General features: G+C 41.8%; 3 protein-coding genes across 18 annotated transcripts in view; 1 reads left to right on the top strand and 2 right to left on the bottom strand.

The window, feature by feature from the left end:
• Nucleotides 1–12243, bottom strand: part of ERC1 (ELKS/RAB6-interacting/CAST family member 1) — a 270885-nt gene extending 258642 nt beyond the window's left edge. For all 6 annotated transcript variants that reach the window (XM_041398556.1, XM_041398557.1, XM_041398558.1 and 3 more), the window contains exon 1: nt 11407–12243. In XM_041398556.1, coding sequence (XP_041254490.1) covers nt 11407–12075 — 669 coding nt within the window. In that variant the 5' untranslated portion in view covers nt 12076–12243. The remainder of the gene's footprint in view (nt 1–11406) is intronic.
• Nucleotides 12244–22154: 9911 nt separating this feature from the next.
• Nucleotides 22155–36624, top strand: RAD52 (RAD52 homolog, DNA repair protein). 2 transcript variants are annotated; one of them, XM_041398662.1, is made up of 13 exons: nt 22155–22537; nt 24547–24665; nt 28499–28590; nt 30056–30157; nt 30731–30824; nt 32262–32329; nt 32567–32685; nt 32771–32846; nt 33705–33898; nt 34106–34242; nt 34816–34896; nt 35391–35633; nt 35864–36367. In XM_041398662.1, exons 3-13 carry the CDS (start codon nt 28501–28503, stop codon nt 35920–35922), a joined length of 1263 nt encoding a protein of 420 aa, XP_041254596.1. In that variant the 5' UTR covers nt 22155–22537; nt 24547–24665; nt 28499–28500; the 3' UTR covers nt 35923–36367. The 2 variants fall into 2 exon arrangements, with proteins under 2 accessions (XP_041254596.1, XP_041254597.1); XM_041398663.1 differs by lacking the exons at nt 22155–22537; nt 24547–24665 and adding exons at nt 25576–25592; nt 36392–36624 and having other exon boundaries at nt 35864–36323.
• Nucleotides 36625–40798: 4174 nt separating this feature from the next.
• On the bottom strand, nt 40799–138306 carry WNK1 (WNK lysine deficient protein kinase 1). Of its 10 annotated transcripts, none has more exons than XM_041398640.1 (31): nt 137391–138306; nt 106099–106271; nt 101821–102041; nt 99615–99772; nt 83477–83565; nt 82247–82466; nt 81700–82036; nt 80460–80644; nt 71657–71728; nt 70953–71102; nt 69432–69905; nt 68127–68408; nt 67936–67989; nt 67351–67439; nt 66645–66807; nt 66192–66308; nt 63803–63976; nt 62985–63036; nt 62682–62822; nt 60880–62306; nt 58090–58173; nt 54910–54996; nt 54188–54257; nt 52636–52715; nt 51456–52114; nt 50379–50581; nt 49150–49344; nt 47895–47987; nt 45543–45584; nt 42239–42426; nt 40799–41943 (listed from the first exon to the last, which is right to left on the bottom strand). In XM_041398640.1, exons 1-31 carry the CDS (start codon nt 138162–138164, stop codon nt 41629–41631), a joined length of 7368 nt encoding a protein of 2455 aa, XP_041254574.1. In that variant the 5' UTR covers nt 138165–138306; the 3' UTR covers nt 40799–41628. The 10 variants fall into 10 exon arrangements, with proteins under 10 accessions (XP_041254574.1, XP_041254575.1, XP_041254576.1 ...); XM_041398641.1 differs by having other exon boundaries at nt 47916–47987; XM_041398642.1 differs by lacking the exon at nt 45543–45584.
• Nucleotides 138307–144179: the final 5873 nt, after the last annotated feature.

Below are 144179 nucleotides of genomic sequence, written 5' to 3'. Positions count from 1 at the left end.
AAAATACAGCATATTCCACTTAAAATTAAAAAGCAGTGACAATATAAAAACATTGAGCTAAAATAACCATTTTTATGGAAAAAATATTATTTCTGCATTTTTGTAGTGAAGTCTGCTATTCATGAAGTTCTACCGGACAGAGTAGAATTTCAGAAAATTATGTGCTCAGCAGCAAAACCTCAGTTTCAGGTCTGTATAAGCCTGTATGGCATATTGACCCTCCTGTTGTTGGTACACTGCCAAAATTAGTGCCTTCACTGGAGTGTTAATCAGCACAATTATATGCAGTGCATATGAAGGTGTCACAGCATCAGCTACTGTCTGTGTTTAATAATCAGGTCTTTCTGCACCAAATCACCTGCTAGCAAGCTCAACCTGTGAAGTACAGATCTGCTTTTCCCAGATCAATCTTCAAAGACTGTCTAGCATTCAGCAATTCACAAAGAAACATTAGCAACTGTATCAAGTATAAAAGAAAGTGAATTAATGATTTCTTCCACAAATTCCCAGACTTTCAAATTAAAGAAGCTCAACATGAAACACTAGAAAAAGTTAATTAACAAAAGAGCAATGCTAAATATAAATGAATGACAATTCTCACACAGTCAGACAGGAGACAGACCTTAGCCTCTCAAAGGCACACAGATCTGAGCTAATTCAACCAAGTGGAAAGGAGGAGAGGAATAATTTTTTTAATATGTACACACTAAATGGATTCTGCATTGAGAAAACACAGCATGCAGATTTAGAAGGCAAGTCTTGAATGCATTCCCAGCTTTAGCAGAAAAATAAAGGAAAAAGCCTTTCCTGGATAGAAACTATAACTTGGAACTCTCTTTAAGTGACAAACCTTGGATTTTGAATCTTACTCGTGGAAGATGGAAGAGAGAGAACATAACAGCAGTACAACCACTTGCTCAACTGTTGCGTGTTAAGTGCATAGCCCAACTTTAAATTAAGTTGTAAACATATTTAAGACCTTACAACCAAAAACCAACCTAAATAAGATGGATTTTGTAAAAGCAATTTGAAAGTATACAATTTCCAGCTAAAATGGCTTACAAAGGACTAGTCAGTAGAGGAACTAGTATAATAATCTCACTAGGATGTTACCTACAACAGCAAAAAGTATTATAAATCATGACCTGAGTGCACACAGCAGTACCCACACCTACTTCAACTCTTTGGTCAAGCATGTGCACAGACTTCTCACAAATCCTGGCCAAAGCATGCTTCTTAAAACTTTTCTGTCATTCTCTCAAAACCATCTGCTAGTTCATACCAAAATTAAATCTACGTTAAGAAAAATCTATACTACTCGTTTTATTGCAAAGTGATTTTTCAGTTTCCCTCCCCCAAAATAAGTTACTGCAGATAATTCCATATTTTGGAACATTCCAGTCATAGTGAAGTGATGAGACAGTCTAAACACATCCCTGAAAGAGGATCATAAAATGGCTGAGTTAATTTTCCTTCACCCATAAAAAGTGCTGTTGACTGCACCTACAGAGCACACTATTTACTTTCTCATTTGGAAGTATACCTGTGGTTTCCTAGAGAGGTCCTTCCTTTGAGTAACTAAGCTCTCAGATCTATCAAAATGGTTACACATTAACAGACTCACAACTGCATGGCCAAACCTGACCCATCAGACAGCAGCTGAGGGGAAAAAAGATTTAAATGCTGCCCTCCAAATTAAAGCTTCCACAAACAAAATAATTTTGCTTTACTCAACAGATATACAGGCTGATGAAAATTGGGAAACTCCTCTACCCTCAAAAAAAAAAAAAAAGGCACACCTATGGTCATGGCCTTTAGTACAACTACTTTGGATAAATTATTAATACGCACAAGCAACAACATCTGTTAAAATTAACTTATATGCAAACCAAAGGAAGATTTCAGAAAAATACATAAATATGTTATGCTAATGGAAGCCACACAAATATGCCACAGTTGATGAGATCAAAAAATTATCTAGATTTTTACCTCTGTCCTCTCTTTTCTCATCAGAGTTACTGAGCTGCACAATCAGAAAAATACTGGAATACTGGAATTTAACTAAGCTGTACCTAGTAATCACAACACTGTCATCTGAAGTCCCAAACTTAACAGAGATGAATAATGAATCACTGAAGAATCTTATTCTCCACATTTACCCAACTGAGGGAAATGAGGCAGTTAGTTCCTAAGTCTCCAGTGCGGGGCACGACCTTTCCTAACAACCTATTTAAAGCCTTTATTCTGCTTGTTCTTTCTGCCCATTTCCTTTTTCCAGGATAATTCTGAGATCCATCGTCTCACCTACTAGCACTAATTCTTTTTAAAGCTTTTGTCATCCTCTTCATGGATGTCCTTCTCTCATCCAAGAAACACTGAAACCTCTTGTCACAGAAGCCAAAAAACACTTTCAGAGCTTTATGTAAATTTTTAGTCAATGCCAAATACTCTTAAAGAGCATGTACCCTTCTCATCAATCAACTGCTTCTGTAGATCAGACCCAAGGCATTAATTGACTATGGAGGAGTAGTATCTTCCACAGGGACATTTCATTTCCCAAACAGGTTGCCATTTCTTAGCTGTGTTGACTTTGACATTTATAACATTTTAACAGCTTTGGTATGATGCCCTGAATCCTTTAGCAAATCAACTGTTTACTTTTAAATGTTCCCATCTCTCCAAAGAGAAAAGAGACATAAGATCAGCCTCGTGGAAGTTTCTGGCTGTGAGATCAGATGCTGCAATAGGCTGCGTGGGTAGCTCTAACAAAGAAAGCTCCACTTATCTCAAGTTACTTTTGTTGCCTCATGGTTTATTTCTGTCCATCCAAGAACTAATACCCACTTATAATGTGTCTAAGGAAGTCTAATGAATTATGCCAATAGTAAAATTTAAAAAAAAAAAACAAACACAAAAAAGAAGTCTAATAACAGGTTAAGCCTGAGACAAAAGCCTGTAGGTTGCTCAAAGACAATATGCTACAACACAAATGTTCAGAAAGCTTTTCCCTCCCCTCAGCCAAAAATAAGTATTTGTCATCTGAGACATGATTCCACTAAAAATCAGACCACTACTCAAAAAGTTTCATGATTCCTGTAAGGAAAAAGGTATCTACACCTCATCTCACTGCATTAAAAAGGGTAGGATTTGTGTGGGGGTGTATATACATACATATTACATGTATTAATAACATATATTAATGCCAGGAGCAATCAACTACTATGGAAGAAACGCATCCTGTACAAAGTACCTGAAGAAATAAGAATTTAATTTCTGAATTATGGCACTTCATGTGCTGGTTTGTTTTAATCTCAGAAACAAGTGACAAGAAGCATCAAAAGAAGAGCTTGGCCTTGTGCTCTTTGGAATCCACATCCACATATAATTAGAAGACCATCTATTCACGAAGTTTAACCACCCAAGGTAGCTGGTACCTGATCATTTGATAAGGATCAAACAAATCCATAAAGTCAATGTCAAGTCTCCTGTCTGCTGTGCAAGGCTGCATCAGTGAAATGTTTTAGGCAGTGGAAGGCTCTTCAGTGAAGTGCCTGCTCCTGCACAGTGCTGCTCATGAGAGCCCAAGGACACCTTATGTACTGGCCAGGAAAACATGCATTTGATACAGATAACAGTGAGGCTTCATTTTGGATTAGCATTTATGGCTTGCTGTCATCCTGTTTCTCTCTCCAGCCCACTAAAACAGAGGAAGAGGGAGGAGAATGGAAGAAGCAGGAGGGAGTATCAGTGCAGAAACAGAAATATGTAACAACACAATACAGAACCTGATTACCATGCAGATATAGAGGAACAGGCATTAAACAAAGCACCTAAAGTAAAATTTATCCCCAAAGCATTGAAAAAGATATTTTTCCCAGGCAGCTTATCTCCATCACTTCCTTCCTCCCTCAATAAAAGTCTATTTTGTGTTACATCTGAAATTGAAAAAATCATCACCCCACAACCTGATGTTATTTTGTGTGCTTGCAACAAACTGCCCAAGATGGTTAGAAATCTACACACTGCCTTCAAATTAATTTTGATGTTGTGAAATCAAATTCTGTAAGAACCTAACTCCCTCCAGCCAGCTGCTCACCCTTGTTGGCTTATACTATTTATTTTCCAAAATAGTGATAACAATCATTAGATTTTAAAAGCAGTCCTTAACAGGAACTGCATGCTCACAGAGCAGCAAGGACTACATTTTTCCCTGTTTTAAGGGAATCCTGGACCACTAGTTCCCACCCAGGGACAAACAAAAGCAGCCCACTGTTCACACACTTTAATCATTTAAATGGTAATAGGATTAAATAATTTAAAAACCTTGTATACAGCTCAAGAAACAGCTTAAAAGCAACAAGTTCTTTAGGTTTACTGATGATTGTACATTACTTAGCATTCCAGTTTACAAACGAAGCTGCTAAAATTAAACTGAAGAAGGCAGTCACTTGGTATTTATTCCTGTAACTGTTATACGTAAGTTTAACTCCTCTGATTTCTAAAGCAATGATCACAGAAAAAGCCATAATGGTGTTCTGTGCCAGTATTTTGGTATCTGATCATGCTCATTTTGGGGAGCACACATGCCTAACAAGACTATTTTGTGCTTTTGGGGGCTGGGGATTCTTTTTTTGATTGATTGGTTTTGGGGGTTGAGTTGGGGTAGTTTTTTTTGGGGGGGTAGCTTGTTTGGGGTGTTGTGGGTTATTATTTCTTTCAAGAATACAATCTCTTCCTAGGGTGAATCCCTAAGAAGGCTTTCTTAATGGAGGCCAACTGATAAAAAATTGGATTATCTCAAGACCTCTCAAATAATGATCTAGATATTGATAGAAGATCCTTCCTTTCTTTTCTTTATGTTTAAATGTAAATACTGCCTTAGCAATTGCAAAACATGATGTATATTGGAATGCCTCAGTCTTCCCCAGTAGTTTTAGTGTTATTAATAGGGAAAGGTCATTAATAGGGAAAAAAAGTAAAGTTCTCTCAGGATATTTAATATTCTTTGGAAGCACTAAATCAAGGAGGGGTTTTTTGTGATTTACAAAGATCTCTCAGTTCCAATGGCACTTGGCAAAACCTTGAGTTGCTACCTGCTTCTCAAGGCTGCCAGTATAACCAAACACTCCCTTCTGCTTCACAGTCCAAGGTGATGCTACTGCAAGCACTAAGCAAATCACTTAGATAGAACAACTGGTATCACCACAGAAGGCAGCTAAATACACTTTGTCCTTGTATTTTTTTCCACTACAGATGGTGACTCTGACCTTTCCAAGGGAACCAATATCAATCTGAAAATACTATGCAAAGACATAATTATGTAGACCTCACGGGTTATGAAACTGAGTTTTGCTGAAAAGACTTTGTTTTCGAGTTCTACTGCTTGTTATCCCCAGACAAAAAATGGAGATATAATTATGATCCACTACATTTAACAGATGCAGCCATTTTTCCATGTGTTCAACAGATTATGTCAAAAATTATACAGAAGAACTACAAAGCATTATCCATTCAAGGAAAAAAAAGTGTAATCCTCAATAGCTATGCTACCTGCTAGCAAGCAACTGTAATCTGATTTCTGTTGAGAATCTCAAATCACTACTGGAAACACTGCTGTTTCATTGTGTCCCCTAAACATGAGTGCAAACAGAAAGTATATTCAAAGGAGTTCTATACTGGAACATCTTGAGCACTACCAAGTTTATTCCCTTATTCCACTCCTGCCAGCTGAGCCTAAAGTGTCATTTCACAATGTTTTTTTCTTCAATTACTAGTTCAGATAGCTGGCATCACTGCTCTTCACAAGTTATCAAACACACTTATACTTTCAGAGTACAGAAATATCCCCTCTCAACTCTTCTGGTCTCTAGCTTTTATCTCAGAGCATACATATACACAAATACTTATCCTAAATACAGAAGTTGCTCTGCCTTACTAATGTCTTAAGAATTAAATGGACTGTTCACTGTATCCTAGAAATCTACTTTGCTGAAAAAAGCCTGTTCTTTCCAACTAACAGTTTAGTCAGGGTGGCCCACTCTGCTGATCATCTTCCTACCCCTAAGGCTTCCCAGCATCAGCAAATTGAAAAGAGATTTAAAAAATCTCTATTTCAGTTTTTGCTTCTGAAGCACACCTGAAAGATGGACATAAGACCAGCACAACTACAACCTTTTCTCCATGGCCTGGCAGTTCCACCTAAAGTGCTCCTCTCCTTTCTACTTAAATAAATACCAGGTGCAGTAAGGCCGACACATGAGAATTGTGGATTTGGCATTGCAGAGCTGTAACACCAGCAGAAATTACCTGTAATGGAGAAGCACCTCTGCACCATTGCCATCATCTATCATTGTTAAACGTTCACCGGGTGACTAACAAAGAGGAAGCCTTACACAGTTTTAAGCTACCTAGTCCATACTTTAGAAAGCAAGAACACTTAAGGGAAAAAAATTACTAACTCAAACACCATAAATACAACAGTGCTGAAAGGAGCAAAGGCTTCTAGAGAAACACAGCACTACAGACAAGACTTTTCAGGAATATAAACACTAAATGGTGGAATCACACACTGCCACCCTAGTTAGGAGTCTGATATCTGAACAGACTCAATACACACTAGAGAAAGAATTATAGCATAAAGAGTCTGCTCTAAGTTCTGCAGAATTTGAAGTAATCCCTACACCAGCTTAACAGCAAAAAAAGCACAGTTAAACTACTAAGTTCAACAGCACCACTGATGTCACCTGTTTGATTTCCAAGCTGCTTTTAAGTTGGTAGTATTCCCCTTGTATGCTTAATGGATCAAGTGGAGAGCAGCTATTCAGCCTATGCTACAGCTCAAAGCAACCCAAGGTTTTAGATCCTACCTCAAGAGGAAACACGGGACAAAAGGAGCCTTGGGGAATATAGATAACCACAAAATGTCTAGTTTTATTTCCTTACAGAATTGAAAAAAAAGTCAGAACACAGGCTGTTCTCTTGGGTGATCACATGACAATTTCTGAGGTCATTATAAAGTGCTGCAACTCGATAAATGCTTCAGATACCAAGCACTCTTGAGGAGGTAGTTTTGAGTTATTCTGAAAGAGAACTGAATTATAATTTCATGCTGCAGCTGGGGAATGACAGAAGGAACCTTAAAGCTGGCAGAAATCTAGAGAGCCAACAGGCATCTGCCATTGAAGGAAAATTTAAATGCAATGCTCTGGGATACAGAGAATGCCTTTAAGCAATGCCTATGGAACCATATATTGCACAATTAAACACCCAGAATGGAAGAAAGCTTCGTTTTCCATCAAAGAATAACCAGCTCATGAATGACACTAGTAATAGAATGACACAGCAGTAAGACATATCAAATTTTTTTAAATACAAAATTGAAAAAAAAATAAACCAATGAAGAAGTGAGAATCAATCTGATTTTCAGCCTCATTAGAAGCTCAGTCTCCTAACAGCAGCACCCAACGCATTTAAGAGGTTAACACATGGACAACTACACTTTTAAAAGTGAGATGCTCATTACACACTCCTAAGAAATGGAAAATACTTGTGCCTCTGGGGAATGCTGGTGAAATGCTGGAATACATCCATCACAATAAAGCACAATGTTCTTCAAGTGCTTACCCCAAGCCAGGTGAAACTCCTTTCAGAAATATTTTCTTGGTTAAACTCTCTGACTCAGACATCCAAGGTCTCTAACCACAAAAAGACCACAGAAATGCATCAAAGCAAAAAGATGCTTTCAGCAGTACCACACTATTTTAGCTAAAACATAAATCTGATTTTAAAAGTAGATCAGCCAAATGTGGAAATTTCAGTGCAGGGTGTTAGACATAAAATTTGCATTGCACTACTTATTTTAAGGCACAATCACCTTGTCATAAGCAAGTTTCAACTGAGAGGAACTCCTTTGTCCTTGAGTTTCACATCACCCCACCACTGCCCAGTTTCTAGGCAAATAATTTCTGTCGTGGTGCAAAACATACTCACTGTCTTTCCTTTCCTCTTATGGCTTCTGATGAAGAGGTTTCCAGGGAAGCTTTAAACCACACACACTAAAAAAAAATTATTTTTCAACTCAGTAAAATACAGCTCCCACTGAAGCATGTAGAGGAGAGCGACACCATGCCAAAACCAAGCTCCTGTTTACTGGTTTCATCAATTTCTCCTTGAATATGCATGGGTTTGCATAACTGAGCCATCATTTGCACTTTCCTCTGGGTTTCTTGTGAAGAATGGCTGGTTAAGCCATCCACACTGCACTGACAACTGTCGTGTTTTTCCAAGAATCTGTGTTAACTACAGGAATACTTTCCCTGTTTAGTTTTGAGCTCTTCGAAGAGAGCTTTCAATGACATTCCCCATTTATGTAAAAATTTTCTGTCTCTTCAGGATCAGTAACAAAGGAAGAAAATAAAGCTCCACGTCCCAGCTGCAGCATTTGCTCAGAGCATCTGATGAATCCAGTTGTGCTGCACCACAACTGGGGAGAAGACCACAGCTGGGCAGGACTGCAGGACTGCCCACCCAGGTGAGAGCTACAGAGACCATGTGCATGGCACTCTCAGGGTTATATCCAGGATTATATCCCTCCTCCCCAGTGCCCTCAGAGGACAACCAAAAAGCTGTGACTGCCTCAGGACAGGCAGCATGCTCTTTAATCCCCCCACTCATTCTCTGAGCTTTACTGAACCCAGAAAATGTCCTGGAAATCAATAAGAAATACATTTATTTGTACATGTTCCCAAGAGACAGGAAAGAAAACTCAAAGTCACTGATGCATTTACTCATAGAAGGCTGAGGTAGCAATCAAGCACTGCTACCTCACATTTCCAGGTACTTTTAACAATTCCCACACCCAAGGGGCAATTCAATCACTCAAGCTGAGGTGACAAGAACAGCAATACAATCAGGGACAATCAAGTGTGGGTAGAAGAATAAAGAGCCATGACCACAGGAAAGAGATTGAGATGACTATCAGATAATGGTATGAGTCAGCCAGCATCTTGGCTCCATGAGTTGAGTCGATTTTTGACAATACAATTGGTCTGAGATAAACTTTATATAAAGCACAAGTACTACACGTGCAAGTGGTTTTTTTAAAAAGTGGTGTGCTGAAACACTCATAATTAAGTCTAAAACTCCAGTTCCTGCAATTATACTGGTACTCATTTTGGAAGGAGGCTGAAGAGGTAATGAAGGTATTGTCTGGTCCCCCATGACACCTGGGAAATTCCTTGTTCAGAGTCTAAACAGAGACATCTGTTTAATTAAGAGAAAATCCTATTAAACTGATCTTCCATGTGAAGGGCTGAAGTGACCAACTCCAAAAGGGTATAGAAGACACAGAAAATTCAGAATTTAATTAGAACACACTGTTAGCTAACTATAATCTATTAATTAGCATTCTTAATTTTTACAGCTCAATACAATAATACCCCTTCACTTTTAAATTGCACCCTTCTTACTTTTGGACCAAAGTTATACAATTCTATCAGTGGGGTAGTAATTACAGTGATTGCCTAGAGAACAGCAGCCTAGAAATATCTGTAAATGTTTAATTAGGGGATACAGGAAAGACAAAGAAAAATAATCTAAGATAGAGAAATCACTATTCTCTACTGTATTCGTATTTAGTAATTGTTTAATCCGTTCTAAACCATGTATTCATGGCATTTTTCTTGCAAGATTTCCAAAGCATCCTCAAATGTCAAAACTGACTTCAGAAAAAATATTATTGTATTGAAAGACAGTATCTTCAATATGAAAAGAGGGGCAAAAATGAGAAGAATTTAAGAATTAAAAGACTTACCTGCAACTGAAACAGAAAGAACACCAGAAAAATTGAGTGATTGGTATTCCAGATATTTGTTATCCTGATACTGCACCATTGTAACTAGAATTTTCATTACATTACTGCTTCTAAAGAAATCCTACCTTTGCAATAAAAGTTATTTTACTTCAGGTTTTCTGCATTCCAAGATGACATAAGTAAATGAAGACAAAGTGTCACACACCTTAACAAGTCCCACAAGTTGTGATACTTACCATTTGGTAAGAAGACAGCTATAAAGCTAAATGACAAGTTCATTAAATGATTTCATACTATCTCAGAGAAAGCAACTTACTTTCTTCAATTCAAGCTCTTTAAAAAGTGAAAAGTGGAAAGAAAATTGCAGACAGGTTCAGTGTAGCAGACTAATCCCTAACCAGAAGTAATTTACTATTTAAAACAGGCTACATGAAAGCAGAGTACAACAAGCAGTACCCTTTTTCCTCCAGCATTTCCCTCTCTCTTTCACCTTCTAAAGCAATCTTACAAAAAGCATTGCCTAAAATAGCAACTATACTTTAAAAGCTACAAGAACTTGGTCACATTTGAATAATGGAAACTTTCATTAAATGTGCTTGGATACTTAAAAAGCTCAATAGGGAAAGTAATTTTGTCATGATGAAAGCTGACTTACATTTCAGGGAACTTTTGGAGTTGGACACTGGGTCTGTGTTCCATAAGAATAGTGAGGTTTTTTACCTGACAGTCCAGAGAGGTGCTGAACCCACATTTGGCTAGAAACAACTAAGCAGGAGGACACTCATTCAAAGACAAATATTTATTCAGGACTAAGAAGCTCTAGGTGGGAGAACTTTAAAAAAGCTTTTAATCAGTAGAACTGACTACAAAGACACCTCAATTTTCATCAGCCTCTGAGTTTTATTTTAATTTGGAGATGCTTTTAAGATGTACAAGACCAAAGACCTAATCACCTGAGAATCTGTGTTCTTCTGCCTATTCTGTAACTGGCCAGACCACTACAAAAAAACCCAAAAAACTGTAGGGTGCTTTAGGATAGTTGCATAACAAGATATGCACAGTTTATGAAAAAAGAATAGCAAGCATGTATTAAACAGTGTTATTTAAATGTAGCCAAGAACAGAATTTATCTGTTTGTGAAAACTGCAGGTTTGGACGTTTTAACTGTAAATACTAGTGAGTGTAACTTTAACTTTGTTTTTAATAGCAATCTGTCAATATTCAGCACCAGTGCAGTTATACTGGGGGTCAGCAGTTAGCACATTCTGCATCTAAGAGAACACTTCAAGAGGTAAGCAGCACAAAAATATTAATTATGAACAGAATAAATACTTCCAAAAGGAAACCAAGTGGTTATCAATCCTAGGGGAAAAAATACACACAACACTCAAGGAAAAATGAGCACTCAAGGTAGTTTACAAGTCTGACAAGAAACATCTAACAACAGGCTTGCAAGCTAAAAACACATCTTACCCACATCAATTAGCCAAGAAAAGCACCAACCTAATTTAGCTGCTTAAGTGTAACATGCAAATTTATTGAAGTCATTTAATCATGCTACCACACTACCACAGCAGTGACATTAGATGACAAACCTGATTTTCTTCTTGCAAAACTCTATATTGCTCCTTCCAAATGGTGATTTTTGAAGCTTCATCCTTCCTCAGAGCTCTCTCCTTTTTGAGCTCAGGACTCCAGAAGGTCTTGATGCTGTTCATGGAAGAACTCAGCTTGCTTTCTTTCACCTCCACATCCTTGCGGAGCAGATCGTTTTCCCTCAGCACCTCCTTGAGCTGCGTCTGCAGGTCCATGATGGTGTTATCCCTGGCCTGGCGCAGCGAGTGAGGCACGGTGGATGCCATGCTCACCGGGGGCAGATGGTGCTCTCCAAATGCAATGGTGTCACTGGCAACTCCACTCGTGGCAATGTTAGGGCTGCTGCCCATGGCAGTCATCCGAACACCGTAAGGCAGCCGCCCTCCCGACCGGCCCAAGGTCATGGTGCTCTTCGGCGTGTCTGCGCCCACGTTCTCGTGGTCACTTAGGTACATAGGGCCGGACGTAGCGTAGGCAGCGTTTAAGGACTGAATGTTCTCCATGGAAAGGGTTTTCCCACTGCCACCCCCAGTACTGCTCCCCGAGCTGCCTCCCGTGCTGTTGGTTCGCCGGTGGCCCAGGCGAGGCGAGCGCGGCAGGCGCGGCGAGCGGCCCGGGCTCTGCGTGCTGGGCTCCACCTTGCCCACGGAACGAGCGCTTCCATACATGGTTCAGCTGGTGGTGTGAGGCAATCAGATAGGCAAAAATCAGGAAGGAGAGAATTCCTGTTAAGCTCTTCAGTGGTTGTAAGTCAACTTAAGGCCAATCACAGCTTGTAACAGATCTGGTTGTCCATCTCTGAAGTCATGTGCTCATGGTGTTCAGGACCATATCTGTGTCAGTAAGAACAACATATTAAAATCTACATCAATAAAAATAACACATTATCATCAAATGTTTGTCCCACATTAGAATACAGTGTCCTATATTTAGAGTTCTCCAGTATTTTTAAATTCCTCCTAATTAAAAAAAACAATGTTTTATTTAAACCCTTATATTTAAACGCAAAAAGAAACTTCTACTCTTGCTTTTCTATTGTTATATTATCACAGTAAAGAAGAAAAGAGAATCCCTCAATCTTCAAGGTGTAGTTTTGTTGGTGATGGCAAAACCCTTCAGATGCCATCTAATCTTTCTTCCCATTTCTAACTGGCCCTAATGCTTTACCTGTTACCTTTCTGAGAAAGAGAATCAAAACTCTAAAACCACTCAGCAGTGTATCTTTCCTTCAAGCACTGCTAGCTTCCATAGGACATGGTTTCTAAACCCTTGTGCTGCGAAATCATCCTGCAAATGCAAAGGCAGGACAGACAGAAATGACTCTGACCATGATCTCAACCAGAAGGTTCCTTAGCACTGCTGTCAGTCCCACTTCAAATGCAGCAGTCAGAACCAAAACTAAGAATAATCATGAAATCATTACAGACCACACCACTTCAGCACGCACAGATGCAAATCTGAAAGAAGAGCAATGACCCAGCAATGAGACCAGTGAGGTTAAGAGGACCAAAAGAATCCCAGCTCCACTGAAAACTGGTTCTAGATTCTTATTTTCTCCCAAAGTAAATGTAACTTATATCTTTGCTCAGGTTAAGAAAAGATTTTGATTGGAATATACTTCTCATTAACCAGCTGAGATTAATTCCATTAAATAATATCTCAATAGCAGGGACTTCTCAAAACCCAGAACAGTTTGACATCATCCTGTTGCTGTTCCTTCTCCCCTCTGCTTTTTCTTTAAATACAGACTCTGGTGGCATATGCAAGAGAACTCCTTACTTTTGCAGTGCAGTATGATGCTGTAGTACAAATACTGGTAGGAAACTCTTTAGCACAGGGGCTCTGGGCTGGGGTCACGTCAATAGCCAAGATCTAGCAGAGAAGCAAAAAAATGTAGCTAAACCACTGCACTGTAAAAATTACCCCACTATACAGTTCGCACTTTTTCTTCTCCACTGATTTTTCCAGTGTAAACTATTTCATGTTACTGCTGGGCTCAACTGAAATCAAAATTAGAACACTGAAACATTCCTGATCCCATCAGATGAAAGAATACCAGCCAGTGTCCAAGGAGCAGCAGCATCTAGTATATCCCAATATCTTGCCTTTCACACTAGGTCTCATCTACCTGCCCTTCTGCTTACAACAGCTTTCATCTACCTGCCCTTCTGCTTAGAAATCAGGTTTGCCAGATATTAGGAATGAATTTCTCCAAACCAGCATGTTTGTGAGATAATAATTGGGCAAACAGGGTAAAGATTAGGTTTAAAACAGGGATACACTTCCAAAAGAAATTGCAGGAGCAGTGCAAGTGGGTGGAAGTTGGCAAGCAAAAAATAATATTGCAAAAAATACTGGAAAAGGGTAGAAAGAAAAAAAGTAAAATTCAGGAAGGAAAGATAGAGTATTTTTTACCTTTCTGAATAAGTTAGTATAGGAAAAGATACAACAAGAAATAGTTTCAAAATGTTTAGCTTAATCTTAAAGTTGAAATGGAAAAGAAGGTCAGTTTCGTCAACTTCACACAATTTCAGAGAAGATACAATGGCATAAGGAATTTTACAAAGCTTATGGAAATTGACACTGCTTTGTGAGCAGTTCTCAAGATGTTCAAGTGCTCACTCTGTTGGTTTTTTTTTAATGATAAGAAAAACTGGCAACAATATTGCCACAGAATATTTTAGAGCACATAAAGAAGAACTAGCCAAGGAAAAACAGCCACCAGCATTAACTGAAATTATCTGCCAAAGCAACCCCTACAGATGTATTTTTTAATACAAGTTACATTTCTTCTATTTCAACTACATATCCTTATGCAAAACAGCACAGAAATATAAACTATGCAACAAAGTGCACAGTGTTACACTGAAGTTGCTTCGAAAAGCAAGACACTGTGCCCCAGATCTGGAAGAAAAACACTTCTTCCAAACAGAAAGGCTATTTCAGACTAGCCTCACTGTTTGAGATATCAAAATGCTAAAAATGCTGCTGTGACACCACTTGAGCACTCAAAACAAGTCAGATTTGATTTCTTACACACTGCATAAAGTACATTCCACCAAGAGCTTGCATTCATTAGGATTCTCCTGAAAATTAATCCAAATCACAGCACTTAATTCACTTGCTGGAAACTCACCACAGTAAATCAGGGCAAACACTCATTAACAGCTTTATATGAGTTTAAATCGAACCTAAAGATCAGACTTATGTGTGTTTCAGTTAAAGGACTCAACCCCAAAACCACTAAGTTTAAAATCTGCTGGAAGTACATCACTGTTGCACACAGAAGCATCACCTGGTAAAGTCCTCAGCAACACCCCAGAGGAGCTCAAAAGGTTTTTGGTAACTTCGAAAGAGCTCCTCACCCTCAACAAGGACAATGCCATGAAAAAGTGCCATGGAGAGCTGCCTTCTCCTTGCATTAGCCACCATCTTGTTAAACTCTGAATATCCTTGAGAGAAAAGCAGCTCTGGTACCTCTGCAGGTGCTGTGCAGGAACCATCTCCAGCTACCAGGGGAGCTCTCAGCTCCTCAGCTGGAAACACCAGTCCTGTGCTCAGCTCTAAGCTTTGGTTCACAGGCAGGCACCATCCCCTCTGCCACTCCAGAAACATCAAACAACTCATGCTATGAAAGCCAAGGGCTAGAATTAGCTGTTGATCAGGGTAATGGGAAGGATTCCCAGAGCTGGCACAGCTGAAACTCAGGGAGAAGAACTCTGCTATTGCTGCCATGCATTGCACTGCACTCGCTTTTCACTCAAAAGCAGCAGATTAAGATGAAGAGTTGTCTTTGGAAACAAGCAAACATAACCCTCCAGTATTTTTCTTGAAGTGACAACTTTCATTACACCACTGTTCGACCTTAAAATTGTGAATATTCCAATATTAACTAAATACATTTTTCCACACATGCAGCCAGTTTTCAGTATTTCCACTGACACAGATTTGCCACAGTTCAAGATCAAAAAGAAATTACAAGATAAATCTTAACTCTTTTATTTTCCCCCTATTTTTTTCCTAGTGCCATTTATCACTTTGTTGCAGAAGCAGATATTACAGTTCACAGATACTACAGTTCACACTAGGAAAAAAATCTTTCACCATGAAAAGAGCAAAGTGAGGGAAGTAAAAAAAAAAAAAAAAAATTGTTTTTTGCAATATCAATTAATCAGGAAGAAGAAAGAATTCCAGTTTCCATCCCAGAGCCCAAGCAAAAGTACATGGAAGATTTCTTTCAGATAACATCACACCAGAAATGTTAGTTTTTCAATATTCTGACTCACACTGGCATTTTATGGGAATCTCACAAGTACGGTCTCTTATCTTCCATGGGACCAACATGCAGCACTGTTACTATTTTCCTCTTCTAGTGAGACTAAATTTAGTCACAAATAAATCATCCCTTAACCGTACAAGATGGTGATAACCACAAGGAACAATGTCCAACTGTGAATGCATTAAATGCATTAACCCTCTTCCCCTGGCAAATTCTCCTGTAGATTTCAAAAACCTTTGTTTTTTCTGCCAATATGAGAGTCCTTACCCAGGAGTACAAAAAACAAACAAAAAAGATACTCTCAACATAAAGAGCTTAAAAAAACAAAACAGTTTTTGTTTTGTTTTAGCACTGAAGCAAGTCCTAAAAAATTTTCCCTCAAGAGAGCTTGTAGAACTTTACAATTATGAAACAAAATTCTCTTGTTCACTGTTCATTAATAGAACAAAAACTTCAAAGAGCATCCTATATGCAAACCAATTTAAAAAAAAAATTAAAAGTATCACATCAGCCCAAGTAAAAACTTCATATGTATATTTATATAAATTTAAATTGGCACAGCACCTTTGCAGGCACAAAGACCTGAGCTGCTTTCACATAAGTTGAAAATGCTATCTAGTGATTATGGAAAAACTTGTAAGGACTATCAGAAAAAAGAACAGGCAAGAATTACACAATATTGCAGAAAAAGGCTTAGAAAAGGACAGTTATGTACACATTTTCTGTATAGAAATTTTAAAACAGGTAACATCACATCCTGCTTGAAATGGCAGCTAAGACAAATGTCTTCTCAGCTCACAGGTGACTGTCCAAAACCACTCAGAGACAGACACCATTAACATGGAAAATGTTTACAGTCTGGCAGCAGACATTTAAATGTACTGCAGTGCAACCTGGAGCAACCAAAATCCTCCTGTTTCATCACAACAACCTACTCCTAGGCAGTGAAAGCAATGGAGAACCCAGCTTCCCTCAAAACACGCCAGGATCAGGACCTGGCATGCTAAAAGAGCAGTAAAAAGCCACCTGCACGACTTCATGGAGATTTACTTGTAAGGCAGTTGTGGCATGAGAGAGAGCAGGAACAGGAACACGAGTCTTGTCAGAAGGTCCCGTGGTTTCAATAAAAGCTATAGTGGGACACAACAGAAACGTAAGAAATTCTGGAGGGATCACTTGAATATCAAACTTCAGTATTACAAATCCAATAAAATGAGATGTGTTTAGCAGTGCTGTCACACTCAGCCCCTACACCTATTATTTTATGTGAACCAGTGGGTCAGAGGGCAGGTGTTCCTGTCTGCAGCTGAGAGAACACAGAAGATTCATTTAAAAAAAAAGTTCTGCTACCCTCTGGAAGATCTCTCTGTCACGTAAATTGATAATGCCTTTCATGTCTCCCACCACTGCAAGACAAACACTAATAGCACATTAGCTACATCCAGGTAAGCAAGCAACCAGATACACACAAACATGCTGCAGAAATACAGGGAAAATCCAGCCTATATTTTTTTTAAACAAAAAGAACTCCAGAGTAGCTCCTGCAGCCTTCAGCAAGTCCTGTGAATTTCTTTGCTGCAAATTCTGTTCAGGACTGACACCAGGTGACAAACTGCAACATCTATGGAGACAATTCCTTAAAAGCATCACTGCCTGACAGCCAGGAGTGGGGCAGTGGGATCACAGAGCAGGCAGGCAAGTGCATCTCACAGCCCAGGGACCCCTCTGGAGCCCCTCAGCAGCAGAATCGAAGCCACACATCCAGATCCAGAAGACAGAAGTTCCTTGCCACACTGATCCTTGTGTGCACAAGGAAAGCTTTGAATGTCAGTTTAATAATAAAAGCAAAGTCAGCCTTTACAAGAGGCATTTTAATCTGATAAAGGGCTGTAGCAGACACATTAGACTTCATTAACAGAGGTAGTAATTGTTCCCATTTACATAATTCACACCCGAATAGTCAATGCCAAGTAAGTACGTCTGGATTACACAGAAGGACAGAGACTGCAGAGTAGATAGAACAGAGGGGAGGGCAGGTAGAAAAGATGGCATTCCAAACAAAGAAAAGCTTACATTCCAGTAAAATCCTGCCAGGAATCCAAACAGTGGGTATAATGAGAGAACTGACATGATTCACAACAACTTAGAGGCGTACTAACCATGAGAAAAAATGAATTCTTGTTACTTCCCAGCCCACCCCACAGCTACAAAACCTATGGCTGCTACATTACTTTTTATATAAAGTGTGAAGCCTCTGTCTTTTAGGGCTATTTTGTAGATTTTAGGTTTTCCCTGGTTTTGGAAGGTAAGAAGGCTCACTACTTTTCATGTTAAATTAATTACTATTACACACAAAAAGGACAGAAGTAAGTTTACTTTGGAAACTGCAAGCCAGCCAGTGCAGGACACAAGGCATTGAACCCATGGAATTCAGGGTTGTTTACCAAAATATCCTTGTGGCCTTGACAGCAAGAAAGCAATAATGATGAATGAAATCAAGACAGAAATAAGACCAAAAAAGTAACTGTTCATATCAGAATTGTCTCTCATTCCTAAAGAGCACATAAATGCTGAAGCACTGCCATCTGTTTATATCCAATCATTTTTAAAACCTGGGGGGATGGTGGTGGCGCTTGTTTTATATTTTTTGTATTAAATTCGCCTACTTCCACATCTGCCAGGTTCACTGACTGTAACAGAGCCTTTGTTCTGTCTCACCCAACACAAGATGTCAATTGACACATTCTCCCCCACACATACAGAAATCTTCCCAGAAAAGCATCTCAGAAAATCCCTGAAATTCTTCAGGTGACTTTGACCTATTAAAAAAAACATGTTTTGTAAAAGGCAGGTAATCAACCCTGACCCTAACAGTTTTAGGGGAAAAACCAGCATTCATTTGTCAAGGGAGCATTAGACACTTTTTACATCCGAAAGGTCAGCAGGAATGGCACCACAGAACATGGAAACATCTTGATTCCCTGCCCTTTTTATACTCCTTTCTGCTTCCCATTCCTACAAGGTATCCCACCAGCAAAAACCACCTGCAAGTCTGCAAATGAGAGCCAGAAATGTTCATTCATCAGTTTCCTGGTTAATTTCTTTCCCACACGTACACAATTCCTTTCAGGGGATCTACTTACCCAGCAAGGAAGACTTAACACAGCCCATGCTCTGCTCTACTCTACAGCACTTTCTCTGCAAAAGCACTTTTAACTGACATCAAATTTTGTTTCTTGTAATACCCACAGGTCTGGATGGCAGCATAAAGGGTCTGCTGTCACCATCACAGTCCCCTTTCTTTCTAACTCCTTTTCCAAAAAAACAAGACCATTAAAAAAAAAAAAAAGGCTTATTATTATTCTAATAAATACATATATTTCAGCTAAACCTTTATTTACTCATGTGTAGGGAGTCTGGCTAGGTGCACCAGGATTTCTTTTGTGCAATGACTGGGATGCAATTACAAGTCTCTAAATTTAAAGCAGATGTGAAGAAAACAAAACCACCACGTGCCCTTTTTAAAGGCAAAACACAAAAAGCAACAGGTATCAGAACTCCAGCACTTATATCCCACATATCACTTCCTAGGGATAAACTGATTAAATTAACTCTGACTCTTCAAATTATGCAGAAGACTTAAGACCTGTGGATGTTAATTTTCTGTCACTGTATGGCTGAAGAGTTTCTAGGCTCATTTTAGAGTATAAAGTCAGTAAATACTCTTTGTTTTTATCCATGGCTGTTTCTCTCTTTCCCACAGGTGGCATGCAATCAACAACCCACCTCCTAATAGCAGAAACAAAATGTTCAAAGCACTAAAGATATTTCAGAAGTGCCTAGAAGCACTGGTGAACCCGTGCAGCCAGCCAGCCTAAAGTCACCATGGGCAACACCACAGTGCAAGGCAAAGCATGCTCCAGCTACAGAAATTCCATCATAATCTCACCCTGACAACAAGGATATTGACATAACCCACGTGCCACAAAACACCACTACTGCTACATCAGCACTGGATTTTCTAGGATCTCCTGCATGCCAGAGTTAAACTCTCGTTAAACTCTTGGCTTGAACAGGCAGCAGTGGATAGAGCCCTCCTCACCTCACTGGCCACCCTTTGCAGCAGGGTGGCCAGCAAGGGTCAGGAACCCACACTGTGGGTTTAGTTCTGCAATTTAAAAAGCCACATGCAGCCCTCCACACTTAAGATTTCTTACCAAACCAACTCGGCTAAAACAAGCCAGACCCTCCAAACACAACACAATTCTGCAGTGGCTTAGCCAGGTAAGAGCTGTAACAAAACTCCCATCCCAGAGAGGTTTTCAGGGGAACAGGCTTGAAAAGAAGGAGGGGTGAGGGGATGAGAGATAACAATGGGAGAGTATCCTGCTTCACACAGAAAGGAATAAGGGCAAGGAACTCAAGCACTGGTTACAATAGCACAGTGAAATATTTCTATTCATACAGCTGCTACCAGGAACTGAGAGAGTGGCATATTCAAAGAAAGAAAGAAAAAAAGAAAGGAAATAAAAAAGAACCCACTAAATATCAAAGACACCTCAAAAAACCAGACAGGGTTTCTCTCCTCACCAAGATTTGCAATTCAGTAAAAGGGAATAGGCCACAGAAGTACCAAACTTGCCTTTTTTGCTAATCAGGCCATTAGCCACATATTACAGATGAAAAGTTACGTGAATGGAATCTCAAAAAAGCTCATGACAGGATCAAAAAGAAAGCTACAAATTATGAGAAACATGATGCTTTAATATAGTCCAGAGAGCAGGTTTTATTCAGTTCAGGCTGCTGTTAACATCCCAACAGTGATTTAATTACACTTAAATTGGTTTCCCAGAAGTGGTGGAAGAAGTTCAAATTATATCAAAGATTATGATAAACTCACATTTCATTCAGCAGATCCCAACCTTTTTCTAGCTCCAACCCCTCTTACAGCCTGATGGATTCAGATAATTCCAAATTTCTGGATGGCACAGTAGGCACAGACTTGACTGTTCTGGGAACTGCTATTCTGTGATAAAGTTCTGAACTGTGCTTCCAGAACTGAACCACACTCAGTGCGGCTGTTAACTGTATAATCACCGCTTTCATTACTGAAAAAAAAAATAAATCCCTATTTCACTACCAACACCAGTCACAGCAGCACGGGCAAGGTGGTGATTTCTCTTGTCTTATTCCATCTGGAATGCCTCTAAGGGTGCTGACTCATAACTGCCCCTGAACTGGGGCACACACATGCGAGCTGAGCTGCTGCAGCTTCCAACACGAACTCCAGGATGGTGTCAGGCTGGAGCTCAGGAGGAGATGTGTGTGCAGCCACCTACGGCTGCAGACGCAATAATCTCAGGGAGCAAAGGAGGGCAGGCAGCTGGTGGAGGTGGCTGCTGCAGACATCCTTGCCCAGTTGGCCATTGTGTGAGAATTACAACCCCACAACCAAGCCAGAGAACTGTGTGTGCTTACAGCCTGCTGGATCTGAGGTAACAGGCTATGCAGCTACAGCCGCCCTGAATAATTGAGCGTGGCCCCCAAAACGTGCCGGGACAAAATGTAAAACACGCATTGCTCTTCAGAACAATTCTATTTTTATCCATTTTCCTTCATTCTCTCGGCTTGTGTACTGCTTCCCACCACCACCAGCACCTCCATAGGTGTTTCTTTACATCTTTGCATCTCCCATTTCCACAGGGGCTTCCCTTTAAACCATCTCACACCGTATCAGCACAAACCATGGCGTGAAACTTCCAGAGCGCACGAAACATTCCAGGTTCAATAAATCGCGTGCTTCCTAACTAACCTCCAGAGCTCACACTCCAAACGAGACAGATGTGGAAGGGCAGCAGTTCCTGACACAGGCTTCGGGATGGCAGCACACCCAGAAACAAAGCACCGCGTCAGCTGACGCTGGCTCGTAGTAGATGCGATAAAATACATTAAACTCACGGAGAAAACACCAAAAACCCAGCACCGCCACAGGGTCTGGGCAGAAAGACGCCGCTCACCATTGCCTGGGCTGAGGTGCCGGAGATAACAAAAGCGTGCGCTTCCCAAGGACAGCCTGAGCGAGCAGGGGCGGAAAAGCACGGCCGGCAAGGCGAACGGGCAGTGCAGCAATGACCGCCCGTGCGAGGCACAACCAAACCCCGCCCGGGCGCCAGCGGTGCCCGGCAGGACGCGGCCCGACGCGGCCGCGCCGGCGCTGGCCGCGCTCCGCTCCGCTCGGCTCCGCTCCGCTCCCGCCGCGTCTCCTCGCTCGCTTCGCCTCCTCCGCCGCTCCCTCCCGCGCCCCCGGCGCGAGACACGCGCAGGCCCCGCCTCCCCCCCGGCGCGCGCGCTCGCCGCGCGGGGCTTCCCTCGGCCCGCCCCGCCCCGCCCCCGGCGTGCGTCACCGCCCGCGCGCGCGTCCCTCCCGGGGAAGTTTGGCCGCTCTCCGGCGCCGTAGCGGCCGCTCCGGGCGGGAAGTGCGAACAGGCCGCGGCGGGGCTCAGGTACGGCGGGCAGGGCCCGGCCCGGCGGGTCTGGGAACCGAGCACCGAACCGGGCAGAGGGCAACGAACCGAGCACCGGGCACCGAACCCGGGCCTCCCCTACGGGCGGCAGCTGAGCGCCCCCCACTCCGGCGGGCCAGGGGCCTGCGCGAGGCCGGTGTTTCCTGAGGGAGCCTCGGGCAGACAGCAAGCCAGCCCAGCCCAGCCCAGCCCAGCCCAGCCCAGCCGGAATCCTTGCAAGCTGCGTTTGCTGGCGTTTCTGGCCCTGAGGAGCCAGCAGCAGCACCGGCTTCCTGAGCCCTTCCTCCCAGCGGACACTGCATTGAGAGACTGTGGTAAATGGGTTAGGTCTGTCAGACTGCACAAGGAATGACTTATGGGCATGTAAACTATCGCTGTTTAAATCAGTATCTTCTTGCAATGAATACAGCTGATGTCATAATTATGTCCTGTTATTTCATCGTATTACATATGACCTATATTTTATGTATTCTTATATTTTATATATTATATTTAACTATAATTTATATTATAGTTCAGACCTCTGGCAGGCTGATATCCACTGAGGTCTCAATAACCTGAACTTCCCTTTCTGCTGTGGAAGCAGAGAGTCTGTTTTAAATTAATTTCTGCAGACTCATATAGTGCATGCTACAGTATCTAAGGCCTTGTGTCAAGCCTAAGGTATACCCCCAAAAAAAGAGATATTTTATACTTATCTTGCTGGCTGAGAAGGCAGAAGGATGGAAATAGATACAGGCTTGCCCATGCCTCAAGTATCCTGCCAATTCCAAGTGTAAATGGTTTTCCATTTAGCAACGAGCAAGTGACAACCTGGAGCAAAACAGAGCCTGGGAGCTTTAGGTTTTTCATCCCAGCTTAATTAGTGTTTCATCTTAATAGGTGACCACAGATCACCGTGGGCTTGTGCTGCACAGTTTGTCAGAGCTCCCACAGAGCTGGTTTCCTTTCCAGGCTGGATGAATTTCTTGCCTGGTAATGGATTAGGGGAATCTGCAGGCTTTGTGCTCACAACTGGACAGGCTGCTTTTCCTTGCAAGTCCCAAGCCATTAGTCCTGGGTTAAAAACCCTGCTGTCTTTGCCTTGCAAGGACTGAAGTGACTTGTACATCAATGATGTGGTGATAAATCAGTCTCACAGGCTTTTAGAGAGAAGTACCCACGTAAATAATTGATGATATTTGAGTAATATTCCTGCCTGGTCTCCAGAACAAGATCTTTTTACTCTGCCTGCATGGATGTGAAACTCCTGGAAGAGCAGATGGTTCAATTTTAGTTTTGTGACTGAGGTGTTACTGTTTCATACCTGGAGAAAAACCAGAATGACAGAGTTGTTGCTCTTTTCTTTCAGTTCTACCCCTTGGTCACTGTGGTTGTAAGGAATTATTTTTTTTAATAATACCAAAAAGATTATTGGTGCAGGAGTACCAGTCAGTCCCTTTAATGAAATCATTTTTTATACAGGTAGTGAGTGAATGCAAAGGAATTAAGCAATGTGAGAAATTAAACAGGATTTATATTATTGGAAAGCAAATGTATTTCAAATTTGGAACTGTCTCCTAGGATGCTGTTGGTGCATTTTTAACTAATAAAACTTTTTTGGACCCTTTGGAAGGCAAAAATTGCAATGGGCCAAAATTACATAGCAAAGGGGTAGCTGACACACACCACTGCTGTTAAAGAAAATGTTTGGAGGCATGACCAGCAAAATTTGAAAAATCTGCAGGCTAAAACACAGCAAAACTAAGCAGTTTGGGCTGGATTTGTAATTTTTGGGAGAGCAAAACAGCTTCCAGCAGTCACACTGATGCTCAGTGAACCTGGGGCAGCTCTGTAAAGGCTGCCATGACAGGAAACAGCAAAGAGAGTAAGGAGGTGAATTTCTCATCCCAAAAATGCAGGAATTGGCCAGGTAAGCTTTGTTTCAGATGTTAGGTGTATCCAAATATTCTAAAATAGCAACACACCCCCACAAATGCACCGTTACTCTTCCAAAATTGTATAAAAGGAAGGAAGGAAGTTTTCCTGTGTTCACTAAAATCTTTAAAAAGTGGAACCAGAAGAAGTGTTTTCTGTTCAGGGAGGGAGGATCAGGATCCTAGACATGCCAAGAGTAAACCTAGCAGTGCCTGCCAAACAAAAGAGTTCAGTTGTGCTTTTGGGGCCACACAGATTCCAGTGGAATAAGTGGGACTGCATGGAGGTGCCCACCTGGCACGTGCTGGAACTGAGCAGGAATTGTCACAGTGGTGCTTGTGTGCCTTGGAAGCAGATCTGATTAAAGCACTGCAGGGGGCTCAAACGTGCTATCTGACACCTTTTTTCTCTTGTTACAGAAAGTGGCCTGGATGAGTGAGGGGCATGAAAAAGGCACTGCCAGCACCTGAGGCCAGCTGAGTGTGCAGCAGACACTCAGCCTCCTGAGCTGCCCCTGCATTTCCATGGTTAACTATCAGTGAGTACATTTTCCTCCTCTTGAAGTTAACAGAACATTACCTTGCTTTTCTCAAGTCATCAAGGTTGTTTACCTAGAGATATCAGAAATGAAAACTTTGGAGTTCTATTGTGTGCAGCTTATCCAGGAGCAATTGCATCATCTCTTTTCCACCCCTCTTAAACTGTGGAATAGCACAGGCCTGCCTTGATTAGGAACATCTGCCCATTACACTTGAAAGAGGTACCTCAGCTCTGTGTCAAAGCAGCCTTGGCATTACACTTGAAAGAGGTACCTCAGCTCAAAAAAGCCTTGACATAACAGGTAAATCAGCTTGTAAAATGGTTTGGGGTTCTCAGAGGAAAGAAAACATCCAAAAAACTTTGCAGTTTTATATTTCTGTGGATGTTTTCTTAGAGTAATACCTTAGGTTAAGTGTGTGGCATTATCTTTAGTGCTTGCTAAATCCCATTTGCTGCCTGTGTAACTGTTTGCTCTTGCTGGGCTCAGTGGAATTGCATTTATTGAAAGAATGTGGAAGATTTTTACTCAGCCCCTCTGTGAAGGAAGCTTACCAGACAGAGAGGGCAAGGATGAATGGAATGGATTCCCACAGTCTGTGTGGAAGATTTTTACTCAGCCCCTCTGTGAAGGAAGCTTACCAGATAGAGGGCAAGGATGAATGGAAAGGATTCCCAGTCTGTGCTGAAGTCCTGTCAGAGCTTGTGGGATGCTGGGATTAATTCCTTGGAACAGCCATGTTCTAGCTGAGCACTGCCCAAGCTGTGGTGCCTGCACAATGCATGGTATGCAAACTATTCTGAAGTGATGCAAAACTGCCTGCTTCCACCTCACAGGTGAGGAAAACTGGGAACTGGCACTCCTACCACAGGATTAGAGCACAGAGCATGGTTCAAAATCCTAGTTTGTCAAGGCAGAGTGGAACTGGTAGGAAAAGACATGATTTAATAAATAAATTTGTAGGGGGGTAATGGGCAGTGGGATAGAAAGGTGTGTGAGGATGTTAGAAAATTAGAAGTTATGTCCACACAGTCATGGCAGGTGAAGGTTTTGCTGCTGTAGCCCCACAGTGGGAGATACACTTGAACAGACTAAGTTCAGGATTATCAGTTCTGGAAGACTGGTTTATTTCCTGCACAGGAATTTGTGTTACACACACATTTTTCTCAGCAGTACTTAATTTCACCACCATGCAAATATACCTACTTGTGGAGTGCTGCTGAAAATTAGTATTTCATAGCCAATTTCCCAAAACAGATTGGTTTTCTCTGATTATGTACCCCAATGTGTTCAAATTTTGAAAGACAAGATCAAAACAGGTAGTAGTAAAAGCTGTTATGTTTCTTTGCCTGTTCTAGTGTGTCAAGGCAATGTTTTGGAGCACAGTGCAGCACCTCTAGTCTTATGTGGACTCCTTCTCAGTGACAATAAAACTTCCTGAGAACACTACCAGCTAAACTCAAAAGAATTCCCTATAAATAATAAACAATGATTCCATTGCCACAGATGTAGTAAATTATAATTCCTGGGTGCCTTTAAACTGATAAGCTGCTTGTATCATCCTGCATATTCAAAGACATATTTGAACTTTAATTTTTAGTCTTTCTGATTTAAAAATAGGGCATATTTTAACACTGATTAATGAGTCAGGCAGCCTCCTACCACAGCCCTGGCCTCAGAGGCTGTCTGAGGCTCTTGAGCACTTCAGTGAATAGCTTATTATCTACTTCAGCATTAATGTTTCATGTGGGCTAAAATGTTGTGGGGAGAGGGGGTGAGGAAACAATATTCCAAGGAGGAATGGAAGCACCTTGCCTTCCCTGGCACCAAGATAGATTTATAGCTCCACAGACAGAATTAACTCCTCTCTCTTCCCAGCTCCTACTCTAGTAATACTTTATATTGTTGTTCTTTTATTATAAAACTTCCATACCTTCTCAGTGATGGCTCATGGGCAGCTCCTGTCAACACTGACTCCTTCCTCCTCTCCTCACAGCCAACAAACTCCAGCTCTCCTCTCAGCCAGCTAACCCACTCTTTTATAGCACTCATCCTTACTGGACATAGCTGTGGCCTATTAAGGGCAGGCCTGTTCCTCATCTTTGTAATTAGTACAGCTGCAACTCCTCAGGGGTGAGATTGCCTTCTGCACCATCTCTGTTCTCTCACATTCTGTCCCCCACATTGTATCCAAGTTGTGTCACTCAGAAATGCTCAGACAATTGCTGTGAGACACGGGCCTTTGCTGTGCTGCTCTTCCCCAAATGCAAAACCCCCACACTGCTCTGATGGTTTGGTTCAAACAAGACTCACAGCTGAAGCTGCTCCTGCAGGTAAAGCCTGAAACTAAACTGGCATCTTGTGTCTCCTTCACTCAGACTGGATTCACACACAATTTGAAACCACTGACAACTAAATTTAGACTGATAATGGTGCACACCATATAAAAGCTTGAAGGACTTTTAACCAGTATTAAGCAATTTTGCATCAAAATGCCACCCACCTACTTTGCATAAATTGGTCCTAGTGTTTGTAGGCAAGTGACATTTCGGTCATTGTTTCTTCCCAAGGGCTCAGAGTGATTAAGATCTGATTGAGGCAGCTTGGGGGTGTGAGTGGAGGCAACAGTATTGTTCAAATTTCAGTTCCCTTGACCACACATACTATTTATGTCTCTCTAATTGTCTCCCTCCCCATGCAGTGAACTCTTTGCTGAGCAGAGGAAATAACCTGCTTAAATCACAAGTGTTTCTCCTGCTAATGTTGCTTTCCATTTGCTCTTTTCCAAAGCCAAGTGTGTTTACAAATTGCTGCTAACTTCTGATGGAAAGTGCATTCATGTGTATGAACACTGTACAATTACACAAGTTTGGGACCAGAGAGGAGTAATTCTAGCCAACCAAAATTAAGGAGAATTTTAGCTACACTTGGCATAATTGCCAGTGCTCACATTTGCCAAGGAAACAACCGGTATCCTTTTTCAGAAAATTGTTTGCCAAGTCCTCAGTGAACTTTGGATTTCTTGTTTAGAGACTGGAAAAACAACTTATTTTAAAAAGTGCCACACCTGGAATGCATTAACAAAGCAGAGTGCTAGCCAAGTGCTGACAGACTGGTAAATCATGCTACCTGGTGAGGATTTTAGGCTTTCTCAAACTGTTTTGACATCTCCAGCTCTCTTGTATGTCTGATATTTTCTTCTATTTGTATTGCCTACAAAAGTCTGAGTGCTGGGCTATCAGTGTGTTCAGCATTAGTGCAAATACAATAAAATATAATCTCTGTGGGTTATTTGGGTGTGCTGCTACAGCCCCTGGCACAGCTGGATCCACAATCTCCCCAGCCCACTGCTCCAGAGCAGGGGGGAGTGGCCATGCAGTGCTGGGAAGTGTTGGATACTGGCTTAGAAAAGGGTGCCATCTACTGAATTATTGGAACCACTTCTTACAGTTCTGACAGGCTCTGTGGCTCTCAGCTCTGCCTGCTTGGTTTATGTGGCACCAGGCAGAGTGGTTACAGTCAAAACAGCAATCTGAAATAAAATTGACAAGTCAGGGTATAGCTGAGTAAAGTTTTAGAAAGTTGTCCCTACTTTTTATCAAAGTATTAATGGATATTGAAAGTGGTCCAGGAAGAGCGTGCTGAAGAATCTGAAAGAGGGAATTCTTTTTCCTTCCCTGGCATGGTACAGTGCCTTCACATTTACCTAAAAGGAAAAAACCCACATTTATAATTTTTTACCAGTGTGATATTTAGAATAAGCTTTTTGCCATGTCTTCCTATGGACTGTCAGTTCTGTCCTCTTCAGTCATTACACTTTCTCTCATCCCTAGGGATGCCTGAGAGCCAGGGGAAGGACAGTGAGAGCTACAGCAGCAGCAGCAGCAGCTCCAACACTGGGGACTCAGCAGCTTCCTTTGGACAGGTCAGTTCCTGTTGGCCCAGAGGGAAATGCAAATGCCCACACTACTGGAAATCTGCTCTGCATGTTTATTCCTTTTAAACATGGCTACAGTAGGGCTGGAATCATGCTGCACCCTACTGTACTTCACATTTTTTCTCTGCAATAGTCTTGGCATGCCTCGAGTTGTAATAAATTGGTCTGGATTCTTCTCAAAAGGTTTTCACATCTTGTACCTTAAAAGTGAGTCTCATTTTATTCTCTCTTATTCCCAGATGGCCTGAGTCATGCTTACACATATTCTCAGTACAGGTTCAGAGAAGCCAACTGCTTTCAGCTATTAAAAAATCATTTTGAAATGTTGTAAAATAATTTGAAAAATGAAAACCGTATCTGGACTGAGCAGAGCTTTTGGTGGTGAATTCTCTTCTCCATGACAGGCATTTCTACATACTTCTTGAATGTGGCACAAGCTTGAGTATTTTCCCTTTTTCCTTATACTTTTTTTGGTTACAGTCTTGCATTCTAGAGTCAGAAAAAGATAAAATTTTTACTGTTAAGTTTAAATAGAACTAAATACAAATTAGAGCAGTTGAGCAGTTTGGCAGGAATGTATATGGCACACACACTAAAAGATTCTGTGTTCTGCTGAATTGTTTGGGCAGCCAGTACATGCATACACAATATTTATGATTTAAGTGGTGAAACCTCTGTTCTCTCCCACTTCAGGCCATAACAACACGAGCTTTTTAGTTCTCAAATCCTTAAACAAACATTTCGGCTTCGCTACATTTTATAAATTGGATTTCTACTAAGACAAACCGAAACTTACAAGGTTTGTCTCAGTAGAAATCTTCCCGTGATGCTGGTGTTCTCCAATGATACCAGTGATGTTGGAGTTATCCAAAGAAATTGGATAACTCAAGAAATTCCTATTCTGACTGCTTTTTCCTGAGCTGCTGCCCTCCCTGCCCTGGTGACACGTGGCCATGGAGTACGGTTAAGCTGGTGTTCTCCAATGATACCAGTGATGTTGGAGTTATCCAAAGAAATTGGATAACTCAAGAAATTCCTGTTCTGACTGCTTTCCTGAGCTGCTGTCCTCCCTGCCCTGGTGACACGTGGCAGTGGAGTACGGTTAGTCTTCAGTTCTTTTGGAGTCTTTAAATACAATGTTCTTGTTGGTCACAGAGATACTATGTTGGTTTTGAGCAGTAATATACAAATTTATATGTCTGTTTGTGGTTAGGGTCATTCATGAACAATAATTGCCGCATCTCAGTAATTAATGCCTGTATCTATCAAGAGTGAGTTGAAAAAAGAACAGCCAATGCACGTACCTACCCTGAGGTGTTTCCTCGCCTGTTACACCCAATTTCCAAAACTGGCTCATGCTCCTGTTGGGAGGCCTGGGATGCAGCAGTGCTGTTGGAGAAGGGGGAGGCTGAAGCAGGCAGGGTGAGGTGTGTGTTGTGTTGTTTTTGCCCAGTATCAGTACACAGCCAGCGAGTATCGAGCTATTCAGCACGCTCTGCGGCAGAGGCTGGGCCCAGACTACATCAGCAGCCGGCAGGCAGGAGGAGGGCAAAAGGTAGGAACAAACATGGTGTTTCAACTCAATTTTTCCCAGGAAAATTAGGGTTTAAGTTGTTACAATATTCCTTTTTTTTTTAAGTTAATTTCCCTCTTTTAGTATGCAGATATGAATGCAAAGCGAGCAGGGCATAAGTTCTGGCTTTTATTGAGCCAGAGATTTTCCTTTTACACTTAAAAAGACTCAATTTTTCAGTGCTTCTTCCTTTTCAAAGGAATATTTATCTACTTGTGCAACACTGAGGTGTTTTCCCTATTTTTTCCCAGACTTGGATTATATGAAACATTGTATAACAGTGACTCCATTTACCATTTTTAGTGCCCATTCTGCCTTCTGTTGATTAAGTGATATTTGTTTTTATATTAATCCCCACCACATTTGCTGAGAGAGAGTGCACCTGAAGCTGCACCATCAGCCTTTTTGTTCACATTAACTGAACCTTGAATTTAGCTGGGTTTCCTCAGTGTAAGATGGTATGTGTAATCCCTGGTAAAAATAAAGCGTGCAGAGATGTGTGCACAAGGCTACGTATTTATAAATATATTTATTTGTATGTGCTCTTCTTTTCAGGTCTGTTACATTGAGGGTCACAAGGTCATCAGTCTGGCCAATGAAATGTTTGGCTTCAATGGCTGGGCTCACTCAGTCACTCAGCAGAGTGTTGGTAAGGGTCTCTTGGGGGCAAAGAAGTTGCTCCCTCTTGTTTCACTGTGAAGGAAAAGTCTCTCAGATAAGGGCCAGGGTTTCCATCACAGAATCAGAGAACATGACTGGAAGGGACCCACAGGGATCACTGAGTCCAGCTCCTGGCCCTTTGCAGGACACCCCAAGAGTCACACCATGTTGTCCAAACACTCCTTGAGCCCTGGCAGGCTGTGCTGTGCCCACTGCCCTGGGGAGCTGTTCAGTGCCCAACCACCCTCTGGGGGAAAAACCTTTTCCTGATACCCAACCTAAACCTGCCCTGCACAGCTTCAGGCCATTCCCTCGAGTCCTGTCACTGTCACCACGGGGGAGATCCATGCCTGCCCCCCTCTTCCCCTCACAAGGAAGAGTAACTGCACTGAGGTCTTCCCTCAGTCTCCTCCAGGCTGAACAGACCATGTGCCCTCAGCTGCTACAACTCCATCACTTCAAAGCAGCTGGGCAGAGGGATGAGCAACTTCCAGGTGTCTTAACTGTTAGTAAAAATGAGAGAAATTGAATAATAATGGAGCTTCTGCTTTCATTTTAGAGCTGTCACAGTCATTATTCTGAGTGTGTTTATGATTATCCTTGAGCTATTCTAATCAAGTCTCTGATCTCTGAGTACACTCAGTCAAGAGTAATTACAATTACACTATTTGACACTCAGCAGTCCTAAGCCAACTTTCATACTCACCTGTAATTTTTAGACCCTAACCAGTTAATATTCCCCTAATCTTTAGGCACTCAGCAGTCCTAAGCCAACTTTCATACTCACCTGTAATTTTTAGACCCTAACCAGTTGATATTCTCAGTTAATATTCCCCTAATCTTTAGAGACCCTTCTTTTTCTGCAGATTTCTCTTCTAGCTAATACCCAGTATTGAGGTTTTTACAACAGAAAACTTTTCAATTAGAACATGTTCAGGTGATCTTAAAGCTTCAGCTTCTTCCATGCTGATGGCTGAAATTGTACCTGCCAGAGGAGTGTTGTCCTTGTTTGCAGATCTGCTGTGCTTATGCTGAAGACTGGTTGTTGAAGTAGGTCAAAGCAGCAGCTTAAATTACCTTCTTCCTTCTCCCCCACCTTCAGAAATCTTTTCTTAACTCAGGCTGGTAAATTCTAGAAATAGAACAACTTACTTCATTGCTTTCCATCTATTCTGCACCACAGTTTTCTTTCCCCCTTTTCAGTCAAGAAAGGACTGACATCCTTCAAACTTCTACCTTTCTCAGATAATGCCACAACTAGTCATTCCTTAGAAATACAGCCTTTCTGTCCATGATAAAACCTTGTGCACATTATTTGCAAACTGCAGACTTCTACTAGATCATAAGAAAGAAATTACTTTCACAGACAACGGTTGCTTTTCCACTATTGATTTTATACATTAACACTTAAAATATCTCCTTCCAGACTTTGTTGACCTCAACAATGGCAGGTTCTACGTGGGTGTCTGTGCTTTTGTGAAAGTTCAGCTTAAGGTAAATGGGGTTTTTTGTTGGCTCTGCCTGTAGCTGAGCAATTGCCTGAAGCTGTGAATGAAAGTCCTTGCATGGGTCAGAGCACAGTCCTCGGGTACTGCCCAGCACTGGGGAACCTGCTGGTGTCCCAAACACTGACCTTGCTGTGGAACAAACAGCCAAGAGCAAGTACCCAGGCTTGGGAAAGCACAGCACCTGCATGTACAAAATCCTCTTGTATTTGAAATGGTACTGCAGGATGGGTCATACCATGAAGATGTGGGCTATGGAGTCAGTGAAGGCCTGAAGTCTAAAGCCTTATCCTTAGAAAAGGCAAGAAAGGAGGCAGTAACAGATGGACTGAAGAGAGCACTCAAGTAAGTGAAGATCAGCACTTGCACATTTTCAGAAGTCCTGTGGGATGAAAGGTTTTCAGTCTCAGTGAGCCCTCTTGTTTCTCAGGTGCTTTGGCAATGCTCTTGGGAACTGCATCCTGGACAAGGACTACCTGCGAGCCGTGAACAAGCTTCCCCGGCAGGTGCAGTACAGGGGCTGCCAGAGCCCCACTGCCCCTGATCCTGCAGCCACAGAGCTGTCAGTGCTGCTAGCAGTGCAGCTCTTTCCTGAGGGCTCCTGAGACCAACAGCCTTCCCAGCAAACAGCTCACACACACCAGGCAGGGTGTGCCTGAAGTGGCACCTCAGGAGCCACCACAGATCCTGCCTGCTCCTGTGCACCAGCTGGGGGCAGGAGGCTTCTAGGCAGTGACCTGCCTTGTGGAAGGAGGGAAAATGAAGCCTTCTGCAATTGCTGATCCACGGGCTTTGATAGCAAAGCTGTCTTCAATCACACTAGGACTTGCCAAACTCTGCTAGAGGCCTAGAGCTGCAAGGCAGTCCTGTCAAACACTGCAGGAGCAGATCCCAAGTGACACCTCACACAGTAAAGATGGCCCAGGTCTCTGGTTTGCCAGGGTCATCGTCTATTACAGACACTGCCACAAACTTGTAAGGTGACAGAGCCAAAACATCCCATCTTTAATAAACAGGAATGGTGTACCTTCCTCAGAACTCAGTAAGGGTTGGCCTTGCCCTTTTGCACAAGCAGGAGAATGGACTGGTAAAACAAACTCAGCAACAGCCTTGTGAGGCTGTGAGAAGCTGTAAAACCCTGTTCTCGTTTGCAGAACAGTGTGGGGAGACCTTACCATCTGCCCTGCAGCACTGAACAATTAAACCAACACAAAGTCACAGGAATTCAATGATTAACTGACTGAACTGGGTACTGAAAGAGCATTTCAGGTTTCTAACTTACTGTTCAGCTTTGAGCAAACAAAATAGATTTTTAACCAGTACTTGATGATAGAAATTTCTGAACCTTTTTTCTCCTTGACCAGGTACCCCCTGAGCTAGACTTGGTCAAAGCTAAAATGCAGGACTATGAGCCTGAAATAGAGCAAGCAAGATACAGCAGCTATGTGGAAAGGCAGAGTGCAGCAGGGAGGCAGCACTGTGAGGTGACACCTGGCTGTAAGCCTGGCCAGACAGAGGCTGCTGTGACAGCAGATCAGAAACAGCCCAATGCTCCCAGGTGAGACTGCTGTTACAAATAAATGTATTTTTTAAGCTGTAGTAGAAGTTACTGGGCCTTTTAAAACATGTAGACAGCTCAACTCCAAAGTGCCATAAAGCACTAGTTCAGTGGATTTTCTTTACTGTTATTTCTTAATGACTTTTTTCTTCACAAAATGTAATTGCTGAGGCCTGTTTAACCTTGTGTTTGTGGGTGGGAGAACAGAAGCACAGACTCCCTGGCCATGGAGTGTGATGCCACTTACCAGAGGAAGCTGCGCCAGAAGCGGCTGCAGCAGCAGTTCCGGGAGCAGATGGAGAAGAAGCAGCAGGTGCCAGGAGTTACTCCCAGCAGCAAACAGGGTGAGGAGTGGCATTCCAACCTGGCTCTTTCCCTGAGAGCTGCTGGCAGGCACAGGCTACCCACAGTACAGGAGCCTGGCCAGCTTCATGTGCTGTTGTGCTGTGCCATCAACACCCCTCTGAGGCCAAAGGCAGGAGCATTATCATATATTCCCCCTCTGTGTTCCAAAAGTGTCAGGAATGTCAGCCCTAAACCTGCATCATTAAATCTGCAACTTTCCAGCCACCCTAAAGCAGCTGCTGCCAGCACCATTAACCTGCTGCATCCAAGCTGAGGCACCTGGCTGTGCTGGCTGCAAGCAGACACTGCCCTTGGCTCACAGGGAAGTCTGGGGCCTTGTGGTAGCAGGAACATGGTGATGGACAGGCTAAAAACCACATTGAAGTAGCACAGCTGTACATCAGGTACAGAATGTTACCACATTCAGCTTCCAAGCCTTAGCCAGCTAAGACAAAAGAGGGTACCTGGTGGTAGTGCTGGCTGTCATTTCAGACTTGTGCTCTGCTAAGAAGGAGTCAAAGGGTGTGTCTGTATTTCTGGTATTAATCTCTTCCTGTGTTGCCTCCTTGCAGCAAAATCCGATGCTCCTGCGAAGCACAGCACTCCAGCAGAAGTGCAACAGGAGCTGGCCATAGAAGAGGAGTTCTTTGCAGGTCAGCCAAAGAGTGATGAGTAATAAAGTGTTAAATCATTGGCATTTAAACCAGGTTAATTCAGAGTACACTGCAAGGGTAAAAGCTCTGAAGAACTGGAATAACAGAAGTGTGAGTGTGATTCTGACCTTAAGAACAATACAAACTTTGCCTGAGTGGCACAGAGATGAAATCCATCTCTATGAGGGGTTTCACTTAGGCTCTTCAGTAGAGTTGTACACCTGTTTGAGAAATCCTTTTCCTGAGGTGATACTGCACAATACAGAACTTGGGGAGGGGGGATTTGGGGTGTGTCTGTTCTCAATATAACCATGGATATTTTGGTGCACATTGTGGCACCTGCACTTTGCTTAGGGGCACGAGGGGCAGGACCCTGCTGCACACTGACATGAGAGATGCTTTACAGCTTAAATTTTATAGTGGTCACTGCTTGCAGGAAAAGAATGTGCTGTAGTACACTACTGTGTCATGGATCCCCTTCTCATTCCTTCCAGATGATCCCGAACTTTGGGACATTTCCTTGGAGAGCACTGACCTGAAGGTAACGGGTGCCAAAATATCAGAGCCCTCCCCAGCTGCCCAGCAGGCTCCTGAGACCCCCCGTGGCCAGCAGCAGGCGAGCACTCGCTGCAGGACACCCCACAGGGGGACCCAGCACAGAGCTGCTGCCAGGCTGGCACAGCTGCAGCCCCCTGCTGCAGCCCCCGGCACCAGCTGTGCCCAGCAGCACACCCCAGGTACGTGCTGCCACGAGTGACTGAGCTCTGGCTTCACAGGGGCTCGTGGGAGACTGGGAAAATCCAGTGGGAGAAGCATACCTTTCTTTTGGACCTGGCTGCAGAAGCTGGGACAGCGCTCTTGGAAAACTGCTTTTTTCCATCCTACTGTCCTATCAAGAAGAGTTAGAATTGAGGAGCATCCTTACAGGCAGAAAAAATGTCCATTTTTCACTTTCTCCCTGTGGCAGGGTGCAGCCCCCTCAGGAGAAGTCAGAGCTTGAAGAAAAGGAGACTGGAACCTACGTGAGGCACCCGGTGGGATCTGTGCCTCTCTCATGGATTACATCACAAGGCTGCAGCTGGCTTTCCAAATTGTGTCACGTGGACTCTGCTGTACATTATAGTGAAGCAACAGAGACGAAGTTCATGTACTCTCAGGTTATTATGTATTTCAGATGCCTTTTTCTATAACCACGCCATTATTTGTGCTCCTGCAGCACGAGACTTGTGACCATATTACAAGTGGATATTACCTGTAAATTGCCTTAAGCGGGAACAGAATGGATTGTTAAAAATGAGATGCAGTTCACAGCTTGTCTCTCCCTCGGTGCTGCATTCCAGCGCAGCGATTTTCAGTACGAGGGGTCGTGGCCAGGGGACAGAAGCTGTGGCTGCACACCCGGCCAGGGTGGCACTGGCGGTTCTGAGGTGCAGCCCTGCCCTTTGCCCCGCGGCTGCACGGCCGGGGCAGAGCCCCTGGCACTGGCGGTTCTGAGGTGCAGCCCTGCCCTTTGCCCCGCGGCAGAGCCCCTCGCTCCCGTTCCCGTTCCCGTTCCCTTCCCTGCAGTCCGGGCAGCGCCTCCGGCTGTGCCTGTGCCTCAGGGCATCCCGCTGCCAGCCTGCCCAGGCAGCCCCGTGCCTGCTCCGATCCTTGGGAACACGAATGGGAGCTGCACTGCTGTTTTTAGATAAACTTTCAACCCCTTTCGATACAGAAATAAACATTAATTTAAAAAGCAAACCCCGCTGGGAGCCGTTCGTGCCCCTCTGCCCTGCCAGCCCTTCCACCTCGTCTCGAAGGGGCAGCGCTGCACTGCGCAGCCAGACAGGAACCTCACAGGGGTCCAGAGGTTACAGCAAAGCCAAAAGCCGCTTGGGCCGTCCAATTAGCGGGCCAAAGGAAGAATCTGGAAGCAATATTGGAAGAATACCTCACCCATTTCGAGCAGCTCCGTGCAGGAAAGGGAGGAGCTCTGCCGGGCTGGCCGCTGCTCCAGGCACCACCACGGCGGGGCTCAGCCCCGCGCTGCTCCCGGGCCAGCAGTGCTGTCACCCTCCCCAGGGGTCGTGGGGGGAGCCTGGCACTGCAGTGCTGGAGGCAAGGAGAATGATGCCACATGACTGGAAGTTAGAGCTGAACCAGGAAAATCTACACAAACTCTGGGATTAGTCCAACACTAGAATCAATTTCAGGTTTCAAACAGGACCTACTCCCATGGTTTGCCTCACTGCTCTAACTGTAAAGACATTGGAATATTCAGCATTTATTCCTCTTCCTCCTACTCAGCCTTCATCACTTAATCAGTCCTTTTCCCTTAAAAGATCCTTTACTATCCTCTTACCTCTGAACAGGACAGAGGACAGGAATTGACCTCAGTGAGGAAAGACAGGACGAGCTGTAATTAACAGTTCTAGATTACATCTAGAAAACATTTCCACATTTCACCGTACTCGTTTCTGGCCAGCTCAGTGCTGCCTTCAGAACAGCTCAGGGAAGAAGCACATTCCACATGTTTGAGTCATGCCCTCGCTGCTGAAACCATATACCTGCTAGGAAGGGAGCACGCAGACCTTCCAATCACTGAATTCAAAGCTGTTCCAAACTTTTGCAATGAAAAAAATTCAAAAGTCTGTGACAAAAACGTAACGGCCTCAGCTTCCTTGGCTCTGGAAACAGTGCTAATATAGCTGTGCCTCCTCTGCCAGTCACTGCAATGAGTCTCCCGGGATTGGTCCCTTTGAAAAGGGCAGGAAAACTTATACTGGGAGCTTTTTTTGCCCTTCGAGGCTTGCGCAGCATGACTCATAACAGAAGCTGTTCTTAAAATGGAAAGAAATGCAGCAGCAATTAGTGTTTAGAAATACCAAATTTCTTCTTGGGAGAAATGACGCTCGCTTTTAAAATTTCAAAGATTTATTGAAACTCAACAAAAATACAACAAAGGACTGAATAAGGAAAAATTACAATGCAGGGAGTCTCAGTGACCAGCAGCCACGTGCTCTCCTGCAAAATGGCTGCTCTGCCTTTTATACCCTTAGCCCATCCCAAGGTTTTGTCAGCTCCTCTGCCGTCCATGGGTGGAGATCACTCTCTTCCATCTCGATTGGAGGTCAGCTGTTGTCATGTTGTGCCTCCTGGTAATAATCTTACCCTCCCCAAGTGCCCCTTACATCTTAACATACACATAATATCCATCTCTTAATTGTGAGAGCTGACCATCACATTATAGTGTAAAGTGATATTATTGTAATATGTCCTCCCATAGACCCCTTTCCTCACCCCCTTGTAACAGCCTCGGTAGTGGGGGCATTTGGGGAGGGTAAGATTATTACCAGGAGGCACAACATGACAACAGCTGACCTCCAATCGAGATGGAAGAGAGTGATCTCCACCCATGGACGGCAGAGAAGGAGCTGGCTGACAAACCTTGGGATGGGCTAAGGGTATAAAAGGCAGAGCAGCCATTTTGCGTGGCCGCTGGTTACTGAGACTCCCGGTGCTGTAATTTTTCTTCATTCAGTCCTTTGCTGTATTTTTGTTAAGGTTTAATAAACGTTTGAAATTTTAAAAGTGAGTGTCGTGTCCCATGCTGTAAATCTGCAGTTGAGAAGGAGGCTGTGTTCTACTCTTGGCTGTTACAGTTCCAATCTGAGGACTGAATTCCTGTTACTAAGGAGTCCCTTGTCCCAGCCCTGCAGGATGGGAGCCCATCCCTGCTCACGTCCAGCCCCGAGGAGCAGGCAGGGGGGCAGCACAGAAGGGTCGGGAAGGGCCCTAGGACACGCCGCCCATCCCTCAGTGCCAAAAGCAAGCACAGCACCCGCCCCTGACACGCCCTCCCTCACCCTCTGCTCCCACGGGGACAGCCACCAAGTGTCGGCCACAGCTGTGGCATTTGGCAACCTGGTGAGCCTCAGCCACAGAAGCAGGGACAGCTGATCCATTCTCCTCCCTCAGGCCACTCCCCTCCTCAAGATCCATTCAGGATCTTTGCAGTGCCTTGTTTTGGAGTATCCTGTTAAAGGCCAAAGGCCTGTGACTGGTCCCTCCTTTCGAGCAGTTGAAGTTCTCATTAAATTGGGTTTCTTGTATTTCCTGTGACAAACTGGTAAATTGGGTAACAGTTCCATCACTGCAGGACCAGGACAGAGGGGCTGGAACCTGATGTTCCACAAGAAAACCCACAGCTCAACCAAAGCAGGTTTGGTTTATTTGAATGGCTTAATTCAATACTCTACAAAGGTAACAAACTGCAGCACGGGGCACAGTCATATGAGAAGGGTTCAGTGCAAAACACAACTAACTACGGCCAGGGAAGCCCAAAGTTTCAATTAATTTTATTTTTTTTATTTTTATTTTTTTTACAGTGTACATTGTTAAATAATGTAAAGAAAACGCTTGTAATTCAGAAACAGATTTTATGTGGAAAAAGATACTCAAAGTGTAATATTAAACAAAATAATTTAACAGTTCAGTAGCATTAGTTTATTCCTCTAGACTTCAGTTATTCATCCACAGGAGGAGAGGGAGGGAGAAAAAAAAAAATCAATGGTAAATAAAACCAGTTCTTGCATAACATTAAGTGAAAAAACGACCTCAAACTCATCAGATCAAATTTAAACAACCATGTGCTGCATCCAGCTGACCAGTTCCTCTGCCACGGGTATTGCCCTTGTCTCACTACTGCCTCAGCTCTGTCCTGGTCCTGTTTCCCTGGGCGTGCTCAAGAGCCTCCCCCCTGCATCCATCCTTCCAGAGGTTCCCACCTGGCCCCAGCCCCGGGCCCGCTGCTCTCCTGCTCCCCTGGAGCCTGCCCTGTGCCACAGCAGCTCTGTGCTCCTCCGCAGCCTGCGCCCGCCCTGCCAGAACTGAGCCAGGCACAGCAAGGAACGCATCTCGCGCGTTTCTTTGTGAAAACGAAAGCATGAGAACACCTGCAGACACAAAAACTCCCTACTGAGGAGCAGCAGGGAACAGCGCTCGGAGATTAAAACAAACATGGACAAATAACAGCCCTGTGATGCACCAGCCTCCAGGACACCCATGGCCTCCTCCCAAGCTACACCCTCATCCATCACAGCTTCTTGCAGCACTACATAAATACTGGCTGGTATTATTTTGACTTTGAAAAGGAAACCAGTATTTCTTAAACAGAAAAAGGGAGAATGACCAAAGCAGAAGACACAGTACAGGTACTAAGAGGTGACAAGTGACAGACAGTGACAGTCCTGGTACCAGCTTGAAATTTGTTAAGAGTGAACAAAATGGTAAATCCTCCAAGTAAGACAGAGGAAACTTCTTGATGCCGGCTGCTTCAAGTACATCCATTGCCGGCAATGGACGTTGCACCAGGACAGTCTGTTCCTGGCTTAAATGAATTTTACCAAAAAAAAGGTAAGAAAAGCAATCCCAGCAGACAAGCCCAAGCCAACGAGCAATGGCACCTCTCCCTCAAGTCACATCCTGACCAAACATCTTTACCACTTCACAGCTGGAGTCAAACTGCACCTTAAGTTGGGCCTTTCCCAAAGACACGCGTTCTCCCCATCCTCTCTCCGTTTCTGACCCAGCCCTCCTGCCTCCAGAGCCAATACTGGTTAAGTCTCGTTGTAGCTTCACCCGCATCCCTCCGTCCCAGCCCACCTGGCCCCTGTCACCCCACACCTTCAGCTCTGCCCGCCTGGATCGGTTTTCCCGCCCCGCAGCCTCGGTGACCTCCCTTCCGCGCTCCTGCTCCAACGTCCCGGGCGCTGGGCACAACATCCTGCCTCCACTGCCCTCTGCCCGCCTGGGCTCTGCTGGGAAGACGACGCTAAACTGCAGAAGCAAGAGAAGTCCAAGGCACTAAAATATCCAGCAAGCATACTGGGAGAACAGACAAGTATTCAAGTACATTAATTTATACAATTTTACATTCACATTTATTTATCTAATACAATGAAAATACAAAGGAAAAAGTTAAAGTGTCTCCAATAAGTATAAGGATATAGCTAGCTTTTTTTCCCGTTTTTTCTTTTTAACTTTTTTAACCCTCTATATTCCACTCATTTTTAAACTACTGTTGTCCAACAACATTTATATAATCACAGTGTTTCCACATCAAAACTGATGGTAAGTACATGTCCGCAGGGAACTTTAAAAAATTTTTTTAACAATTTAAATTGCTCTAATGCTGCAGTCAAAGCTGTTAATATCTTACTTAAAGCAGTAATGACCTATCAAGCACGGGCTGCACCACAAGTCCATTCGTGTGCCCCATCATTTCCGAGCCAGATGCTATTGACTGGGGAGAGGGAGAGGAGGGGAATTTGGACAGCTTTTTCTGGATCTTGGTTCTTCAGGAAGAGGCGAGAAGCATGCTAAAGCCTCATGCTAGGGTTCAGCTCTCCCACCTCCACACGTGTGGATTCAGCCTCCAACCAGAAATATTTAACAGCAAGACTGTATGAACTGACCCCCCTGGCTTCTGCTCACAGCTCTCGTTCCACACGAGAGCAGCCCCCCTCGGTGAAAAGCACTGTCCCATCACAAGGATGCTGATCATCCTCCTCCCCCTTCCAAGTGTGTGGGGAAACTCCCGCTACAGAGAGTTGACAGCAACGGTCGCAAAAGAGAAATTCATTCCCAGTCTGGCAAGCTACCAGTTCATTGCAGCACTAGTAGTGATACAGGGCCCCATCTCCCTCCCCGTGTCCTGTCCCGAGGTGTAGCCAGCAGGGTCTCTGGGCACGGCTAAGTGGTCCGCAGGTTGGAGCCTGGAGGGTTGCTGACAGACTTTTGCAAATTGCTGATGTTGAAGCTTTGCAAAGAGGTGGCCCCCACGGGCTGGAACTGGCCGAGCTGTGGCGGTGCCGGCCCCCCTGCCCCGCTCCAGGGCGGGGGGAAGGACGCTGCTGGGTAACCGTACTGCTGCGGGGGGCACATGGCCTTGCTGAAGGGACCTAAAGAGGTAGCTGATGCTGCAGGGATGGGTGTAGCACCCAGGGAAGATGTCATAGAGATACAGAGCTGACCTGGTGCCGAGAATTTTCTTGCCATTCCAGGGCCCTGAAAAGTAATCCAACAACCAAGAGAACTTTAACTGTGTGACTTAAAAACCACCAGTCCACCCCTTGGCCTACAATCCGCTCCCAGTGGGTATTTACAGGGCCAGGCCATGACCCTCCCCTTGAGTTTTCTTTCCCCTTCCCTTCCAGAGCAGGCAGCACACCCTCCACGTGAAAAGCCAGCCAGCAGTGCTCTAGAGCTGCTGCCCCAGCTGTGCTCTGGCTATGTTTGAAACCCCAGGGAGACAGAAGGACACCCAGCTTCTCACCACACCCCCTCACGGGTCACACCTCACCTCGTAGTTGCTGTGCCCTTTGCCAACTTTCTTGCCAGACAGGTTCATGGCGTCCCGAGCCCAGTTATCCACCAGCTTGTGCAGGTCGTCTGTGAAGGTGCCCTTGCGGCTCGAGGCGATGGCCGTGGGCTGGCTCTGGGGAGCCTGGCTGTTCACTGCAGCCCCCACTGTGTTGGTGCTGCTGGTCCCTACAAACACAAACACGGCCATCACAGCCTGGCTCACAGCTGACCTGCCTCCAGTGCATTCACTAACTGTGGTAATGGCACACCAAGAGTTAAAATGCCATGCAAATTAATTCTGAGTTTCAATTCCAGGACACACTGAAGTGGGAACTGCGAGGACTCCTACAGGCATTTTCTCAGATTCAGAGTGTTTCACAGATAGGTTTACTTTGCAAGAAGTGCTGCAAGTGGTCATCCTAAGAGGGGAGTGGTAGCAGCCTACAGGTCTTTGTAGAAGGAAAAGGACATTAATTTCAGCACTGAGTGACAGCACAGGCACGTCGCTCTCTCATCCTACACCTTTTAATCAGCAGCAACCACCGCTGGCACAGGTCAATTCCATCTTGGAGGACAATGCTGGATGCTGAACAAGGAGCAGTAAAATCAGCATTGCCAGCTGCTCTGTAGCAAATTATCTCCACTTTGTGAAATGAAGAGAAAAATTCACCCAGTTTACCAAAAGAAAAAAAAAAAAAAAAAAAAAAAAAAAAAAAAAGAAAAGAAAAAAAGGCCCCAGCCAGAAACAGCAACTGTTGTTTCCCACAGCTGCCATACTTATGTTCTTGAGGATAACCAAATGGGACTGTCTTCATCCAACAAACGGCCAGGATCTGCAGGGAAGGTCTGCACTGCATTAAATTTTGCTTTTTGCCTCTAAAAGCATTTTTTTGCCATTATGTTCAGACTTCCTAAGTCAGAAGAATAAGCCTTTGAGATACAAACAACTAATACAGCTTAAAGAAGGCAGAAGTGAGGGTATTCCTCAGACAAGCTGACAGGTCTCTCTTTTCACTGCAAGAACACAAACCCCTTCACATAAATGCCAGGTTTCAGTTCTGCTGAACATTATCCTGTGCTGGGGAAATCAGCCTAGAAGCTTTGTTTTGGATAGCCTTCCTATGCCACTCATATTTATAAACAAGCAACTGCACTCCAATCTAGGTTTTCCAAAGGCAGACCTCACAACACAAAGCAAAGAAGTCCTGCATTACCTAGGATCCTAAATTTCCAGCAGTACTGCAAAGTATCCTCATTTACAGCTGTGGAAGTGCCAGTTAACCACTAGAGCAGACCCAACAACAAAACCAGCATCAGCAGGGCTAAAGACAGCACTCCTTGCAAACACTCATCCTCAGCTATTCCTGAAGTTCCTCAAATATTTCTACTTGCTCCCTCAGGAGACTGCACCTGGGAAATCCAGGAAAACTGGAGTTTATGGCAGGCATTTCTGAAGGGAAGCCATTTAGTTAGAGGTGGATCACAGAAATGCCAGCAATGAACATCACATCTCTCTTGCAAAGGCCAAATGACAGAATCCCTGTCTCTTGCCTGGCAGTTCCTTCATCTGTCCCACTTTCCCTGGCCATCAGCCACATTCCTTGCCACCACTGTATCAAAGAAAGAACTGGTTCCAAAGCCCTGCAGGAATGTTTCATACTGAGGAGTGGATTAGGAAGGTGACATACTTACTATGCAGGACAAATAAAGTGTTACTGCCTCTAGTAGTGCTGAGGAGGGAAGGACACAGATTGATCCCACCAGTTCCAGCTCAAGCATGGAAGTGGCTCCCGGGCTGGGTTAGTGGGGGCAGACATGCGAGAACACACGGCAAGGGGAGAAAAAGGTTCCCTGAGCAGGGAGTGAGGCTGCAGCACTGATGGAGAGCAGCAGGGACACACTGGGTGGTGCAAGGAAAGTCTGCTGTGGGATAACAAGAACCTGAAGCATGCATCGTGTGGGAAGGGCTCTGGGTACAATCGTTGAATAAGAGAAATGATGAGAAAAGTAAAGTTAAGTACAAATGAGGCAAAAGCAAGGGAGAGTTACTTGGGGGAGGGGGAACACTGCCAAAACCAGTAATAATCACATTCCACCATGAGGTTCATGCAGGAATTGACACACTTGCTCTCATCCTCTTCAGGATGGCCAGCATCCACTTGTGCTATTTCACATTTCCACTTTAATCACCAAGTACTCTGGATCCTGCACTTACACAGAGAGCCTCCTCAGGTTATGGAAGGGGAAGAGTTAATCAAGGCAGATACTATAGAACATTCAGCTGAAGAGATGAAAGATCCCTTAAGGGAGTTTAAGAGTTTTGCAAAGAATTAGATTGGTTCAAGGTGACAAAGGCTGTCAGAGCTTTGTCTCCCGAAGTGGCTTTGTCAGAGAGCTCCCATTTCAGGTCACAGACATACTGGCCTACAGCATCAGAGCTGAGCCCTCACCTAAGGTCCATTTAAAACTGACTTCTCAGGAATTTTACATTTGAGCTCTGACACACTCACTGCCTGCAGAAACTGCCATCCAAAACAGGCTGAAAAGCAAGTGCTTCAACTTGTGGCATTCATGGAAACAACCCCCACATTCCTGCTTGGTCACAGCAGCCATCCCCAGTTCTGCTCTGACATGAGGGATCTGAAGTGAAACAGGCTCTCTCTCTCCAGCCCACTACCTATAATGCCTTAATTCTGCTCTTGGATTTTTTTTCCCCCATAAACCACAGCCAAATGACACCTTTAAAAGAGTCTTAAATGACATGTGCACACACAGGCTTTTCTGAACATCTCTGGCTTTGGGAGACACACTGGAGATCTCTGGAGATCTCTAAAAGCAGAGTCTTAAATGACATGTGCACACACAGGCTTTTCTGAACATCTCTGGCTTAGGGAGACACACTGGAGATCTCTGATGGCTTACTCTTAGGCTTTTAAAACGTTGGAGGAGTGTCTGCAATTGGATCCATCACTGAGGTGATAAACCCCATCAAATCCCAAACCAAGCAGCTGCTCTGAGTACAGCTCCAGCAGGTTACAATGAGCAACTGCCCCTGATGTTGCTCTCATCAGCGAGAGCAGAGCTGCACAGGGAGGGGGAGGTTCTGCCTGCCTCCACCTGGCTGCTAGAGCAGCACCAGGCTGACCAATATCTATGGACAGAGCACACATTAGAGGGCATAACACAGACAGACAGATGCTGTGCTGGAGACAGAGTCAGGGACATAAGGCTTCAGTGACCAGGAAAAGCTGATGAATAGATTTACAATCAGGAATTGGAGATAACAGAAATAAGATAATTACTACAGAGCTGGTTGCAAGGACAGACTTTTTTCACCATCTTCCCTGAAGCACAAAGAGAGAGTAATTTGTTAAAGATAAGAGAAACAGTGAGAAATGTTTAGTATCAGGAAACATTACAAAAAGCTTGGTGAGAAACAGAGGACACAGCACAGCAGGGCTTTAACAGTCACTAATGGGACATTCTAGACAAACTCAAAGACTCGTCTGACAGTTTAATCACAAGGAGAAGAGGCCCAGCCTCCTACATTTATTCTTCATAATTCCCAAACCATTGTGAAGAATGTCAGGAGACAATGAGGTCACAACTGCTATCAAACAGTCACAACTGTGGCTGTTATCACAGAAGGAAAAGCAAGTACATCTTCCATTTTTGCCAGGACGTAGGAAGCATTTTACAACTATCAAATTTCAACCAGCAACAGATTTATTTGATAGGTCAGGTGCTTTTAGTTTGTCACCCTCTTTTCTCAGATGTGTGAAAACAGTTCAGACATTCCCTGCCAAGCTGTACCACTCTGTTTCTCCAGCTGCACAGTTGAAAGCATCAGTCACTGCACTGTTTCCTCAACACCACTGATTCCAACCCAGTATCTTCTCCAGCTGTCACTCTCCACAGCAGTCTGCAGCAGCACTTCAAGGACCAGGCTCCAGGAAGCAAGCAGCCTGCAGCAAGCCAGGTGCCAGGCCAAGCTGAGCCATGCCAAGCACTACCTGCTTTTACAGGACAGCTACAACACTCTTTTCAAAAGCAATCTGTTTCCCTTAGCATCAGTCCCAGAAGCAAGAGATACAATGCCAAAGGAGATGATAGCCAGATGATGGCCAATTTACAGCAAGCCTAGGCCTTGGAAGTAAATTATACTCTCATATATTCATTTCAATGTCAATTCTAGAAACAGACTGGCTGTTCTTCATATTCCCTTCCACCAAAAAAAGAACAGGCCAGACTAACAATTTTAAGTTAGCTTTGATATGAATTTAACTTCTTCCAAGAAAGGAACATTAAATCTGGATAGTGCAGATGTCAGTGCACATCTGCACATTAATATACAGAGCAAAAACACTTAAAGCTACTAAATTTGAAAAATTAAATAATTTTAGTGCTCAGATCCCAAACCCAGTGAAGTGGGTTAGAGTTAGTGCACAACTGAACAGCCAGGAAGACGTTTCCCTCCCTTCCTTTCCCAGAGGATGGGGCTGGTTGCATTGCAGCTGTCTCTGCAGAAGGCCAGGCCCAGCTCCTGCACACAGCCCTGGCTCAGCTGAGCCCTGCCAAGCACAGCAAGACAGATGATGCAGATGTGTGGTACTGCCATGCAGTGCAGCGACAGCAGGGCTCCTGACAGCCCTCCAAACTTCCTCACATCGAGTCATTCCAGGGGGTAGGAAACAAATGTCACACATTTGAAGGGTCCAGCCTGCAGAAGCAGCATAGGAGATGTTGCAGCACTCCCAATAAAAAGCATCACACCAGCAGCCTTGGCTCAAGCATATTGTTATTTCAGCCACATCAGAAGTTTGAGGCTCTCTTGTAAGTCTGGCCTAATGTAAGTACAAATGAGAGGATTCTGAAAAGAGCTGCAAGCTAGCTTGTGAGGGCTGACAGGACGTCTGGAAATGTCTGTTTACCCACCTTTACTGCTAATTGTTTTACATTTAATGTATCTCCAATTCACAGGAAAAACTTCTAAACCTGAGCCCATTAGTAGGTAAGGTTCTTTTGAGTTAGCCTGGAATTATTCTCTAATTATTTTAAACCCCTTTAACACTTGGATCTTTAGCTAGCCATCTGTTAATGAACACAAGTCGTCACTACAGGCTGCCTACAGGTGGCATCAAAGCTCTGCACTGTCACCAGCTTTGGTGCTGAGAGCGTGGGGACACACATCCAACTTGTGCTGCAAGCACACTGCCAGGGAGGGCAACACTCCCCCCACCACTACTGAAGTGTCCAGCTAAGGGATAACCTGGAAAAAAAATTTTCCTCACTCTTGTACTAGAAAGATTACCCCCCTGCAAGTCTCATGTCATCTAACATATGCTGAAGCAAAATTACCAAGGGTCCTTGCTAAGTCTCCCCAGTTTGTGTCATTTCACTGCTCTGTCCTGAACGTTTCCTTTCAAGGTTTAGAGAAAATGAGTGCTTGTCACAGTGAGTTTAACAGCAGAGGACACCTAACACGAGAACCCAAACTTCCAAAGGTGTGCTAAGAGCAGCTGAGCCATGGGACGGGAGGGAATACAAGGTGATAGATGAGGATGGGCTGCATGAAACAGATCCAAGCAGCAGAAACAAAAACCAAAAAAGACAAAACAAAAAACAGACAAGGAAGGAGTAAAGGTGTTACACACAAAGAGCCAAGCAGGGCGTACTCAGAAATCGGGTCCTCCTGCCACCAGGCTTGAAGGTCACTCTCTCAGATGCACAGTTAAACTTCGCACAGCCTGTGAGAAAACAAGAACAGGGAGAACAGAGAAAGAGGAGAGGAGACAGAACACCACTACAAGATGTTAGCAACTTGAAGTTGGAAGGATGAAATGCAATCACAACACACAAGAATAAGTCTCAAAGTGTGGACCAAGGAGTACAGAGACAATATACGGAGTGAAGAGACTCCCTCCAGCACCTCCAGACATGAGGCCACTGCCACTCTCCAGGACATAACCCAACTATAAAGTTGCAATCTATAGGAAAGCCAAATCCTGACAAAAGTACCCGATTTTTAAATGGTACTGCACAACTCTGGATGCAGGGAGATGATTCAAGAAGCTCCAAAATGCCTGAAACAGTTCCTAAAAAAGCTCTATAGAAAATTCTTCCTTAAAGTCCGTTTCCATTTTCTGTATGCACTTCTTCAGTTTCAGCAAAAACACACATTAGAACTGACTTTCAAAAAGATGTGCAAAGGGAAAAAAAGCCTACAACAGCTCAGTTCAGATAAGTAAAGGTATCATCCCCTAACAACAAGCAAAAAAAGCCCTCCTTACTGAATAAATCAGAGCTGTGCCTGAGAATTTATTTGATAACATACTAATAACAAGCTACCCACTACTTGAGAAACCTGAGTACATGACCAATTTGCTACTCCCACCATTTCATCCTCCTACACTGACTCTTCCTTCCAGGATAATTCACAATTAAAGAACATGAGCCTTTTTTTACCTTTTACTGTTAAAAACTCCATTGACAGAAACAGCCAAACCAGCTAGGAAGTCTAAAAGGACTGACTCCAAGTCTTTGGAAACTCCCAACCATTTCAGTTATCTTAATATCAAACCTGTTCTGCCCCTTCCTTGGTGTTATTTCCAACCCTCCAGTCTCACTGCTCTTTCCCTCTGAGCCAACACCTTTCCCAGGTCAGCAGAACTTGGCTGTCACCACCCCACTGCACTCTCTTGTGTTGTCCTTGGGGCTTCAGACCTTCAACCACCTCACACCTCCCTGAGGGAGAAACTACAAACCCAGCTGCAAACAACATCCTTATCAGCCTCCATGCACAACCTGGGGACCCCAGAGCTACTTTACACCAGGTATTAAAAATCAAGTGTCACGAAGCCAACCCTTCATTTCCACTGCTAATTCCACTAATTGCATTTGGAGTCTTACCTTGGCCTGGCGCCGAAAGGCTCGGTACCGACAGGGCACCATCACTGGTGAAGGCAGAGTAGAGATTCTCACTGGAAGGTGAAGGTTTGAGGGGCTGTAACAAATGGTTCTGCCCAGTCTCTGGCACACTGCCAGGAGGATGAAGGGTCTGCTGAGGGGGCAAGACTGATGGTGCACTTTGAGCTGACAGGTTGCCTAGAGGAAAAAAGGAAGGTAAAAATTTTGGTTTGCGTACATTTTTGAGCCTGATCAAGCATGACAATCCAGGCAAGAGAAGGAGAGGCAGGGGGAGAGAACTACTCCAGTTTCTGAGAATGCAATAAGACCAGAAAAATTCCTCAGTTTTAAGACAACTCTGTGGTGGTTTATGTGCTCACTGAGCTCCTCTATCACACAGCAGTACAGAAATGAGCAGCCAGGGTGAGTGGATACAGAAATCTCAGCATGACATGGAATTATCAAAGTCAATACACAAGAAGTAGTATCAAATATTTCTGCTGGCACTGCTGGCCCTCCAATACTGTTTGCTCCTGCTACAGGATTGGAGAATCTCCAGTTACCCAGAAAGTATCTGTCACCTACATCACTCAATCAGTAAACAGAACTCAATCAGTAAAAAGATAGTTCCTGAGTTCTGTCTATCAGGAAAATGGTCTTAGTAAGAAAGGAAGCCTTGACAATTGAAACTGATTCTCAACCTGTAAGTACAACAAATCTTCAATTCCATGAAAAAAACCCACTATTTTAATATCCATCAACTGTGGGTTTCTGCAGTGTAAGGACACCAGTAATATTATGCTTAAGTGGTACTAAATTAAGGAGAAAAAAAATCTCTGCAAATGACTAAAGAGACCAGACCCATTCTGCAAAATCAGTTTCAGGAGGGAACAAGCACAGATTATCTTTAAAAAACAAACTTTTCTTCCATACTGTAAATTTACACTTTTCTTCCCAGTCAGAGCCCAATGACTAATATCTAAAAAAACAAACCACAACTTTAAAACTGCTCTTACAGAACAATGTCACAGGACTTTTCAGTGGACTGAAAAAGTCCCAAGCAAGACTACCAAACAGCAAAAGTAATGTCAAAAATGATAAAAGAAATTCAGGGGGAACTGGTACACACACACACACACTCCTCAAAAGAAAACAAAGAGAGACACAGCTCTAAGAATGAGAGGTGGTACTTGGTCTATTTTATCTGCTAACAATATTGAAGGAAGCCTCACCTGATAGCTGAGGGCTTTTGTGTCCCTGGGAGCTGCTACGACTGGACTTGCTGCCTTTTCCTTTCGTAGGTCTTCTCCTCCTTCCTGAAAGGGGTGCAGCTGGGGGAATAATTACTGCAGGTGGAGCCTTTCCAAGTTTCACATAGAGTGACTCAATCTCCTGCTTCTGGCGGCTCTGCAGCTCCTGGATCTCTTTAAGGTGCCTAACAAGTTACAAAACAGTGGGATTTACAACAATTCTAGGTATACACATAGATACAAACAACTCCTCCCCTCCAGTCAAGCCTGAGCTGCTTCTTTGGTCAAACTCTCAAACATTTAAGAAGTAAATAAATCTTTTCCACTACATAATAACCACTGAACACACATGTCAGAACACTTGCCATTTTCCAGTGTGCTCTAGCCCTGGCTAGAATTCCAAAACTAGGTTTCCAACGTTGCAATCACAAAACCAGAGTAAACAGAAGTACAAAAAAAGCATTCAAATGCTACAGGAATAGCTAGATTACTCATTTTCTCAGACATATGGCCTTGGAAACTTCTACACCGTTATTGCCTTACAATTTGTTTCAGAGCAGTTGCATACACAGGATTTAAAACTGCCAGCTACCTTAAAAAATAGTTCAACTTTCAATATGAATAAATTAGTAGGTGACATTGCTTCACTTCTAAATTCTTCTCTGAGCCAACAAGGTCTCTTCAGGAAAAGAGCCATTAGAAATGCCAGAAATGCAGATCAGAAATGCAGAGACTTGTGTGTCATTTTCAAACAACACTGTGTTTTTCCCACTCACTCCAGTGATACGCCAAACCTTTCTTAGATCTACAGTCTTATCCACAGTGCAGCTGGCAATCTACATACAACAAGGTTACAGGGTAGAAAATTCAGGCCAACAAACATGTATATTCCTCTTTTGTTATAACTGTATACTGCTTTCCCACTAAAGAACCTTACTTCCCACATAAATGCTGACATTGACTCCTGACACTTAGCAAAGGCTAAGGGATGTACAGGTGAAATTCATATTAATCCTGTCACATCTATTCCATACACAACCACCCAAAGAAAAGCCTTACTTCTCCCGCAACCGACGGAGTTCCAACTTCAAGTCTTCATCTTCAATATCCGACTCATTGTCACTGCTCATGTAGGAAGAGTTGAAGGAGTTGCTAAGGCTCTGAACAGGGAGGCTGATCTTCGATCCCAGGTGCTGGACAGAGTCTGGGCTCCCTGAGCCATCATCCAAATCCTTAGCCATTCCACTGAGAAAAGCGACCTCCGGATCAGAGGATGGACCATTCATGTGTGGGGACTGCCTCGACTCCAACTCTTTCTTCGGAGCTGCAGCTGAAGAAGCAACTTGTTCCAAGCCCACAGAGAGAGGAAGAGTCATTGGCTCTTTCTCAGCACAGCTGACCTCATCCCGAGCCTTCGACACGGAGAAGCGTCCCACTTGATCCGTCGCCGTCGTCACCTGGAAGCGCCCAACCTTGGTGGCCTGAGCAGCATCTGCCGGCAGTGGCAGCCCAGGAGCTGCCTCAGGAATGCCATCCACCACATCCAAGGAAGCAGCAGCCACGGCCCCGCTCTTCCGGCTCTCAGCCTGCTTTACCAGCGTGCTCTCTGGGCTACTGCCAGAAAGGCTTGAAGAATCAGTGGAGGTGGTTTCAAATTGCACTGGCTTCGTGTCAGGTTTGTCACCCTCTTTTAGCACATCATCCACTGCCACCGATACCTATAATAGAAACACAATCATGCAGAGTTCCTTAGTTTTTCCTTAACATGATGCTTTTATTTCCCTTAATGGTAAGATTCATCTGAGAGGGGAAAATAACTCATTTCCTAGGTATGCCACAAAGCAAGCCACTGCTTCCCTCCAGGCAAAACACTGTCACACAAAGCAGCACTTCTTGTAATCTAGAGGATTAACTCCAAGAAACAGCAGCCTCAGATGGGGCTCCTTCACCAACAGGACATAATACAGTGAACATCCCAGCCCTGTTAGTGAAAGAGCAGCCCAACATTAAGGACCAAGGCCAACAGCTAAGCCTACTGTGATGAAACCCTATGTTCACAACTCTAGACCTGCACAGACTGTGCCATCTCTGCCCTGAATGGAAACAGATAGCATCTGCAGACCTGCTATCACAAGCTCTGCATGGACAGCAAAGTCCTGCACATGGCACGCTGAGCTGGCACTACCAGGAACCACCCCAAGATGCTGTACCAGAGCCAAGTGAGTTTAGCAGCTGGTACCTGAAACCGTCCCATCTTCAGCACGCTGGCTCCTGCTGCAGCAGCCACAGCTCCGCTCTCTCCATCACCTGCTGCCAAAACTAAGGAAAAGGACAATGGGGTTAAGACAACAATGAAAGAAATTATTTCAACTCCAACCATTTCTTTTTATGCACTTCAAATTCAACTATCTGTTAACTCCAAAGAGGCTTCTAAACTCATAGCACCATATTAATATTAAAATGTTAATTATTAATGTCAAGTTGAAGCATTTTTCTACAAAGCTTCCCTGCACAGTGTATTTGCCAAAATTACACTTCTAGGCAACAAAAAAAGGACACTCATTTCAGAGAGGTGAAATAGACAAATAATAAAAAATAGAGCTTTATGAAAGAAAAAGCTTATTTTGATTCAATAACCAGAGTGACTATCTAAATTTCACAAACACTAGGGACAGCTATTCACCAAAAAGGGGCAAGTTGAAGAAATGCTATAAACCACATTTACTCAAAGCAGTCTATCTGAAGTTCTCCAGGTTGGACTCTTAGGTGTCAGCTCCTAATTTTGTTGCTGTGTGCACTGGCAGTACAAAGTTACAAAGCTGAGAAATAACATTCTATTTTTAAATCAGTTCTATTGGACAGCTTGCACTGTTTATTAAGCAACTTCCCAGTTTGGTTACCTTTACCTTCTAAATTTAAAAGACAAAACCCAACTAATTCTAGCAGACTAATGAATTCTACATTATAGTTCACCAATGTCCCAAAACGAGAGTATATAATTTATTTTCCTTCACAGTTTTATTGGCTTCTGAAGGTTTGCTATTCAACTTCAGAGGCACACACATGTTAAATAGTGTTTACTAGACAGTTCAAGAAAAAATTTCAGCACTGTATTAACAACTTCTATTAAAACCAGAAGATTTTAAAAATTAAAACAATTAGATGAATACTGATAGGAAAATCTCTGATTATTTTGCAAGTGTTTGGATTCCCCCCAATCAATCAATCCATACAGATATGAAAGTCATTGATCATCCAGACTTTAACTGGTGATCATCCAGTGAACCTTTAGTTGCTCTAAAGCAGAAAGAAGCAAGTCTGGGTTTCTTACTACCTTTCTTAAATTTTTAGTAGTTTAACCTTGGCTTCTCTGCTCAAACAGAAATGAAACACCCTTAGGGCAAGGGAGAGGTATCCTACATGTAGAACACAGTGTAATGACACAAAATGGGCCCTGCTGTTGTTGCCAGGAACATAACACATGATAGAAAACAGTTCCTTCTAGTCCTGATGCTGTACCTTAGCAGCATGGAGATTCTTTTTGAGTCTTAATTTAGCATTTTGGACAGCTTTAAATCCTAAATGAGTCACTACAATATGCAAGTATCTATCATTCCCCCCTCCTCATGGGGAAAATTTCAGTCTGGCTACTAAAAACTAATAAGATGCCCTCTAGGAGCTGCCATTCCATGACTTGGTAGAAAAGGCTATAACCTTCCAAGTGGTTACTCTGTTCAATTTTGATTTCTATCTCCATGCTGAGAAATCACCCAAAGTAATCACTGTCTTACCATCCTTCAGACACTGTGTTGCTGTGGACACCGGCCCAGTAACCACTGTTGATGCTACTGAGGGCACAGACTGCAGGTTCAAGGAGGAAAACAAAATAAATTAAAATACTTAGTTTCACTGAATGCCAACAAATCCAGCATACTGCATATTACATAATTTTTTTGCTTCCAACAGGGACAAAGTATGATACATGAAAAGACAAATGCAAGACAAGAGATTTTACAGGCCTTCTAACCCTGAGGCTGTGAGCAGATCACCCCTTTAGCCTGTGCAGAAATAATGCATAAATAACCACTTGTATTGTCAGTCACTGTCTTCATTCAGTATCCAAAGCTCTTTAACAGAGGCTTTTAAAATTTCAGATCCACACTTGAACCAGCCCTCCCAAATTAAGACTGACATATCCCATATTGCTTTTTTAGTGCTCTTTCCCCTTATTCCACAGTCACTTCCATTTCTAGTTTGGTGACATCACCAGAAAAGTTGGAATAACAACTAATACCAAAAAACAGCCTCAGGAAATTACCTAATCTATTGCAATATACAGACTTTCCCGATTTTGGTTGACTCAGTCCCACAAACTGGAAGATGACTCTGAATTTTTATTTTTAAAAGTCTAAATACTGGTGTAGTGGTATTAAAGGCAGTGACCTAAGAGAATGACTTTGAAAAAACACTGAGGTATTTCAAGACTACTAAACTGCCAACATTGCAAACATACACAGGCAGGAGCAGATGTCACTGGGACGGTCTCTGGGCTAAGGGTTCTCCTCAGCTGAGCATCCAGATCTTCCAGTGGCTGTTGGGACTGAGAAAAAAAAAGAGTAAAACAATGTCCCAGCTCAGGAAAAACAAAAGCATTGTTGAGAAACAGACATATTCAATATTAAAATTTAAAGCACTCAGTACAGCTTCCATATTTCTACCAAGCTTCCTTCCTACACATTTAGATTTAACATGTATAGTACAGCAAGACCTGGAAGTAACTCATGCAACATACTTGTTTAAAAACAACAGAACAGGAAAATTAATTGGAACTTAAAAAAAGAGAGAAAAAACAATATCACTCAAAACCAATCAATCAAGAAAAAAACACCAACCCACAAGTTCCCTCAGAGAGGCTACATAGATGGATTGACTTGAAAAGAATGGAAAGGGGCAGAATCTCTCAAGTATGCTTATTACTTGGATTTCAGCTGTTTCAGTTAGAATACAAGATGTTTTTCAAACTTGGCCAGCTGGACTGGGGAGAGGAAGAGAAGAACATTTTACCTAAAAATATCTTGAAGATAAAGTCCCAAAATGACTAAATTAGGGCCATGTCCATAAGATACATTGATACATTAAAAGAAGAATGTATTGTCAGATATCACTAAGCTGCAATTCTGACCCTACAGAAGAAATTTTCATCCAAACTTTAGCATTATTAATCTCTCCAAGTACAAAAAAAGAAGCTGTATCTGTTTTTAAAACTGAAGTGGGGATCGTGAAAACATAAAAATACTACTTTACACTGAAAGTCAGAGGTACATAATATCTCTCCAAGTACAAAAAAAGAAGCTGTATCTGTTTTTAAAACTGAAGTGGGGATCATGACAACAAAAGCACTACTTTCCACTGAAAGTTAGAGGTACGTAATTGCATAAAGATGCTTTCAAAAGGTTGCCAGGATAACATTCTTCCTGACACGTGGATTTCACAATGAAACCAAAAACCCTAGGAACAATAAAACCTGTATCAATTCCATTATAGAATAGAAAAAAAAGCAGAAGATGCAGACTTGTATGACTCCATTCAGAAATCCAACTGGTTAGTGACAAGTGAGGCAATTTAATCCAACACTGTAAAACAGAGGGGACATGTCACCTGAAATACTAAATAATTCTCATTACTTATGCTCACAAGAAGATATTTGCTTCAATTAAACAAATGGCTACCATGATGATCAGGAAATAAAGATTTCTTTATGGAACAAGGGGACAAAAATGAAACTTGAGATTAATCTAAACACACTTTAAAAAGCAATTAAAGAATAAATAGAACAGGTATTTAAGACTATAGAACAGACTGTTCAAAACTGGTCTTGACATGACGTGTGCTCTGCCTGCAAATTACAAGTCTGCTACTAAGGAAAGGGGAAAAGTTGTGTAATCACCTGCTAGTGACAGAAGCAGCACAGAAGGCAAGCCTGTCTACTTTAAGACAAGCCAGTAATTTTCCAGATAGTATTATGTGATAGCAGCAAATGCTCTTAAGAGTCAATTAGATTTGATCCAGTTGGTCTCCTACAATTTTGTTTCATTCCCAGACAATCCTTCTGAGTTCAAATGAGAAGTGAAATTCAGTAAGTTGTTTGCAAAGGACAAGAAGCAAGGGACCTATATTTGTGACTCTTCCATGCTACAAATCCTGCCAGAAATACCCATGACAAACAGGAAGCAGCCTTTTGCAGTGGTACAGTGGCTTGAGTCATAGAAGTGGCTACAAGTGCTTTTGAGCTTAGGGGAAAATACTACTAATATACTGAGTTTCCAGCAATGAAAAGGGCTATGAATTCCATATGACTGATTTTAAACTAGCTGTCTCCTGATCCATCTGATAGCTGGCCATGGGAAGAATGCAGGTAAGAGTTATCACCAAATTGTTGTCTTCTCTTCAGTGAAACCATGGTTCAGAAAGAACTGACTAAAAGAGATAAACCAGCTTCTGCCTCTGAAATCAGGGGAAAAAAAACAAGTGGTTTTTTCTTGCTCAGTTTGGAGAAAGGAGACACCCATCTCCTTGCTACTCACAGGGCAGGAATATGGCCTATGGCTCTAAGATCAAGATGTAAAAGCGAGCTACTTTTAGAAAATATTTCAGATGAATAAGCCTTTTTCTTCCAATTTCAGATGTCATCTGCCTTAGTTGTACAAACCACACAGAACCACACACTGGGTCAGGCTGGAAGGGACCACAGTGGTCACCTGCTCTCACCTCCCTGCTCAAGCAGGGCCATCCCAGGCACAGCACTGCATCCAGCTGGTTCCTGGCCATCTCCAAAAAAGGAGACTCCACACCCTCTCTGGACACTCTGACCAGGGCTTGGTCACCTGCAGAGGAAAGAAGTTCTTCCTCATGTTCAGGTGGAACTTCTGTGCATCAGTTTCTGCCCAGGGTCTCTTGTTCTATTGCTTGGCATCACAATTTACACAAAATATCCCAGCTAACCATGGCATACAAGGACAGAAGCTAAGCAGGGGAAGCCACTGCTGAATTTCAAGTCACGTTTATGGTAAAGAGTTCAAAGTTCAAAGTTTTGAAAATCTTAAAGCCTAGTGAAATCAGAATGCAGTAATAATTACAAAATAAACAAAACAAAAAACAAAAATCATCACAAGAAACGCCTAAATCCCAAAACCTCATGAGGAATTCACAAAGGTAATTTTACATTCTCTTAAACATTTCACAGCAATATATGGTTTTCCATATTATTTTGCTACTATACTCTTTTCAAGAAGAAAACAGGTTCAAGTTTTATGCACACACTTCACTGCATTATATTTTTTTAAAAAATATTTCAAGTTCAGATCAACACACTAAAACCCCTAAGCCTGATTAGGCACTGGGTACAGCACCCCAAAGGGCAAACTGCACAGAACCACAGAATGGTTTGTTGGAAGGGACTTGAAAGATCATCCAGTTCCAATGCCTGGCCATTGGAAGGGGCACTTCCACTAGACCAGGTCACTCACACCCAGTGCTGAAGCCACTCAGGCTACTGCTACACTTACACAAAAGAGGTTACTCAGTCAAAAGAAAAGAAAACCAAGAACATTAATAACATGCAACGGAGAGTTTAATTGAAACATGCTCTCTGAGGGGAAAAGAAGCAGATAAAATCTGCCACATTGTGTAGCACCTGAGTTAGTGAAGGTCCTGGAAAAGGAGGCAGCTGCTCACTGGATGGAGTGCCAGCCGGAAGGTCAGAACCTATTGGTAGCACCTATGGATAACGAAGAGGAAACGCGCGTCCGTCAGACATGGAACAACAGAAGGATCAGATACCAAGCTACAGTCAGTCATGTCATACAACAGAAGCCTTAACTTTTTTTTGTGTAGAGAATTCCTTCATGGACAGTTAACACAGAGTCTTTAGGGACTTTTGCAACCAAACTGGGGAACGTTTGCTTTGTTTTTATTTTACAATCCAGATTATCCTTGAGCAGCCACAATTCACAGTTTAAACAAGCTGTAGTATCCAAGAACAAAGTATCTTGGGGATATTATTTTCAAGTCTGGAAGAAATGCTAAAATAATTCTTTCAAGAAGCTTAATTTCTAAAATGGTGCAAGAATGTACTCAGTCTCCTTACAACAGATCTATGTTAACTGTCCATTAGAAACTGCAAGCTACGTGCTTCCAGCAAATTGTTCCAAGCAGCATGACTTGAGAACAGGAACTGTCAGTGCCTGAGGATGTCTCTGCTTGTTGAGAAACAGATTTGTAGAGCTCTCACACCAATGTTTTCATCCATCACTTCTTTTTGAGCCTGAAAGGTGTTGATGACCCACAGAAGGTGATTAGGCCATGCAACTGGGTAGGGGGAAGTCATCCAGGTTATGTGGAGGAGGTTAGAGAGACCCGAAAGGTTAGAAGGAGGCATCAAAGCCTCCTCACCAGGTCAGACAGCACATTCCAGTTAGTCATTTCCATTGTTAGGGAAGTGGGAAGTTCTAGGAATTAAGCAACCCATTACACAATTTGCAATTCTTATTCTCAGCTGTCATCTTGAGGTTTGACAGCGCCCATGAAGTCTGAGCACACACACAGCCTCGTGAGTTACAGCTGGCCAGCGCCCTGCCCCTGTACAGCCCTGCAGGACAGGGGACAGGCCAGTCTGCTCCAGAACCTGTTCTGGCCTGCAGTGTGTCACCACAGCTCAAAATAATGCTTTAAATTGCAGGAGTAGCTGCCCAGTGAAGCTGCTCTCCCAGAATTATCTATCTTGCCAATAACATTTCAGCAGGAAGTAGGCCGAGTTGCATTAGCTCAGCTTTTCTGTGCAGCAGGAACACGTGTGAGGATGTTACCTGTTCTGAGGCATGATGAATTTTTAAGCTATGGTAACTTCTTCGTTTAGTTTATAAATAAGAGGCAAAACATACTTTAAATGCATTTGTAAGACAAGCTGAAACATTTAACTGTCTGGCCATAAACAACATAAATATACAGACACAGAGTCTAGCAAGCCCCAGAAGACTAAAGCAACAAGCTCCTTAATGCTCAGCAACAACACAAAGTGAAACTAAAATTAAGCTTTGTAAAAATAATTTATAAATGAAAACTTCAGAGAGGAGGTGAGATTTCTACAACTGACAATCAAAAACCCTATAATATTTATTACATTTAAACCCAAGTCTTTGTAATTACAGGTTTGCAATTAGCAATTTTCTAATTGCTCCGACTGCTCCTGAATGAATACCAGTTCCCATTTTTTTTTCCAATATTTCTTTTCTGATTTTCAGTTTCATTGAAATATTAATGGATGTCTTTGTGTCTAGATTTCCTTATCAACTTTTCTGGCACACATTCCCACTCTTCCACAGCAGAGATTTTCTACTGTCTTTGACAACAAAGAGTACATGGGCAAAACTACTAATGAATGGAGATGCTGTGAGCATTGGCTCAGCCTGAATTGGCCTGAAACTGGTTAATAGCAAGGCTGGCTAAAGACAACCAACACAAAGTGTTGATGAGTACAAAAAAAACATTACAGAAACAGAAAGTAGTAAGTATTAAAGTTTTTGGTTTGTTAAATACCTGAAAGTTTCTTGAATTTATTTCCATTTATGGGCTACATTTCCATTTAAGGAAAGGACTAACAAAATAGTTTAAAATACTGAAATGTGCTGTGTCCCCACACAGGCAGACATTTAAAAGAAAATTTCACATATTGATATATCTGGCTGGTGAGAGGTAACAACATCCACAGCACCTCTCAAGTTATTACAGTGAGTAATTTCTTCGTGAAAAAGTGTTTTGCTTGTAGAACATGAGTCAGTAAACAAAAAAAAAACCAAAAAAAAGGTTGGTTTTCAGGTGTCTTCTAAATTTCTCAAAATCCCGCTCTCATAAATCTAACATTTGAAAGGAAAACAGTATCCAGGTATCAAATAAGTAGCAGAGAACTTAAAAAAACCCAAACCCTTTCAGTCAGGTTCACCCTTGACTGCAAGGAACAGGTTCATGACAGGAAGCAAAATTCTGCTACCTCAAATCCACCACTTGGTGAAATATACAACCAACCATCTCAGCCTAGTGGCCAAGTACCTCAAGTGGTCAAGATAAAAAGCTATTTAAAGCAAGACATCCAAATTCTATTTGAAAAAATCAGTATCAAGAAAAAACCCCAAACACAAAAAGCAAACCACAGCTGCTTCACTCTTTGTAGTTTAAGAAGAAAAACTAACAGTGACATAAGAGACACCTCTCAGAAGCATAAAACAGAAGTGGACTTATTTTTGCCCACTGGGGGACAAGACACAACATCTCTTGGGACACATAAAAACAACCAGAGCATAAACCTTTCAATACTACACTAAATGAAGCAAGTTCTTCCTGAATAAGTATTTTTCTTTACAAAGAGGAAAACCCAAGAAGGCTGTTTCCTGCAAGAGCTGAACATGGACACTGATGCTGTGTTCCTTACCGGTACCCTGCTGAGAGGGGGCTTGGAAGGAGAGGTCCCTGCTTTCACTGCTGCTGTGGCCGCGCTGCTCGAGGCCGAGATGTAGCTGACCGGGGTGATCACTTGCCCAGGAGTGGCAACTGGAGTCAGCACTGGCAAGCCAGTTGGTCCAAGAGGCAAACTGCTTGGAGGTATACAAGTGCTAATGGATGTCAGAGGTTTGCTTGGTGCAACAGCAGTGGTTGGGATGCCAGGAACAACTGTGGTTTCCATTACCAGAGAGGTCTCCAGAGACACTGATGGGTGCACCGTTCCCACGTTACTGTGCTCGCTGAAGAGAGATCGCAGCTTTTCTTCCAGGGTCTTTATATCATCAATACCAGGGGCTTTAGACTGAGCATCGGCATCAGCCTCCAGACAGTGAACATGAGGCTGGTTGGGCAACGGAGCTGGTTGAGGCTGGCTGTGGATCAAAGTCTGCTGTACTGCAGGCAAGTTAGTGACTGGCTGTGGCAAGACACCAGGTAAGGGAACCTGGGGCAACATGGGTGTTGCACCCGAAATCTGGGGTAGGACAGGCGTTGATGTAATTCCCGATGGAACAAGTAAGGGATGGATCACTGGCTGAGAGACTGAACCACATATGCTTGATGCTATTGAGGATGATAAAGGTGCACAGATTGGCAGAGATAAGCCAGCTGCATTGCAGGAATGCGATTTATCCAGAGTGTGCCCACTCTCAGGCAGCGACTGTGGAGCGCTTACGACTGTTGTTTCTGCCAGACTGGACACAGAGCCACTGCTGCTGAGCTGGGGAAGCTGCAAAGCCACGTTCTGAGCCAGAGACAGGGCAACAGACGTCTGTGCTGCTGCCATACTACTCACAGTCTGAGGAGAAGACTGAGATGTCACAGCTGGTGCGGCAGCACCGAGAGCAGTGACACCAGGAACCTGGGCAGATGGCAGTGCTGAAGATGATGGTGTGCTGATACTGGCAGCAATGTCTGCAGTCACTGGTTGAGCAGGCTGGGACGTGGCAGATAAGGAGAAAGAAGCAGGGGCGCTCACGCTGGAAGTGACACCGGTCGACTGCTGTCCAGGTTGTGAGGCTGGAGGTGGAGAAATAGAGCTTGGCACACTTGTGCTTGGTGCAGCCCCAACAGCTGCATTTTCTGAAGGCAAAGTAACAGATCCTGGAAGAGAGACACCAGTGCTGGAGGAAACAGATACTGAAGAAGTAGCCACAGATGCAGGAGCTGCACCACTGCCCGCCATGGTAGAAAGCGCAGGTGGAAACGGTGGCATTGTTTGATTGAACACTGGAGGAGCTGTGCTAGGTCCTTCTGTCATCTGAGCATGCCCCATCTCAGAGAAAGCTTGCTGCAAGCTCAGTGAAGATGCTGAGTGGGAGAGATTCATTCCAGGACCATGTACAGGAGATGCTGCAACTGGAAGAAAAGAAAATGATCAGTCCACCTGAAAAAGTTCATTACAGTATTACTGTCTATGGCTAGAGTAAGACCACATTTACTTCTTAGCATCAAAAAAAACCCCAACAAACCAAACAAAAAAACCCACACCAAAACAACAAAACACACAAATCCAGCCTTGTATTAAAATACAGAATCAAGGTTTCAGAGTCTTGCAGACAGCTCATCAGCAGTTTTCCTCCAAGAATCCTGCATGGTGTGACCCAAATTATGGTCACCTCTTAGCAGCTACTTCCCCACATACTTTGAGAGGTCTTCAGGAACAGTTAACTAACTTCACAGTCTTGATGAACAGGTCTTAGGCATCAGCTTGTAAGAGTTTGGAGAACTCACCCATATCTGAAGTTTCGTTTCCTCCAGCAACAGCAGATGTGAAAAAGCCCTGTTCTTTCAATCGGTTCTCGGGGACGGGGCTGACAATGAACCGTCTTCCAGCAGAATGAACAACCTGGGTAAAGGAGCTAGAGGGAACCCCTAAACAAAAAGAAGGTGGATGTTTAGTAACACAAGGTTGCAACTAAGCACATAACCTGCAATATGGAATGTGCACTCCATCATACAAAATAAAAAACTTGGCTGCACCCATCCGCTGAAACAGAAAAAGGTAACTGTTGAAAAAAATCACAAAAGACTTACCTATTCTTTGTGGCATGGAAGATGTAGGATCTGGCTGTTTGAACTCTAATTTCTGTAAAGTAAGATAAAATTTAAACTTCTATTCTGAAACAGAAACCCACAAGATAGTTCTTAAAACGCTAGCTTACTGAAATGTGGGCATTTAAGGGAAGCAGTACGTGGGACCCAAGCACCATCACCAAACTAGAGGAATTCTGCCCAGACAAATGTCAGCTACAGTGTTTTTAGAGACTCAGCTTAGTGACTGTCAATGTAACAACTTGATCTGAAAATTCTTTTGGAAATCCAACTGATTTCCTTAAACATCCAACAAATAAATGGATGTTTCAAACTAATGTGTAATTAAGGCAGAGAGTCAGGCAATGTCACTACTTTCAGCACCCAGCAAACAGTTTCAAAACCTGTGTTTCCTAACCGAGCCATCCACTCTCTTAGTACTTCACTGGGTGGAGGGCCTGAGACCAGGCTCTCAGTGTTTAGTGAACAGCACATGGTTGGGGTTTTACTGTCCTACCTCACAATAATCTCAAATTCAAGAAGCATCAGCATTTAAGACTGTCTGTTTAGTGGAGTGTTAGGAGATTCAGCAGCTTCGGAAGTCTTCAAACACATCAAAAAGTAAGAGGTCTGTTATTTAGCTTTTTAACTTAATTTTATCCTGTCACTCTGACATGAAGCTTTTTCTTTTTGTCTTTTAATTATTGATCTTTGGTATTTCTCATGACAGGAAGTTGCTATTTCTAGCTAGCTCTACTCACAAAACCATACCACCCAAAATGGAAGATACCAAGAGCTGAGGCAGTCTGTCCTTCACATACCTGTGACCCCGGGAAGAAGCCGTCATCTTTTGTCCGCATGCTCTCCAGCCCCTGATCCCCTTCTGGCTCCACGCTTGCATCCTCACTGAGCATTTCATCTGCTTTCTCAATAATCTCTCGTACCTGTTCTACAAATGAGTCTCGCTCTGTTGCTAAAATAAACTCATTCTGCACCTGTAAAAGAACAAAGCAACATTCATTTTGCACAAGCCATTTCAAAACAATATATTGAATGACCACAATTTACTCTTGGTGCTGATGTCTGTCTTCCCTTTGCTGTTCTTCTGAACAAGATGAAAGTGGTGACACCACAGAGAAAAACAATTGTTTCTAAAATTATCTTCAGCACAGAAGTATGTGCCCTGGTTTAATCTTTGCTGTGGAGAACATTCAACCTCACTTCTTCATCAACTGTCACCTCAATCTTTGCTTAGCACAGGGAAATTTAAAATTAGCAGTCTTATCTTACAGCAATTCCTCCTGTCTAATGAATGCAATGTGCATTAAGAGACATTTAAAGAGAACTATAATATAATAAAATTGAAAATTCTGTATTGCAAGATGCCTTCTGTGCTTCTCTCTTTCCATGCCATATACAACTTCTCTGTGCAGGTTGCACATCACTGATTTAAAGTCTGGCTGTGGTACATAAAAGCCAGTATGAATTTTGTTCCAAATACAGGGAGAGAAAGGTTGCTCAGCCTGCCTAGTTCCAATACATTGTACTGTTTTATGAAAATAATTTATCTTGCTTATGTTAAATAAAACTGGTTTAAACAAGTATACTTGGTAGTTAGAAAGTCCAAATTATATTCTTGATTTGGTCTAACACGTGAGAGTATTCTGTCTCCTGAAATTATGCATGGAAAAACTCAGAGACAGTCCATGAAACAGAAGTAAAGCTGTCAGTCACAGAGTGTCTGCTGGAAAAGAGAAATAAAGTGCCTTAGAGGAAAAGCCTGAGACACTGCTTTTACATCAAATTCCTGGGATGCTGGTTCAAGAAAAGGAAAGGCAGGCATGATGTGCTTGTATCAGCCTCTGCAATGCAGAATACTAGTTAAAGAAATCTTCAGTGCCTTCAGTTTAGGACCAACAAGCAACTATATGGGGTGTGCCTAACAGCATCATGATTAGAAAGAAACAAAGTCTTTCATCTAAAGTTTGCTCAATATTCAACAAGGAACCAATGAGCACAATGTTCCAGACTCAGATGTTTAAATTAGGTTGCACACTTTTAACTGTGTGACTGCATTGTGGATGCAAAGTTCACTTATTTTGCTTCTACTCATCTTCAAATATTTGTGGGTTTTGTTGCTTGTGTCTTAGTTTTGGTTTTGCTTGTTTAGTTTTCATAAATCAAACATACTCTTATTTCTTCATAGGATCACTTCAGGTTTAAGGTGAAGAAAGACATCTGTGTACTCTCCTTATTTCCTGGCACACGACCTCACGTTATTGACTGTGCTAATACATGTATTTAGGCAAGAACCAACTTCTTCCTCTTCCTCAGAAAGCCATTAGTGGTAGAGAATTCCTTCCATATCACTGGTTTGTGTCCTTTTGAAAAGTACAAATCCAGCACACACCAATTCAGACTCTGCCACCTCTCTAAGCAAAAGATGAGCACTGCACAGGTGCCCAAAGAAGCTCTCAAAAGATACTGTGTTTTGTCACCCCCCATCCCAGCTTCAGTAGCACTAAAACTATCTCAGGCTCATTTAGACTGTACCAGACCAAAAATAAGAGTTTAAATTAAAAAAAAAAAAATAAATAGGGATTCTATTCTATGCTACTCAATACTTTTATTTAAATGTATCTCTATAGGAATAATTATTTCATGTGCCTGGCCATCATACATTGAATGGAGAAGCTTTTTCTTTTGATAAAAATCAAGAGCAGCATAAGTCACTAAGTACTTTCAAAAAGCAAAATACAATTCCCCTTTCTTAATTTAAAAGGAAATCTTCCCATTTTAATTGACAACAACAGTAAAATGCTTGAAGATGTAGCAATGCCTGCTCTTACAACAGCAAACAGAATTTTTTTAACCTGGCACTACCAGAAGGTTGCTTGCAGTTTTGAAAATGTCGGATTGAAAAAAACAAAAACAAAAACAACCAAAAAACAACCAACCAAAAAAACAGAAGCAGTCTTTTCACTTGATAAAAACCTCAATTCTAAGGTAAAAACTGACACAAATTTTCATGTGACTTGTGCATGCAACATTAATTAATACCCAGACTCTAAACCACTCTTGTGCCAAATTTCTAGCTGTAGTTGTGTACCAATAAGGTGAACACACACCATGTGACATGGGAGACCAATTCCAAACCATAAGCAAAAAAATAAAACTGACTCGAGTCTCCATCTCTAAAATATATCTTACCATAATTGTAGCTATTTCCTCAGGGTTATCACCATCCAAATCAAATTTGAAAGTAACCATTTTCCGATTGTGTGTCTCCAGCTGGCATTCCACTACCCGATCACCTTTGTTGGAAACCTAAAGCAAAGAAAATAATGCTTCAAACCAAAAGCACAAGAATCTAAATCAAACACTGAGATTTTAAAGTTCACTGAGAAAAACTAACAGTACTGGTACAAAACAAACATGTTCCATCTTTCCAGTCTAGTAAATGGTGTCATGTAGAGCATGATTTTCGTCTGAGGATACATCAAATATTCTGGAATAGTCTGTGGAACCACTGGTAGCCTAGCAAGTCAGTTTTACCATATGTAACACTCCAAAAAGCTCTTCATAGATGACATTTGGAATGCTAGTAGAGGCTTAAAAATGCACCATTACTACTGAACTGTCCCTAAAATAAAAAACACTCACATTTAGAATTCTCAGTTTTGGCCTAGAAGTCTTCTCATGGCGAGAGCGGCTGCGGACAGACCTCCGCATGTGACGCTTCGTTGTCCTCCCCTCGTGCCTTCCGCTCGAAGCTGGAACATTCTCGTTGCCATCACTCAATCCTGAAGCAACATCAGAATGTGCACTAGAAACAAAAGGCAACTTCCTGTTAGCTTCCATGCATTCCATAACTGCAGCAATACTCTAACCAGCCACATGGTATTCTGTTCTGGGAAGTGGCAGATGTGTGTTAATCAAGTAGAGGGAACAAGCCCTGTCAACACTTCAGGTTGCTTAAATAGAAATTCTAAATGTAATTATTTTGCTACACCTCTTGAAAGCTGAGATGTACAAATCTATCTTGTGTTTTCAAGCTATTTGGAGTTTGAATTCTGTTTAAGTGCCAAAATGACAAGAAACCTGTCACTTATGATCCATTAGACATGACAAATAAAAAAGTTAATCACTATACACAACCTTACTTATTCCCTCCATAAAATACTCCACATAGCATGCTCTACCCTTCTGATCCTGTTTTTCCTCTAGGAACTTTAGTTACTCTCATCCTCAAGAACACTCCCAGTGAAAAAAAAAATACTCCTGGTAAAAAAATATATCTAATTATCCATGGAAGATAATCTAACACATAACATTGAAACTCAGTTTGGGGAAAATAAACAGTGCTCACCTATCCATAGAAGAAGCCAAAGGGGTAGACTGAGCAGGCTGTGTTGCTGGAAGTGTCTCTGAAGCAGTCTGTGAGACACCCTGAGTACCCTATGGATAGAAACCTACAATCAAGAACCCCCCCCAAAGAGTACAGTTCCTCTTCAAGCAACCCAGTAGTCTTCAGTGTTTCCTCCCAAACCAGTTGTAAAGCTGAAAGCTCTGCCTTTTTATAAGTTTAAACAGCTGGCATCTAGGACAGCTTTAGTTTACAAAATACTCTAGAGCAAACTGCAGTGAAGCAAAATGTCATCTGAGGAGGGGTGAGGAGAGGAAACCAGCCACACATCCTTTCTACTGCCACATGTCACTACAGCTGGCCATGCAGTCACAGTTTTACTAACAGAATGTGCAAAAGGCAAGCCAATGCAGAACACAGAGACAATTCCAATTCTCCCTGCGAGAAGCACGTTGCAGGGAATAGGCATAATGACAGATTCTCAAAGGCTATTGACTGCAGCTTGTCTTGGATATGGCAAAAATGTTCTACAGTACTAGCAAGAAGTGAAGTGTTTTACTGCTTTTTGCCTGCAGGATGCACACTCACTTCCCAACAGAACAACCAGTGGCAACAAGGTCCCCACATTGGCATGACATTCTGCTGTAAGAAAAAGGTAATTTGAAATATTAACTTCCAACTGAAGACAAGCACAGAAGGGATTAGTTCCCCACAGAGTTACACTGTTGCAGGAGTCAAACACCCAAAATCTATTGTTACATTATTTTCCATATATTTACCTCCACAACTGCCTGCTGTGAGGAGGCAGATGAGGCCTGTTGTGCTAAACTCACAGGAGGCTGGGGCACCTGAGCCTGTCCTCCCAGGCTGCCCATGGAAACTAAAACATTCTGTTCCCCATAGGGCTGCACAACAGGAGCAAGGTACCCTGACTGGGCCATTGCATCTGTGGGCAAGGGAGGGGACAGCACAGCAGAAGGAATACTGGCAGAGGCCACAGCCGAGGAAGGAGCGACGCTCGAGTCCCCTGGGTATTGCGGTGTCAGCCGGGACGGGAAGCCCTGTAACAGAAACGAGGGAACCAAGTCAGTGAATGGCAGAGCTAATTAGGAAACAAGACAGTAATAAAAAAAAATATCAGATCCAGGGACATGTTCCAACCTTCTGTACTTGTTCAAGCACTCCCAAAATCTTCCCAAAGAAGCAGAGCAAACTGCTCAGGCAGCCAGCATGTCAGTCATCACGCCCAAACAAGCAAATTCCCACTCACAGTCCCAAATCTTAGGCAAAACAACCCTCATGTCCCAACTCTTGCAGCTGCCTATACAGCTTAAGATTTTAAAGCCTGAGATTAGAAATGAGCTTGAAGAATTTTCAGGCTGAACAACTACAGCTCAGATGTTATACAACTGCTGCTGATTCTTGAGATTAAATAGCAAAAACACTCTTGTGTTTTTCCTGTCGTCTCGTAACGAGCTGACCCAGAAACAAGGAACACTTCAACCATTATTCAGGTTGCCACTTTTACAGTGAGTGACCACATAAAGTCGCTGAAGCAGTCTGTGCCCACCAGTCCAGCAGTTCACAACCAGCACCAGGTACTTACGTCACATCCAAGATCCATGCTGCCTGACTGATTTATATGAATTCCCTGTCCCACCCCTTCCCAGACTTGGAATTAAATACTGACATTGTTGAATATGCTGCCATTTATTTTCTTTCCAACACACATCTCTGTTTTTAAAGTTACAATTTCTTATTTTCTTTTTCCCCAAGCTGACAGATCTCATGAATATGTAGCTGTCCTGTCTCACACCGTGGTTGAACAAAACCCTGCACTATGATTCTGTCATTTTAGACAAATTCCAATGTCAAATATAAAAAATTCAAAACCCATGTCTGTCCAAGGACTTTTTCTCTTCTCTCCCCCTTAAAATGTGTTTTAACCACACAACAGAGTTTAGTCTAGTGGCTTAATGGCTCTCATGTGCGAAGTGAGCTGGCCAGGGCACACAGCTCAGATCTGGTACCTTAGAGGAACGGGCAAAAATGTGGAGAAGAGGTCTGCTGGCTTGCAACAATACCTGGTAAAGAGCATCTCCAGCAGGAAGTGAAGCTTCAGCAGCTTGTCCAATGCTGACTGGCAATCCCACGGCCTGGACAGGCGGCTGCAGGAGCTGCGGGAGAACCTGGCTGGGCAGCTGAGCCAAAGGCTGCATCAGTGTGGGAAGCTGGCTAGGGACAACGCTTGGTCCTACAGGAACAGCAGCTGCCGCGGCAGACGTGGCCAGCGTGAGCAGCGGCTGATTCATGCCAGCTGCCATTGAAATGGGCAGCGACTGGAAACCTGGCTGAGCCACTGTCACGTGAGGAGCTGCTACAGGCAACTGAGACACTGGGAACTGGGGAACCACGGAAGTTGGCAAGGCCTGTCCCATGGGTAGAAAATGAGAGCCAATGGGGACTGATGGGGCAACTGAAGGCTGAGGGAGAGAAGATGCTGCAACAGGTAATTGAGGCTCGCCTTGGATGATCGACACTGGTTGGGAAACAGGAAGCTGGGGAGGTAAAGAAAATAGAGATAGATTTTTTTTTTTTAAGCAGGGCTGCGGAAAGCAGAGTTTTACACATTAGTCAAAGAAAGCATTATTCAAGTTACAGCACTCTGTTAAAGTGGCTGGGGAGCACAGTTGGCAGAGCGGCTGGGAGGCTGGCTGGAGTTCCAAACAGTCCTCGCTTTGCAACACTTCCCTTCAAGAGCTCAACAGGCTCTTGAAACAGACACCCACAGAGGGTGAAAGAGCAACATTTGAATACCCTGAAGCACTGATTTGTGCATAAACAGAATCAAATTCTCCTCAACTCTGTCCCCAGACCCAAGCCTGCCTTCTTACAGCGAAGAAGTGCAAATCCTACGACAAATCTGTCAGCTTTGAGTATGGGGACTAAAGCAAAGGAGAATTAAAATCCACTGTGCCAGCATTCAGAGAATGGCAGGGAATATGTCAATTAAAGCCAGCAAACAATGCAACTGGAAAGGCAGTTTAGATGAACAAGCAACAAAACAATAATTTTAAAAACAAAATTGTGGCTCACACATTCAACAGAGATATGAGCCAAAATGAAGCAATATTCAGTAACAGAAGCTTCTTGATCAGGTAGTAAAGGAGAAGAGCTGAGTAAGAAAGATGACAGAATGAAGAGAGGAGTTCTATAGCTCACTACCTAAATAAGTGAGTATGTTTTAGACATGTAATGGTGCAGAAGATAGACAGTGGATGGGAAACAGAGAAATGACAAGTTCCTGAAAATCCGTTCACAATACACCATTCATCAATATGCTTCCTGATATTTTTGACAATTTAAAGATTTTTGTGCATGGAAGTGCTCTCCTTCCCTCAAAACACTCATGACTACCATGTGTAAAAGAGTTTCCCACACATTTTCAACAAAATTGACAGTTATAGTACAATAAGAATACTCTTGTTTGGATGAATGTTTTGAAACCATTAGGAAAGATGACAAAAGTGAAAGCAGCAGTATATTGAATCTACCAGCTATGAAGAAGGAAAAAAAAATCTTCTGCTAGAAAGAATTTTGTTTACCTGTGTCCCAGCTGCTGCCTGAGGCATTGGCATGATCTGTGAAGTTTGAGTTTGAGAGACAGTTTGTGCAGGAGTGGTGCTGGCAGAAACTGAGGGCTGCTGCAGCTGGTATTGTCCAGGCTGTTGGGAAGAGGCTGGCTGCTGTGCACTCTGTAGCAGGAAAAAGAGGAAGAAGCTGTATTACCTCCCAACACAGGTTTTTTTTTTAAAGCATATCCTACTTAAATTCTGCTTTTTACTCTCTCCTAAGTGATATCAGTAGTTCTTCAGAATATGCCATGTCATTAAAGCTTTAACAATTACTTATTAGCATTACTAATACAGTTCTATTATTGACACCAAATCTTGCAAGGGAACTCTTTCACCTGAGAAACCAAGAATGAAGATTCTATAAAGGAAGACAAGGCAGTTAAGAGAAGAGAATATTGCAGATCGGATTTCCAGTTAGACGAAATCATGAGAACAAAGTTTGCCTGTCTAGACAGTCTAATCTGGAAAAACAAGCATTAACATGATTTTTAAAATAAATCTCAGAAAGTCAATGTGTATCTCACAGCATGTTAGACTGGGTGAGAACCAAAGGATTCCTTTGCTGCCAAACTATGGGTCAAATGGTGACAGAGGTAGACAATTGCTCTTAAAAGAGTCATCAAAATTCTATACTATGAGTATTTTACTCCTGTGTTTAGGAAGTGTGATCCTACCTGCTGAGTGTGTTGAGCAGGCTGGGATGGCACTGCAGCACTGCTTGAGGCTGGCTGGCCTTGCACCTGTGTCTGGAGGGAAAAAAAAAGGAGAATCAGCTGAGAAAAACTCCATGGTTTCTGCTGCAGGCAGTTAAAATTATTTCTGCCTGTAATTAACTAGTTGGAATAAGTTTCTAGCTTGTCCTTTTGGACAAGCAGACCTTCTGGCCAAATTCCATTACAACAACCAGAACAAAGCAGAGCAATCTGGAGGAGTTCTGAACATCATTTTAAGTCTTCCAAAATAACTAATACAGAAGGACTCTGCAACCCACATGCCCCTCAACATGAGACAGATCAGCCTACCAGCTTCTTCTTCCACTGGTGATGCTTTAAGAGCAGGATGCCTTGGTATGGGGTAACTGGAAATAGATGCATTAAGTTTTACCTTTACATGTGTTCCAAACACAGACAGGTGGGGCAATAAAAGGAGGCTACATGGAAATAAAACTATCCATAAAAAAATCCAAGCAAGAAGATATACAGAATTCTAGACCAATTACAAAGTACCCAGTATACACAAAGGTCATGAGTTTCCTTTGAGAGGCATGTCAAAACACAGGCTAATAATAATTTCCAGAGTCACTACCATTCAAAGGCTACCAAGAATTGGATATGAAGGAATATGAAGGTTAACACTCTAGCTAAGACAGAATTTTTGAGCAAGCAACGAAAAAAATGGATGAGTGGCATACAAATGAATGTGGAAGATGCAAAGGAAAATGGACTGGACTTTCATTACTATTTTTGTGGCTGAAATTTTTTTATCAGATCCCAGGATCTGCATTATTGTTTTGGTGACAACTGCATTTCTTTATCAGCTCCTGGGAGAGAACTAGACAAAGACCTCCAGATGAGTTGCCTGAGCATGCACCACTTGGGTAAACTGCCTTTGTAAGAAGCATATCTGGTGCATATGTATCATATCAGAAATATCTATGAAAATTCCTTCAAGCTGTGATCATTCAGCTTGCAGAAGCTCATTAGGAACACGTCTGTTAAAATTCCATACTTTTCTAATTATGGAAACTTTGGGGAAAGCAGACTACCAATGAAGAGAACCATTTTTTTCTTTGCTGTTTTAGAAGCTTCAGGCTGGGATCTACACATGTGCTACACCCCACTGCTGTAACATGTGTACACATTGACTCAGTTTGGGTTTCAAATTCTAATCTTCTAATGAATTAGGTAAAAGATCCCAGAACTTATATTCTGCAAAAGAAGTGACCTCTTTTTTTTTGTTTTCTAAATGTATTTTATATCCATCAGAATTTAACTCCTGAGTTTAACAAACGTTTATGGAGAAAAAAGTTTTCAAAGTTCTTGAGTAGGAGATTCATTCTACAAATTCTACAGCACAGCAATTGCTACCTATTAGACTAGTGATGAAAGCTGCTCCAGCTTTATTAAAACACCTTTATTATTCCTTACAGAAAGCCTTAAATACTTCGTTCTTGAACTAAACACACAGAGCAAAATGATTCTGCTTCACACAAATCCCGAAGTTGCTAACACCCCAGTAACTAAAATGTCAAAGCCCCTAATTCCAAGGACAAAAGAGGTAAGAGAGAAGACTACTTAAAGCAAATCCTCTCTTTTCACAGGAAGTTATGAGACTTCAGACTAGGAGTGCAGACACAATGTATAGAGACACACCTCACAGTGTACAGAAAAGTGACCATTGCAAATGCAGATACCACATATGCTGATAAAACACACATCTCCAAACTAAGCCTCAAGCCTCAAATTTTGCTATTTAAAAGGACACCACATAAGGCTCATAAAGTGGCAATACCAACTAGCAACAGTTGTTTGTGCCATTAATTAACTACTCAGCCTGTTTAGCTTCTTCAAATACTTGAACAAATACATTTCCAAATCCATGTACACATACGTAACACAGCTCCTTCCATTCCTCTCTTCCCACTTTCTTTCCCCAAGTCTAGAAAAAGCTCTTGCATTTTGGACAGTCACCAAAATCACCTTGTTGTCTAATTAAACATTATTTGTATGAAAGTTCAACCTCAAGCAACACATTCAAATGGCCAAAGAGCACCAACAGAAGCACCAAGAGAATCAAGTTGTACTATCACCGCTGATTCTGTGTGAAGATACATTTCATTAACACCACTGTTTAAAAGCCAATTTGGTACTCCAGCAATCTCTCACCAAAAGAACAGCTAGTCCCAGGAGGAACACTGACCATTTTTTACTTTAACACAAAAGCCCTACTAATATTTCACCCAAATCTGAACACAGACCAGATGGTTGCTAATGCCTCATTATTTCATAGCAACCTGGTTAAGTTAAAGAGATCCTAGTATAGACTTGGTGGAAAGACACCCCCATGAATGCTAATTCTTAGAACCACACGGAGCAGGTCTAATAGCAAGGTTTCCCTCTCAGTATGACTTATAAAAAGCAGTGGAATTGTGGAAGGGTTTGCTCCTGTAACCTGAGGATAGGATGCAGGTGGTCCTGATGAAAGCGAGGTGGACAAGGCCTGCTGAGTTGAGGCTCCCTGGGGGAAGCAGATGAAGAGCTGCGACTCCTGCAACACCTTCTGAGGCAGCTGAACAATGGGCAATGAGAAGTCTGAACCAAAAGCAGAAGATGATCCCCCTGTAGGGGGAGGAGACTGGAAATCACCAGCGTCAGAGGAAGTCAGCTGTGAGGAATCACTGGAGTATTCTGGGCTTCCTTCTGGCCAGCTGCGCCTGGCAGGGCCCCCTCTGGGACCCGCTACCCCAGCACCAAGATAGTTACACTGCTCTTCTGTCACGGGCTGCAGCCGACCGTGCGACCCTACGCCTTGGGTGCACTCCTCATGGCTGGTCTCCATAGAGCCCCGGCGACTCCTGTAGGCCCACGGGGGTAAAGCTGCCCCTTCTGCCGCAGCAGAGCTCTGTGTGTGCACATGGAACTCAAAGACACAGCTCGCTCTGCCATCAGCGCTGTGAGAGAGCACAGCCGGGGCCGAGTGCGGAACAAACACCTGGTGGAACGTCATCTGAGCTGGCTCTGCGCTCAGGGGAGCTGAAACACTGGATAATGGAGAAAGGGGACCCATCCCAGAATCCAGCCTCAGGCTCTGAACGTGTCTTGCCAGATATGTTTGCCCCGATTGAAAGTCGAACACAGAGCTTTGTGGAGGACCACCTTGCCCATGGTTTGACTCAGAGACCTGCTTCAAATGCTGTTCAGTCACGTGAGAGTTATAAGCTACTTGATCATACTGCTCCGATACCTGTGATGGATAGTGCATGCCCACCAAATATACAGCTTCTGGATGCATCCTGTAGTGAGCATCCTCTGGAGGTGTTGGTCCAGATCTATAGTCACTGTGGACAGGAGCTTGCTCAAACACGGGATTAACTTGCACATGCAGAGGCTCTCCAGCGACTCTCTGAGCTGCTGTGCCCAGCATAACAAATGCCTCTGGAGTCCAATTGGTGGGACTACCACCAGGTGGAACTAAACTCTGGCCAGTCTTCAGCAATGGCTGGAAGTGGCAAGTTTGGGCTTCCAAAAATGAAGTGCTCTTGCGCCGCTGAGCAATTGCCACCTTCGGCGGGCAGACAGGTGGTGGTGAGAAAGACACCGGCCGTTCATGAACGGTTGGGAAAAATATCTGTGAATCTGGGAACGGTGGTGTTCCCCCACGAGGATGCTGAGGCTGTATTGACATGAACAAGACAGGTAATTCATACATTAAAAGTGAAAGCACATCAACATGCACAGTTCACTAGGCAGTTCTGTGAAGTAACTTTATAGAATTTATACTCAATTCATGGTCAAAAACATACAGTACTTAGGAAATTTAGGTGAGTTGTAAATATCCATTAAATACATCCATGGTAGGCATAGCTACAATTGGGAACATTTGCTGGTGTTAGAGCTGCTTTTCCAGTTCAATTCCAATAGTTCACGAAAAGAAACCAATTTTGCTCCTGACAATGGAATGAGGGTTATTGTCATGGCCTATCCACTGTGATCAGTGCTTGAAATCCAATCAAACCCCTGAGGTCACTGCCATATGTGGAATATGAAATTCAGAACTTGAAAACAGCAACAAAGCAGAGCCTCTAATCTGCACTCAGAAGATGACATTAGATGTTAGTATTTTCCAATACAAAACCCACAGTACTAGTGTCCTGTATGCTATCCAAAAAGCTAAAAGAAAATGTTTTGTAAGACAAAATATCATTAAAGTTTATTAAATTAATAATAACTTGATTGAATTAATAATAATTTATCATTTTAAAATATCATTTAATATCATATTTTTAAGACAAAAACATCATTTAATCACTTATGATCATACCTTTTCATAAAAAAAATTAGCATTCATTGAAACAAACTTAACTCTTGCCTGGACTGTAAAACATTCATAGGTTTAGTAATAGCACAGTCCTCAGGCAATTCCACTCCTTCTGAGTACTACTTCAGAGGAGGCTCATTTTATTTAAGAGTTGTAGGGAATTTTTCACTAAAGAGAGTTCTGTGTAAGAACATCAAACAATTTAGTAATTTTGCATCTTTTCATCTCTGCCTGCAGTAAGCCCACAGACAATGCTGTGTAAGAACATCAAACAATTTAGTAATTTTGCATCTTTTCATCTGCCTGCAGTATGCCCAGAGACAATGTATTCTCTTCCCTAATAGAAAAAAAAATTGCAGGAGCCAGTAGTAAGTATACTGTTCAAGAGAAATGGCATTTTTGAGTTTTTCAAGTTGCTATTTCCCCACTGTTTACTCTCTCCCCAGCCTCTTTTGTCCAGAAAAGCAGCAGCAAATTTCCCTACTGACCAACACTAATGAGAAGGTCCTACAGATGAAATACCTTTCCTAGGTTCTAAACCTGGTTCCAATAACTTCATTTACACAAAAAATATTTCTCAAAATTTATCTTGTGTAAACTGAAGCTCAAAATGGAAAAGAATCTACCTCCTTTATTGCACATTATCTTTGCATCTGCCTTCCTAAGAAATATTAAAACTACTTCTCATTAAGAAGTTGAAGTGGCATTTCTGATAAGAATACACAAAAAATACTCTAAAAGTATTCATACTCTAAATATCTAATATTACTATCACAGCTAGTCAAAGCTTTAAGAATAAGCAGCCACAGCAATCAGGCTTTAAAAGCTTTTTGTTTTGTGAAGGGCTTAATTAACATTCAGTGTTTACTAAGAAGTTGAAAAATAAAAGTCTTCTGACTCTGGGTATTAAGAACTAGTCTTCCCTTTACCTTCTGTGGTACAACTGGGTAATTTACATTCATACTGTCCTAAAAGACAAGATAAAAGCAGTCAGCCACTGTTTGATAATGTTTACCAGTACTGCTTCATAGAAATAAATAAAATTAACAAAATCAACATTCCAGCAGCAAAGTATAAGGAATTGACTTTTCAATTTCTCCCTTTAAAAATGCCCAGAGGCCAGGATGTATTTAATGATAACTTATCTTACTGTGCCAGGAGGCAAATGGTAACACATACAGGACTGACAGAGAGGGAGGGCAGGCTGGAGCGTCGATGCTTGCGTGGAGAGGCAGAGTGCATGGGCAGGACACTTTCCAGGGCTTTAGAAAGCTTTTCTGCAAAGGTTTCTTCAGGGACAGTCCGAAGGTAGAAAGGAGAAAGAGGTGCAGACAGCGCTGGTGGTGGGGTGCAAGGAGCACTGAGAGGGATGCAGGACATACAGGGAAGAGCAGGAAGGTGGGGGACACAAACTGACATGCTACGACCACGTTGAGGCTAAAGGAGGAAAACAAAAGTTAAGAATTGAACACTTAAAAAAAAAAAAAAGTAATAACAAAACCAGCAAAAACTATAATGAGGTAGAAAAGAAGTGAAGACACACAATGGAAGGCCCAATATTGACTAATATGTGGTACCACAAGATATGAGAATGCTGAATGAATGCCAAGACACACTGGGAACAGGCTGTGTGCACCTCTGAGGAGCTGAATTTGCCTTAGATTACTGAGCAGTGTAGAAAGCTCCCTAGAACCCTCCTGAGAAACACATGGAAGGCACATCAGACAGAGACTGTTTTCTCTCAGGCCACAGACACAGCCCACAGTGTGTGTACTCAAAGCACCTGGTACTCTGACAAAAACTTAGATAATAATGAGCTTTCAAGCATTAATTAGTTTTTAGAGTGAATGTGTGTTTACAGGTGTCACCCAGTTCTTCTACTGGAGCAGTCCCTCTGCCCGAATTATGAACTAAATGTACGCAGCTGGCTCTTTATTAACTGAAACATCACCATAAAAATTTAAACCTTACACCTTCTACAACAGGAGATATGGAAAAAACTCAGTTTAATCTGTGGAAAATTCTGTAAAAAAGCACCTTCCAGATGCTGAGCCAATAAAAACATCTGGATTTTGTAATTTTGCCACGATCCAGAAGGCCACAGGTCAAAAACCAATCAAATCAGAAGAAAGAGAATAAGGTTTTGAGGTGGGATTTGCATTTTTTGGATCAGGGGCTTCCGTTATTGGGGGGGGGGGGTGTATTGTGTTTTGCTGTGGGTTTTTTAAGTGAATGGAAATAGGATATTTTAAAAGAGGCAGTATATGCTTCTTATGGAGGTAATCCACAATATCTTAAACTAAATAAAATGAAATAAAGACCTCCAGAGAGAAAACAGCAAGATATTCAGTGGAGATCAGACTTTCAAGATTTCTGTTGTGAGAAATCTTGTGAAATTGCTTAAAAAATTGGGAGAGAGGTGGAAAAGAACTCAAATTGTTCACTAAATACATCTTCATCTATTCCAAGGCAGGAGTTGCCTTGGATCATTCCTGACTCTAATTTATCTGAATAGTTCAGAAACATCTGCACTGACAGAAACTACAATACTTATCTATCTTTACTGAGTATTAAATAACCCCTTCCCAAACAATAATTCCATGCTGCAATTTAGGCTTATCATTCCTTTTTCTGTCAAACAACAATGTTGTGATCTGATTAGCCTCTCCTTATTTCATAGCAGCCTTTCACAGCTTTTTCTCTCCTCAAGCTTATCTTGTATAGATTCAATTATTTCAGTCTTCCCACATAAACCACATTTTTTTGTATTTCTCCTGGGTTTTTTTTAACACTCTTCTCTGAATTTTCTCCCAAGCCACCCTCCAGTTCACTCAACCAAGGTGTCCAGGATAGACTTACCAATAGCCAAGAGCAGAACTACTATTTCATATAATGGGATGTTTGCCTTGTTCATGACAGCATGATGTTTTTGACCATGTCCAGCTTGTGGTACAATGTAATCCCTGACTTTTTTAAAATTTAATTTGCAAAATGGCTGCCTAGCCAGTGGTTACTCATTATGTACTTGTATAGCTGACTATTCCAGTTTAAGCACCAACCTTGTTCTTGTCCTGATCAAATTGAATTCTGTGATTCTTTTTAAGGCCATTTCTTCAGTTGCCAATATAATTTCGACCTGTCAGTCCCTCCCCAACAAAGGGTTAGCAGTCCCTGTAGTCTGCCAGCCTCCTGGTAGCACTGTTGTCATCACACAGCATTGAGCATGTTTTTGCAGCAAACTATGCAGCTTAGCTATTCCTTTATCATGTGCTTGTTCTCCCTCCTCCTCCCAAAAGATTCTGGTCTTTCAACCTGGAAGCCAGCCACCCCAAGAGAGTGACATGGCTTCTGGCCCAGTATGTGCCCACACACCAAAATATGGCTTACCCAGAAGAGCAACTTATTTAGAGGGATTAAGAACTCATCATCAAGGACTAACAGTACCACACACCTCAGGTTAAGTGTCTTTGAAAAAGATGGAGATGACTTGATTGTGGGTGATAGCAGTCTGTTTGCCAAAATCCTAGTTACACCAGTGACCCTGTAATAAAGCCTACAACCACAGGTACCAGAAGAAGTGAGGACCCTCAATCTTAAGTGTCACATCATCTCCTTTATGGTGTTACTACATTATACCATAATGTCTGCCTCAATCTTGGATTTTTATTTGTGTAAAAAACAAGCAACAAGGGAACCACTGAAGACAATATACAAGTAGCAGAAGTTCTACTCCAGAATTAGAATAGATTTCTGCATACTCTTATTCAGATCTAAAAAACATACCAAGGAAAAAACATACCAAAATAAAAGGGCAACACAAATGAACATAGTAGGAAAAGTATTTGTGCCCAGTGCAGACTTTCCAGGGAAAAGGAATACACACGATGAGCAAATCAACACAAGCTAGAAATAAAACCAGGAACAAGGATGTGGGGTCTTTTCAGTCTGGAGCTCTCACATGCAACATTCTGTAACAGTTAAAAAGTCTTACCTGCAATATCTGTAATCAAAGTCTCACAGAACACACACAGCAATTTCATACAGTGGCTTCAATTACTCTAATCCCCCTGGTAACTTCATATACACATACACACAGCACCTTCCCAAGCAAAATTAAATGCTTATTTTCAAGAGGTAGTCTTGTTCTCAGGATGTTACTTCCACTCACAAAAATGACTAACCCATTATTCTGCTGAACTGCAGCCAAGATTAAATAAAAGCTTTAAAGGCAAAGACGCTCTTGCACTTTCCCCTCCTCCTCTAAATCAGTCATCTTGCAGAAAAAAAAAAAAGCCCCTGAACTCCTCCCATGCAGAATCACTATCCTATGCAAAACAAAACACAGGTGGAAGATGGCCTGGCAGATTTCCTCTCACCTTTCAACAGACACACAAAACCAAGTAATTCCATGCATTTGCAGTGCTGTAAGGTCTGGCTTACCGCTGCAGGTGGCTGATAACCTCCATGCTGCTGGGACTGCACTTGGCCAACTGAAGCTGGGTATCCCTGGACTCCAGTGTTTGAGACTGACTGGTCATGCTGGGAACCATAGGACACAGCCTGCTGACTGCTCACAGATTCAGTGTACACAGATGACCCCTGGCCACTGTCAACTGTTCCATCAGCTGCAGAAGTTTAGGATAAAAATCAGCATTTCAAGAACTGTGGTCTGGATTAAAAATTTCAAAGATCCTATAACTGATCAAACATTAAATTGATTTTTCTGCCATTGTGGACCTTTATTACCATTTTATGTCTTGTAATGTTTAAGCTGATTTTAACATCCTTTTTTCCTCCATTATGCCTTCCCCTAAAACCCTGAAAAAATTACTAATTTCAGGAGTTCTTTGGGAACGTATTTAAGAATAAACTGTATTTCTTACAAAAGGCTGGACTAGCAATAGAAACCTAAATTCCACATTGTTATGAATGCTCTTTCAAGATTTATTAATCATTATTTTTATTTAACTTTACACAGACATTTAAAACACTTGTGTTGTGCTGGCTGGCAGATGCACCATATAGGCACAATAGTGAACTAGGCATAATAGCCAATTTAAAATCCTGGTTATCTAATGAGCAGACAGTAATTTGCTTTTTAACTTCATCATTCTAATACAGAAACTGACACCTTCCATCATAATTCAAATACTGAGTCAAATGCTGGGATGGCAAAAGAAGAAAAGATAAGATTATACATTCATCTTTTCATGTATAGTATGTAAAACAGAAAATTAAGACTTTTCAGAAAGGAAATTATGAGCTGAACTACTTGTAGATTAATCTAATTTCCACTTTAAAAGTTAACAAGGATTCAAATAAGTGGTTTTAATAGCCTGATCTGCCAGAATACACTGTCCCTGTAGGAGGGCAGCAAAACCAAAGGCATATGTTCATGCTTTAGGTGCCCCAGTTCATTCAGTATATTGCCTTGAAACAAAGAGAAACCATTTTGTGCTAAGACACTGGGCTGTGAATTGTGCCAAGCCTTGGCTCAGCTAAGCCACAGGAATACATCTTAAGTTGCTGTGCTTTCTAGTGGCCTAGTGCTCTTCAGCAGCAGCAATGGCAGACAGCATCATCTGAGGGCATTTACTGCTACACCCACCAAAAACATAAAACTAACGGGAGGAACTGTGCAAGTGCAGGAGTTGCTAAAGAAACTAACTGAGGCACTTACAAAGAACAGATATACTGGGTTGCTGGAACTGCAGCTGTTGGTGTTGATCAGCTTCTGGCTCTTCAGGCTCCACTTGTGTAGAAACCGACGCTGAAGCAGTAGGGACAGGAGTAGTACCAGTGACAGACTGGGGATGTTTTGACCCTGCATGGGAAGTACTTGATGGCTGCTGCTGCTCCAGCTGCTGCTTCTGACTACCTTCTTCCTGAAGTATGTTCTCCTGCTCTTCTTGCACCGACTGGCGCTGCTCTCGCTTGCGCTTAATCAAAGATACCCTGTCCTTGATAGCCTTCGCCATTGTCTTGTGATCCCCTTCGCAGACATAGCCAGACTCCACCTGAAGGAGGATACATTCACAGAATTCACACTGCCACAGACAGCCCCTGTCCCAGTGCTGCAACAAAGCTCTTTCTGGCACTACTCATCTACACACTTGCAAACGTGTTTACTTCTAGACAGTAACAGCAAAAGCAGAGGCTGACAGACCACATTGCACTGTCACAGAACAGCACTGCTTCCAGAGCTTTGTCAGACCACCAGCACTTACCATTTCCTGTGCCACATCCTCTGGGACATCTCTTTCCAAATCAAATGAAAACTCTATTGCCTCATTATCTTTGTATTTGCCCTTGAGTTTTTTGATGTCTTCAATTCTGAGCCAGAGTTTAATGGCAATTTTTTCTCCATCATCTTCCTCTGCAAGTTCTACCCGTACTCCAGTCTCTTCTTGGAAGAAAGCATGATTCAAAAGGTCCTTAATAGCATATCTAGATATTGGGAAAGAACATTCAGCTGTCAGGATTTCATAAAATATTAAGGAATAACCTTGCCAGATGCTCCCCTGATTTATTCTCTAAATATGCTGTTCTGAACCACCTTATGTGCATTCTGTTGGGTGTAATTAGAAGCTTTGTCCTGAAGGTACAAAAGAGATTTACAAACACATCATTAACAATCATAGTTAACAGCTGAAACTAAATGGCAAAAAATAAGTGATGTGCAACAACAAAATGAACTTCAAATGAGAAAAGAATACTAAATTGTTTAAAAACAAGAAAAGGAACTGAAACTAAAAATACACAGCAACACCATCAGATGTAAAACTTCAAGAGTTAATAAAAAGGGGTGAATAAACACCCATGAACAAAACCAGCTTTGAACAGAACAGAAGGCAGCTAAAGGGAGGACAAAAGCTGAAAGAGTCTGAAATCGACATTCAGTAAGCAACACCATGTAAATGCAGAAAACAAAACAAATCCCACAAATAAGCCATCAGCACAGTTACAGATTTCCTGTAATGGTGTAAGTTAACCACCTGAAGTAGAAGTCATCTTGCAGAAAACATGGATAAAAATGAGCAGCTGGAATTTAAAACTTGGAATTCCCAAAATCATCAGTCATACCAACAGAATCAAAGGGACAAAAAAGCCCAAAGGATTACAGAACCACCAACCAATCCAAACACCCGGAAACCCAGAAGGACTGTCCTCCCCTACTCTACTGATTAGGTCAGAGTTTATATAACAGCAACAGAATTTCTGAATAAACTGATATGGATGGTTACTATGGCATTTGCACTTTTCCTGACACTGTTAATCCTCTTAAACAATCTCTGAATAGGAATCTACCAAAGATCAGAAGCTGCAGAAGTAGTACTGCCTTCCCACTTTCACCAGAACAACAAAGACCCCAGAAACTAACTGGATTTGCTATCACCAAAAGGACATAAAGGCCTCAGACAGCAGCTAGTACCTTCATCTGCAAAGCAAGTACTTACCTTTCACCTTTGTTTTGCCGAATGCATCCCTCAATAATCTCCTTCACTTCAGGGATTGCTACTTTATCAAAGCTGGCTGGCTTGACACCCTGAAACACACAAGTAACAACTGAGAAACTGCAAGGGCCATTTAAGTTTTGATTGTGTTGACAAACCACCTATTTTTACTCTCCAGATAACTGACCTAAATAACTAGTGCAAATTAAGGCAAAGTCTGACCCCAGTACTACTGCTCATTTGTTTGCTAGTGACTTTTGCAAATGTTCCACACACACCCCTTCCCATTTTCCATCTACATCGGCACTTGGATGCTCAAGTTGTGATGGGAGAACATTTTTGTTTCCATGGAAGTTGTGCAGGTTAGAGGGAAGTACACAGACTAGACTGAGAATGGAAGGAAATGGTTCCTATGTACCACTAATGCCAGAAACCACAGGATTAATTTAACAGCCTTCAGAGCACCCTGTTGCTTCCCAAAATGTTTCCAACCTGCCATTATATGAAGTAATTTTTTTACAGGAAAAACCTTAGCCCAGGATGATCTGACTGGAACATTAAATAACTTGTACAATGTTCAAAAAAAAAACCCAAAAACCTTCCAGTATCTTAGCCCTCCCCCAAAGCACCACTGTACCCAAACCACCCTCCTGCATCGCTGTTGTTGTGAGTTCAGGGAAATGAGCTTACAACACAGGCTGTACAACAGCCCTTCCACAATGCACAGCAACCCTTTTTCCAATATATGCTAAATTACAGGGGGAAAGGAAAACAAAACCTAAATAAGATTAACCACCCAAAGCAGTAAAACATGCCATGAGATGTGACCATCTGGGAATTCTGAAAAACATTTCCGGCAGAGAGCCAAGCTTCATCACTTAATAACAGCCAAAACTGGTATTTTGTGGCCAATTGTCCACAACAAAATCTGGCACCCAATTTTACTTGATTCAGCCTTTAATTTCAAACTCTGTATTTAAAACCAGAATGAAAGAGGATGAAGACATGCTGATCAAATGTTTGAACAGAGATGGTGTTTTCAAGCTAAACAATCCTGAAATTATACACCTGATACATCTGACCCTGTGTCACTGCTGAATGACAACTAAACACAAAGTGAAAACCACATCTCTGAAGTACAGAAATAAATGAAGTAGCACTACAAGCACTGTGATTTGTGCCCTAAACAGAAAGTACTTCTCCCAATAACCTACAAAATACTGGTGACATCAAGACATGATCCTTCCCCATTGCTCTGTTGTGAGAAGGAAACAAGCCTTGAAACAGAAAAGTTTGAGTCGAAACCCCAGTCTTTGCACCTACTGACCCTGTACTCAGAGTTCTTAAAAGAAAAAAAGCCAACACAAAAACCCCACACTGGAAACAATTTATTTGATAAAAACCAGTATGCTCTTATAACAGGAAGGTTATCGATTTCTTTGGTCTAAAATTTGCCCTTGTGAAACTCTAGCAATTGAAATTCACAGAACTGCAGACTAGAATAAGCACTGAAACATAGCCTGCCAATGAATTAGCTGAATACTTTTAGAAGCTTTGCTGACTATTAAGCCTTAAGAAAAATCAATGCCTCAGGTGATGAAACATCAGACCCAAGTTTGGATGGGTAGGTTTCAGACTCTAACCAGGCCTTATGTAAACCTCCAGCTTCTAAGCAGGACCCAGAGCCCTCCATTCTAAATGGAAATAGAAAACTCTGCTCATACAGCTGACTTGTCAAAGGTGCCACTTTTCATTATGACCACACTTAAAATGGTCCCAGAAGTTCAGGTTTCTATGTGGAGTATAGATATTTCTATATATAATTAAACGCTCTCCTGTATAACATATATAACTATGCAATAATTATTCAAGTCTTTATTGCATATATTCCTATCTTTGCCCAAGTTTAACACATGTAAGTCTTTTAAATAGCTCAAGCCTCAGACATACCAGCCTGCACCGACATTCATTTACACTGTGGCAGCAGAAGGATGATGTCAGATCTGTGACAATCTCATCTCAGAAAACTAAAAGCTAACATGAGGAAGACAACTGGTACAGAAAAATATCAGCATAACAAAGCCAGGATTTGATTTTTCTTGTTAATTATTGTACCACATGCTCTGCTCTTGCACAGAGCCTGAGAAGTTAAAGCTAAAGATAGATTTTTAAATGAGAAATTCAGTCTGCTACCCCACGTTTCTCACTGCTGAAAGAAATTAAACACTAGTCCAAAATCTTCAGACCCTTCCATGAGGACCATTTTACAATACTCCACTTTATGAATTCCAAATCAAGAGTGTAGTTAAAAAGTGAAGATCCTGCCAGCCTCCTTTAGCAGAGCTTCCATGCTCCAACTGCTCCTCAGATAATCTGGGAGAAATCACACTAGGGCCTAAAACCAACACGGGATTCTGTGTTCAAGCAGTTCCCTGTTTCTCACTTTGCTCCACAGTCCATGAGAAGGGCTGCCTAAGCCTCCTCTCCAGCTCTGGACAAGCACTCCCCAGATATTGAAATTCATGAGCTTTTCAAACCCTTTTGTTCCCTCCTGCAAGCACCAATGGAAGTGTCAAACTATTTTATACAACAAGACAGGGGTACTATAAATGATTAAAAACTCAATAAATCAGTGAAATCTTTTCTAACCAGAGCTGCCTACACACCTTAATCTGCCATCACACAGAAACCCAAGGGAGGTCAGGCCCTGAAATTCACTTAACCTTGATGTGTTCTTAAGACTGCATGAGCTGGGCAGCCAAGCATACCTTCAGCAGTTTCTGAACCCAAAGGCACTCGAGGAAATACAGTGTTTTCCTGGTTTTATGACACTTAAAATGGTCACATTCCCATGTGCTGCTCCTGGTCCCTACATCCTTAGAACAACCACAGGACAACTCAAATCCTAATCTACTAGTCCTGTTTCCCAGGGGCAGTTCATTAAGAACTAAACAGCTAAATCCCACTACCATTATTTACAAGTTTGCTAAAGAAACAGCAAGAAGAGCCCTTGCAAAAGGAAAAGAGTAGGTACGTATAACAGGCACACATGAAAAATCAACATTTTCTCAAACTACTGCTCTAAAATTGCACAAGCTGACAGTGCTGCTGAAAGCAACAGTGTCCTTTTCTCCATTTCCCAGTCCCACATCCATGTAATTTCCTTTATTTTGCCAGCAAACACATTAATACAGTTGCATAATGAACCAAATCACAGCATGTATCCGACTTGAAACAAATCCAACCAAAAAAGGCAGCAGCAGCTTCCAGTGAGGTGAAGTTGCCCATGCTGCTGCTTGAGCTCTCAGGCTTACAGGACAGTCAGGGCAGAACTGCTTATTTTGAAAGAAGCACCAATTTAAAATAAAAATCACTGAACACTTAGATTTTGAGAATACCTCTAAAATATGGATGCTTATGTAGGCAGTGACAGATACAAAACTAAAAACTCAGTTTGCATGTTAAGCATAAGAAAGATTTCATATTAAGCTTATCTTACATATTATAATGTTTGTGATTTTAACAGATTTTAACCAGGTAAAAAAACATGTTCGAAAATTCAACATATACAGTTATTTGATGAACTAAAAGCAAGTTGGGTGTTCTTAAAAACACTCAATTTCCAGGAAACTTTTAAACCCCAAAGTATAAGCTATCCAGAACTCTTCCACAGTTTTTTGCCTAGAAATATGTAATATTTTGTATTAGTTAGGTCACCAAATGGCTGAGTCAGTAGTTTAACATCTTGTTCTAATGCAAGAGATACTGAAAATATCATTTTCTTCATTAGAGAAGGTAGAATCAATGCTGTATAACTTCTACAACAAATCAAAATGAAGGCAGATAAAGTGTTACACACCCTCAGACATTCTAAATTTAATTAAAAATGCTTTGATTTGGAACAAAACCATAGGTGGAAAATAGAGTCAATTAATGTTCCTGCCATGATGGTCAGGATTTTAATTTACATTTTAAAAAACTACAGGGGAAAAAGTAAAGTCAAGTTCAAAAGCTAAAGAACCAAGCTATGCAAATGTAAGGCAGTTCAAAAGATTTGTAGAGAACTCTGATTACCTCCAAAATACTTTCCCTGTGGCTACACACACTTGACAGAGCTGAAATTCTTACTTACCTCTTTAGAACAATCCTTGTGAGAGCAGCAACAGTGGGAATTAACAATTACAAATATGGGACAGATCTCTCTTTTTGTGAAATCCATCAGGAAAAGAGAGCCACACACACCACAGAGTTAGCAAGGTGCTATTTTCCGATGGGACTCCACTGGGCTGTGGACTTAACGCACAGCAGAAGGAAAGCAGACATCAAGGTTAGAAGGGAGCATTGTTTCCTCTTTGACATCTCTTGTTATTTTCCAAGTCCAGTACATGAGGCTGCAGAGATTTGAGCTCAATATCTGCTTCTGTCACTCTTAATACTAATTAGAAAGAATCAATACAAGCAAGAGGTAAGCGCGTCCCTTTCTGCCTGCCCAGCCAGCTGCGAGAGGAGGAAGAAGTGACAGCAGAGGGATCCTTTACTTCCTGCATGTCCCCACCCACCCTCTTGGCTGCTCTGCCTACTCTCCACCCAGGTTTTCTGCATGAGTTTAAGGCTGTGAGTGTGATCATCATGCAGCTCCCTCCTGCTGCTGCAGAAGTACCTCTTTGACCAGGGCAAATAAGTCGGTCAGTGTGTTGTGCAGGGCAATGAAGGCAGCTGCTGTTTCTCCTCTCCATGGAGCTACAAGCAGCACACACACAGCTGACTGCCATTCAGTCTAGCTAAATGCTAGTCAGCACTACAATAGTATAATGCATTTTGCTACCAGTGGCAAAACCATCTAATTTCCTTTTCTTTTTTCCTTAATGTAAGCACACAGGAATTTGAAGGCGATTTTTAAACTGCTGGACAACATTAGAAAGCTGCATTGTTGCTTGGTTTTCACCACACGCTCACAAACAATCCAGAGTTGTATTTTCTAGTATCTCTCACTAGAGTTCAGACCTCAACCTGAAGTTCAATTTTTTTTTTCTTCTGATACCTACTTCCAAGCAACCATTGTAAAACCCATTAATTAATCAAATGAGCTGCCCATAGCTTCAGGGTTTGGGTTTTTTTATTATAAGGACATAAGGAGCAATGCTAAGAAAAATCATATATACCATTTTAAAGATGAACTTGGCAAGTTAATTTTGACAAACTAGTGATGATGAACTGCTCTAAAATTCAATTTAGAATTATCAAGATCACTTTTCACCCTAAAATAACATACTCCATTCCTCAAGTATACCACAATTATACCAGTGGTGTTTTTATAGTATACACCATCAGTGTTTCAAAAGCAACATTCCACACACTTAATTAAGGCTACACTTTTCTGGGGTACACGGCATGACCTGCAAAGAACATTCAACATTTCAGCTTCTGACAAGTCAAGTCTACCTGTCCCAGTAGAACCATAACCCTTGCTTGGCTCTTTTCAAAGATGTTGTAACTCTAAGAGCCTGGAAAGAATTCTACAGTAACTGATTGATCTTCTAAAACAATATGTTCTAACATTGCAGTCCAGAAGCTAATAGCACCAGCAGCAAAGTCAAATCACACAAACAAAGTCATTAAAGTGTCTGTATTTCCTTTCTGCTAAGCTGTTACCATTCTAGTTTGAGCCAGTCCCAGGCTGCCACAAACCATTAATTCAGGAATTTAGAGAGAGTATAATTGCAGTGGAAAAAAAGATCCAACCTCTTTCCCCCTGTCCCAAAGAAGCCCTCAGGCTATGGTATATATAGCATTTAAATTGGTTTGCCCCGTGATCTCCTAAATTTCTCTACCTGCAATTAGTTACTTACCCAGCCCTCAAAACCTGCATGCTTAACCATTTCACCACCTCTAATCATTCATGTTAATCCTGCTGCCTGTTCTATGAACAATGTTTCAGATTTAGTTCTTTCCCTATTTCACACAGAATATACCTGAAACTGTTTGATAATTCTCACCTAAGCTGAACTGAATACATAGTATGAAAAGCAAAACTTCAGCTTAACATTTACTCAGTTCAAGAGACACGTGGTTTGCCTACACAGGATTGATTTTCTTGTTCTGGTTAAAAAGCAAATTAGAGTAGTTTTTATAAAGAAATAGAAATGGAGCATATTAAACAGATGTAAAAATTTCGTTTCACTGATGTCAGTATTTTCATAGCAATTAATTCTGGACAATTGATAATTCTGCCAAGAATTAAATTGGTAAATCCTGCAGAATAAACTCTGTACCAGATCAGTATCCTAGCAGAGTAAACAGCATTACTGCAATGCAAGCAGAGGGAGCAGATGAAAGCTTTAGTGATCCAGAGTCGGGTCATGAGCTCTGTTCAGGCCAGGATGTCTTCCCTTCTGATCAAAAACAACAACTGCATATTTTGAACCCAACACCTCTTGAACTTGATGGATCTACCATCATCCACATCAAAATTTCCCATCTCATCTCTTTGAGAGTTCTGTGACACTGAAACACCTTAAGCAACTTGCCTTCACCCTCTGCAGTGCAGGTAAGTTATTTATTTCTCATGATCCTTCACTTTTTCCAAACCAACAGGTAAGCATGTGTGCCGAGTTCAGAATCACACCGTGAAGACAATGGCAATGCTGTAGAATTTATACCGGCCTGCTTGCTGCAACCTCACTAATCACAATTTAGATACTCTTCAATTTACCACCTAACCTCAAAAACATTTTGAGGCATTAACAAAAAAATTAGAGGTCAATCACAACAACAAATTGACAGATGTACAGAACTAAAGTTGTTATACAAGATATCTATGTATCTTGATTGTCACACTCAAACCAATTGCTTCTGCCTGAAGTTAAATTTGTATGAGAGAAGTTTTGGTGAAAAGGATAAAACAGACTCCTTATTCCATGAGCAATCTTTGCTCACTATCACCTTCACAAACATATCCTACAGGTGATCTGCAAGCCCAAGAGCTGGAGAATACTGACACTGCCTACCCAACCTACTTCTCTGTCAGTGTCTCAATCCTGTACTTTTATCTACTGAAGCCAGAGACTTGACAGCATTCAAAGCCTTACAAGACTGCTGTAGTAGGCTACAGTTCTGTTACTTCACTCCCACATGCTTAAGTTTGAACAGGAACTAGTCATAACTCTTCTTAGAAATGCTGCAAGCATTTCCAACACTCTCAAGACAAAAGGAGTAACTAAAGTCAAAACCCACTGTATTTGTGCACTACTGCAGAATATATACTACAGCTCAGAGCTATCCCCCTGACAAGTGATCCAGCCCAGCAAAAAGTTATTTTAAGTTTTCACTCAAGACATGGAAGTCCACTGCTCTTCAGAACCACTAGGTAAATAAAGTATCTGTTTATTTTAGAAGTCCAAAGAATCTGAAGCTAATTGTTTCAGTTTAAAAAAAAAAAATTATTAATTAATCACAACAGCTACTGTAATGCAGCAATTCTAATGTATAGAATAAATCAATCAAGCTCCAGAACAGGAAATTTTGTAACCAGGACAGAGTTTCTTAGTGCACATCTGGCTAACAGGTTGGCATATCGGTGCATGGAACAGTGAAAAGGGCCTTGTTTAGAAACACACAGTATGAGGACAGAGGTTCTTCTGAAACAAAGTCTGATTGGACAAGTAGATCAGGTATTAACTCTTTTGCACAAAAGCATAAAGGTAAGATCAGTTGCATCTATCACACAGGGTTTTTTAACCTCACCCTTAGAAGCAGAGATGCTGCCTCTAGTGTGAACACCTTGAGCTAGCTCCACGACCCTTTGCTTTACTGGGACTTCAGCTTGAAAATGGCTTTCAAAAAAAACCAAAACCAGACATGCCTAGACACACATTTCAGCTATATAAATTTAGAAATGCCACAGTGACACAATACTAGAAGTGTCTGTCTTCTATTTTCAGTATGGAAAACATGTTTTTGAAAAATAAAATTGTATTAGTTGCACCCTCTTCTTTAATCTGCTCCCACTCTGGTAGAAAATCTTTGTTCTGCACTGATTTTTAATTCATGTACAGTAACTCAAAAGCCACAGATTAGTTCCACTGGACTTCAAACTAAATTTAAATAATGCAACATGGGCACAAAACCCATCTGGTACCAGAACTAGCCTTTAGAAAGGATTATCTACTTAAAAGGCCTAAGGTAATGTTGCAAACACCAAAAATAGTGAACAATTCCAACAATGCACCAAAAGTCACCATGCCTTTTATTTTCAGACTTATTCTAATAGGAGTGAAGACTTCCCTGGAGTTATCCCATTCCCACCCCCTGCAACTATAGCAGTACAGCTGGCAAGACAAGAAATAGTAGCCTATGCATTCTTAGTGTCAGTATTTTTAACCAGTGGCACTCTATGACAAATAACATTGAACCATCAGTCTCCCCACAGGAATGTTTCAGTGATTCACCAATCACAGAATTATAATGGTTCTCATCACACTGCAGAGCCAGGCATCTGAAAAACACTTATCACCTCCCTGTTCCTAAGAGCCACCTTCCCATCTCTTGTTAAATTAGCCTCAGTTAATGTAAGAACTAAATGGATGTCAGTACAGGACAGAATATTAAATACTAGGATCATAGTTTTGAGAGATCTCATCCTTAAAAGATACTTTTAAAACTCTTCAAAATTTTAAAGATACTTGTTTCATCCACTTTCTGTGAATTTACTTAGGTTTCTAAAAATACATTTAGAAACTCTGCATTACTGCTACATTTCAGAAATTAAATTACACTTGATTTTATGCAGCTCAACCAATCCTCCACTCCTTTCAATTCCTGATGATCTTAAAATCATCCTGTTCAAAACTGCCAAAAGACACAACCCAGGCTCATCAGTGAGCAAGGTAAGAAAGAAATAGCTCCCTTTACTTCAAACCAAGTTTGTTTCACATCAATATCAACAAGAAAACTTGAGCTTTAAGAAAGCTTTTGGTGCTGAACAGTGAGCTACTTTTAGAAAAAAAATTCAGTACGTCTTTTCCCTTCCAAACTCAGGCATCACCTGACTTAGCTGTGCAAACAACACAAAGTCACAGACTGGGTCAGGCTGGAAGGGACCACAGTGGTCATCTGCTCCCACCTCCCTGCTCAAGCAGGGCCATCCCAGAGCACATGGCACAGGATTGCTCCAGAGGGTTCTGGAATATCCCCAGTGAAGGAGACCCCACACCCTCCTGGACAACCTGTTCCAGTGCTTGGTCACCTGCACAGTTAAGAAGTTCTTCCTCGTGTTCAGGTGGAGCTTCTGTGCACCCATTTCTGTCCATGGCCTCTTGTCCCATTGCCTGGCGCCACCAAAAACCTGGCTCCATCCTCTGACACCCTCCCTTCAGACACTCAGACATTGATAAGGTTCTCTCAGTCTTCTCAAGGCTGAACAGGTCCAGCTCCCTGAGCCTGCCCTGATGAGAAATGCTCCAGTCCCTTCATCAACTTTGTTGCCGGACTGACAGGCTCAAGCTGATCACTGCTTCTCCCTACTTGGATCATTGTCACTTGTTAAAGAGGACTTCAAAAATAACATGCAAGACTGCTTAAGATATTAATGCTTCAAATCTTGAATTCCTACCTTCCACTTTTAAGGCTCTATGTTTCTGAATTGATGAGTCAGTGACTGAATCCCCACACAGGAAGATTCTGCACTCTTAAAGCTGTTACAGCAAAATGCTTGTGACTCAGGTGAACATCTACAAGAGGCAAGAGCTAGAAGTTTAAACATTCTTTAGTTCAGTCTGTGTGAGGCACAAAGGAATTGCACATGATGTGCAATTTTCTTTTACATTTCACACTTTACTGCCTGGAGTTTCTTCTTTGAAGGAATACAAGAGTTTACCCTTTCTTCCATTTAATGTTTCTTGTGTTTGGTTGAAGGTTTGTAGCCTTTCAATACCTGCTTTCACAAAAGATCACCTTCTCTGTTGGGAGGGCTTCCTCCCCTACTTTTCCACTGATTTTTTTTTCCAATGCTTTTTTCCCACTGATTTTTTTTTTCCAATGCTTTTTTCACTAGAAAGGTCTGTAGGTAAAATATCTCCATACCTATTCAAACCAGGTCAAGAAATCAAGTCATGCAAGGTAAAGAAAGCAGTTTCATTCATGTCTAAAAAATGTTACATATTGCTTCCAGGAAGTAGAAGAAATTAATCACCACTCATTAAGTACTGCAACTAAAATTAATCATATGTTTAAAGGTTTAGTATTTTTTGTTTGCTACTTAAGACCCCTCAGGAAGAAGAAGAAAATAAGAGCTGGAATACTTTGTCCACTGCACCTCTAGTGAAAATGAAGCAGTTGACTGGTCTAGACAGTTATGACACTTAACTTTCAAGACACTAAAGAAAATATTCATTTTATCTCCACTGACCAAACTACAGCACTTTGTAACTGCCTTGTTTCAAGCAAAGAGAATGACCTTCACCCTAACCAGTGAATTCCAGTTCCCACCAGTTAGGGAGATTAAGGACATTAAACCAGTTAGACACTGCCTAGTCAGGTTACTCATTATGTGCCTTGTTCCCTTAGGCCCTTTTTTAAGCTCTGGAGAACAGAGAAGAAAAATGTTATGCCTGCTGTGGAACATTTTAGTACTGAACAACCTTTTTTTTTTACAACTCAAAAAATGCAAAATGCCTTTTTTCCCCCCCCTTCTGATCTTAAGGCTAGCTCAGACAACAGACATTTGTTTAGAGAACAGACTGGACTTCTGGTGAAAGGAAGGACAAATACAAAACTTCACTTTGTCAAAGTAAGCATGGAGAAAATCAAGTACAGAGCACAAGTCCATCAGGAACATTTAAAAGGTAAGTTTATATGATGGGAGGGGGGAGAAAGAACAAGGGAGTTTTCTGCTCATACTCAGATGATTAGTACATTTGAAACTGAGGATAGCTTTCTTAACTTTTTTGCAATGCACATGTTTGGATTTTTTTGTTAGTGGTAGATATGTAAGAAGGAGAAAAATCCATATAATAAACATAGTGTCATTTTACTAGTCCTGGGACTAGTCAATCACCTAGCAAATTTAAGCCTTGGGATATCCAAGTATTAGAGATCTAGATTTTGAGGCAACAGGTTTTTTTTTTTGAGGTTTCCATGGTCCCACCAGAGGCTGAGGCAAAGCAGCTGAAGTTACTGCAGTCAGTTATGCCTTCACTGCATTGATGCCCAAACAGACTAAATTAAGAAATCATACTTAAGATGTTTGTTCTATAAATATCTCTTTTTCCATTTAAATGCACGTGTAGCCCATTTCAAATATGTCTTGTGACAAAGTGTTTAATTGCAATATGCATGGAACAGGTCAAAAATATACCAGTCTCCTGAGAAGAACAAAGACAGGGAAACCCTCCTGAATTTTACTAAGCTCTTACACTCTTTCTTTTGTTTTTTTATGCAAGCAAGTAAGTAAAAGAATTATGAATCTTGATTTCATTTTGCATTATAACTCTCTGCAGTACTTGGATACAGAGCAGTATTGCAAAAAAAAACCAAAAAAAAACAAAAACAAAAAAAACCAAACAAACAAAACAAAAATGGAACCAAAAAAGCAAAACCACAAAGAAAAGGGGATCCATTCCCTAATCTAGTAGCATTCCACACAGCTGTGCTTGCACGAGAAGGCAGAGAAGACAAAATGAACCAGAGAGGAAATCAGTACTTTAGTGCAGCTTGTTATCAATTCATTGCAGGTTTAGATTATTTCTTTTCTGAGGCCAAGCAGGCATCAGTAAGTGCTCACTGGATGCATTCACTCCCAGCTGAGGAGACATACTGCTTAAACCTCAGAGATTTCCCCATCCCACAGGAAGGTAAAAATCCAAAAAGCTGTAATTCTTTAAGCACTGACTACTAATTTACTTCGAACCATTTCCAAAGAGCAGCAGAAGATGGCTTCAATAAAGAAAACAGGGTTTCGAGACAAAATTACAACATTATGATTTAATGAAAACAAAGATAAAAGCTAGATTCCTTTAAGCTTGAGTGACAAGCCATGCAGATGTCTTTCCTTTCTAAAGAAACTGCTAGTGAAAGGGTCTGAACTGAATATGCTGAAGGGTGCAAGTACAAAGAGGTCAATATTTTGTGTTAAACTGCTGATTTCCCTATCAGAATGGTGATACAAAGTTTGGCATAACACCTTGAGCCCTACAAATTCTGCACAGTTGTGTTTAAGTCAGGTATATACCCAGGTTACTCTGTTAAAAGAAGTCTTCTAGATAAAGTAATCCAGAATAACAATTTAATTGCACTTGTGTTTCTTGGGCCATAGGAAATTCAAGAACTTTATCCTAGGACTGTTTTAATGAATTACAGGAACTTCCCAGTGAGAGAATGCAGACAGTATAAATGAGCATCTTAGGAACAGCAGGCTTATGCAGCAATGCTATTGTCCAAGATGTGAAGCAACAATTACTGCCTGGGCCAAAAAATGTCTCATCTGTGAGAGGAACTTCAGCCTTTAGATCCAAATTCTAGATCTGTGCTTGCCAAGGTCTGTTATTTAACAAAAAACTGCTTCCAACCATGAGGAAAGACCCTGAACCAAAAAGTAGAACAGGACTGAGTCCTCTGAGCAATACTGCAAAGCTGCAGTACCTGGGCATCAGCCAGACTCATCCTTATCACAAAAGGTGTCAGCTTTTGTGATAATGCAGCTGAAGGCCCCCTAAAAAAGAGACAATGCACAGCCAAAATGGGAGAAAAGAACATAAGCTGCTATTACCAAGAGGTTCTGAGGGGACACCCTGGGCATTAACAGACCTTTTACAGGATTCTGTCCTAAGCAATAGCAAGGATTTAAGATAATGGAGCAACTTTGCTTTTTACTAAGCCTAATAGCTCCTGCAAAGAGGATGAGGGAAATTAATTAATTTAAATACATATGGCCTGCAGTGAGTGGCTGCACATTTTGATCTTACTGCCTTTGGGGTTTCAGTGCTTTTTAAGCTCCAACATGGCATGACCTTTCATGACTTTCATAGCAGACCATTCCTGTTGTCCTTCATTCTGCTCTGTATGCACCTAGATCAAACAATGCTTTCAATTTAAAGCCCAGCAGGACTGTAGCTGCTACCTCAAAACACCCCTAAAGATGTCCAGGGAGATAGCAATGAAGGGGTTGAAATGGAGATGCTAAACATCTTCCACAAAGCACACCGACCAACACCCCTAAAGATGTCCAGGGAGATATACATTATTCCAACATACATTAGAAGAGATGAGTTGGTAAGTACTGCTCAAGTCACTTTTGCAGGAGGGGGTTTTCTGCCTCCACTGTTATTGATAGTTCACACACTGTCCTTCCAAATACTGAATTTGGCAAATGGTTCACCCCTCACCCACAACTGCACACATGGTCTGAACTTCTAAAATCTCTAAAATCTTCTACATCTAAAACTACCTGGCTCTTTTTCACATTGGTTCACAGAGCTTTCATGGAGTGGTAAAAAGAATTCCAGGAGTATTTAATTTCATTTTTATAACACAGATCTCTTTCCACATTATAGAACACCAAATTCTCCATTATCAGTTTAACTTTTTAAGGATTGTGCTGTATTTACAGATAATGTTGTCTTGCCTTCATTGAAAGCTTTCCTTGAAAATTCTTCACATTTTCTTTCTGGTTGGTTTTGTTTTGAACAAACTGCTTTGCAACTACACTGAATTAACAACCCCAAAAATACCAAAGCACACAGACTTTCAAAGCAGACAAACATACATTTCGTTTTCTTTACCTTCCTGTCCTTTGCTACTTCTGAAATAAAACAAGATTTGCTGGATTTAATATCAAAGTGTATCCTACAAGCTCTCAAGCAGTAAATCAAATAGTTGAGGGGGGAAAAAAAAAATCAACCAATAAACTTGATTTGTGAACCATCAGCAGAGTAGGAGAGAAGGTGGTGTTGGACAGACCAAAAAATTGCCAGTGTTTCTCATCCATTTAGAATTTCCAACATCAGCCAATAACCATGGGGAGAAAGGAGCACCACACACAACAAACAAGTGGTAAGTGGAACTCTGCTAAGTCCCTAGGTAACTTTTTCTCCTACCAGTCCCTACAAAGCTTTCCAGTTATGTACTTGAAAGACCAGGGAAAAGACAGGTCTGTAAGATCTGGGGAATTACAAACCTGAGGTTGCCTCAACAGCTGATTCTCACCAACATCCCAGTTCCTAGCAGGGTCCTTAAGGAACAGGCAGGACAGTTACATTAGGCAACATCCATGCAAATTTTGCTGCTTTGGCTCTGTCCAAGACACATCCATAGGCATAGTAAAAAGTACCACTGAGACTGTTCTAGTAAGATACATAGCTTTCTATCATTGATCCCAACTGCTTCCAGGACAGATTATGCTGTACACGGAGTAAGGACTGGACTTTAGCATAGTTTTTAAACTCTATTTAGAAAATTACAGGTAAGTTTGCCAACACACAAAAAAAAACTAAACCAAAAAACCACAATTCCGTACTTGAAAGACCAGGGAAAAGACAGGTCTGTAAGATCTGGGGAATTACAAACCTGATGTTGCCTCAACAGCTGATTCTCACAACATCCCAGTTCCTAGCAGGGTCCTTAAGGAACAGGCAGGACAGTTACATTAGGCAACGTCCATGCAAATTTTGCTGCTTTGGCTCTGTCCAAGACACATCCATAGGCACAGTAAAAAGTACCACTGAGACTGTTCTAGTAGGATACATAGCTTTCTATCATTGATCCCAACTGCTTCCAGGACAGATTATGCTGTACACGGAGTAAGGACTGGACTTTAGCATAGTTTTTAAACTCTATTTAGAAAATTACAGGTAAGTTTGCCAACACACAAAAAAAAACTAAACTAAAAAACCCCAATTCTGAATGTATATAAATGTATAAAAAAAGTTATTCTAGCATCCGTGCAAAACACTGAAGTGACCACTTATGCCTTTTTTTCCCCCCTTTCTTTTGTGTCCTTCCAATATTTCCCTGAAAAAAAGGGACAGTCTTATTTCACCAAGCCTCTCTTCAGAATTCACTGCTTATGACATGAAGACTCTTCTCCAACTCTAAGTCAGGAAATATATCTATATCTGCAGTGTGAGGCATCAGGAATAAGAGAGCATTTTATTTTTCCAAATTGTTTATTAAATTTGCAACTCCTCTGAGATAACATGCTCAAAAAGAATTACCAGGAACTCATTTGTTTATGGACAAAGAGGTAAGTCTAGGGCTTTTTTTTCTCCTTTGCACATATGCACAGGCATTCTGAGAAATCCAATGCAAGTTTTCACTTCCCCAAGCAGGCACCTCACTATTCTTTCTGAATGCTTAGGTCACAAGGCTGAACATGTTTGTTTCACTGTACTGGTACAGTCTTCACAACACTGCCTCAGATATCACAGATTAAATCCTGCCTCACCATAGTGCACCTTTCTAGCACTGCAGTTCTGCTTCCTGCACTCAGGGTCTGCATGTTGCCCTCAGTCTGGTCAGATGGGCCAGCTCTAATCTCTTGATTGCCTTCTCAGCCATATTTGTTTTCTCCCACAATGCCTCCACCTCCACCACTACACTTGCCCGGTATTTACCAGGGTGGAATAGCTTCCTGTTATTTATCAAGTATTTCCACTTCATCATTATAAGAAGTGCCCCCAAAACACAGGAGCTAAGGGCCACTCGGAATTCAATGAACTATTAAAATCTCTCTAGGTAACTGGCAGGCAGCTAAGCCAGTGCTCAAATCTGTTATCCAGCTTTATTGCAGAGAACAAGGTTACCAGCTACTCTTCAAGACAGAACTACTTCCCCCATCCCCCAAGTGGCTCAGAAAATAATCTGTTATTATTCTAGTACATTTATTTTTTTTCTAGTTTGCTTTGGGGGGTTGGTTTCTTCATATTTTTTTCTTGAACACATACAATATTTTATTTCCATTCACATATTTTACAAGCTTCTGGCAGATGTTCAGTGAGTTCAACCACCCTGTAACTTCGCACTCATCCCAAAATAATCTCTTTTCAGGTTTTTTCCCCCCCACACACTTGCACAGCACTGGTGCTACCCTGCTGCAGTCCTGTGCTGCTAAGAGCAGTAGCTTTAGACTCGGCAGTGAGGAGGGACTTACACTGGTCACTCGACGGTAGATCTGCGCAGCATTTTGGCACTCGGAATAAGGATATTCAGACGTGGCCATCTCTAGCATACACATCCCAAAAGCATACACATCAACGGACTCATCATATTTCTCCTCATACATCTCGGGGGCCATGAACTCTGGGGTACCTTAAATTAAAAGAACGATTCAGACTCTAAATGTCTCAAAGCGAGCAGAGGCTGCTGGCGTTACTCACCGCAGGGACAGGCGGCTGGGCAAACCTGTGAGACAAGAGAAAGTGGAGGCAAAAAGAAGAGGGAGGAAACCCTTAGTGACTCTGTTGCACCAATGTACTTTGTGAGTCTTCCATTGCAAGGCCTTTATGGAATAACAATGGCATGTGAGAACTGATGCAATTCCCTGTTTAGGTATGTTAGTTGATACAAATGTCAGAACAGACTGGATTAGCCTGAAATCAAACAGGAGGGGAGGGGATAAGAAGAGGGGAAAAACTGCAGACTAGCCATAGGCTGCAAACCAAATACTAAGGAGAGTTAATGCACTTACCTTTTCTCCCTGTAAGAAAAGAGGCACATTAAACCTTGTTTCATAAATCACCTGACTGCCCTCTGCTGCAAAAGAAGTAGTACTGGTAAGAGCCCACAGCTAGTCTCTGACCTGGTGCTCTCCATCTACTTGCTGAAGTAGAATGGGTCAGATAAGGCCTTGCAATGAAAAGCTCTGTTGTTACAAATAAAAATCTCCGTGAAAAGAGGATACAAAAAGTAATTTTCTGCAAAGGCCACTCACCAGAGCCCTTTTCTTCATATACTTACCTTCCCACCTGCAGTATATTTATAGGCCTACTGCAGATACAGGCATTAGTGAGGGACACCCTACAGTCAAAAATACTCAGAAATACAGAGAGATTGAGTTACAGGCATAGAGCGTGAGATTCAACAAGTCCCATTTAAATAGTGTGCAGAAAATGATTGCCCAGTGAAGCATCACAGATCCCCTCTGCAAACAAAGGGACTGCATTGTATGATCAGATTTACTTTAAGCCACAGATGCAAGTTTGCTTTTTGTAAATTAAAACACAGAATTATTTCCTGCAGATACCAGATTCCAGGCAATTTACAGATCATTCTACAGCCCATTGCTTGTTTCACCAGACTAAACCAAAGAGAATGTAAATTGCAGTCATTTATCCAAAGGGTAATCATTAACAGATAACTATGTAACAGATGGTAATTTTCCAGTGATAAATTTGAAGATATGACAAATATGCTTAAGAAATTATGGTTTTTAACACCATTCTTTTATTCCCTATTAATACTTTGACCTGGTTAAGAAGCAGGAAATATTTCAGTGACAGCTTGCAAGAAAATTTACAGGTATATGCCATTGATCCCAGCTAGGAATCTGGCACAGGACTGTTGAGTAATGCTAAATTTTAGCAAGCTCTAAATACTGAGAGTGAAAGAAACTTCCTGCAGTCTATTGACCCAACTATAAAAACAAAGCTGATAAAACCAATTCTTTCAAGAATTCACAAGAAAGATCACACTAGTTCCACCAAATCAATTTCTGAAAAAGGTTATGAATGGATACACAGGGACAGAGCCAGAATAAAGCACTATTTCCCAATGCACCCTCCTAACTCACACAAATCCACATTCTACAGACTCCCTGAGTAAGGTGTTATACCACAGTCTGTGTTATTATTTAAATACATATATATATAATATTGTCTCTTTGGTACACCTCAATTTCTGATTACTCACAAGCTGCAAGAGATTCAACATTAACCCCTGGTGACAATGAAAAAAATATTTGGCTGTATGAACTAGCACTACACTAAATATCAAAATGCTGTTTGGTCACCAAAATGCATTTGTACATTTCTTGAAGCAGCACCACACCAAAGGTAAGATTTTTAGGTACTGAAGAGTGGTTTTATCAACAATGTTGCACTAGATTGTTGGGCAGGACAAGAACTCTATATTTTCAAATAGCTAATGTTAATATATAAGTAACAAAAGCACAACCAAATTTCAACATGTCTTTGCATTAGGAACACAGAATGCCCTCAGCAACCAAGAGACAAAGCCTACATATTTTCAGGCTTAGACCATGTACCTTTATAAGCATGTTTTTTAGGAAAGTTCCTAAAACACTGAAGTCTCCACAGAGGTAGACTGGCTCAGCAGCCTCCAAAACAGGAGAGGCTTACCTATCACACTTTTGGCAAAAGAAGCTCGTTTCAGGGTTGCCAGACCAAGGTCTCCAATCTTGACTGATCCAGTGGGGCCAGTAATGAAGATGTTGTCACATTTTAAGTCTCTATGAATGATGGGAGGAGTACGTGTGTGTAGAAATTGTAAGCCTTTCAGTATCTGACGGCACCAGCTTCGTAGTACTTTAATTTTCATCACTTTAAATCTTTTCAAATACCTAATGAAAAAAGTAACAATAGTTTAAATAGATTCTGCTAACAAACAGTAGATTTAACTATATCATTTGCTGTTTGGAAGAAAAGAAAGAGTAATTAATGATGTATAAATTTAAATTTCTGTTTTAAAATCTACCTGAGCATTTCACTACTTCAGAGGAGCTAAAGATGATTCCCCTCTAAAAAACCCATCCCCTCTTTTCTAGCCAGCAGACTATAATGACAAAACAAAAATGTGAAAGCTTGGTGTACATAGCTGATAACACCTCTGCATACAAAATCATTCCACAGTAATTAAACAGCTGGATTGCTAAATTCCAAGGCACTGCTTCAATGACAAATAATTCAAGGCTCATTAATTACAGTTCTTTACCTATTTAACTTCTCAAACACTTACAACCTCTACCTTGATTAATTACAAGTGGGTGGGAAGGTGGGTCACTAGATCCAAAACGTTAATAACCAACAAAGTACAGAGCTGCAGAAAACTGCAAGAGCTTTGAAATCAGTCCCTTGTTTACAAGAGTAGTCAAGCACTCTGTTTCCACATTACATTTTAAATCTGTTTCAAATTTACCTGTGGAGTTAGCAACATAATTAGAAATTCTTAGAGATCCCCTCCTGCGTGCAGGACAGGGTTTGATCACCTGAATCCAACTGGTACTACTCATTACCTCAAAACTATGGACAGGTAGAGACAGGGCAGAGAAATCTTTAAAAAGGCTCTGTCAAATAACTGAGGTGGAAGAGTTTATACATAAGTCTGTATCCTTTTGCAGATAGAATACAATCCAACCTTAACTTCTCATATAAGAAGAGTCAAATTCCATACCAAAAATATTTTTCAATGAGCATGACCTAAGACTAAGATGTTATTCTGTCACTTAACTTCAGCAGATTAGAGATGCCACAAGGTGAATAACCTCTGACAGTTTTCAAGTGCTTTCCAGCAGGGTTTTCTCTCAACCTCTAGTTGGGTAACATAGTTTGAAGAGCTGTCTTGTTCCTTCTGAAAAAGTACAGGCCAGACTACATGTAGAGAAAGGACCTAGCACACTCTGTAGAGCAAGGACTACATTGTTGTTCGGGCAATGCTACTCAGTGAGAGTCTCAGATAAAGATCAGTTTCACACTACAGAAAGACTGCTAGTAAATTCTGTGACCAGCATGGAGTCTAGCCACTGCAATCTTAAAACTAAAAGCAAGTTGTGTTCAATTATTCCATGGCAGTGGTCAGTCTCTTCTCTGCAGATTCACTTAATTAGGAGATACAGTCCTGATGAAATCACTTCAATCAGCTCCAACACAGAAATGCAGTGTATTTATCCCTTTCAGTTTAATTTCTCCAGTTCAAAACAAGATCTGGAAAATCAAGTTGCTATGATGCAATGATCCTGATATGAAAATAACTCTGTAAAAGCAATTGAGTCAGTTCCAGAGGAAATCGGGTGTCAGAATGTCAAGGAAGGCAGGGAAAAAGCCAAGCCAAGGAAGGAGATAAACTGAAGGAGGTTCTGAATCACATCAGCTACCACTTGAATTCTTGCTATTGACACAACCCTCACTCATCTCTCTTGAGCCTGTTCCAAAGATCACATGGTAGGGGCACTTCAGTTCAGCATCTGGAACCCCTAATTGCATTCTTGGTTACAAATATGCTAGTCCACTGCCAGCTTTTCACTGTTAAAGGACCTGGATCCAACCATCACCCAACACTGTGCAGTGTGCCTGCCATTGTTCCATAATACTAACCTGAATTAACTCACATGTCACTTCATGCAGAAAACAATTTAAAATGGAAGCACATACAAATACACAAAAATAGACAAGCCTAATAGCCAGTACGTTTTCACTTTTCCTACTATCATAGAATAACTTGAGCTTGAAGAGACCTCAGGAGGCTCCCAGTCTAAGTTTCTGTAATTACAATTACATAGAGCTCAAGGAGCTATAGGAATCCTTATTAAACTAAAACATGAGAAAATTTCCTTTAAGATACCATCACACTTGTATTCTGTTCACTTTTTTCATCAAGTGACAAGAATGTCTATGTCCCAAGTACCAAAAGAAGAAAGTCATCACTTTTATCAAATGCAGGTAAGGTAAACATATTGAAAAAAGATATGGAAGTAACAGTCAAATATATGCAAACACAAGTGTACAGTGTAAATCTAGGAAAATGCCACAAGCACATGAAGTACTCAATTAAGGCACACCTGAAATCTCCCATACATTTCACCTGTCAAGCCTCAAGCAAAGTGGACTAGAATAAACTAAATCACAGCTATAACACCAGCTATACAAGAGTAGAGAAAAACCCTAGCCAGAACTCTACAGTTTAAAGCATGTTCAATTAAAGAGCCTATTATTTTTTTTCCAGATTAAATAAAAAGACTTTCTTATTTCAAGATACAAAATAATCCCACAGACAGAAAAACTGGGGTATCTCTTCCTACCAACACCCTACTTTATAATTGTCTATTATTACTTCATCATCTTGCTTATGACACCACATAAGCCAATCCAAATATTAAAATCTGTGAGAGGGATAAAGGAGTAAAAAAGGGAGAAAAATAAATTTAGCACTACACATTCAGCAGAAAATTAGGTAAACTTTATTTAAAGGCATCAGTACAGAGGTGCAAAACCATTAACTTATTACTTGTCTGAAAACAGCACATTAAGTAGCAGATCTATTATTTTACCTGAAATACCTTAAGCAACCTGAGAAAGGTCTCCACTGAACATATGCCTGAAGAATGTTGTCGTATGCTTAGCCATCCAATACTATTTCTAGAGACAAACACTTCCCTGTAACTGCAGCCCAGACTCCAGAGAGCCATTTTTCCTCTTAAGAATGTCCATTTGTAGCTCTCAATAAGCACAGTAAAAAACACAAGACATTCACAGGCTATTTCAGCCAAAGAGAAGGCAAACTGTTTCCAGCTCTTGCAGCCTCCTTACACATGTAGGGTGTGAATGCCTCTCCAAGAGTGAAACGAGCACTGAACAAAGTGAGGGATGCAGAGCCCCTTTATTGGGGAGCTGGCAGCTTTACTCCCAGCAGAGGGATGGTGGCTGGCACTCGGGACATGCTCCCAGAGAGGAGCAGAGCCCCTTTATTGGGGAGCTGGCAGCTTTACTCCCAGCAGAGGGATGGTGGCTGGCACTCGGGACACGCTCCCAGAGAGGAGCAGAACCCCCTCACTGCAGAGCTGGCAGCTTTACTCCCAGCAGAGGGATGGTGGCTGGCACTCGGGACATGCTCCCAGAGAGGAGCAGAACCCCTTCATTGAAGAGCTGGCAGCTTTACTCCCAGCAGAGGGATGGTGGCTGGCACTCGGGACATGCTCCCAGAGAGGAGCAGAGCCCCTTTATTGGGGAGCTGGCAGCTTTACTCCCAGCAGAGGGATGGTGGCAGGCACCTGGGACATGCTCCCTCTGGGGCAGAGAGCAGAGCCCCCACGAGCCCCTCACGCCACTGGAATCCCTCACAGCAGCTGCAGCTCCAGCACTCGCCTAACTCAGCCTTCAGCACACCATGAGGTGCACTCAGCTGCCTCACAGGTCCAAGCTACAGGATTTCTATCTGAAGCTTCAGCAAGTTGCAGATAAACCAATAGGTGGTGAATTTTTTTTCTTTTTACATGTTATTTGTATTGTGGTAACACTCAAAACCTCCCAAAAGAGGTGAATTCATCTGAGCTTTGAACTTGACGAACTAGCTCATCCTCAATGAAAGTAGCTGGAGAAAAAAAACCAAACAAATACTGAGAAGTGAAAACTAAGTATTGCCTCTCTCAGCTCTTAAAATTCAAAAGTCTTGTGCATGTGCTTACTGGGACATCACAAGTAAGAACTGACAAGCCTGCTAACTTAAAATATGTTCTACCACACCCTGCAATGCTAGTAATGCTCCTCTTAAACAAGAATGCTCCTACAGTAGGTTATCCTTCAACAGAAGGGCTCTGTTCTCATCTATTCTAAATATCACCTACTTCTAGTGCTCTAGTATTGTGCTAATGAAACTGAAACCCTGCCTTGTCTTAATTTACTTACGTTTTTAATGTTCCAGACGTCATGAGTTCCGTCACAAGAACAATACACTTTTTTCCTTTGACTGTAGACTCCCAGGAATCATAGAACCTGACAATATTGGGATGCTGAAGCCCTTTCAGCATCCCAGCTTCCTCTTTAAATCTTTGTCGCTCTGACTTGGACAGCTTCCGATCCTAATGAAAAAGAAAAGGTGCATCAGAAAGTTTTATTTTCTTATTGAGAGGCAGCAACTTGAAAACAGTTAGGTACACACAAGAATGACATGTCTTAAACACCATTTGGTTTGCAATTACCTTTAAATATTCTGTTTTGAACACATTCTATTACAGTCTTTTTATAATATGTTGCTCTTTATAATTCTATTGCTCTCAGGGTTAAGAACTGCATGTCTGTAGATTAACTCCTCTTTCTGCTTTCTCCTGCTTTACTACTTTAATAAATTTAGCTGTTGCCTGACTGCGGGAGGAAAGGGGATATAATGTCTTCAACACTTCAGTGTCTGAGAATGAAATCAGATAATTTAAAGCATGTCCCTCTCATGTTGTACATAACAATAACTTTTCATTATTCCTAGATGTCTGTCCAGACCACTGGTTAACAGATGGAGGATTAGCCACCCATAGAGGGGGTTAAGCATCAAACCTCTGTTAAGATACAGTATGTTCCTGTAGTTGTAGACCATCAAGTGAATGAATTGGATTTTCTCTGATTAAATGCAGAACCTCATGATTGAGCAAGTTTCCTGAAATCTCATGTCAACAAAACCAAAAAATGTAACTCCCAGGAGAGACAGAAAGCAATATTTTGGCCAGAAGCAGAACACAAAACAGCCTTCCTGGACAACAGTGTTGTGTTGCAGCTGGCTGTCAGCTATTACCTGAATGAGAAGCACATCTCAAAGAGAAGGCATCTCCTTATGCCATACAATGTTCTCAGTTACCAAGGCACAACCAATGCACTGCTCACACCAGTCTGACTGACTGGCACAAACTGAGTCCATATGCAGCTTGCATTTAAAAAACATAAAATATTTCAGGATATACTTATAGCCAAGAATTTCAGAAACATTGTTTCTAAGTTATTTAGCAATAACCAAAGACCTATTTGTCAGATCTGAGTAAAAATTTCAAGTCACTTGATTTCACATTGTCTTTTCCATTAAAAGGAGGCAGTAAAACCATGCAGGATTTACTTATACTCCCATTGTGCTCCAGACTGCAATTCCTCTTCCTTTGTTTACAGGTCATGTGTTTTCTCAATATAACTCAGCCATGTAATATCTAAACCATCCTACATTTACTAAGACCATCAACGTTTTCTAAAAGGTTCACAGAGTATTTTCAGGCAAGGGCAAACTTCTTTTTCAGATGAAGCTCAAATTTTCAGAAGTATTCCATTTCCCTGGGTAAAAGTCTGAAAACAGGTTTGAAATCACCTCAGGGATCAGTTTCCTATTGGTGTCTAGGATGTCACTCACCTTCACAATTCTAAGGAAAATGCAAAATCCTTATGTATGACCAATTTAATCTACAGACATCAAAAAGCATTCAATCCTACAACTACTTCACTCTGTAGAAATCAGCATTACCACCTCTTCCCATTCTTTCATAAGTGTATTTGCACAGGTTTCAATATAACATTTGAAGAAACACTCCACCAACAGTTGAGCATTTATGTCTGTTTAGGAGTTTTTATATGTAATTAGTACTCTTATTTGAGCCATCTTACCCCTCTAATAGCTTTCCTTTCAGTATAATGAACAAGGCAGCAAGTTCTGTTTCAAACCTCAATCTCAACAGCTTCAAACTGCTGAGACAGAAAAGCAGTGAGCTGCAAGAGGTACAGCTGACCATACACACATGCACCAAGGCTTCAAACAACACAATCACAATATCATCCTTCTTACAGGAAAATAAAGCAGTATTCTCAGCCTCTGCTCTTGACCCTTATAATTCACTTTTTTAAGCCATCGTACTTAGATGTAAATTCAACTGTTATATATGGTCATGATACAAAAAAGGCTGTAATAATTACTTTTCTATCACTTTTAAATAGTCAGTATGAAAACCTGCATTAATTTTGTCCAAACCCAAAATTTCTGATACACATTTGGATTATATGTCCTTTATTGTGTGCATACTAACAAGTTATCTACTACAAACACTGTTAACCAGTTTTAGATCTACACTTAACCTCAAGTCAAGTGTATTTAATTTCATTCTCATTTTAACCCACATAACCCAACCTCCCTTAAGGTCTTTATTCAGTTTTCCCTGCCCCTGTACTACTGCCCCCAAATAGAAACTAACAAGCACTAATCACTCTTATTAATGAACAGAGTCCTAAGAGGCACTCACTTTTGGACTTATTTCTCTCTCTGGTCACATCCATGCAGCATCATGTTCCTGCAAACACAGCTGTGACGTCCAGCACAGACACTCAACACTTCAGGGCTGGCATTAAAAACCCACCAAGACCAGGCAATAGACTAAGTAAAACAACACTGCTTTGAAAGTCACAGTGCCCCAGTGATCTGGGACAAGTCTGGACAAAGCACAGGCCAAAAACTTTCACCCAGGAACACAGCTATGTTTTTGCAACCAAGGAAACCCTGCACCCTTCAGTACACAACTGCAGCAGCAAAAGGGAACATTAAACAGAGCTGGGAGAAAAAGACAGAGAGGCCACTTGTTTCCTAAGCCCAGCAGTGCATACTACCTTTTTCTACCCTCATTTCCTTGGACACGCAGCCCACACCCTCATCTGTAGCAGGTTTTTATATTCTTCTCCTAAAGGAGCACTAATGCTAGGTTACAGAAGATGCCAATATACTCTAAAAGAACCCACAACCCTAACATTCAGGAAAATACTGGGTCTCCTGTACAATTTTACAACGAAATCTATATACACGATGACTGGTTTTAGCTGTACAAATTACATTCTAATGCAGCTTGCAAACAGTTGGCCTGCAGGCCCAACATACAATTTAAAATGACGAGTCTATTTTCAAAACCTGAGTAATTAAAAACATTAGACAGCAAGATCTCTCAGGTTGCATAGACACAGACTAGAATACAGCCTATCCCAAATGCATGTTGGCATCCTTTGAGCAGTTAGTATGGGCAAAAGTGACAACTTCACCTCATGCTTGTTCTTGTACAAAAACGCAACTTAAGCAGCTGCAGCTACTAAAATACTGAAATAAGCAAGGAAAATAGAGCACTGTGTGTAATTTGGGAGACTGAGATGTTACCAGCCATGTTAGGTATAAATAGTTCAGGAAAAGCAGAGGAATGAGAGTATCTTGGCATCACAAGGAACCCAGAAAGTAGCTGTACAGCATAGCTGTGGCAGAGACAAAGAAGCCATCTTCACTTAGTGAGAATTTAAGGGAGTTTTGCAAGACTTTGGGAAGGGAACAGTTTCCACCATCCTCAGTTATAACTGCATACTCCCAAAGACTCAAGCCCAGATGTGTCTTCCCAACAGGGCAGCTACTGGGGGCAGTACTCAGAATCCATCATGGCATCTGAGCAGAAGTCTGCAAAATTGCAGGACCCTCAGCTGTATCTCCACTTCTAAAGATGTAATGAAATCTGTGGCCTCTCACTGAAAATATGCCCTCCTTTTGCTTAAATTATTCTAAGTGTGAATCAGATAAGCAGATTTATCCCCTGCAGCCTTTTTCCTGTAACTCACAGTCTAAAAACATGTGCGTAGATGGATCATTTCCACACCTATTTGTTGTTTTCATTTGAAAGTAGAAATATAGGTTTCACAGCTTAACATTCCAGTTTCACCAAGCACTAGATCAGTTAAACAATTTTAGTGTTTTTGTTGATTTTTAATTTTTTTTTAAATCAAACAGCCAAAAACTAAAAGTAGAAAGACTCACATGTAGTTTTTCATAAGCCTAGGAAACTTAAACAATTTCACAAAGAAGCCAGCACTTTAACAACAGTTAGTAACATACAGCTTGATATCCTATCCTTCAAAGACCAAATCATTTTGGAATTCACACTAATAAAATTTAAAAATGGACATACTCTCTCCTTTCTTGGTCTTTTTTTACCATAAGCAGCCTTAGGCAAACCACACAAAGTCCTAAATCTAGAAGTTAGCAAATTACATTCTTGTAGTAGCTCAGCTGGCACATGTTGAGCAGATATAGCCCAAATATTTTTAAAAATATACAAAGCTATCAAACTATAGGAGAGCTTGCTTCCTAAAATGGATTTAACTACCTTATAAAATGGACAGCATTGTTCTTCCTAAACTGATAGCTTCCCTGGAGGACCTAAGTGTCACATCCCAATCACTGGGCTGCCCTTGAACAAACTGAAACAGATGCATCAAGCCTACTCTGTTCATTTCATTCATTCCTTTCCACCTACATTAAATTGTTTTGACAAGCCAGGACACACAGCAAGGCGTCCCAGCACGTGATTTGTGGTTCTGCAGTGCCAGGGGCCTGAAAGGAGACGAGCAGCAAATGAAACGATTGTTCAGAGCGATTCAATAAGCTTTTTCTTGGCTGTTTCCACTTATCCAGGTCCTTCCCATCAGATTTGTTTTGGTCTGGAAAGAGCTAGCAGAGGTGTTTACATTTTTCAATGTAAAACAAGGATCTTGAGCATTCATGATAAACCAGGTACATGTTTATTCTTCCACTAATTTCCTTAATGTACAGCAGCATGCATTACATGCAGCATTGTTACTACCCTCTTTCTACCCCTGTACCTACATGCCTTATATAAATAAAAAACAAACCAACCCTGAACAACTCCCTTTCCCCCCTAAGAACAATTCTTGTACCAAGCCACAATAAGCAAAGCTCATTAGCAAAAAATGCCTATAGTCCTCTGCTGATTTGTTTCAGCCAAACTTACTATCTATTCAGCATCCTTAATAAGGAAAAAAAATACACTTCTGGCACCTAAATTCATCTTAAATTTCAAATGGGAGACTCACATAGTCACTGAGCCTACTGAGTAATTTCCCATGTGTTTTCCTTTCTGTCTGTCCACAGACAGAGTTCTGAGTTCTGTCCTGTTCACATCAGGACAAAAAATCACACATCTGCAGAACACATCCCAGTGCCCAGAGCAGTCCCAGTGCCCAGTCCAGACAGCAGAGGCAGCAGGGGAGCCTCCTCACCAAGGCACTGCACTCTGCTCACATTGCTAGAATCTCTTCAGCCAGCCCAAGCTCAAGCAAGACTCCAACTATTTTTACTGACTGACACCAAAAGGCCAAGCTGAAGTCTGGGACAATTCAGCTGGCATTAAACAGACACAGTTTTGCATTGGTGGCACAGTGCACCTCACCCTCAAACACATACTACAGGATACCAAGCAAATGCCCACCAAGAGAAATACATGAAAGGAACTACACCTGCCAACTCCAAGGTGATTTTCACTTCCTTAACATCACAGACAATTTACATCACTAAAGTGCTGGAGAACCTTCATGCACAGTGGAACAAACCAGACTCAGAAAACTTCCCATGATCTCCATCTACAAATAAGCAGACTCATAAGCGAACTTGAAACTGTTTGGGTTTTGGGGGGTTTTTTTTCAAAAAAAACTAAACCTCTGTGGATGAGCTGCTACACAATTTAGTGCTCTTCCATCTTCCACAATATTAGGAAGATAAGCAGTAAAGAGGAAACAGAAAGACTGGACACTTCATGTACTGCACACAGGTTTTACTAGCTTTCTGCATATCACACCACTAGACACAGAAATGACACACAGCTATAGTGCAGGGACAGTTAGTGGGTTGTTTTGCAGGGAGGATTAACTAGACTACAGCAACAGTACGTAGTTTTCATCCAGACATGCAGCAGAAAAATTAGTAGCAATGAACTGTCTTCAAGTGATGTGATCTGTAAATGTACAGCCATGAGAGACTTCAAAGTGCTGTTGAATTATAGATCACCTTGCTTGTGATTCAGGCTAATTATCTATCTCTGCTGAGGTTACACTGAGCAGCATTTTGTCAGGCATTCAAATGTCTGAAAATCTGAGTGAAGACACTGCAGCTCCCAGCCTATTATTTGGAGGAAGAAGTAGCATACAGAACAGACAAATGTTCTTCTGTGTGCATTTCTGCAGCATATGAGAAAGGCTTTGCAAGCCTTTAAGCAAGGTTAATGAGGGGTCATCAGAGGAGAAGCTAGCAAGACTGTGTTCTGATATTCAGCACTGTTAATGGAACTGAGGCTTTGTGGGCTGCAGTGTTCTCATCCCGAAAAAATCTAGCAGTTAAGAGGAAAAAAGAGCACAGTAACCATTGAGCTAGATTAACAAAATATCAACAAAGAGTCCACTGAGCTTAAAAATCACCCAGCATTACACAGTTGGTGCCTAGAAATGGAAGTCTCAGTGCACAAGCACTGCATCTACATTTCTGCATCAACACATAAACCATTTAATACTTTCCAGCATTAAAGACTAGGTAGAAAGATAAAAGGGAAGGGAAAGTGACTGTTCAAAATGCATCCCTGAACAGCAACAGACAAAAAAACTGATCAAAGACCTGCACAGATCCTTCCATCACTCTACTTTCTACAAACCACTGAACACAAAAAACTGATTAAACAGAGCTGAACAGCTGCTGTTCCAAAAGTACATATCCAGGCTAAAAAACACCAGCTCCCCCAGCCACTCCTCATCAGGCTTGTGCTCTGGACTCGCTTTCCTGCTCACCTTAGTTTAAAGATAGAAGACAAAGCTTCTGACAGGTAGCAAAACCCTATGCAAGGCCAAGTTAATGCCTACTGAAAGAATTATTTCACCTTGCTCCTTTTCAAGTCTCCACAAGAAGAATCAGTTTTATATAAACTACAGGCAATCTTCATGGAACATGCAAATAACGTGAAGAAATATAACACTAAAGTATAAAATACATATCTAGCACAAATGAAAAGAACAGGCATGAAACAGTTACATGTTTTAAGGTTCCTGATTAAAGGTAAATATTTGCTGTAGGTTTCCTCTTACATAAGGTATTAAAAATGCTTTAAGTTCCAGGAAAGTATACAAGCAGTCAACCTGAGTGAAACACTGAGGGATTATTCCCACTGCTTGTCAGTTTCCTGGTAAAAAGCACCTGTATTCTAAATTTTTCATCACTGGTTATGTGGAAGGCAAAGGAAAATGGGTAATTGATTTGATAATTCTCTTCTGTGCTTTAATTTCTGGTATTTCAATGCACTACAATAGTAACTAAATAGAAAATTCATTGGAAGATGAAGTCATTTGTTAAAAACACAAAAATACAAGTGCTTCTTGTCCTTTCCTTTAGAATTGTTGCAGTTAAATGATACAGCAAATGTACACAACTTTATTTATGCTGCTCAAATACTAGAAATTAAGAAACAAATTATACATAACCTGACAGATAACTGATGGTAGGAGGAGGGAAAGGAGGGAAATGAAACTCTTAAGTGATCAAACAATAGGAGGACAGAAGTCTTCATCAGTCACCATTTAGTCTGAGTAAGTCAATTATACATATCCTGAAAGAACTTGTACTTCATCTTTGTCTCAAGGCTGAAGGGGAAATACCTGCAAACTACAGCCCACATATGTGACCAAAAGATTCCAGCACCACTCCCCATTTTATCCTGTGATTGTCTCTGTTTTGATGAAGCTGTGACTCACCACCACAGGGCAAGGGGGCAGAACACCAAGAATTCTGTTCCTCTGTGCTCACTTTCCTGCTTTTACATTTGCAGCAGCCCCTGTGCCACCAGCAGCAGTAGCAGCATCTAAGACACCTGGTGGCAGTAATGTCATGGACTTCTAACCTGTGCTTGAAGAGACATCCTCAGAGTGAGTCTCCTGGGAACAGAAAAGGTATCAGAACTGATGGCTCTGCCTGCTTGCACCAAGTTCTGGCATCGTTGCAAATACAATCTCCATCACAACCACAACAGCAGAAAAACACCAACAGTAGATGAGAATGTTTCTTCTTTATATAAGGTCACCAGTCTTGCAAGTACGCTTCCCAATAACAAAGTTTATCTTTTGTTACAGTAGCAGTGTGGGAATTTTTATTTTCAGCAATGCCAAGGGTGACCACACTGCTGGAATATTGCACTTGGATACCATTTGCAATATTATTTGGAAGGCTCATGGCCAGTGCTCACCAGAGACAGAGAGGTGCAAACACACAGCTTCCAAAAATTCAGCCAGGGTAGATTTTTAGGTTAAAAATTTTAAGAAGCATTCATAATTTGTACAAACAGTTTCTATTGGATGCTTGCTTTCCAGAGCTGGGTTATGTGTGACTATACACATTAATACACATCTGTACTACTCCTCTCCCCAGTCTCTCACATCAGCAGCATCATCCTTAGGCAAAGCAAGTTGGCTGAACTCAAACTTGAGCCAAATACCCCTTCCAAAGAAAACAATGACTGAGCTGTACATCATCTAATCAGATTACATTAAATACCATACTCATACTTCACCAAATATTTTCCTTTGCTTTCCAAAAAATCAGAAAGTAAAAAAATTTAAACAGTAGATATGAAACCTAAAGCTTAGACATGACCTCTTCTGGAATGTTCCAGGTCCTCAAGAATCTGGACTAAGAATGGCAAACAACTGTTTAGGCTTCAGTCCTTTCTATTCTAGGGTTGCTCTAGGCAGCATTTGTGTTTCCTTACGTAGAAGACTTGGGGGGGGGGGGAAAGATAGTGAAAATATTTATTTAATTTATCCATCCTGAGAGGCTGAACATTAAGGGACAGTAATCAAAATGCTGGGCTATACAAAAATAATCAGTAAAAGAACAGAGAGCCCATCTATTTATTTTCACTTGTAAATTGTTATTTGATCCATGGAAGACAAATGGATAAGTTTGCTTTCTGATAGCAGTTCTCAACAAGGCTTATGTTTATTACATACAGCTTATTAGAGAATTGAAGTGTTAGCTGAACTGAATCCTTGATGAGCTATTAACCAGCTGGACCATCATGTCACTTGGCTCAGATGCCTCATTAAAAGTTTCCAAGTGCGTGTCAGCTCACATTTTGCACTGAATTGATGGTTTTGTCAGTGAGAGGTAAGGCACATCCAATCACCTCAGTTTTATTTTACTGTGAAAACACAGTTCTCCACTCAGGGGTGACAATACTTCAGGAAAAAAAAAGCCTTCTACATAATTCATTCTGGTGACCTCACAGATTTATTAATTCAATGCATTAGAAGTGCAATTGTAGTTTTTTGTTCTGTGTTTTTCTGTATGGCTCAGAGTCCATTCATGAGTAGCTGCATGTTTAAAACATTAGGGCAAACCCTTAACTGATTCAATTTAGAAAATCAAACACATATTCCTCATCTCATATTCTTCACAAAGGTAATGGCAAACAGAAAAAGATAGCTATAGCCACTTTTCAGCACACTGGAAAGTTGCATCAATATGCTGACTGGAAAACACACAGGAGTTTCAAGATGACTGCAAGGATTCACAAATAACGAGCACAGTAAGGGTTCAGAAGAACCAGGAACCCTCTTGTGCCTCTGAGCAGCTCCCTTGCAAAAATCTCAGCATAAAGCTTAGAGACAAGTATCAGATCAGCCTTTCCTGCTCCCCACACTCCTGCAGATGTAAAACAAACTCACATCAGCCTACAGTACACGTTGGCTTTAACACTGGTATACACATTGTGTTTGCAGCCTGCTTACCCTACAGCAGTTACTCTTCCCAGCTTCCCTCCTTTTCGTGCAAACACATCCAAAAAACGTACTTCATTTAATTTACAAAACTGTGGATTACTATCAGTTATGACAAGATGACATATGAAGTGTAGGCCAAGTACTGGCAGCCAAGAGAAAATCCTTACAACAATCACCAGAGAACTCCATGCCAGACATCTCTCATTCAGAGACAGATCTCTCATTCAGAGATCCTTCAGGGATCCATGAAAAAAACCCACAAATAACTGCCAGGTGTTCTGCATGTTCTTGCAGAACAAAAAAAAAATCAAAAAGGGATCTCCTGTACGGAAAGACTAAAGAGATTCAGAAACAATGAGTTTCAAGGGGTGACCAGAATTTGTGTTCTAGATGAGAACTCAGAAATACTTTCCATAAACACTAGTATTAGTACTAGCATTTCACAAACATGAAGATCCTGAAACACACTGGAGAAGCACTTCCAAAATTTTTAAAGCATAACTGGTGTAAGTTTCCTGTGATCTACAGAATGCTCATCTTCACCTCAGGGTTCTCATAAAGGGAAGCATTAATAATTCTTCCATGCTTACCCAAAAGGTTGACTTATGAAATCAGTTTCTTGCATCACTTGCATGTTTACTACAGACTTCCACAATAATACCACATACATCAGAGACACTTACTCCACCAGCACACTGTGCACATCTTTCTTGGCTAACACCATACATGATCTGCATCTAAAAAATTACACACAAAGTCACAAGTATTTCAGACAGTACCAAATGAACAACTAATATTTTAATTTACTAATATGTAAATTTTAAAATATGCATATTATCTTTCACAGAGCAAGGAATTTGAGTAAAGTCAGGAGAGAGAAAACACTCAACTTTTTAACAGTGAACAGTGGTAGGATGAACAACTAAGAAAACTGGCATGATGAAGCATACTCTGCATCCAGAAGCTTCACTTGCTTTGCAAGTCAATCCTGAACAATTTTAAAACACATTAAAATATAAGAGAAAACAAGGTGTAATTGAAATGCAGTTGAAGGGACTACTCAGCTCCTATTACCTAATGAAATACAGCATACAATACATAAAACAGCCTGGGTTTTACTGTATTCTAAATCAAAGCAATAACATGCACAACTTGGACACAGAAGTACTATTTTTACAGATGAAAGGGAAAACAACCCAAATCCCACACAAACCCTTGAAGAGTTGGATTGACCTGCAAGAAAAGCCATTGGCAACTAAAATTCAGCACTGTCAAATAGGTGAGATCAAAGCATCCAGAGAGTATTCTTGAAAGGGAGACAAAACACACAGCTAGGAAAAAAGCACTGGATGAAGTTTAAAATGAACAGTTAAGATTTCTTTTCCCCTAGAATTTGGGAACTACATACACAGTATTCCCACTGGCAAGGCTATCCTGTATTAATCCAAGCCTTTTTTCCAAAGAATACTACTGGGAATATCCCACACTGCCAGAAGCCAACCATGACCTAGAAGGCCTCAGATACTCAACACGTTATCTATGAATCAGCTATTCAAAATGCTACAGCTTATCCAAAAAGTCTGGTTCTCATTACATTGTGCTTTAGTCACATACTGTCTGTCCTTGGTCTGGTGCCACTTCATTTCAATTGTTTAAACAGGAACACTGGAAGGAATTTCTTGAAGACAAACTATAATGCCTGTGCATGCCATGGTCCAAGGGGCCTGCCTTAAATGGGTCATCACAACCTGTAAACAGGCTTCTTTGTTTTCAATTTACCTCCTGCTTTGTCCTACTGAAGAATTCTACATGCAGTTCAAAATTCAGTTGAATTGTCAACTAAAGCACTTCATCCAAAAAAAAACCAAAAAAAACCATTCAAAATATTTCACTGTATGGATACATTGTTTGACTATCTAATATTCTGTACATCACATACAAAAACTACCAACTAGGTTTGGGGGTTTTTTTTAATGTTTAACATTGATGTTTAACATTGAACAAATTCCCTTAGCCAAAAAGGTATCTGAATGCATTTTTAGCAGAATGGCTCTGTCTAAGACACTCAATGTGTTCAGCCACTATGCACACACAAAAAGCTATGGAAGCTGGAATTCAAAAGAAAGCAGTTTGTGAGAAAAGCTGCTCTGGCCCTGCATCCCTTTTTTCACTGGCAACAACTACACTGCTGTGGGATAAGAGTGGGTAAGTGGATTTAAGATATTCCATATTTCTGTTTAATTTAAATTCCTTGCCCTGCCACACAACCCCAAACAACATCCCAGTAAAACCATTTTAATTAAGGTAAAGACAGAACCATAAAGATAATAGACACTTGGATCTGGTTTTAGCCTGAAATCCACTAAATAGTACTTTAACAAGTACACAGGCCTGCTCTTGCTAGAAAGAGTCAGCCCCCAGTGTTGAGATAACAAAGGGCACACCAGCCCCCTTTTTCAGAGGCAGAGACAGGACACAGATCTCTGAACAGATGTCTGACAGAGCAGCCACATTCATTTTCTGAGTAAGAGCCTGCTGCCCAACTAGCAGCAACCAGGATGTGAATAGAGGCACGACAGGTCCACATAAGCAGCAGACTGGAAGCACCTGAGAACTAATTCTTTTGCAGTTCTGTTACTACTCCAGCATTTTCTTCAATTAACTCAAAACCAATCCTAGTGCCAAAACAAACTTTCCAAAAAAATTCTAATGCTTAAATTCTCATTATTAGAGACCGATAAAAAACTCACAAATTCCTTTTAAAGACTATCAGGCAGCTTTGTAATTGTTTCCTCCTGAAGACCCTATCACTACAATATAAAATGATTTTTCCACAGAATGGCTGTGATCCAAACACAGATCTCAGCACTTTGGAGGGACAGCTGTGTGAAAATCTCTTGAGAGCTCAATTCTAAGACCTCTTCTTGTAGGGGCTCGAAAAGTGGAAGTGTCATAAAGTAGTTTTAAAATCCTCAGAACTTAAGAGCATTTCTAAGATAATGTTCTTGCTATTACCACAGGGGTTTTTGTTTCTATCTTGTTTCTTAGTTTGAGCCCCTGAAACGGAATTATTTCAAAGGAAACAGAAGAGAAGGACTTTTTAATCCTTGTTTGCTAATTGTTTAATAAAAGTGAGGGCCAAATAGAAGAACCTGTGGTTGCAGCACCTCAGAATTACTGTAAAGTAGCTTCAGTTGCCAGCAAATAATATTACAGTACAGAGCAGCGAGTGTTAAAACTCAAAATTTATAATTAACAGCACCATCTTCAATAGAATTGTGAAAGAAGGACAAAACCAACAAGCAGGAGCTGGATAGATGAATCACAGTCTCAGAGTTACAGTCCTATCTTCAAAGCTGTTAGCAGGCTGAAAAATTTATCTTCAGAATGAGTTGCAACATATCTGTCCATCAGAAGCAGACATTCCCCCTTCTGATTTCACTTTGCAAGTAATAAAATCCAGACTGCACTGCAAAGAACTGCAGTTCCCCCCCTCGCCTGCTCTTGCCCTGAGCTTCTGATTTCACTTTGCAAGTAATAAAATCCAGACTGCACTGCAAAGAACTGCCCTGAGCACTCTGCCTACAGAGGCTGAGAGGGTTTTGATGCTATTTTAATCTCTCCTGTGCTTCCAACACACATTGGATCTCACAGATCTTTCTTGGAATTTCCTATTTCAAAGCACACTCTCTCAGAGAGACCTGGTCCATACTCCAGGCACCTTCTGCTGAAGTTTCCCACAGCCATTTGGTTTGGCTCAGTCTGCAGAGCAAATGAATGCTCAATCCAGAGCAAACTGAGATAGCTTGAGCACATTCACCATCCTGAACTGCTGACTCAGTGCAAATGACTCCATCTCAGAATTAGTCACACGTGTGAGTATGTGAGGTGGAAACTGAAATTTATGCCACTATGAACTCTTCTTATCAACGACTTCAGTGTGCTTGTGCCTAAATAAGGATTTCACAAGACATCTACTGGCAATCACCAGGCTTGTGGAAACGGGATGCTTTTCCATGACAGGCAGTGGAATGGGATGCAAGAACGCACTGAAATCTTAAGATCATAGAAGAGATTGTAACTTTAAACCAAAATTATCACAGTTACACTCAGAATTTTATTTTTAACAATATAAGATTAACAATATTCAGGCAATCCAGGGGACAACTGCCTTTTCCTATTATGCCCTCCTGCCACTCCTTCCTTCCAGAACACAATTTCAATTTTCACTTCCCAGGAAAGGCAAACAACATTAGACATAGCACAGACCAGGCTCTGAGCTAATTAAAAAGGAATTCCCATCCAACATTTTAGACAGTAAACACTAAAACAAAACTAAAAGCAGTCAAGTACTACTCTGATTATAGCCATGTTCAGATTAATAGATTTTTTGCAGTTGTTTCATTTATACACATTTATTTGGACTTCATCTTCCCCTCCTTTTGTACAATCATGACTCCTAGCACAAAAAAAAGGGGAAAAATAACACAAAAACAAACAATTCTCTAACTCAGCCATCTGCGTAAGAACATTGTTTGCTGGTAGCTGTTTTATTTAAACATTGAACATCAAGAGTCCAGTTTGATGTGGAAAATCCAAAAGGTATTTAAAAGAACAAAATTCCACATTTTAAAATACATTAGATGAAAATAAATTAATTTTTTTTTTTACCAAATCTGGTAAAAATCAAAGTTATATATTCCATTCTTTCTATACAATTTTTTCCCTCAAAGCTCATGAAAAAGCAGACATTTTGACTAGGACATTTGCTTTTAAAATAATACAAAATTCATCTTTCAAGATCTGAATTGACTACAGCTAAAGTAATTTGAGCAGTGTATTTTTACAGATGCTTCCTTCAGACAAATTACAACATATTGGTACCAAAGCTGCTTCTCCATATCTGACTACTGAGATTAACAGCTGCAAAGTCTGCTGCTTGTACAAATAGAGAGGCTGCTGCTCCACAAAAGACTTTCTGCTTGAAAACTTCAATTCCTATATCTCCAGAGAAACAACATGATTAAGCAAGCCATTTCTGAGGATATTAAAATTTCCTAGCTTAAACAGTTGCAACACAAAGAAGTGAACTGAATTACATTGCACAGCTTTGTACCCTGCATTTCCCATCCTGAGGGTTTGACTGCCACATCCTGTACAAAAGGTAATTATATATTTGTGAAGCAAAGCCAACACATTGAGTAAGTTCAACAAACTGCTTCATACAGCATCATACAGATGGTGACACAGATTATTCACAGGCTAGAACACGGATCAAGTCTTCAGAGTTTAAAAAAGGTAGTTTCCAAGTAAGTCTAATCTAGAAAATGTCACTTCTTTCAAAATTTTTTCATCTGAATACTTGGAAATACTTTCTCAGCATAGAGACAACACACCTGTCTCAACACTGCTTTTAGGTCCCTGCTTCACAGCTCTCAAGTATAAAAAATTAAGGTGCCAGTGGATGCAATAAAGCAAGCATTTTTCTCTGAAGCACCTGTAACAGCTTGGCTGAAGCTTCTTAAACAATTAAGCTCAATCAGACACTTGGCTTGAAAATTTGCAGCCCAGGTAGTGAAGGCACACATCAGCTGGGCAGCTGAGAACAGGCTCTTGTGACAGGACTCAATCTGAAGTGGTGCTGCCTAATGTATTAATCCCATGTGTACCAATAAAGAATTCAAAAGCAGATGACCACTGTGTAAATATAGAGCATTACCAACACACTTCTTCCAAAGACACCTTGTAAAGTTACAGACCATTACAGAGCTAAACTGCAGAATGAACATGAAAGACACATGCTTATTTTCATACTTTCAGAAGAAGTAAAGTGAGTATCAACTGACACATTATGCCAACTGATGGGTGGTAATGCAAAGAAATTCAGTCATATGGAACTTATCAATCATTTTAAACAACATTTTAGGCATTGTCACCAAGTCTCAGACTGAGCATTCAAATATTAATTTTTTGTAGCAGGATGAAATTCAGTCATATGGAACTTATCAATCATTTTAAACAACATTTTAGGCATCGTCACCAAGTTTCAGACATTCAAATATTAAAATTTTGTAGCAGGATTTTGACAGCAACACACAGAGGGGCTGCAAAAGTAAACAAGGTGTCTCCTCATACCATTTCACCCAAGGAAGTGCCCAGAACAACTTCTTTTTGGCAGCTTCATCTCACTGCATCCAATGCTTGGATTTCCAGTTACTCAGCATGACAGCACATCCCTCTAACCCTTTTAGAACCAAGTTACTGAAAAGACCTAACAGCAACTATTGCTTCACTTGCAGATCCTTTTCTGAGTGAAAACAGAAAACTATTGATGCACTTAGTTTGCCTTTACTAAAGCCCAACACTCCAAACACAGCACGTGATGTTCTGTGCTTTGAACTACCCTTTAGTAATAACTCCAGAAGGTGTTTTCTATCCAAAGCTCCACAGCTGCAACATCCAAACTGGATCCACAAGTGATCCAGAAAGATAAGTTCACTGCTTAGGAGAAGGTAAGGAAACAGCAAGGTGGGAAACTTGACAACACATATCTCTTCGACCCTCAGAATCAAAGAAAACACATTTTATGTCCACAACCTATAAGGCATAACAGCCTAATGTTGTCCCAAACCAGTAATAACTATGGAAAATGGCTGTAGTGCCTCTCAAGCCTACTGGGAAGCCTTCTTCTGTTCTTAAGTTTACTCTGCATCCCCTTATCCAGGGAAACTGGCATACTTGTCATGGAATAATCACCTGGTTCCCTATAGTTAATTTACACAATATCATTAGTGCTAATAAGATACTGAATTAGAAACAGAGTTACAAAGCAGTTAAATCAAGATTCCTCATCCAATCAAACTTTTTTTTTCCCCCATAGATGCTATAGCAGGAATTGCTGGGAACACAGAAGAAAACAAAACTCACGACAAGGATTTCAATAGGAAAAGGATAAAAAAAACCCAACCAAACATAAACCCACCACCAACACCAAAATGTGATTATTTGGAGTCTCCAAGTTATACCATCACCAGTCCCAGTCCTAGTGGATACTCTGGGCTAATGTGGGGCATGTGGCTGGATATGAGCACTCTGTACTACCACCATTCAGGAAGAACTAAAAATCTAACAGTGCAACAGCCACAGATGCCTACAATAAAGTGAAATTCAACTGATAAACATGGAAATTAATTCAGCTCTGTTTCCCCAATAAGACACTCAACCCCTCTTATCTTTGATGAATGTGTCCCAGGATGTGCCAAAGTGCACAGCACCACGACCCTTGATCTCTGCTTGACACAAGTCATCATTCAAGGCTCAAGATATTTTGCTATCCCAGTATGTGTGACAGACTGTTCAAACCCCACAAAATACAGCCAGGCCAACTGCTGTATTTGCTGCTTTTGAGAGCACACACTGATGACTCCCAGATTCTCCAACTGTAAACCTGACACGAAACTACAAAATAACCACTCACGTGAGGTTCCAGATAAAAGACTTCCTAGCTTGCTGCCACCAAAGCAAGAGATCACATGCCAATATACAGCTGAAAAAACACCAGCATTTATCAGAATATGAACTATCCCAGGCAAGTTACTTAATAGAGAGTCAGAGAACAGCGAAAACTGAATTATTTTGAAGAAAAAGCCCACACTTGTTAAAAGGTGCATGCTTTCTGTTCCCAGAATCCAGGCCAACTGTATGGATTCAAACATAAGAGGAGTTTTCCACTGAAGAAGGCACGCACTTCAAAGGCCACAAAATCCACATTAAAAGACTCCAGCACAGCTTCAGCCTCCCTAACTCCCACTAGACTCCCCAAATCTGTAGAGCTGCAATCACTTGCTTTAGAGTGGCTGCATGGGCTTCTATTGCAGAGGGACTGCATTAATGAATTCAAGCTGAAAACCATTTCTGAAACACAATGTACTGGGAAGCAAAAGTGAGATCTATGCTGCAACTTAACCAGACAGTGTTTTAGCATTTTCTTTTCTTTTTTTTGGTGGGGTGTTTCAAGGGGTTATTTCTTGAAGCCCTGCAGACACTAGGAACTAGCAGTGTGGTCAACTGCATTTATTGTTCTGTTGTCTAAAAGCATAGACATGAAAAATGTCTTAGCTAGCCCTTTGAACACGAAGGCTTTTCAGAGCAACAGGCACAATTCCTCTCAAGGTTTGAGAAACAGGTGGTTTCACTAAATCATGGTCAATTTCTACATTTTTTTATGGTTTTCAACAGTCTGTAGTTACTGCAAATTTTTGTTTCCTTTCTAATTCAGTTTCAGTCCTATGCAGTCTTCATTAGTCAAGAACTATAATCTTGCTTTACAATAGTTTTCTGCAGAGAAGCTATTTTAAGTTAATGACCATGCCCATTCTCCCATTAAAGTGCTTTTTCACTCATGGACTTAGCACTCAACATTTTTTTTATGGCACTTTGTTTCACATTATGCTCAGTAGCCCATGCAACACATGACATTTTGTAACCAAATAGCCAATGGCCATTGGCAAACTTCCCCACCCCTCCCTTTCTCAATATTATTGGAACAAATAGCCTTATTTGCACAAAAAACCCCTCTGCAACCTGCAAAATCAAGTTAAACCCCTTAATAATCTGTGTCAAGTAGATTTATTACAACTTTCATTACACTCAATTCATTGCTAGCCAGAATCACACAGGTACCTCAGCTTTTTTTGCCAGAAATACGTATTGCAGCACAGACTGAGGATTATCAACCGGCCAAAAGACCGGGGGTGATATTCTGGATAAATGTTCTTACCTAGTAAAACTACAAAAGGAAAGGAGACTTAAAATTCAGAGCAATCCTTTAGTTACTTCAGAAACAGTGTCAGTAGAATGCAGGATGATTGGATGAAACAGTTTCATCAGCCTAGGAAGATATCTGTAATACTCTAGATAAAAATTATAACTTCATCCAAAAAAAAAAAAAATATTTTGCATTTAAATGCTTCACCTTTATTCTTTCTTCTTTAATTGGGCCTTGGACTATTTCTAACATTTTCATGGGACAGCTCTATTTCCAGTTAGAATAATGCTCACAGCCCTCTAAACAAACAATTTGGTCACCAACTTGTGATCCCAGTGACTCCTGATAAACTCACAGCTGTTGGACTGAATATTTATACATGAAACAACTGATGTATTTCCATCTGGTCTTTATGACAAGAGGATGACTATATAAAATGGCAAATCACTACTGCTTCCAAACAAAACCTGGGGAAGAGGAAAGGGAAACTGCTGAGCTGGACTGCCCTTGACCCAGGACAAACAGACAACTCAGCTGTCACTTATGTTTTGCTCATTTGAGTAGCTGCAGAAAGTATATCTGAAATGAGACACCCTATTCAGCTGAAGCTCAATCTACTCCATGGAATTTTTTTCCCTTCCTGGAAAGAAATTTGGCTTGAGAAGGGGGAAGGGAGAAGGCAAGAGTATAAAGCAAATTCCCAAGAGAACAGTAAGCACATTTCCATGGATAAGATTGACTTACCAGCTGGAAAATCTAAGTTTGGATGAGGCAGTTCCAGGAGTCAAAGCTTAGATGTGGGTTTTAAACATGCTCATTCTTCTTTTACATAGGGTAGCTGAATACAGATAACAAAATCTGCTTCATTCCAGAGTGTAAGAGGGAGCAGAGGGAGAAAATAAAACTCTTGTTTTGCCAGATGGCTTATACTGGTACCATAGGAGGATTCAGGAAGGCCAAGGTTAGAAAATAAAGCAAAAAATGACATTGGCAATGACTGATACACTGTTTTGTTGGAGGGGGGAGAAATGAGGATATTTCCTGAACAGGTAAAAAGCAAGAACAATTACCATTCCCACACAGGAACAAGAGAAACAAAAGATAGCATTTCCCTGAATATTATTGCCAAAGAAGATAAGGACAGAAGTCAAAGGGAAAGTGGAAAATAGCTCTCTACATCATCAACCAACTCATTCTTTCCATTCTAAATTCCAATGCCAACTTCCTCAGATTTCATACCCCTCTTAAGTGACAAATTATACTTAAAACATCTCTGCGTTCACAGCCTGCTGCTTTTTAACTGCAGTCATCCACCCCGACTTAGTTAACGCTTATCAGTTGCGTCATTACCTGGTAGTTATCAGCTCTTTATTTAACGTAGCTGCAGTCCTTCAAATTTTACAGTTACCCAAACCGTGTGGTTTGTTGCAAAAAGTTATCAAGACCAGAAGTTGAGCAATACACAGTTTTGGACATGCTACAACAGTACAATCACACATCACAAGCATACTTCAGAAATCTGGTATTATCTTATAAGCTGCCACATTAGAAGCCACAACTGTTTTCTGACAGAGGTCAAACCACTGCAGAACTGCAGCAAAGCAAAGCAAACCTCCAGCTGAACAACTCAGAACAAAAACCAGCAATTTGCAATAATGGTAAATAACAGAGCCTTCCACAAAAGAATTTCGGGAATTACTTTGCTGATGTTGAAAGTACAGCCAACTGCTTTAGCACAGCTGATCCTGGCTTACCTCCTTTGGTTAGTCCAACCTAATCTAAAGCTACTTAAAGCTTTCTTCACAAAACTGAACCATTTCTTTCCTTCACCATTTGCCATAATCACTGTTTGCACTAGTGCTCGTTTTCCCTGTATTCCAGATCAGTTTATCACCCATTTCCAATTCATAACCCCATCACTCATATGGTTTAGAATCTAAGGATGCCTTCTCCCAGAGGCCAACAAATAATATTTTTTTACAGTACAGGTTTATCAAGCAGAAACCATTAATAGCTTGGGCACATTGGGAATTCTCACAAAATCTCTATATTTGGAGCAGCAAGACTATAAAGTTTTTCCCACGCTTGTTCAGCTCCACACTTCAGACCAATACAGCCACATATCTCAGAACTGACCCAGAAGACCTTCCAGAGCAGTTAGTCATCTACCCACCAACTAGGCCACACATGCTGGTTTGGGATAGATGTGTCTCCAGTTTCAAAAAAAAAATTATTTCAAACACTTAAATTATGGTCACAAAGCTTTTCAAAGACAAAATGTGCACATTCACAATCTACTACAAAATACTGAAAAAACCTACAACAAAATGCTCAACCTTACAGGCTGCTGGACTTATGGAGCTCACAACCTGAATGCACCCATAAAATGATTTTACCTGTTCATGAAAGCTACACAAATATTTAATCTGTAAATAAAACACAAACTGATGTATATCCACAGTAGGTAGCCTACTGTTAAGAGATTACTAATCTAAGACTATAAAGGGAAGCATTTTGGCAAACAGCAGGCAAGAAATCCACAAACTTCAGTACAAGTATTAAAATAATACTTTTGTGAAATAGCCATTCATAGCAATAGGAACTCACAGAATCCATTCATAGTTTTAAACTTGCCTGGTCCTAGAACTTTGAAATGTCATGTACATTCTAAGAAACAAGGTGTTTTGCTGTTCCTCACCTTTGTCTTGTAAATGCTATTTAACTCTCAAAGTTTGTTGGGGGAAAAAAAACTAAACATTTAAGTCAACAATAAAAACAGATTTCAGACTCTCCAACACAAACAGATCAAACTTCAGTTCTGCTAGGTTTTCTGTGATTGGCCCATCTTTCAGAAATAAGATTCCATACTGGATGGGAGGAAGAACACCCCTTTTTTGAACCACAATCCCAAGATAAACATCAAGGCAACTGGCTATTTTTCCTATCTGAAGTGTTATCATACACAGTTAGTCACATTCAGTTGCACTGAAATGCTGGATGGAAACTTGAGTAAGAAAGACAATTTGTGACCAATCTGCAAGTACAGAACACACACAATACACTGGGGTGCTACAGCGTTTAAGTCTTTAGCAGCAACCTTGAGGCTCTTCACTTGCTTTTCTCCTTTTTTATTCCTGAGGGTAAATACTGAACCTCTCAGATATGTTCAGGCTTGTATAAAGAGATCAGCAGAAGAAATCATACCTTAACTGGCTCACAGTTGCCATCAAGAGGCAAAACATTTCAAATTCAAACACCCTGTGTAATTCACCAGCACATCTCCTGGCACAACCTAAAATTTATTTCTGCTTTTGAGTCTGCAGAGAGAAGCTCAAGCTGCACATAAAGGAAGTAGAGAAAGCCACAGGAAGAAAAAAAAATTATTCTAAAACTAAACTCCAAGTCTTAAGTTTTGTATCAGACACTTCTGCTGTTTCTCCCTTTTCAGCATACCCTTCCTGGCAAACCAAACGACTGACTAAGCCACAAATCATGATAAATGCAAATAAAAAGCCTGCCCTCAAAAGCCATTCTACATACTGTCAATCTCTACTTATCTACATCTAGAGGGGGCAATATTTAAACAAAACAAAACAAAAAAAAATCAATCACTTCTCAGACAATATTTCTTACAGTAGGATATTTATCTGACTGGACTGCTTCAAGAACTGTTTACATCAAGTTTAGCCTCATAATGACATTTTTAATTTAAGGAGAACTCGCAGACCGAGTTCAAATTAGCTATAACAAAGCACATTAACTTAACATCTTGCATTTTTACATAGATAACCTACATTTCCCAAATGAAAGCATACCATAAGCAGCTGAATAAAGATCAGGACAAACCAAAAATAGTTCTATGTTGGAAAATATTTGTTTGAATAGAAGGCTCATTTAGAAGAGGCAGATTTGAAAACAGACACGGTAACACTTCGCAACATTTAAGCAAAACCTGCTAACGGTTCAGAAATTGCCATTAACAGATGCATATTACATAAGCTCACATAGACTTCCAGATCCTTAAGATAATCAGCCTGGATTGCTGAAGCTTTTCATAGTAATATTTGGGGGTTATTGTTTGCATGTCATCAGTCTATCCTAGGATAGAAGCAGTCAAAATACATTCAGACCAGGGTCACAAACTTGCCACCAACAATCAGCATAGGAGAAGCAAGTCACAGGTCCTCCTAAGAGAGGAAAATGTCCAAGGAAAGCTGGGCAACCCTATCAACTGGGTAGTTTTAAACTACCATGTAGTCACAAGACTACATTAACTGGCCAAAACCAGACAAAATGCACACGGCTGTTGGTATCAGCTTTGTACTACCTCACTTAGCTCAGCAAAGCTGTTTCAGATTTTCCCCAGTTACATGCAAAGAGACTGGTATTCCTCTTCTTTTCACATTCTACCAAACGGTGGCATTAAACTCACAATTGCCTAATTGGGTTTTTCCATCTTGACCTTTCTGCTTTGTGCCACCAGCCCCAAACCTGCTATCAGAACCCACTATCTTCAATTTCTGATGCAATGAAACTAGAAACGGCTGAAACATGCAGATGAAAGGGATGATCCACAACAGCTAAACTGAAACAATCTAACTCCTAATATAAGAGGTCTAACAAAGCTTATTTCCCACACTGTCTGCTGTCTTCCTAAAGCAGGAGGAGAGCAGCTCAACAGGGACCTACTGAAAGGTTCTGTCAGTGACTGCTTGTCTAACAAAGGCCACAGGGTCAGAACCACTCCAGGCTATGGCTCCAAACACAACTCGTCATGTGGATGCTACTGGAATCTCCAAAGCTTCCTCTTGTTTTAATCTTACTGCTGGTAACATCTCAGGAGTCCTGCTAACCACCTGCAAAATTAGAAGACTTGAAATGCCCCACAGTGATCCTGTCCTGAGATCAGAGACTCCAGAGAACTGCTTCCCATATATTCCCAAGAGATGAACCAGGTGACTTCAGAACCATGTTCTGGGGCACACAGATCATGGGGAAAAAAAATGGCATCACCTACACTCAAACACATTTATTCTGGTGTCACTGACACATCACTTTGAAAGCTCATAGATATTTTAGTTACAAGGCCATCAAGTATACAACATCCTTTCTAAAGGATTTCTAGAGTCCAAGTGTATAGGCAGCATTCCCAAAGATTCTGCTTAGACCTAAAATGACAAATTCAAACGCAGCAGCTTGTCTCTGCATGATTCAGAATGAGCTATCCTTGTAAAAACTGCTTACTGGTCTAGATATATATTAATACTCACATAGCTTCTGCAAGGCTATGATATAACAACATAACACTACCAGCCCAATTTTTATCAGGCTGCCATTTCCTTTATCAAAAAATCACCTGAGAACGTGTTAAATTATTCATGAGCCAGGCAAAGTAATGCAGTGCTGCTTGGAATTCCCCAAGCAAATCTTGAAGCACTTCAGAATAATCTGGATATGTGCAATGTACCTGCCATCACCAGGTGGAAATTACAAGTGGGATGAAGTTCAGAAGTATGCCTAACAACTGAATCTGAATTTTGGTCACTGCATTCCACCCATTGCTTTGTTCTTTTAGAGAAAAAGATTTGCCAATACCTGTGATGAACTTGCTGCATGGATCTCCTTTTGGGTTAAGAAGACAGCATAGCACAAAACATCATTAACACCAAGTTTATCCTCTGCAGTTAAGGGGTATTCTGCAGGTTGTGCCCACAAGACAAGACATGAGCAAGCTCCTTAACATGACCTCAAGTGAGGCAGAGATTCAATCCTCATCACCACTCTACTTCCCCCAGCTCTCCCAAAGGGAACAAGGGGAGCTAAATCCACACACTGAGAAGATTATTGTAGACAATTTGTAAATATATTGAGGAAACTGGAAATAGAGCAGAAGGAAGGAGAGCCGTAGTATCTTGACCAAAAGCATTCTAACACTGTTTAAGGTCCAGCACACACCCTAAATTATTCTCAAAATTACCTATAAGACAGTCCTAGGCAATGTAAGCAGCTTCCACAAAAATATTTATGAAGCCATAAAAGCTGAGTCTTGTTCATTTGGACAAGAATTTAAATAACAGATTTTAAGAGATATGCAGATGGTTCATATTAGATAAAAGCCTTTAACTACTCCAAGAAATCAACTCTCAGCATGACAAATCCTGCTATTTGGAATAGAAACTGTTCCAAGTATACTGGAAGAGCGTTTTTCCAAGCGTGGTGTACACACATCATGATCTAGTTAAAACCACAGTATCATTATCTGAAGTTTCAAGAGTCAAAACCAGTAACTTCCTACCATCTGCTATTAAAAATTAACACCACCACCACCAAAACCCACAGGCACATGCCAAGTTAAGAGAGTCCTATGCCCAGCTGCAGGAGCACTGCAAATTTACATGATATTTATTATCTTGCTTTTAACTTAAATGTTACATCCATTATGTACACTGACAAACTAAACAGAAAAACACTCAACTTTTATTTCAACTCAACCACGATTTGAAAGAACCAATTAGCAGTCTCAAAGAAAGGTTGGTAATCTTTACAGGAAATGCATGACAGGAAGCATCAAGACTGCCACTGCTTAGCACCAGCTTTGTCACATGCAGCATAGAGAAGCTGGGTGTCAGTCAGAGCTGTGATGTTTAACAAGCTGCTGCATGAAACAAAACCAAAGACAAAAATCAGAAAAAGAACATGTGGCCCAGAGGGATGTTGCTAACCAAAAGGTATTGAAAACTGCACTGTAGTGTGCACTGCATCCATGGAGACTAGCACAGATCTATTACTGCTTGTTTTATTTATTACTCTGCTCGACAGCTCTCAAAGGACTCTATACAGGATATCTCCAGGGAGCTTTTACCAGGTGGGGCTTTTTTCCCTTACAAAGAAAGATTATAGACCTGGTACTTTTCCTCAGCCCTCAAAAGTTTTGTTATAAGGCTAAGTGTTTTAAATCACAACAGCCCAAAACAAATCCCATTTAAGAGATTTAATTCTGCACCTCTCAAACCCACACAAACTGACAAATAAGAGCCTGTTTATTTCCATAAGAAATGCTGCATTTTCAGAATGTACTTATCCGATTATATTTATTGCCTCACAACCAGACAGTTACAAATTGACCCACAGCCATCTCCAAAAGGGATATCCCTTTGAGGTAAGATTATTTTCTTAAGTAGAGGTCTCGTAACAGCTGCAGCTCCAGAATGTACTTCAAAAGCTCCCTTCTCTCTTTCAGGGTCACCTTTGTCAAGTCTGAGGGAGCCTGACCACTGTTTATACTTCTGCAGGTAATTAGTCTGGCTCCTTTCCCATGTCATTTATCAAGCTGTCAATTGTATCAATTACAGCACAAACACTCAAGAATATGGCTGGGTTTTCATCTTTAGCTAAAGGAGATTTCATATCAGCGATTTGAAGACAGTAAGTACCAGTAATTTATTCTGCCCTATGACATAGAAAACCAGCAAAAATTTAAACTTTACTGCACAAAATTTCAAGTCCCCTGCATATGCACACTTGTAAATCCAGCATCCTGAAAGTGGCATAAGCCCACTGAATGCTTACAGCTTTACAGATTTTACTTTCAGTATTTCACAATTTGCAGAGCAGAAAACAGAAGAGATAATAAGGACAGCATGATGTTGACAGATTGTCACATACCTTGATTAATCTACGTTTGTGACAATGACACAGCTGGCCCAGAAGCAGTCACAAACAGGAGGCACACTGCTGCTGCAGCCACATAACTCTGTTCACAAACTAGTAAAGCATTATCAACACTGATGTGAGGTACAGGGTAGGCACAGGAGCCAGCATACTTCATTAGTATCTTCATGATCTTCCAGTAAAAGTTTCAGAAAATGTATTTTTAAATAACCAGAGTTAAATCACAGAGCTTTCAAAGGGATATTGACTATCTCTCCAGAACTAACAGAATGTAATCGTTTTCCAGCAGTGCTTGACAGATGAATTCCAGGTCCACACTTCTCAGCTTCCTGTCACTGCAGAAAGGTCTAGATCTGGTTTTTCATTTTGCTTTAATGTAGCTACATGATTGTGCATCAGAGCCAGCATCTTTGCAGTCAGGACTCCCTAGTGAGCAATATGCAACCAGCTTTTTAAAAAGAAGATGATTAAAAAAAAAAAAAAGAAAGACTACAGGATGCCACAGTTATGTGATACAAGACCTTTTTTGGTTGTCAGACTTGAATGTGCAACTTCTGAAACATTCTCAGCCCTGCCAGTCCAGAAAGAATAGAGCATTTTAAGAATTATACATTGACCTCCACAAGCTGATATTTGTCATGGTAAGTCTGCAGTGGAGTCTATACTCCAGAGTACAGAAACTGCATTCCAATGCTGTCTGCTGACCTAAAAATCACCATTAAATATAGCTTTAAGACAACGAGATAAAACATAGGCATCGTTAAATCTGAAGTGTCACTAAAAGTGAAGCTATACATCACATCCAATCTACTTCCTGCACTGTGAGTTTTAAGTTAACATTGTTAGACTCAGAAAAACTCTGACAGATGGAAATATTATTTAGTACCTCACTGTTTCCTCCTACAAAGTGTCACTTGCATTATCATTTTTACCAGAGTGCACTATAGAATCTCATGGTTCACATCCAGTTCTGGCATTATGTTCCAGCTAGTTTTTCATTGCTATTTCCTATGTAAGAAAAATCCATTTGTAAGCTGTACACTTGGTTTGTAGTTAGACATCTGCTAGAGAACTGCACACACGTAAGCTACACCAATTTATTACTCAGGTGGTTTATAACTGAAGGTAACCAAATTCACAGTCAGCTTTCCCTCAAACAGTAATGAGTACAACAAACTGTGCACCACTTTCACCTGTCCAATTTATTTCTTGCCCCTGAGACTGTGTTGCCCTCCACTTCCTCTCTAATCCTCAGCAGCTCATGTGTTAAGCAGAATAACCTGACACAGCACTGAAATCAGAGTAAGAATGGCAAAGCAAACACATCAGCAAGAAGGTGCACTCATGAACTGTGGGTGCTGAGTGCCCAGCCACCCTCTCTGCCAGGGAACACAAGGGACAGGAGCAATGGAGCTCCCAGCAGACACACACTGCTGTTCCCCAGTGCACACCCTTTACCAGGAGCCATTTCCAACCAGTGCAAACACCTTCACATGAACAGTCCATTGATAATGCCTCCTTTAGAACACACTGCCCAAATGAAAGGTAAGTCTCCAAACGCCCCACAAATACACAGTTCAAAAGAGCCCAAGTTACCTCCACATCAGCAAGCACACCCCTATTTGAAGTTACTGATTTGAATAACCCAGAGCAATAATTCTAGATAGAAGATTTTGCAGTCCAGCAAGTGACTGCATTAATCTGTACAGTTCTGTAAATCAGCAGTTAAATTACAGCCTTGATTTAAAACCACTCACACAGGGACTTCAGGGGGATGACACAATAGCACTAAGATTTGGCTTTTGCAGCCAGCAATGTGACTTGCTACTTCTGGCATAAGAGTATTACTTTGCAAACTTAAAAGCATCAGGGGAAGGCATCACATTTTAGCCACAACATTACCTGAACAGTACAGAGGAGTCAAACTCACTGCTCAAACATAATTTACAAAGATCACTTTTGTCAACGTCTACCTACTTAAAAACCCTTTAATTAGTAACCCTAACTACTATTTTAGTCAATTTATGAGATGTGCTAATGACAACAGTAGGAGGCACACTTGACTCAGAATAACTAGAGCTGAGATGAATACATACAAGGGGAATAAAAGTGTTTGAAGGCCAACACCACACTAACAATTGCCTTGCAGCAATTGAAGCTGGGCACTGGCATGAAGCAGTAGCTGCTGAGCTCTTCACAGCTCCACTACATTCGCAGCAGGGCAGGTATTTCACATTTGAACACCTGCACACAGTATTTTAAAGTAGGTTCAGTAACAATTTGCTTCATAGGGACAGGTCACAAAGTAAACTAGGATAGTCCATCAGTCACACCTGTACTAAGCTTTTGTTACATTCAACAAAATTGACTCACAGACCCAGAAAAACTAAAGAGCCAGGACCTTGGCTTCCTGGTGATACTAAGAACCAGTGAATTTCAGCTCTTAGGTCACCCAGTGAATTCCAGCTCTCCCCCCTTCTACTTCCTCCACAGTTCCATTTATCAAGCAGAAGGGGCAATTCAATTACAAGGCAATTCAAGAGCCTTGAGGACATGAGCAACATCCTCCACAGTTTCACTAACTTGGAAACACAAGCTGCATTTCATAAACAGCATCTAAACTTCCTTTGAAAGGAAGCATAGTCACAGTCTCAGGTTTTGATCTTCATTGCCACAGAGCACACACAAGAAAATTAGGCATAGTTGCATTATTCAGCATGAAGAAGCCATTCTGACAGACACCAACACAAAATCTTCAGCAGTGCTGTTTAGAAGACTCTGGGGAGGTGGGACACCTCAGATGCCTGAGAAATACTGCTATTGCTATTGAGGAATATTATTTCAAGATAATTAAAAGTAACCACCAGTTAGTTATGGCTACTGTAACACAGCATGGAAAAAAAATCATTCACATTTCCCTAATAAAATAATTATGCTTTGAAGGTTCACCAATTTTCAAACTATGGCATCCTGGAAAACCAATAACATATATGTTTCAGTCCATCTTTGTGAATGCAGATTTCATTTTGATATAAATCATGCATAACAAATATCAACCCATCAACAATTATATTTTCCTGTGTAACAGGATATACCCACCATCCCAATAAATACCAAGTTCCTCCTTTTATTTCTAGTCACAAAAAAAAATAGGATTTAATCTTAAAATATTCTACTAGCTGTAGAGTCTCTCTCCTTCAGCAAATACTTTTAACAGCTATAAAATGTACATTCCTGTTTTAAACTTGTCACTTCATACTGACTCCTGAGAGGAAAAACACAGCCTTTGGAATCTGGCTGAACTTAACCCAAAAGGCACTCCTGCAATGCAGTTCCCCTCTGAGCAATACATCAAGTATTTCCCCCTTGCAAATATTTTCATTCATGCTTTTTGCAACTTGACCATTTCAATACTACCCACAAAATTCACCAACCAGTTGAAAGCCCAGCAACATTGCCTTTAAAAATGAGCTTCTTTAATAAATTCCTTCAAAGGTGGTGCTCCTTCAGACAGTTTGTCCACATGGCACTGATGATGATTAAGACACTTCAAGAGGCAACATTAGTGAAATGCAGCTGATGGCAAGCTGACATTAGTTTCTGATCAGTAAGTGTGAAGATTAAAACAGTCTTCAGAGATTCAAGTCACAGAACTCAAAAATTGGAAAGATTAAAATTTCAAATTAAAGTCATAATTTTGACTTTTTAATTATTTAGGTTATAGGGTTATTAATCTCCTCACAGTTCAAATGGCACAAGTAAAGCTTCAGCAGAGCTCAACACTCGATCATTTTACTTTTAAATTAAAATCAATGCTGAAACAGACCACCACAGCAAGTATGCAGCTAGCCTGGAGGAGCAGGTCATGCTGAAGGGTCACAAAATAAACTGGAAGCTTTCTTCCACAGTGAGTAAGCACAGAATAATGGCAATAACATAATGAACCAAGATATTGGTAGACTGCTTGAGCAACTGTCCAAAAGCAAATATGAATTCACATGAAGAAATACTTTAATACATTCCCTCAGCTTGACTGGAACAGATATACAAGTGCTTTTGAGAATGGTTGCAGTAACTGCACCAGAACTATCATTTGTGAGCCACTGACTGCTTAAAAACCCTACAAAGAGTTTTGGGACTTTCACCCAGTGCTCTTTTGTCTGCCCTAAATGGGATGGGAACACAAACAATAATAAAGATGTACTACATGAGCCCTTCTATGAATTGCACCAAAACCCAACACTAAAAAACAAACACTAAAACCTTTTAACTTAACTCTGAGGCTTTGGAAACAAACCAGCACACCAGGTATTTGTTCCTGGTACTCCAAGCTCTTCCCACTTCTTTCCAGGTTGTTGCACAGCAACCTGTGTCTGTTACACAAGCTGTGACTCGCAGGGAACTAAGGGTGTTCTTGCCATCCTTAGACTGGGCTCCTACAGAACTCTGGCTCTGCTCAGTCTAGAAACTTGATAAAAGAGCAGTGTCTTAGTCCAGTTTAATCCTCCAGCCATCCAGAAAGGCCAAACTTCAGGGTGCTTTCTAAAGCTTCAGAAAGATAATTTCTTTCCCTGTCCCTGTTAACAAATATGAACCCTGGAAGTTGGAGTGAAAATCACAGCTTTGCAAAACGAAACGCTGTGATACACTGCATGACTTGTGTATATTCCAGAGTTATCTATCCCACAAGAATCCACTGCCACTACCATTAAATGTCTGTGAAATTAATGTTTTCACATTTTCTCCTAAGAAAAACACCTCAACAAATTCTGAAACGTTAAGGGTAGCTCAAGTCGACATTCACTTACACATCTTCCCTCAGCCTCCCTGAAGCTGCACACAAGTGATTTTACAATCCTCCAAGCTACCTTTTGGAAGCATAAAATGCAAGACACTGTACGAAACGGAACTGTAGCACATTTTGTGATGATAAAGCTAAAAGACTCTTCAGAGAGCACAGTATTTAAAATAATTAAAAGGCAAACTGCCTCTATGGAAAGGATGCACCTTTTCTCCAAAGGACTGCCTCAGGTAAGGTTTGCAGTTCCTTTCGAATTAAGCAGACCTCGAGCTGATGGGTTTTATCCCCTTCAAGCACAATGACTAGCACCTGGGAGAGTGACTGTGCTGTGATAATTCACATTTTTTTATTTATTTATTTTACCTGTAGCTCGCACCAGGCAACTTCCACGGTGGTTTCAGTATCCAGTCCTTTATACACAGTTTTGAAAGAGCCTCTTCCGATCTCGATGTCAAACTTCAGGAAGCGGCCATCCGGGGAGATGCCCACTGCCTTGGTCTCAAGCTCTTCGATGTCTTCCTGCTGCGTTCTCCGCTCCTCAAATTCCCGGCTGGCAGCTGACAGGCTGCCAGAGGCACTGGTAGGGGGTAGCGCAGTTGCCTCATCCCCCTCCTCCTCCTCCTTGGGCAGCAGCGGGGCGGCATCCTTGGCGGCTGGGGGCTCCTCAGCAGCCTGTCCTTCCAGGGGGAGCGGGGCGGGCGGCGGCGGCCGCGAGTCGACCTCGGCGGCGGTGACAGGGGCGTAAGGGGTCCGGCCGGCGGCCGAGGGAGGGAACACCGAGGGAGCCGCGCTGCCTCCCGAGACAGGGGCCGAGGGCGCTGCGGGCTGCAAGCTGGGCAGCTCCAAGGCCGTGGCGTTGGAGTCGCAGATCACGCTCCGGCGGAAGAAGCGGTGCTCAGTGGCTGCCGCCCCTCGGCTGTCCTTGTCCATGGTGTGGCGGCGGCGCCGGTACTCCTCGCTGCGGCCTCCGTTCCCCGGTCCACCGCCCGCTCCACCGGCGCCGGAGGCCCCGTGCTCGGCGGCTCCCAGCTTGTCTCCGACGGAGCTGTCCGAGCTGGAACCGTTCTTGGGCGGCGGCGGCGGCGGCACCAGGAAGCGCGGGCTCGGGGGGCCGCTGCCGGCGGCGTCCCCCGACATGGTGCCCCGGGGGAGCGCGGCTGCGGCGAGGCGGCGGCGGGAGGCGAGAGAAGGGCCGGTCACTGAGCGGGGAGCGCGCCCGGCCGCGGCTGCCGTTGCAGCTGCAACAGAGGAGGGTCCCAAGGGCTCCTCTCGGCGGAGCTGGGAGGCTGGGCCGGCGGGGTGGATCCCCGGTCAGCGTATGCATCCATCCTGCAGCGGGGAGCCGGGCAGCGGGGCCGACATGGAGCACCGGGAGCAGCCACGGGGCGCTGGGCTGGAGTGGGGCACGGCGAGAGAAAGGAAAGCCCGAGTACCGGGGAGGGCCCCGAGCGGGGAGACGCCGCTACCTCGCCGGCTGCAGTTACTCCCGGCGATGGAGAGAGAGCGGGGCCGGCCCGGGTGCGGGAAGGGGAGGGAAAGGGGCCGGGACGCGAGGAGGGAGCGGGGCGCAGGCCCGCACGCCAAGAAAGCCGCCGCGCTCAGTCACTCGCTTCCGAGCGGCAGAGGCCCGGGCAGGCCCAGGGCAGGGAAAGGGGTCCGGGGGGCTCAGCCCCGCCTCACCGGGGCGCCCATGGCGGCCGCGGCCTCTCCACCGCCCGGCAGGCGCAGCCACCGCCCGCGCGGCCGGGCCGCGCTCTCTCCAACAGCCGCGGCCGCCTCGCGCGGAGCCGGAAACCCTCCTCCTCCTCCTCCCTCTTCTTCTTCTCCTGCTACTGCTCCTGCTGCCCGCGGCCCGCAGCCGCCGCTTCCCGGGGCTGCCGCTCCCCGGGGCCGCCGCCGAGCCGAGTCCGGGTGGCGCCCGGCGGGCAGGACCGAGCGCAGCCGCCGCGGCCGCCCGGCGACGCCTCGGCGCTAAATGGCGACGGCGGGAGCACGAACCGACACACGGTCCGGGGGGAGGAGGGGCCGCGCCGCCGGCCACGCCCCGCCCGAGCCCGGGCCGCGCATCGTCCCCTCCCCCCACCGCCAGGGGAGGTGGCCGCGCCCGCCGCGCGCGGTGCACCATGGGAGCGGTAGTTTCCAGCGGCAGAGGCGCACTGGGGGAGCCGCCCGTTGATTCCCCCGGGATGGGAGGGAGCGAGGAACGGGAGGGGAGGGAAGGACGAAGGAGGATCTCGGTGTGCGCCGAGGGCCAGGGGGCCGATATGCTGTGGGGAAGCTCGTCCTGCGCGGCCACCCCTTCCTCCACCCGCCCGGCAGGTCAAAAGGCACCGGGTGTGCTCGCGCTGCTCGTTTCTTCAAGTCTTGTGCTACACCCACACGTTAAATATTTTAGATGTATATATTTATTGAGATATTGTCTATAGGTAGATAAATATCTCTCAGAAAATATCCCGAGCTGGAAGGGACCCGCAGGGACACCGAGCCCAGCTCCTGGTCCTGGCCAGGACACCGCAGGAGTCACACGCTGTGCCTGAGGGCATTGTCCAAACGCTCCTTGAGCCCTGGCAGGCTGTGCTGTGCCCACTGCCCCGGGGAGCTGTTCAGTGCCCACCAACATCTGGGGGAAAAGCTTTTTATAATATCCAACCTAAACTCCACCAACATCAGGCCATTCCCTCAGGTCCTGTCACAGGTCACCAGACAGAAGAGATCAGTGCCTGCTGCTCCACTTCCCCTCATGGAGATGAAGACAGCAATGAGGTCATGTTTTCAAACAGCCTCTAAAATTCTATAAAATCATGGGCAACAACGACTCCGTGTAGCTGAGTAGTGTACAAACAAGTAGGGGGTTGGGTTTTTCCTCCATTTAGGCCATCTGAAGAAGCACTAAGTGGCCAAGCAACCTGAAATGCAATTAGCTGCTCTGTAAATGTCATTATTCAAAAGAAAGAGAATTTTCAGCCTCTGCCCTTAACACAAGTGTTATCTTGTGGCCGCTTCAGTCATGCTTGTGGCTGCTGCAGCAGAACCCTGTACAAAACCTGGGCCTATACAGCATGAGCCCTGACATGAATTGGGAACTTTCAGGTTAACAAGGCTTTGGCAAAGGCGAGTCATCTAAATTATTTATATCACGTTCCTCTTTTGTATGAATAAACCAAAACCAAGCACTTTCCTTCTTACAACAGCAATCTTTTGAAGTCAACTGGAATGTACTGAAGAGGGAGTAAATGATTTTGTACCATGACTTTCAGGCAGCTACAAAGCAAAAGTTACACTCAGGAAAAAAAAAGAAAACTAAGAAAATTCCCTGAGTAAGTAATATGTTCCCAGCAAACACACTGTTGTTTCAAATACTTTTTTTTTTTTTTTAAGTTACTTTTAAACTTTTAAAGCAGTTTAGAGGAAGTTTTGTGTTGCTGATACAAAGCCTTAACTCCTTCTGCAAAAAGTAGCACAAGTGGCCCTTTCAGAGTTCCACAGCTCCCACAGATCCCTCAAATCATCAATCTGGGCAATTCTCATGTGCTTGTGCTCCTCACAAATAAAATTTGACATAGTAATCAGCATACTGCTGTTTGCCATTAGATCTTTCTGTGCATCCTTTCTGTACTTCCTTTTTAGCCTTTGTAACATCAAACAAACTAATGGTACAGTCTTCACAAAGGGGACAAGAAGTGTTTTGTTGTACAGCTCTACAGTAAAGATTTCTGCATGGTTTAAATGGATTTCTGCATGGTTTCTAGGGCTTGCCTTCACTGAAAATGTGGATTTCGTTTGTGTATTCATCAGGGTGCCACTTGAACTGCATTGGCACCAAGAGCAGACACGCTCCAAACCAATGCTGAGGGTAATTTGATTAGCAGCAGAGTGGCTGGATCGAAACTGATTAACTCAGAATTCAATCTGCCTCATCCCTGCTGCACTGCCAGCACCAGCAGCTCCTCTGATCGCTGTCAGGCTTCGGCGTGACCATGGGTATCTGTGGATGGCTCTGGGCAGCTGAAGGAATTCCGGTGTAGCAGCAGCAGGTGTATCCATGCTGGCTTTATACTGTTGAGAGCAGTAGGACACAGTAGCAGGGCTCCAGCAGGCCCCATTCCCTCCCCTGGCCTTTTTACCACTCCTTAGGATGGGACCATGAGGAGTGGAGAGCAAACCTTGCTCCATTCCGTGCCTGATGTCACTCGTGTGGCATGTACCGAAAGTGATAAATCACTCTGTGTGCTGAAAGGCCACGGAGCTGCTGGGTGAATTCCACTTGCATCATCACCAGGAGGTTTGGCAGGGCAGGCAGTGCCAGCTCTGTGGCCAGCCACATCCCTGAGATCTCCCACTCAGGTGGGTGGGATGCATCTGGGAACCACCTCCCTTTGGGCTGCACATGTGGCTCGCAGGAGACCTCGTGTGCAGCCCCTTCTCACTCAAGTGCCTCTCACCCATTCTTCTTCAATATATTTCTCAGTTAAGTAAGCAAAAGCTTTGCTAAAGAGACTGCAGCACAGCCACAGGGGGCCCGAGGCTGTCTTTGCCTAAAAAATTGTGGTAATTATGTAAAAAGGCACCTCCCCGGTGTCTGATCCAGCACATTCCTTAGCACTCTCGAAATTCAGGGAGGCCGCTCCTCAGTGAGAGGTCTCTAACACCCGGCTCCTCTCACTGGCTCCTCTTCTGGGCAGAGGTAGGCAGAGCAATCATCTTGGCAGGAAAAAGAAGCTGAGCAGCTGACCTGGAGGTGGGAATGATGGATTTTTGTCTTCTTTGGCTCTGAAAAAAGAAATGGTATGATATTGGCAATTATATTTTATGTGGGTGTTGATTTAATTTTGTCATTCTAAAAAAAGATGAATGTAATAAAGAGTGTGGGCTTGCTTTCCCTTCAGTTTTATTTCTTTTAATCTCTAAAACTCTGTTTAGGCTAAATGGAAAATTTCAGTATTGCAGCAAGATTTAATAAGCCTAAAGTAAATTCTATATGTATTCTATGTTTAGAAACAATTAATTAAAATAGTTTTGGTGCCAGAGCTCCTCAACCAATTAAAAATATTTTTTTTGCCTTTTGCTGTAAAACACAGAAAGAAGGAGCCTGACTACACTTGAGAAATTACAAGCAAAGAGACTTAAATGATCTTTTGATAGAATCCAAAGGGCTTACACTTGACATCGTAAAAATATCCTTCTCTCAAGCCTTTTATAGTTACAATTATCTTGGTTGGAACAATAATAGCTTAAAAATTACTTTGAATGAAGTGTGATTTTGAAGTTGACTGAATCAAAAATTTTTTTTCAGTTTTGCTTTCTCCATGAAATTTCATCCCCTGTTGGCATCCATGACCTGTCCATGTGACAAAGTCTTAATGGGAAGCAGCTATTCTCTATTTTCTCTTATGCAATACATTATGCAATACAAGAGGCTATGCCATAATTTTGATGCATGTGATTTTATTCCATAACCTAAGTGCTCTGCAAAGCAAACTCCTCATCTCATTTTTATTGCCCATTACCAGATTGCAGCTACGGTGCCATATTACAACAGTGACAGTACAAGTTTTTCTACAGCAGTTTCTTCTTTTTCCTTGACATTTCTTAAATCTAGGCCTCTGCCACAGTGTTCACTCTTGTTTCTTAAAGTTGAAAGTAGATGAAATAAAATATTTCAAGACCTCATGCTTGAGAAATGAGACAGTTTCACTTGCCAGGTATTCTGTTTTGCTTTGTTTTATCCCCTAGCAAGTCAGTTTCATTTATTTTATTTTAGGTGAGGCTTTGTACTTGCAAGTAGCTCTGGAAGTTGGGTTCGTTGTGAAATCATTGTAACCATCTCTGGGACCTGTAGGCAGTTTAAGTCCTCAGGCTCTGTAGTGAGTGATCCATCAGATGGCATTGCTTGGTGAGTCCTGCCCAAACCTCTGAACCTGGGTGCTCTCTCCACAAGCAGGAACCTTGGGAATTGGAAAGAGAAAGAACTACAAGTCTTACAGGCCTTACAACATCTCTCTTTATGCTGTCCTGGCTTACAGAGTCTGCAAGTTCTGCAGGAAGACAGGTCCACACCACAGCCAAAACACCTGAGCAAAGTCTGAGCTGGAGCTGAAGGACTGGTGAAACAGCCACTCAGACTGTATAAGAAGGACTAAATCCAGGAATGATGAATTATGTGACATTTCTTATTTATTGCTTGAGAAAATGTCAACAACCCTGCACCATAAAACTGGAGCAGAGCATGTGCTTCTTCATCAGATTGAAACATTCATTTCCCTTTCACCCACCCATCCACCCCCATTCTAGCTACTAGAATAGAAAGCACAACTCTTTTTCTTTCCTTTTTTTCACTATTCTCTAGAGCTACATTAACAAATGGATTCCAAGCATGTGAAAACAAACCAGTGAGAGAGCCAGCAGAGGAATGCATCACTGGTTTGTTACCTGTGCTTTTCAAAGAGCAAAGCACAACTTTACACTATATTAGTAACCACTTTTAGTCTAGAGTTTACTGTAGGCTGTGCTGCTGGCCCCCTGTTGATTGTAGCTAATCAATCATTGTATTTATTATTAGCATGTTTATCTATGTACATTCTCCAAACATATTCCATTCAGATAAATTTGAACAATAAGGACGTGATAGAAGAACATTTAAAATAACCCAAATGCTGAATTTTATCAGAGATGAGATTCAGTTCTTGTTCATACTCATGTATATTTCAAACTGTATCAAGCCATAGAGGCAGATGCTGTGGCCAAATTCAATGTTGGTGCTACTGGGAGCAGAGGAAAAACATGGCTCACTTCTTTCTTCATCATCTTCCTGGCTATTCTTGCAACGTTTCCTTATATAACGAGTTTATGGAGTAGTCAAACAGTGAGTGAGTGTTGTGGAAGCAGAGATATTTGCTGAAATCAGCATCGTGTTCTTCCTTTTTTTGTGTCTTTAGTCAATTGCTCAGGATGCCTCATTTATCTTTTCTCTCTCAGAGGCTTTAGGGAATTCTGTGCTTCACAGCAGTGTCATAACACTTCTAAAGCAAGCACAGAGGCAGGGGCACTGCTTTAATGAAGAGGAGCTGTTTGATGGAGGTGGGTGGAGGGAAGTGTGAAGAAGATGGTGATGCTGGGTTTGTAACTGACTGATGCTGTGCAGCAGTCACCCTG

The sequence above is a fragment of the Onychostruthus taczanowskii genome, unplaced genomic scaffold, assembly GCF_017590055.1.
Source record: "Onychostruthus taczanowskii isolate IOZ18803 unplaced genomic scaffold, ASM1759005v1 scaffold15, whole genome shotgun sequence".
Lineage (NCBI taxonomy): Eukaryota > Metazoa > Chordata > Aves > Passeriformes > Passeridae > Onychostruthus > Onychostruthus taczanowskii.
Note: the sequence above shows the minus strand (reverse complement) of the source record. Positions and strands in the feature narration are given on the sequence as shown.

Excerpts from the sequence above, each read along its gene's own strand:
- RAD52 (XM_041398663.1), top strand. The coding sequence starts at position 28,501 with ATGCCTGAGAGCCAGGGGAAGGACAGTGAGAGCTACAGCAGCAGCAGC. Across the intron at positions 28,591-30,055 it reads CAGCAGCTTCCTTTGGACAG|TATCAGTACACAGCCAGCGA; the intron begins GTCAGTTCCTGT and ends GTTTTTGCCCAG. Across the intron at positions 30,158-30,730 it reads AGGCAGGAGGAGGGCAAAAG|GTCTGTTACATTGAGGGTCA; the intron begins GTAGGAACAAAC and ends TCTTCTTTTCAG.
- WNK1 (XM_041398640.1), bottom strand. The coding sequence starts at position 138,164 with ATGTCGGGGGACGCCGCCGGCAGCGGCCCCCCGAGCCCGCGCTTCCTG. Across the intron at positions 54,997-58,089 it reads CAGGACCTTCACTAACTCAG|TCCCAACAGCCACTGGAAGA; the intron begins GTGCTACACAAT and ends TTTTTTTCTCAG. Across the intron at positions 52,115-52,635 it reads TGAAGATGGGACGGTTTCAG|GTATCGGTGGCAGTGGATGA; the intron begins GTACCAGCTGCT and ends TTTCTATTATAG.